We start from the raw sequence: 144,179 nt of genomic DNA on the forward strand, positions 1-144,179 counted from the left end.
TACGCCTCAACGAAATAGAAGGTGGGCGGCAGCCTCCAGCGGTGTTCGGCAGATAAAGTATCCGTTTTTAGTTCCATAGGTTTTGCACCGAACACCGCTGATTCTCCTCGTGTCCAAAATGGCCGCCGCCTCGTGGTCGGCATACGAACGACGACCACCCGTACGAATGGAATGGAGAGGTGTCTGCGGTTAACCGCAACGTTCTAATTGTGGTCAAGGTGTTAACAAGCAGCACACTCCTCTCCTGGGTGGTCGTTTGTTCGGTAGTTTCAATCGGTACAAGGGAAAACAGACGAACAAGGGCATACGGACAGGAAATCCATGAAATCAAGGCAAACAGACGAACCAGCAATATAAGTCTATACAGATGGGTTTGTCACAGCATGGAACTGTTTTCGGATACTTTACCCATGCGGTCGGTCAAAACTTTGCCTGTTCATAACTCCCGAACCCCTGGTCCGATCTGGGTGATTTTTGAGTATGTTGCTCACCCAGATCAGGGCTATCAGAGGATACTGGATTCTAAGCGGAGATAACCTGGGGAATATTGTACCTCCGCTACATTGGTTGGCAGCGCTTTGATCCAGACTCACAGAGGAACAAGCATAAATGGAGTACGGATGGAGATTGATTTTACTACGCTAAAACGCTCCAAGCTAAAGGACCTCCTAGAGGCAAGGGGTATACAAGCCAGCAACAAGAAGAAAGCGGTACTCATTACTGAACTTATGGCAGAGTACAGAATGGATGGCGATTCGGTTCCCGAACAGAGGGATCCAGGAGAAACACAGGGATAGATGGAGTTCCAGAGGCAGGTTCGATTCAGGCTGTCCTTTTATGGGGAAAACCCCTCAGAGGAAATTATTTCAAAGACTATGACAGTGTTGTAGAATTATTAGGCCCCTTTAAATCTATACCCTTATATTTCTTTCTCATGCGCTCATAGTCTTATAAGAATGCTTTGTTCATAGAAATTGTGTGTCAGCAGGAAATGTTAGGTTCCTGCTGAGTGAAACATTGTAGCAGCTAGTCTTAATAAAATGTGAAGTTACTAAAAGCCTTGAACCTAACCTTGAAGCTAAACAGTGCCAAACTACTCAAAATGGCTGCTAAAGCCCCCCTCCCATCGAGTGAACTCCTCGTGCTAACAAGATGGTGCTGGAATCTGGAGGAGAACTTCATGACGACAGTAATGACATAAGATGGCACACCCAGTAGGGAGGGCATTTGAACTAACCACTTAACACTTAACCATTTACTGATTTATAATTCTATGTTATCTTGAATTCTGTAGTGATGTAATAATGCCTTTATAAGGGTCTGCGCACCCATTTTCTGTGCTCTTGCCATTAAATTTCCTGAAGTTCTTTCATTAACCTGAACCCTGTGTCTCAGTGTGAAATTACTTCTGCGTGCACGCAACTTTATTATTTCTAATTTGGACAGGAACAGATAGTCATTCAAACTTATTGGTTTGCTGAAAAGAAATCTATATCAGTTGGCGCATCAACGTGGGGCTCTGGGTTATGACCTATCGGACAGCTGTCCAAGAAGACCCTGGGGGGGTTAATCCTGAGGGACGGAAGGAGCTTGATCACCTCTGAAATACACAGTAGAGATTGCTGCAGCACCTAGTCGGTATGTTCCTGCCCCCTGTGATTTACCTGTCCCAGTGTCTGAGACTGCTTCCGAGGGGACATCAAAGTCAGGTAATTACTTGCCCAGAGACCTTGTATTTTTAATTTGATACCTATTTTACCTGCATGTTGACTATCTGTTGCCTGGGTGTGTCTGATTTGGTTTGTCCTTAGCTTAGTGCCCGGGTAGAGTGTTTGCCTGTTTACCCCTTTTAGGAGCCACGTGGCTGTGGCTGTAAGGAAAAAGGGGGGTGGATCTGTGGAAGTTTTCCTGGGGATCTTCTGTTTGCCTGTTTTCCTCTTTTAGGTGCCGAGTAGCTACGGCAGGAAGGAAAAAGAAGGGGGGAATCTGTGGAGGGGTGTAGACTCACTGCATCCTAGGGGTTCCCCATAGTGTCACTCTGACAGCTTAGCTAGCCTCATTGGACACTTGGTTTCTCTGACTGGATTGCAGAGAGGTGATACGTTCCAACCTCGAGCGCTGAGGCTGGTAACATTTGTTTTGATGGTGGGATTGGATTCGGGCAGGTATTGCTGTTTCCATCACCGTGAGGTAGTGAGACTTGCAGATAAGTCTGCAACAGGGACACTACGAGGTTGAGGTAGGTGGCTTCTGCCACACGAGTAAAGGAAAGGGATTACTGTTGATTTTATTTGAACTGTGATGCATGCACTGTATTTTACTTGAAATGTCTTAATTGTCTGTCACACAGATTCCTGTGTTTACTTTTATCTTACTCTCTGTACTATTTGCACTTTCCCCTCCTCTTTCTCTTTTTCTGATGAGAGAAGTGATTGGTCACACACTTCTTGCCACGCTCCAATCCGCGACTACCTTGGGTAGGCGGACTCAGTGACTAGTCTACGTTTTGGGAAGACGTACGTAGGAACCTATTCTTACGTAGCAGTCGAGCACTGTAGACATTCTGTTCCTTTTTCTTTCTCTATATCTGGGACGCCTTGTATAGGGAGGATGGGACAGAATCTAGATAAACCCAATAAGGGTTGGTTAGCATATCATCTGGTTGAAGATAGAGAAGGAGAGGAGATAGTTAAGAAAGTTGATAAGATTGCCAAAGTGTGTGGAATTGCTGTACCTCCGTGTGGTAGATTGCAGCCAGAGAGCTGGCGTAAGTTACTGACAGAAAAGAAAGGCAAGCTGGCAGACCATAATTTGATCCGTACAGCGGTAGCGTAGGCTATTCAGCAAGAGGGATGGATTGAGGAAGAGGTTGATCACAGAGGTTTAAGACTGTATGTTTATTATAATAATTGTGTTACTGGAAAGTTCTCCCAGCCAACGCCCTATTATTACATTATTATGTCCGGGAGGTGACCACGCCCAACATCCCGTCAGTAATGACCGAAATGTAGCTGACCGCGGTCACCATCCCTGGTCCCCACCCTACCCCAATCTTAAATGCTGTGGGGTTTTTGTATTGCTTGTTGGCCGATTTAGGAGCCGGTACCACCCTGATAGAGGGGTGGGGTTTTGTATTGAGTTTCACTGAGATTATTACTGTGTTATGATTGACCTCAGGGGCGTATTAGCCGCGAGGCAAACAAGGCATTTGCCTTGGGCGGCATTTTCCAGGGGGCGGCAAAAAACGCCGCCCCCCAAATGCCCAAGGCAAATGTCTTGTTAGCCTTGCGGCTAACAGACATGCCGGCGGGCTGCTGGGCAATCTGGCGGCATTGCCTGGTGGGCGGGCGGCCGGCGAGGGAGCACTTCCCCTGAGCTGTCTGCTCAGCTCCCTCGCCAGCCGCAGAGTGAGGCTGGGAGCCGGAATATGACGTCATATTCCGGCTCCCAGCCTCACTCTGAGGCGCGCGAGGGAGCTGAGCAGACAGCTCAGGGGAAGTGGTCCCTCGCCGGCCGCCCGCCCGCCCGCCAGGCAGTGCCGCCCGATCGCCCAGCAGCCACTGGACCACCAGGGAGGAAGAGACACCCCCCCTCCCCAGCATTCCCAAAGGTAAGGAGGCTGGGGGGGGTGTTGAATTAAAAAAAAAAAAGTGTTAAAAATACATTTAAAAAAAATGTGTTAAAAATAAATTTAAAAAAAATGTGTTAAAAATAAATGTAAAAAAAATGTGTTAAAAATAAATTTTAAAAAATGTGTTAATGTGGGTGAGTGTGTGTCTGTGTCTGTTAGTGTGTGTGTCTGTTAGTGTGTGTCTGTGTCTGTTAGTGTGTGTCCGTGTCTGTTAGTGTGTGTCTGTTAGTGTGTGTGTGTCAGTGTGTGTGTCTGTTAGTGTGTGTGTCAGTGTGTGTGTCTGTTAGTGTTTGTGTGTCAGTGTGTGTGTCTGTTAGTGTGTGTCTGTTAGTGTTTGTGTCTGTTAGTGTTTCTGTCTGTGTCTGTTAGTGTGTGTGTGTCTGTTAGTGTGTGTGTGTCTGTTAGTGTTTGTGTCTGTTAGTGTTTCTGTCTGTGTCTGTTAGTGTGTGTGACTGTGTGTGTCTGTTAGTGTGTGTGTAGCGGAGAGCTGATTTCACGCAGCTATTCTCCACTTTAGATCCAAGGAAGGCTCAGGAACAAGTCATTAGTAAATCCACAGCAGAGTTTCCAGCAGGTAAAAAGGTACAGCGAAATCCCCACAGCACTCCCAATAACTGGACGACACACAGTTTCAGGAGTAGAACTGAATATCGTTTATTCCAAGGTTTCTTATAAAGCCTGCTCCCATGCAAGGGAGGGAACCACAGTAATTATGACAGTAACCAATGTAGTACTTGTTACCTCCCACACATCTCCTCCCCTCAGAGTGAGTCATAATCCCCTTAACTTGTCCAGTACTTTACCCCAAACTTGGATGTACCCCTCAACCATCACATATCCTTAATATTAGGGTACCGCTAGGTAGCCCTGATCTGGGTGAATATAATATCCAAAATTCACCCAGATCGGACCAGTGGTTCGGCAGTTACAGGAAGGTGAAGTTTGACCGACCGCACACGAGTTGGTATCCGAAAAGGGTTCCATGAGAATGGGCCCTGCGGTCGGTCTCCGTTCGGCAGTTAAAACAGACATTTATAACTGCCATCCATACTTTAATTCACCTAGATAGTGATTCGCTCATTCGGTACTTTGTAACTACCGAATGGGGATTCGTTAAGTCTCTCCGTTCGGCAGTTACGGAGCTCTGGAGGTCTCAGCGGTGTTTGGTTGTTTGAGTGTCCGATTTGAGTTCCAGACACTCGACGACAAAACACCGCTGAGATTTTCATGCGTAAGATGGCCGCCGCCACGTGTACGCATGCCGAATGGCGGCCACCCAGACACACTGTTAATGAGCCGGTTAACTTGCGGTTTGGAGAGAATGTGAACCTTAATTGCTGGCACACTTCTCTCCGGGGTGGTCTCTCCGTTCGGTAGTTTCCATAAGTATATGATACGGATGGAAACTACCGAATAACATATAATTCACATATTAAATAGGCGAATAGCAATTTCAACATAGGAAAAAATATAACAATTACAGTCACACAGGCATTTTGCAGGACAGGCTTACTGCGTTCCGCTACAGTGTGTGTCTGTTAGTGTGTGTTTGCCTGTGAGTGTGTGTGTATGTTAGTGAGTGTGTGTGTCTGTTAGTGTGTGTCTGTTAGTGAGTGTGTTTGTCTGTTACTGAGTGTGAGTGTGTCTGTTAGTGTGTGTGTTTCTGTTAGCGAGTGTGTGGTTCTGTTAGCTAGTGTATGCGTATCTGTCAATGAATGTGTGTGTGTGTATTTAGAATGCGGGGCGGGGGAAAGGTTGGGTGGGGGTGGCGCGGGGGGAAGGGGGGCGCCTGAGTTTTGTCCTGCCTAGGGCAGCACAAAACCAGGATACATCACTGATTGACCTGACTGGATCAGGAGTTATTTGCTGTGTTTTATTGTTTATATGCGCATCGTTCTAATATGTACATGGCCATATTACTTTATGCTATAGTATGGGTACCCTAGGTGTTTTTGTGTCTCTTTGCGCGCAATAATTGTAATGTAATTGTCCTTCTGTCTTGTTACTGTACAGCAGTGACATGGTTAACCTTCATGCCTGCAGTTTCTCTCGTTTCTCTCCCTCTTCCCCCTCCCTCTTTTGCTGTGACGTACAGGTTTGGGGGGGAGGAGGGACATGCGGGTCTGTGTTCAGTGAAGTTGTTCAGAGCTACAGATAAGAGTTAGAAATGGGATTTTTGCTAGAAGATATTCTAATTGTGTATTTTGTTATTTACATAGAAGTTGATAGGATGGTTAAGGATTGATGTGTCGTATAAGAGGTTTCTAGGGTTTGTATATTGTTATTGTTGTTGCCATTTATATGACGCCAACAGATTCCGTAGCGCTTTATATATATTGTGTGTTGTGATAAGGCAGTGAGGATTGTGGGGGAGACTCGCTCACGAGGCCCTGTATTTTCTTTCGCGGTGCAAAGTAAAGACTGGTGTATATGATTACGGAGGTTAGGAAAATGAATCTGCTACAAGAATAGAGGAATATTTGGACGTGTTAAGTGATTAATGGCTGGTGGATGATAAGGGAAATTGGTTGAATTCCGTGAGTTTATTTTGCATCATGTTATTTTAAAGTACATGTTTCTAGAGACAGCTTTATGGGCTGTTAAATGCATAATGTTCTCACCTGTCTTATTTAACCCGCCAGGTCTGTTCATAGTTTAGTATTTCATTTTGCTGAACAGAATGTTGCTTCTCTGACTTATTTTATTAGCTATAATATAGTGTAATGTTGAAAGTACGTCAGCCAACACCCTAAAAGAAAATGGCCCCTAGTACAAAAGGAGGTTGGCCCTAAGGTGACGTCACTTCTGCCCTTACCATGCCCTCACCTCCTGCACACACATCATGGCCATCATTTCCTTCCCCGCCCCTGTCATGGCTGCCTCCATCAAGAGGCCTACCCCTATCATGCTAATCGTGTCTTATGATATGTTGTTTTCCTTGTACTCTACATATTATGAACAAGAAAGTTACAATTACTAAAATAATCCTGCTATTTGTTTCCCTATATCAGAAATGTGTCTGTGACAAGTGATGGTTAATGATGGAGAAAATATATAGATAGAAAATATATATATATCGATTCACGTGTAAGTAACAAATGTGTTTTAACTTTGTGTACAAAAATTGATAACATGCTGGAAAAAGGGTTATCTTAAAGAATATTTACTAAAATAAATTTCTAATAAACAAAGATTTCTTGAACAAATGGTAATACAGTTAAAGGATTGGTCTAAGAATGTTTTGATCTAATTGAAAAGGAACCAGAAAACATTATAAGCCTAACTATTTACAAATGGAATAAGGATTTAGATACTAGTATAAACTATGAAGGTGGGAGTGTGCTCCAATCTGTCTTTATTGGATAATGATAGCCTCCAAGATTAAAGACTGTTTTACATAAATTTTGACGTAAGCCCAGATATTTTATTATTGCATATACATATAAGTCGAGACTTTGGGCATTATAATGTATTGATTCCAGATCTGTTACTAGCAGCAAGTGCATTAACAGCCAGAAACTGGAAAACAAGAAAGGTGAATTCATGTATAGCTATTTATAAAGCTTAACAAAATCTCCATTATCTTTTTCATTTATTTCGCAGAAAACAATGTTATTTGTCTATTTTGTATGTTTTAATACATTATCAGTGAAGAGTAGAATAAGTTTTATCCCTTTTGCGAGACATAAAATTGTGATAATGTATATTTGTGATGTATGTAAGAATTATATTTTGAGATATGTTAGAAATAAATAAATAAATAAAATAGAGAACGGAGAGTCAGGGATAGCGTCTGTCTCCACGGGCACAAGTCTGGTGTGGGAGATGTAGTGGGTTAGCCACTGCGGGATACCCACGGAGTGAAGCGTTCGAGGCCTGTTCAGACAGATGAGCATGTTAGCCTTTTATTATTTTTCTATAGGGAAAGCATAGGGTCAGTTAATAGTTGTTGTAAATGGGCTATTTGCAGCCTCCATAGCGGAAGAGAATCCTACCTGCCTCCTCATTTCTACCTGGTCTTGAATGCTGATGGATCCTTATTCTCCCCCCCCATCAGTCCCATAGATCTCCTCACCCTCATCCTCTCCTTTACCACCCTCCCCCTCCAATCCATTTCTCCCCTCCGCTCTTCCTCCCTTCTGCCCATCCACCACCCTGCCCACCTCCACTGCTACATCACCTGTCTGCTCCCTTACCTGCCCACCTCCTCTTACTCCTTCCACTGATCCCTCCCCTTCGTCTGTCTCCCCTCCTACTGCTCCTTCTTCTCCTCTTCCCTCATCTCCTGTCCTTCCTACTCCACCTTCTCCTCCTTCTCCCTCATCTCCTGTCCTTCCCACTCCACCTTCTCCTCTTCCTACTCCTCCCGTCCCTCCTACTCCACCCACTACTCATTCCTACATCTCCCCACCACCATATCTATATCCTTTATATGCTTCCTCTCTTCTTAATCCCTACCCATCTCCTCCGCCCTACCCGTGCCCCGCCCTGGCATCTGCCCAAATGGCCTGGCCATTCTCCTACCCTTACCACGCAACACAGCCCTATTCAGCCACTTGCCACTTCCCATGTACCTTCCATTGCCACACCCCCTACCCCGATCACGCCTACCCTGCCTCAACCTGCTCAAGTCGTGCCCACATCCAATATGGCAGCCCCCAGTGGTGTGGCACCTCTAGTGCCGGTCCTAATAATTCTTGCTCCTCATGATATTAATTCTATTCTCTATTGTATCCAGCCAAAGCACCTTACTTCTCTAAGACATTTCCGCCCACAGACAACTCTGCCTCTACCTGACATCATATTTTGAAGAAATGTTACTCCGGCCGCTCTTCTGCCACTTCCCAGGGGGGATACCACACTACGAAAAAGAATTATTCAGACTGGTGGAGGTACACCTCATCATGACAGACCTGTTTTGGGCATCACTGAGAGGTGGCTGTCCCTCATGATTTCTTCACTAAGTCCCCAGAAATCTCATGAAAGGAACCTGGCTCATTAGAAACATGAAACACTAAAAATCGATATCAGCTCTCTACAGAGGGGGGGTCAGCAAGAGAACTGTAAATGGAAAGACAAATACCCTCAATCTCACACAGAAATAGGTGAGGATACCTCTCCTACTGCTCCTCATGGTTGCTTTGAACAGATGAAAGAGGAAACAAGACACCTCTCAACAGTGCATGCAGTAGCTTTGCCAGATCCTGACTCCACTCTGTTTGTGGATGGCTTTAGATTTGCGGATGAAGAGGGAAGGTACCGTACTGGATTTGCTGTTGCCACAGAAGATCAGGTACGTCAAACATCTTCACTTTCCTCACCCACATCTGCTCAAGACGCTGAATTGACAGCCTTCTCAGTGGCATGCAAAATGTCTGAAGGAAGACGTGCTAATACCTACACTGACTCAAGATATGCCCTGGGTGTGGCACATGATTTTAGATCAATCTGGAAGACAAGAAGAAGCACCACTCAGCTGACCAAGCTGCCAAATAAGCCACAAGTGCACCAAGGGAAGTGGACAGAAGAGTGTCCGCTAAAGAAACTTCTATATTCACCATGAAGATCCTATCTACAGATTTCAAGCTCCTAAAGGAACAACAAGCAGCTGCTGACCCTGAAGAAATGCAAAGCTGGACAACCCTTAGAGACGGGCTGTACTCCAACACTCTCAAGTTCTGTTTACCCAAAAAACATGTACTGGGCAGTGGTCCAGTGGGCCCATGGAGTTTTATACCTATCCAAGACCCTCATGAACTCTTTGATCTATAAATACTCTGAAGCACCTAGAATTACTCCTCTGATCAACAGTTACTGCCGATCCTGAGTCATTTGTGCCAAGGACAACTCAGGCAGAAAAAGGAGGAAAGTCCTAAGCATCTAGCTAAACTTCACTATCCCTTTCAAGAATCTAAGTGACTATATCCAGGTGCCAGAGAGTTGCCGGTTCAGATATGCAATAGTTATAATAGACATTTTGTCTGGATGACCAGAGACCTAGCCGGTCATCAATGTGACAACCAAGACCATATACCCAGTAATGCATCGTGAAAGTTGCAGAGATCACTCAGTGGATTCACCATTCCAGATTCAAGACTCTCTCTCTGCAACATGGGAAGTAACATTTGTTGATCTTGACAAACCTTTGATTCTAAAGGTTGCTTAAAATGATATCAACGAGTAGGTGTTTTGATGGCCATAATAACGCCTGACCACCTGCCATCGATGGAAAGCCGAGGACCCCAAAAAGGAGACCTCGTGAAGCTAAAGAGATTCAGACGCCAAGCTTTTTCAGGATTATCTGCCCATCTTGAGTTTGTGGTGATATCAATATTGACTAAATGATTTAAGTCCACCTACACTGACATAGCATGGGACAGGTTTCATACTATGATGAATAAGTAAATGTGCCCTAGCCAAGGTTATTATGTCCATACACATAATACATGACAAGGTACTCTTGACACACCACATTCATGCTTCAGAACAAAAAGGAGCACCCCTGTAAAAGACAGGTTGACCTGTACATATATATATATATATTGATGCCATAGGTGTGCCAAGGGGGGTACCAGATGATTTCACAGTAAAAGACGAGGGTTGAGTCCACAACCATCACTGCTAATGATATTTTGTACTATATTTATTACATCCGACTGCACTTTGCACTAACACCAAGCTAGCGGCCACAGGGTTTCTGTGTCTTTGGGCTAACAAGTCTTCCGGTATTAACAAATACATTTTTATCTTTTAGTAATTAACATTTTAAGGGGGGACTGTTGTAGAATTATTAGGCCCCTTTAAATCTATACCCTTATATTTCTTTCTCATGCTCTCATAGTCTTATAAGAATGCTTTGTTCATAGAAATTGTGTGTCAGCAGGAAATGTTAGGTTCCTGCTGAGTGAAACATTGGAGCAGCTAGTCTTAATAAAATGTGAAGTTACTAAAAGCCGTGAGAAACTAACCTTGAAGCTAAACAGTGCCAAACTACTCAAAATGGCTGCTAAAGCCCCCCTCCCATCGAGTGAACTCCTCGTGCTAACAAGATGGTGCTGGAATCTGGAGGAGAACTTCATGACGACAGTAATGACATAAGATGGCACACCCAGTAGGGAGGGCATTTGAACTAACCACTTAACACTTAACCAATTACTGATTTATAATTCTATGTTATCTTGAATTCTGTAGTGATGTAATAATGCCTTTATAAGGGTCTGCGCACCCATTTTCTGTGCTCTTGCCATTAAATTTCCTGAAGTGCTTTCATTAACCTGAACCCTGTGTCTCAGTGTGAAATTACTTCTGCGTGCACGCAACTTTATTATTTCTAATTTGGACAGGAACAGATAGTCATTCAAACTTATTGGTTTGCTGAAAAGAAATCTATATCAACAGAGGTCCAAGAATTTATCTTAAGAAAACAGACGACAACAGCTCCGGAACACAGCTCTGCAAGAAATGTACCACAAGAAGGTAAGCCTAAGATACCATACCAGGCTTTTAAAACGTATGTGGAGGCAGAGGAAGATATAGACGCTTTCCTGCAGGACTTTGAGAGACTGTGTGCACTGCATAAAATAAGCGCAGAGGACTGGGTACCCATTTTGGCCGGAAAGTTAACTGGCAGGGCAGCAGAGGCCTATCGTACTGTACCTAATGAGGAAATACGGAATTACAGCAAAGTGAAAGAAATTATACTGGCCAGGTATGCTATAACACCGGAAGCATACCGGCGGAGATTCAGGGATTTAAAGAAGGTGGAGAAAGACTCACACGCAGAGTGGGCATGCAGATTACAAAGGGCAGCACTCGGGTGGGTGCAAGCTAGCAAGGCACGGTCTATGGAGGATGTAATCCAAATGATGCTGATGGAGCAGTTCTATGAGGGAGTAACCAGCGAGGTCCAGGAATGGGTACGGGACAGAAACCCTACATCCCTCACCGAAGCTGCCAGGAAGGCAGATGAGTATATGGATGCCCGCAGGCAACAAAAACCTGCAGCTCCAAAAGCCACATTTAAAAACTTTGGGGGAACCACTTACACCCCAGCTCCACCAAGACCACTACCACCACCACCACCCGCTGCACAACCACGGTTCCGTCAACCCACTTCTGGCCCCTGTCATCACTGCCAGAAGTGGGGACATTATAAAAGGGAATGCCCACAGCTGCGGGACCGTTCCACCTGGATCCGTCCGGGCCCACCACCACTGAGAGCAGCCACAGCTCACCACTACCAGGATATCGTGGCCACACCATATGGTTCCGCTGTTCCCATTACCACCGTGGAACAGTGGGAGGTACTGCACGAGGCGGATCCTGTCCAGGCCAATACTGACAATCTACAACATCACAGACAGACCGTATACCTGGAGGGTAAAGCCGTCCGAGGGCTATGGGACTCGGGAGCTACGATCACCCTGGTACAGAGCCACCTGGTGTCAGATCAGGCCAAGCTAAGTAAAACTGTTGGCGTCAGGGTAGCCGGGGGAGCAGTATACCGGCTACCTACAGCAAGGGTACATTTACATTGGGGAGCGGGGGCAGGACACGTGGAGGTGGGGTTGATGCCGCAGTTACCGGCTGAGGTTTTATTGGGGAACGATCTGGGGAGGCTTACTTCTGCTTTTGAGCCCCAGACGCCCACCACAGGAGAAGCACACCCTGTGGTCACCCGACAGCAGGCCCGCACCCAGGATTACAACACACTGCCGGAGGTCCAGGTAAGAGACCCTTCCCCTTCCTAAGAATGTGTTCCCTGGGCCCCACCTAATGAATTTGCAGCCGAAGTAGTAACAGACCCTACACTTCAGGTATATAGGGACAAGGTTGTCACGGATTCACCCGGGGGGGAGGGAGAGAGATTTGTCTGGGATAAGCAGCTTTTATACCGAGAAACAGACAAGCAGATTGCTGGGTCAGACCCGATAGTGATGAGGCAGCTAGTGGTGCCGCAGCGGTACCGAGCTGAGTTACTCCGGATAGCGCATGCTATTCCGCTATACGGGCATCTAGGGGTCAGTCGCACCAGGTACAGACTGACCCAAAGTTTCTTCTGGCCAGGGATCAGCCAGGAAGTACGCAGATATTGCACTACGTGCGATACCTGCCAGAGGGGGAGACCGAAGGAAGGCGAAACTCCATCCCCTACCCATAATTGAGGAACCCTTTAGCCGAATAGCGGTAGATTTGATAGGCCCCTTCAAGAAAGCTAGCCCGTCAGGTAAAAGGTATATCTTAACAGTAGTAGATTATGCCACTAGATATCCAGAGGCAGTAGCTCTGACTAACATCCACGCTGAAACGGTCGCGGATGCCCTCATGCGGATATTCTCCCGGATGGGATTACCCAGGGAAATTATCTCGGATCAGGGTACCCAATTTACCGCAGAGTTTACCCAACACCTCTGGAGGATCTGTGGCATTAAGCCTATTATCAGTGCCCCTTACCACCCCCAGACTAATGGGCTCTGCGAACGGTTCAATGGTACCTTGAAGCAGATGCTCCGAACCTTCGCAGAGACCCACAAGAACTGGGAACGATTCCTGCCGCATCTCCTGTTCGCATACCGGGAGGTGCCGCAGGAATCCACAGGATTTTCTCAGTTCGAACTGCTGTTTGGGAGGAGGGTCAGAGGTCCCTTAGACCTTATTAGAGTCCATTGGGAGGGAGACCGGAGCACAGATCATACCATACGTGCTGGCCTTTCGAGAAAGCATTGACTAGGCATTGACTAGGACGGTAAGGGAAAACCTTCAGGCGGCACAGACTCGCCAGCGCACGTGGTATGATCGGGGAGCCAGGGACCGTAGCTTTCAAGTCGGGCAGAAAGTGCTAATTTTAAAACCTGTCCGACATGACAAGCTACAGGCCGCCTGGCAGGGACCATATAGGGTGGTAGACCAGAGGTGTGACACCACCTATATCATAGGCCCCTGCACAGGGAATGGAGGGCGACGCATGCTCCATGTGAACATGATGAAGCCCTACCAGGAGCGCGCCGAGGAGGTAACCGCCATATGTGCGCCCAACTCTGAGGAGTTTTACAGCTTACCACTTCCCGATTTGCTGGGAGATGGGCAGTTATCTGGAGATTTAGGGGAGGTTGCACTGGGAGATCGGCTGAGCCCACAGGAGCGGATCGAGGTACAGCAGCTATTAGAGGAGAAACGAGACACGTTCTCTAATGTACCTGGCTGGATACACCCCTCTGGCCACTCACCGGGTCGAGACCCCAGGGCAACTACCCATGCGCCAGACCCCCTACCGCATCCCAGAAGCGGTGAGGGAAAACATGCGCAAGGAGATCGATGAGATGCTCCAACTGGGGGTGATTGAGCCCTCAGATAGTCCATGGGCTTCTCCTGTAGTTCTCGTGCCGAAACGAGACGGTACGACTCGCTTCTGCGTGGACTACAGGAGATTGAACGAGAAAACCGTATCAGATGCCTATCCTATGCCACGGATAGACGAGTTACTGGATAGGATGGCCAGGGGCCAATACCTCACTACTATTGACTTATGTAAAGGATATTGGCAAATCCCCCTGGCCCCAGACGCCATCCCGAAGTCGGCCTCTGTCACCCCATTTGGCTTGTACCAGTTTAAGGTCATGCCATTTGGGATGAAAAACGCCCCAGCTACTTTCCAGAGGATGGTGGATCGACTCCTGGATGGGTTTCAGGACTATACCTGTGCCTACCTGGACGATATTGCTATTTTTAGCAATACGTGGCAGGAACACTTGGCCCATATAGGAGCTGTACTGGACAGGATTAGGGAAGCTGATTTGACCCTGAAACCGGCCAAGTGTAGTATAGGGATGGCTGAGGTACAGTACCTGGGACATAGAGTGGGGTGCGGCAAACAGAAGCCCGAACCCGCCAAAGTAGAGGCCGTAGCCCAGTGGCCCACCCCTAGGACTAAGACACAGGTTTTAGCGTTTCTAGGGACAGCGGGGTATTACAGAAAGTTTGTCCCCAATTATAGCCCTGGCCAAACCCCTCACTGACCTGACCCGTAAGAACCTTCCCCGCCAAGTAAACTGGACCCCGGTGTAACGGCTACCCAGGTAGAGAGAGGGTATCTGCCGTTGAAGACGTCCTTTTCCCTGCAAGCTGCTGTGGAGAAGTAAAGCTGGTGTAATCCCATCCACGATATCCAGAGCGAAAGTCAGGTTCAGCTGTAACAGGAGCAGAATAACATTCCCAAATAATCCCCTTCCAAGAACGAGACGAGGCTACGTTTTGAAGGGTCAAGACGAACTGAGGACTGGGACACCCAGCCTGTTTTTTATTACAAAAAGGTACACACAGGACACTCCCAGGGGGAGGTTGAAATTAACCAATCACATACATGGTACCACCCCCACGTCTCCTCCCCTCAGATAAACATATAACATAATTATAGCATACAGTAAAAATACAGTTTTCACACATACACTGTAGCTTTAAAACTATACATTCAATCTCCATAAAGTTACATATTTGAACTCAGCATACATCAAACATAAACACTTCCAAAAATCAGCCAAATCCCGCCAGTGGATCAAAAGTTCCATAGATTTGGGCTGTGCGGTCGGTCAATTTCATGCCGAAAAAAAACGACTTAGTCCCATTTCGAACGAGTCTCTGGAGCTGAAAAACGAAGTGTAGGAGAAGGTAAGGGTCAGCGGTGTTCGGTAAAATGTGTAGCCGATTTCAGTTCCACAGAATCTTTAGCATACACCGCTGACCGCATTCAAATGAAAAAAGATGGCCGCCGCCACGTGTTCCTTTGCACGAACTGCGGCCACCCAGCGGTCCGCAATTAACCTGCAGTAACCTCACAGCCTGGGAGGTTGTGGCGAAACCAACCTCGCCACTGGGCCCTGGAGAAGCCTGTTTGCCCACCTCCTACCTGCTGACTATGGCCCCTGGATTATTTGGGGCATATTGTATTTTATTGTGCGACTGCTGGCCCTTTAAGTATAGTGAATGGTATTTTATTGTACTGCTGCTGGCCCTTTAAGAACTGTCTGGGGACATATTGAGACTTTGGGTAACAATACCCTTTAAGACTATGGCCCCTGAAAACGTGTGAACTTTTATTGGGTGTGTATGGCCCTTTAAGAACCGTCTGGGGACATATTGTGACTTTGCTGAACAATACCCCTTTAAGACTATGTCCCCAGACCTGTAAAATAACTTGTTCCTGGCTTTCTCCCACTTGGTTCAGTAAATAGGGCTTACTGAACCAAGTACCACACAGGCGGACCACCCAGAAGCTAAAGTGTGCAGGCAATTTACCTCCCAGGCTGTGAGGTTACTGCCGGTTAATTGCACGTGGCGGCGGCCATCTTTGTTCAGTCGAACGCGGTCAGCGGTGTATGCTAAAGATTCTGTGGAACTGAAATCGGCTACACATTTTGCCGAACACCGCTGACCCTTACCTTCTTCCATACTGAACTTGCAGCTCCAGAGACTAAGTCCCGTTCGAAATGGGACTTAGTCGTTTTTCGGCATGAAATTGACCGGCCGCACAGCCCAAATCTATGGAACTGTTTTGGGCAGGAAAATGTGCTTGTGGTCGGTCATAAAGGGACCTCCATCTAACTTTTGATCCACTGGAGGGATTTGGCTGATTTTTGGAAGGGTGTATGTTTAAAGTGTGCTGATTCTAAATATGTTGTTTTTAGGAAGATTGTTTTTGGATGTATGGATTTAAAGTTATAGCACATGTATAAAAACTGTAGTTTTCCTGGCTGTATAATTATGTTAACTGGTTATCTGAGGGGAGGGGATGTGTGGGAGGTAACATCTATGTCATTGGTTCTTTTATGCCTCCCCCTGGGTGTGGCCTGTATGTGTGAGTTGGAAATAAAAGCCAGGCTGGATGAGCCAGTCCAGAGTTCCTGTTTTACCCTCAAAGTGATGTGTCGTCTCATTATTGGGGGAAGGATTTATTGCGTGCTGTTCCAGTTGACTGCTAGGAGTGCAAGCCTATTCGTATGGTTCCTATTCAATGGTCTACAGCATTCATATGCTTGGGAGAATTTAAAAGGTTTCTCGGATTCGGTGATTGTGGTGTCTGCCAGAGTGCTTGGAGTCCTCAGGAAGCACTAGGAGCATCCATTAACGGAGGTACTCAGTCGGGGTGCCAGGTGATCTGTTACAGAGGTAAATTGCCTGCATACTTTAACTTCTGGGTGGTCCGCCTGTGTGGCACTTGGTTCAGTAAGCCCTATTTACTGAACCAAGTAGGAGAGAGCCAGGGGCAAGTTATTTTATCGGTCTGGGGACATAGTCTTAAAGGGGTATTGTTCAGCAAAGTCACAATATGTCCCCAGACGGTTCTTAAAGGGCCATACACACCCAATAAAAGTTAATAAGTTTTCAGGGGCACAATCTTCCAGGGGCCATAGTCATGAGGAAGGAGGCTGGCAAATAGGCTTCTCCACAATTCAGGGAAGCAGGGCAATTTTCCATTTAAAGGGCCAGTTACAAATAGCGATTTGTAACACCCGGAGTGTGAGCAGGCATTCCAACATCTGAAAAATGCACTGATAAATGCCCCTGTCTTGGCAGCTCCCAATCCAACTAAACGAGTTCTTGTTCACACAGACGCTTCTATGCTTGGATTGGGGGCAGTACTGAGCTAAGTCGGGGCCGATGGCGGAGAACATCCCGTGGCTTACATCAGTCACAAACTGTTACCTCGAGAAGTAAGCTACACCGCCATCGAAAAGGAATGCCTGGCTGTGGTGTGGGCCCTAAAGAAACTGCAGCCCTATCTGTATGGACAGCCCTTTTCCTTGCTCACAGATCACAACCCGTTAGTATGGCTGAACCGGGTGGCTGGGGACAATGCTAGGCTGCTGCGCTGGAGCTTGGCGCTGCAGCCCTTTGAGTTTAATATTCAATACCGCCCGGGTAAGCAGAATGGAAATGCTGACGTGTTGTCAAGACAAACTGACCTAGAAAAATAATCTGTGAGCCCCCGGACATCCCCAAGCCGATCCGTGGTGGATCAGACTGTGTATGCCGGCTTGTGGGCAAGGGGGAGCAGTGTAGCGGATGACCCTGGGCTGTCCTACAAATTTCACGTGTATAACTGTATTTGTGTACATTGGCAGTTTCTATGTGTTGTAAAAGAAATGTATTCCTCTGGTTGTTCGGTAGAATCATTTGAATAAAGTAAGGGAATGAGACTACCGAACAACCAGACCTCCCTTGTGTGAAGTGTGCCTTCAATTACCGTTTGCAACAATGTTGCAAACGGGTAATTAGCCATCAGTGTAGTGTGGTCTTTGTCCTCTGGGTGGCTGCCATTCGGGAAACGAACACGTGGCGGCGGCCATCTTAGACTCCCGAACAGCTGTGTTTTGCCGTCGAGTGTCTGGAACTAAAATCGGACACTTGACTAGGCAAACACCGCTGAGACCTCCAGACTTCCAGTATTTCGTGGGGAAACTACAGAACGGCCCGCTGTTCGGTAGAAAGAACCCCACGAACTAGGGGATTCATTCGAATCCTCCCCAGGCTTCATAACCCAAGCAATTCATCTGTTTTCATTCCCTTGTCTGTGACCGACCGCAGGGCCAAAATGCATGGAACTGTTTTCGGATACTTTACCCATGCGGTCGGTCAAAACTTTGCCTGTTCATAACTCCCGAACCCCTGGTCCGGTCTGGGTGATTTTTGAGTATGTTGCTCACCCAGATCAGGGCTATCAGAGGATACCATTTTTAAAGGGGTATCCCTATGTTTAGGGGTACATCCAGAAACTCAGGGAATTTGGGTCTGTAATAAGGGGATTATGATGTAAGCTGAGGGGAGGAGAGATGTGGGAGGTTACTATTCCCAGATTGGTTACTGTAATAATTGTTGTAAACTCCTCCCTTGCATGGGAGCATGCTTTATAAGGCACTGTGGAATAAAGCTTGTCAGTTCTGCTCCTGAAACTGTGTGTCGTCCAGTTATTGGGATTGCTGTTGGGATACTGCTGTATTACTTTACCTGCTGGAAACCTTGCCTGTGGATTTATAATTGCCTTGTACCTGAGTCTCACTTGGATTATAAGCGGAGATAACCTGGGGAATATTGTACCTCCGCTACAACAGTATTTATGTGGTTCCCCATGCAAGGGGTTTCCCTACTGACATTACAGGGGTTGTATAGTAGGGGACTACATGGGGAACTTAACAACCTGAACATTTCTCCCATCATGCACTGCTGTACGAGAGGGATACTCTCACTAGAATACCCAGTTAAGTGGATTATCCCTCCGTGTCAGAACTGGCATTTCACACAAAATATATAACTTTCACATTATTCCTCTTCTATTAACGAATGACCGTTCGGTAGATAAGTGGGGTCTGAGCACACATTTCGTGAAAGTACCGCTCAGATCCCAGCATAACTAACCGAACGCCGCATGAAATACATATTATTTTACATTCACCTTAAAAGTACCGACTGCAAATAGGGGAACAAACTACCGAAGGACCGGTGCTCCTGAACGGCCTGGAAGTCCAGCGATATTCGTGCCGTCGAGTAGCCGATTTTAGTTCCAGGCGGTCGACGACCAAATACCGCTGGGCTAACAAAGGATCCAAGATGGGCGACCGCCACGTGGTCGGTAGCCGAACGGCGGCCACCCTGAATCTCAATAATTACCAAAGTAAACATTGTTGCAATATTTAATGGGAGCCACACGACCTCCTGTGTGTGGTCTCCCATTCGGTAGTTAGTTTGTTTCACGAACAGTGTTGAAATTCACTGTTCGTGAAACTACTGTATGAATGCTGGTGGCTTTCTTGCCGCCAGCATACGAATGCTCTTGTTCGCACAATATCCAGGTACAGGTATTCACTTGGTTCTCTCAGTCTTAAAGGGATAGCATCCCATACATAAAAATACAGTCTTAAGTGGCGCCACACTAAACAAAGTTTTCCTGCAGGCCAAACAAGATTTGCAGGGGTGAAATCTATTTTCTAAACCAAATAATAATTTTCTTTTACTTTATCTTTTAGAAAGCAAGTAGTTAGATGCTGTTTCAGGTTCTTAGCCCCTCTGTATATTATGTGCGGCCTATCCCTGTGGCAAAACTAGCCATTTAAGACTGTATTTGCATTAATGTGATGCTGTATCCATGTATTTGTATTTTATGCGAACAAGAGCATTCGTATGCTGGCGGCATGAAAGCCACCAGCATTCATACAGTAGTTTTACGACCAGTGAATTTCAACACTGTTCGTGAAACGAACAAACTACAGGATGTCGTGTGGCTCCCATTAAATATTGCAACATTGTATCTTTTGGTAGTTATTAGAGATTCAGGGTGGCTGCCGTTCGGCTACCGACCACGTGGCGGTCGGCCATCTTGGATCCTTTGTTAGACCAGCGGTATTTTGTCGTCGAGGGCCTGGAACTAAAATCGGCTACTCAACGGCACAAATACCACTGGACTTCCAGGCCGTTCGGGAGTACCGGTCTTTCGGTATTTTATCCCTGCGGTGTATTCGTGTCTTTTATGCAAAATGTATATTGAAGTGTAATTCATGCGGCGTTCGGCTAAATGTGCTGGGATCTGAGCGGTACTTTCATGAAGTGTGCGTTCAGACCCCAGCTATCTACCGAACGGTCATTCGGTATAATAGCATGAATAATGTTAAGGTTATGTATTTTTATGTGAAATGCCAGTTCTGCTGCACGGAGGGATAATCCGCTTAACTGGATATTCTAGTGGGAGTATCCCTCTCGTACAGCAGTGCATGGTGGGAGAAATGTCTTGGTTGTTAAGTTCCCCATGTAGTCCCCTACTGTACAAGCCCTGTAAAGTCAGTAGGGAAACCCCTTGCATGGGCAACCACATAAATACTGTGACCTGTGATTAAAATCTCAGTTGGCTCCCAGCCTATGTGTAGTCTAGTTCTTGGGAAGGAAGGATTTATACAACGCTACCGGGATTATTGTATGCTGTACTTATTTTGCCTGGATTATTTTATGCTGTTCCTGTTTACCAGCGGAGATACTGTGGATTATACTACCTCTCCGCTACAATCCCCATTGATTCCTTTTAGGTTCGGATCCGACTTGAGGACATGCCAATACTTATTTATAATATGTTTGACCTTTTTAACATTTTTACTATAATTTAAAATAATCGGTACAATTTGATTCTCTTCTCCCTTTTCCTCCCTAGGGTTCTTTTTAATACGGAACATGATTCGATCCATACCCTTAATGTTATTTATACATTCTATTATACTTCTTTTCAATAGATCTCTCTTTTAGGCAGGCTGCTTGTTCATCAAACACTGCCACATCACTGCAGTTCCTATACAGGCATAGAAACTGACCCTTGGGAATATTGTGCAACCATGGGTCATAGTGACAGCTAGGTGTTTCGATGTAGCCATTAACATCAACCTTCTTGAAAAAAGTCTTGGTCTTAATAGCATGATTATCAATATATAATATTTGATATTTAAATCAAGGAAGTTGATGCTAACTCTGCTACACTAGCTTGTCAATTTTATATTCGGATGGTGGAGGTTTAAAAAATTCAGGAATGGTTGTAATGATTTCTCATTACCACGCCAAATAAAAAAGATGTCGTCTATGAACTTACGATAGAGAACCAGACGCTGCACCCAGCCATCAGGAATGGGTTTTCCCAATGTTGTGGGGATATTTATGAGGTGATAAATATTAAAATAATATTTTCATAATAATTATCAAAAATAATTTAATAATTTTTATTATATCAAAATTGATATCTTGGCACTGTTACCCGAAATTAATAATATAATAAAGCTGAGAATTTCCCACTATTTAATTCTCTTCGTTCCTAGAAGCCGATCATCAGAGGATTATATTCCACAAAAAGTGATCACAATTTTATTATAAAAATATAATTTATTGTGACAATAATAATAAAAATAATATGTAACATGCGTGATAATAATCAGTGAATATTTAGTATAACATAGCATACAATATGGCAATGTTTAAACAAATCCAGCGGCTAAGAGTAATCAACTGTCAAGACTTAAGCAAGATTTATGATAGGTTACTTCACTTAGAGAGAAAAAAAAAACTAACTTCACAGGACACAGAACTCACAGCGCAGCTAGAAGTCGTAAAATCTTGGCTATCAGTTAGATCCTGATTAACTATTCCATTGCTGTCAAGAATCCTCCTAGGCATATAATATCCTATTCTCATTTCAATTTTAATTAAATTAATGTTCATAACCATTCCTAGAACCATCCAATAAGAATCATCTACCAGATTTTACATTAGCCGAATTTTAACACTATCTTATTTCAGAGCAAATCAATACATCTGGATAAAAACAGCGGTATGCTAACACGTGATAAATATATAATTAATATATAATTATTCTTGATTCCACCTTCAGAATGGAATGTTTATAACTATATATTCTTTAGTTAACTAAGATTTCTAATTATTGAAATCTAACCGAGATTTATCCATGTTAACTCACAGACCACCATCTAGATTTTGGTCAGTAGATGGCGCCCTTACATCACCAAAATTTCTTGTCCCGAAAAGGGTTAACTCGAAATGATAATGATTTTGACGTAATTTTGGCTTATTATTAATATTATTATTATCATATTTATAGAGCGCCGTCAAATTCCGCAGCGCTTTACAATGGGTGGACGAACAGACATGTAGTTGTAACCAGACAAGTTGGACACACAGGAACAGAGGGGTTGAGGGCCCTGCTCAATGAGCTTACATGCAAGAAGGAGTGGGGTAAAATGACACACAAAGTTAAGGACAATATTAGACTAGTGACAGTTGCAGAAGAGGAATCAGTTGGGAGCTATTTGTCAGGATCGGGACAGGGATCCAACACGCAGAGTACAAACAGTAGCCAGATACGTATACCGGACCTTAGAATGGCCGGACTAACGTAAGTAGTACAGTATAGAATGGTCAAAGACAAGCCGAGGTCGAGGGTAACAGAAGACAGGTAAGCGAGAGACAAGCCGAATCAAGGGTAACAGAGATAAGCAGAGTAAGGTAAACAAGCCGGGTCAAAACCAAAAGGGATAATAGAATACACAAGCACTGAGTGACTAGAACAAGCTAGAACCACGACAGGGCAATGAGCTAATGAAAGAAGCTCTGTTAAATACCCTGTTCAGAGCAGTAACCACGCCTCCAAGGCGTCCTGATTGGTCCTGCAGCAATTGAGTGACAGGTCGTTCCGGAGGAGTGTCCTGATGACAACTTCCTGCCTAGATGCTGTAAAAGGCAGTCACTCCCTCGCGGCCGGCCTTGCATGACCGGATAGACCGTGGGGAAGGGAGCCATCAGGCCGTCTGGATGGAGGAACAGCTAAGTCTCTACCTCTTTCGGAGGTAGAGACCACAGGTACCCTGACACTATTAACAGTTTAATTGATACGCTTTTATGAAGAAGTGGGTTTTTAACGATTTTTTGAAGGAGTGGAGACTGGGTGAGCATCTAACGGAAGAGGGAAGCGAGTTCCACAGGAACGGTGCAGCCCTCGAGAAATCTTGAAGGCGAGCATCAGAGGTGGGAGTACGGACAGAAGATAGACGTAAGTCTTCAGCAGATCGTAAGGGCCTAGATGGGACATACTTGTGTATAAGGGAGGATAGATAGGTGGGAGCAGCATTATGTAGAGATTTGAAAGCAAGAACCATAATTTTAAATTGAGCTCTATATTTTATAGGAAGCCAATGTAGGGACTGACAGAAGGGTGAGGCATGGGAGGTGCGGGTGGACAGGAAGATGAGCCTTGCCGCCGCATTCATTATGGACTGTAACGGCGCAAGTTGGAAGCACGTAAGACCACTGAGAAGCGGATTACAGCAGTCAAGGCGAGAAAGGACAGTGGAATGGACCAACACCTTAGTCGCATCTGGCGTTAAGTAGGGGCGCATGCGCGCAATGTTTTTGAGATGGAAATGACAGGATTTGGCGATAGATTGAACATGAGGCTTGAAGGAGAGGTCGGAGTCAAAGAGAACACCTAGGCAGCGAGCCTGCGTGGTGGAGCTGATGGTAGCACCGTTGACTTGGAGGGAGACAGACACAGGAGTAACAACACTTGAGGGAGGAAAGACCAGAATTTCAGTTTTGGTCAAGTTTAGTTTAAGGAAGTGGGCAGCCATCCAGTCAGAAACAACAGAGAGGCAGTCAGAGACACTAGTCAAGAGGGACGGGGAGAGATCAGGAGAGGACAGGTAGATTTGCGTGTCATCTGCATAGAAATGATATTGGAAGCCAAAGGAGCTAATGAGTTTACCAAGGGAGGCAGTATAGATGGAGAACAGTAGGGGACCAAGGACTGAACCTTGGGGGACACCAACAGAGATGAGTTGCGGAGAAGAAGCAGAGCCAGAGAAAGAAACACTGAAAGAGCGCTGGGAGAGGTAGGAGGAGCACCAGGAGAGAGCAATATCTTGTAGACCGATATTGCGGAGGATGAGAAGAAGCTGTTGATGATCAACAGTGTCAAAAGCCGCAGACAGGTCAAGGAGAATTAGGATAGAGTAGTGACCACGAGATTTTGCATCAAGTAGATCATTGGATACTTTGGTCAGTGCCATTTCCACAGAGTGCTTAGCGCGGAAACCAGACTGAAGCGGGTCTAGCAGAGAGTTGGACTCGAGGAAGTCTGTCAATCTCGCATACACAATTATTTCAAGGATCTTGGATGCAAAAGGCAGTAGCGAGATAGGACGATAGTTGGATGGGAGTTAGGGTCAAGATTGGGCTTCTTTAGAATTGGGGTTACAGTTGCATGTTTGAAGGGCGATGGAAATATACCAGAAGAGAGAGAGAGATTAAGAAAAAGAAGAAGACAGAGTACGGATGAGATGCAAGGGAACTAGGGAGCAGGTGGTGGGGAAAGAGGGACTGGAGCAGAGCTGAAACCTCTTCCAATGTAGCGGGTGCGAATGAACATAGAACAGCAGAGGGAGTGAAGTTAGGGGAAGTATTGTAAGGGGAAGAAGAAAGATGAGAGATCTCTTCTCTGATTGTAGAGATCTTGTCAGTGAAGTGAGTTGCAAAGTCTGAGGCGGTCAAGTTAGTAGGTGGAGAAGGAACAGCTAAGAGAGTTAAATGTGTGAAATAGTCTAAATGGCCTGCGTAAATCGCGAGACGTGTTACATCAAAGCATTTCTTTCTCTCTTAACCAGACTTCGTGTCTATAATTTCGATCGTAATTTCTAAAATTGACACATCCTAACCTTCATTTCACCCTATTTCTTACAATGGGACCTTGTAAGATTTAGAAAGTAAAATTAATTACTAAGTGTTATCTGGAACTAGTGTCTGTGTTTAAAATTATTTCTATTCCATTAAATGTTAAGAAGAGTATTCCATCCCCCTGCTTGCTGTGAGAGTACATTGCCTTTATATAACGCAGTCCTTAGCTCAGACTTAATTCCCAGAGATACAGACAGAATTCTGTCTTTCTTAGCCTGAGGATCCAAAATGGAGTCCGCTCTGTTTTGAGTGACTCTGTCAATCTACACTTTTAATTTCTATCTTAGCACAAAATGTCTGTCGATATAAATATACTGACAATGTGCCATAAACAAGTTGGCGTAGCTGGGCGCAAATCTGGTTACCATCGCACTTCCTTTGAGCTGCAAGAATTTGTTGTCGAACCAAATGTAATTGTTACAGAGGATGAGCGTAATCCCATCTAAAATAAATAACATTTGTTCCTCTCTTAGGTTACTGTGGTTCTTTAAAAAATATTCGACTGCCTCACAACCCGACATGTGTGGTATACTTGTATACAAACTTGTGACATCACAAGTGACAAGTATTAGATTGCTTTCCCATTTTATGCCATTAAAGAGATTCAACAAGGCAGTAGAATCTTTCAAATATGATGGTTGTGATATCACAAGGGCTGTAGTTGTTTATTGATATATTCTGACAGGTTACTTAAAAGCGCCCCAACTCCTAACACGATTGGCTTGCCAGGTGGACTCTCTTCGTTTTTGTGGATTTTCGGGAGTGTGTAGAACACTGGGATCCTACATGTAGTAGTATCCAAATATTTGAACTCGTTCTTATTTAGAATTCCCAGTATTCTTCCCCTATCTAGAAGTGATGAATACTCCTTTTTATATTTGTCCTGTAGGGTTACTCTTTAATTCCTTATATGTAGTCTGATCGTTTAATTATCTGTATATCTCTTTATTGTACAGTTCCCTACTTTGGATCAACACTCCACCGCCTTTATCGGCAGGTTTTATAAATGTAAAGGGCTTGGCCTGCAGTTGTGGGAGGGGCATGTTACCCTATTTAACCCCCCCTACTCACCTTCCTCCGTCCCGTACGTTTTTCAGCGACTCGCATGTCGCTCTTTCCGGCTGTCCTTACTTCCCCCTTACCTGGTCCTCGTGGCTCCTCGCCTGGCCTGCGGTTTCCCGGCTGCTCATTACGCCAGCAGTCCTCCTGAAGCTCTGTTTCCCTCTCTCTTGCGTCCGGTGCGGTTGTAGTGACCTCCGCGGGCATCCTGCTTGCTGTGGTCTCGTGGGCAGGTAGAGCTCTCTTGAAGGGGGGGGGGGGGGTCGGCTCTGCTGCCGTTGCTCTTTCCGGCGGGCGGATCGGTGTTTCTGTCCGAGAGAGAGAGGGTCCATGTGCAGGTTTGGGTCACAGGGGGAGAGGGAGATTCAGTTATTAGTGACTTTAAAATCAAGGGCCCCGTCTCAAGGCATATATAGGGTTGTTCAATGGAGGGAGAGTTTGGGTGAGTTTGGGATTTGAGGCCAAGGTAGCTGAAGTGGAAAAATTCTCTAAGTCAGGTATGCTTCCGGTTTGGCTGCTTTGGCCTGGAATGTGGAATTCTCTTGGATTTCTCACTTTGTTGCATTTTGTGAACCTTTTTAGCACTGGGATGGCCCATCACAGAAAGCGCTCTCCGCTGTAACAGATGAATGTAGTGCTTTTCTTAAAGCAATATGGATGGGTATATTGAATTGTTTTTCATTCCTTTCGAGTGCCATCTGGAATTTCAGAGATAACCAGATACAATACTCTGGATTTATTCAGATGATTATTTCTCATGTTTTTTTTTTTTTTTTTTAATTAGCTCTTGGATATTTATCAGGACTGTGTTCTGATACACTGATGCTATAACACAGTTCTTGCTAAGACTTATGATTTAAGATTATAAGGGATTTGCCGTTTCAAACAAACGTTCTTAATTCTATCTAATGCAGATGGATTAGTGTTAGTGTCTACTTTTAACGGTTTGTACCATCCTAGCCTATAAAGTAAAGGGTGCCTGATGGGCTGCAAAAAAAAAAAAAAAAATTCCGGTCTCCTCACAAGGTCTGTCCTGCGTTTAACTTCAGGCTTTCGTTTTCTTTGCTTGGCTGGGCCACGTCTGCCCGCCATAACCGTGCTGAGTTATTTCCAGAAGGAGCGTTATGTTTTATTACCGGGAACATGTCCTGGCCCTTACGAGACCTGTGGGCTATACACGTGCATGCGCTTTCTTTTCCTATTTTCCTTGTGTACTCCTATGGCCGACCACCTGGTCTCCGACGGGCTCACTCTGCCCCTCCAGTTACGGTCAGCCCTACGTTTCTCCCTACGATTCCTTTCTCACGAATGTCCTCTCTCACTCATTACCCTCACCTCTTAGTTAGCTGTTGCTGGCTGTCAGGGCCCTAGGTATCCAATAGTGGTAATTTCCCCCTGGCTTCTTCGCCTTAGGTTAGTGGTCCCGCGAGGCCAACACCCATCCTCATACTCGGAGGTACTACGCCCCTCGGGCCAAATCATAGTTAGTCACCTCGCATTGTGGCATAGGGAGGGCCTCACCTGTCACTCCCATTCTATCTTATGTTTACCTGTCACCGAGAGGCCGACACCCCGCCACAACGTTTCTGTGGCCACGATATCCCCTCGCGCCAACGCATAGATAGAGCTTCTCACGCCGCTTGGCATCTAGCAGGGCCTCACCTGTCACCAAACCTAGTTTTTAATTGTTTCGCCTTTTGGCTTAGCTAGTATGCCAGCACTCCCGCGCACAATCACACACACACGCTCGCACTGGGTCTCGTGACCCCCGTGGGGTTTACACCACCACGGTTTCTGTGGCCTACCGCTGAGCTCGCTCCTTTAAGCCTGTCCGCCTGGACTCTGACATGCTTACTCTGCCTTTGGTTACGGTCGGCCGTTGCAGTATTTCCTTGTTCATCCTCATGTTTTTGATACACGTTCAGCACATCCGTTTTCTCTCACACTACCTTCCCTCCCCTCTTAGTTAGCTGTGGCTGGCTGACAGGGTTCTAGGGTCCAATAATTTGTATTTCCCCCCCCTGGCTTCTTCGCCTTAGGTTAGTGGTCCCGCGAGGCCAAGACCCATCCTCATACTCGGAGGTACTACGCCCCTCGGGCCAACTCATAGTTAGTCGCCTCGCATTGTGGCATAGGGAGGGCCTCACCTGTCACTCCCATTCTATCTTATGTTTAACTGTCACCGAGAGGCCAACACCCCGCCACAACGTTCAGTGGCCTCGTTACCCCCTCGCGCCAACGCATAGATAGAGCCTCTCACGCCGCTTGGCATCTAGCAGGGCCTCACCTGTCACCAAACCTAGTTTGAATTGTTTCACCTTTTGGCATTAGCTAGTATGCCAGCACGCACACATACATTCACCCACACGCACACATTGGGTCGATCATGCGCTGTTTATTTCATCCCGTTTTTCTATTAGGTCTCTGCTGCTCGGCGACTGGCTTGGTTTTCTCCGCCTGAGCTCTCTGGCTAGGTCTGGTACTCATCGCGCTGTGGCATTTCGGTTACTCCTACTCTCCCGTAGCTGCCGCCGTTCCTTGCGTTTTAGGGCCCGACCACGTGCTGCCAGCCTTGTTAGCTCGCAGTCGTCATCTTTTCACGTCTGGCTCTTTTGCCACGCTCGCGGTACGTGTGTTAGGGCCTCCTTCCCCTTTTTGATGCTCCTTCTTCGCGTATACCGATACTGTTCCTGTTGCTATGTTGTCTGCGTTTTGGTTTTTGCTTCTTTTGCCACCTCTAACTTGTATTAATTCTACCTATCCGGTTTACAACTCCACACGTTGTACAGGTTTACCATTCATACGCAGTTTCATGTCCTCATACTATACTTAAGGCGTCTAGGTTCCGTAAATTTCTAATTTACAGATTTCACATCCAAGTATCTCAACCACTATCAGACCTATTAAATGCCTGTCACTACGAACCGGGCATCAACTTTCAACGTAGGGCAATAGCTGCTTGATCCAAGGAAATTTCTGACTGCCATTATAGGGGTCAAGAAGGAATTTTTCCCCAGCTTGATGCAAATTGGCAGCGCTTCAAACTGGGTTTTTCGCCTTCTTTTGGATCAACCGTTTTTAAACACAAATGTCAGTAAGGCTGTACTTGGGGGGAACTAGTCACTTCAACTATGTAATCTAGGTTTTGAGCCGCTATACCTGCTTCCTCAGTTTTTGTTTTCTTTTGGGTATCACATACTTTCCCACAGCCACCTCGTCCTTCACGTAACATTATCTCAGGAAGTCTCACCTATTCATGCAGTCTATTGTTTTACTTTCTCTACCCCCACACTTAGTCTACCCTAGAGGGCCAACATGTTTACCATACCTTACTCCCCCTTGCACAATTAAGAGTGCCAGTTAAGCGCCAGGCAACTATTTCCTTGCTTGGCATTTTCCATATAGCTAGGCAATTAGGTTTTGTTGATTGTTTTGTTTCTGACAGGTATCCAATTTTTGCCCTCTTTATTACAGGCCTACCACGACGTCGGTTCCGGCACACCCCAACCGACTTATTTCCCCTTTAATTCTCATACGGCCTTTTTTGCCCCTCACACAAATGTAAAGGGCTTGGCCAGCAGTTGTGGGAGGGGCATGTTACCCTATTTAACCCCCCCTACTCACCTTCCTCCGTCCCGTACGTTTTTCAGCGACTCGCATGTCCCCACCCTCCACTCCCTCTATCTATATTCTCATTACACCTCATGGGTGGGCCCTCTTTATTACAGGCCTACCACGACGTCGGTTCCGGCACACCCCAACCGACTTATTTCCCCTTTAATTCTTATACAGCCTTTTTTGCCCCTCACACAATTATATTTTTATCCGATTGAAATTCTTTAAACGCCTTTCTTTGGTGAAAGTTTATATTATTGCTCTTATATTTATTTTTATCGTCTAAATTTATTATTTCCTCTGTAACGAGGCGTTTAAATACCTTCATCCCTCCATTTATCAAATATCTTGGGAAAAATCTGGATTTATTTTTAAGCAGGGTATGATTTGAATCTTAGAAAATTTTAATCCTTTTTCTAAAACTTAAATTTGGGGTTTTGTAACAATTTTATCTGTTAAATTGAAGATACCTACTGATCTGATATCCTCCCCCTTTTCCTTTCTCTCCAAGACTCGTCCTGCCCTATTTCCTCTCCTGTTCCCTGACATCTCCTTTTTTGAGGAAAACCTGTCATCTCTCTCCTTAAAGGGCCTTGCCCTAAAAAAGACAGATGAAAAGCCTCTCGAGTCACCTGGTGAATTCTCAGATAGTACTCTATATTTGTTATGGTGTGCAAATTTCGTGTGGTTGTAGCTTGTCTTATATTGGGGGACATTTCTCTTTTGAGGTGATCTATTTCTATCCATGAGGTTTATTTTTTGGTGTAAATTGGTCTAGGGATTGTCGTTGTTCTGTAACATTACGTCGTTTAGCAGGATATTTATCTGGTGGAGGATGTGTATATGAAGACTCCTTTCTTTGAAAGTATACATTTCTGTCTCTAGAGTGAGGTCTATTTTGTGGCTGAAATTTCTTTGAGAAAGAACGAACTTTGTAACAGACGTAATCGTTCTTATCTCTCAGGATTTCTTTCTTTTTAATGGCCACTGTCTCTTGTTCAATTTTTTCCACATACCGGTAGTCTTTAACTGACTCTAGGGATTTTTCTACTTCTTCACATCTGTTAATGGTTTTAATTTCTCTTTTATTTTGTTGATTTCAGTGTCTAATTTCTGTAAGTTTCGCTTTCTCTGTTGAATGCAGATCTTCATCATTTTTACAGAGAAGGATTCTAACGCTGAATTCCAAATTTCAATAAATTAACACAGAGAAGTGATCCTTCTATGTTATCCTATATGGTGATATCAAAAAGATATAAAAATTGGAGGGGTGACAATAATGTTAAAGAAGATAGAAAGCAAGTAGATTTTTGATGTGAACACTCTGTCCCCAAATGGACTAACTCTTGATTTTGAGTTTGTTCACTTTCTATGATTTTTATTTCATAATAAAATGTAATATATTTTTACTATATTTAGGGTGGGGGGCAGATAGTGTATTTAACACTATAGGATCAAAAGTACATGTTTGTGTTCCTGACCCTATAGGTCCTTTAACCCCTTAAGGACCAAACTTCTGGAATAAAAGGGAATCATGACATATAACACATGTCATGGGTCCTTAAGGGGTTAAAATTAATTCACCTGCTCTTTGAAGGCAAATCTATTATTTGTTGCCTTGCAATGACTTCTCTTTGGGCTGCAGTGGGAAGTCTGTGATTGGACAGTCACAGAAAGTCTGGACGGGGTTAGAAGGGGAGGGTTTGCAAGGGTTGCAGACAAAAGATCTGGGCAGTTGCTGTCTCTTGAGTTTGTTTCCACTAACCTAAACAAAACAGGAAATAACAGGACTGGTTGTATGATTGACAGCCAGGGGGTGTAACAAGGTTAATTTCTAAAAGTGCCAATTTCTATTGAAATCGAGGAATGAAAAAGAAGATGCACTTTTCACACATAAAACATTTCAGAACGCTATAGTGCTTTATGGGTCTGAAGTATCCCTCTAAACCCAAAGGAAAATTTGAAGACCCGTACTCTAACAGGGACAAACCTCTGCCTTTCTATGGGATATATCCTTGTCTTCTTAGAAACGGCATGTTCCTGATGTTCTCAAAAGCTGCTGCCTGATGTAAAATAAAATTACAAACATGTTCCTGATCCCTTCCACATCCAAGGCTACAGCCCCCAAACTCCCCCTGTGGCATTCAGACAGGCTGAAATTGCTAGACCCAACCGAAGGTGGAGGCTGCCACCATTGTCCTAAATTTGCAGTTGGAATGCCTAGGATGAACAGAGATCATTTTAGTGAATTCAGACCAGGGGCATTAGGACAGAATAACCCAGTGAGTTGCCCTTCGTAACATTATCAGCCACTGTTTGATTTCTCTGTTAGAATTAAAGAATACTATAGTGTTAGGAATACATGTTTGTACAGGTTTCTATTCATAATGACATAGTGTCCCTTTCCCTAACGTATTAGGTCACCTCCGCTGCCTGGCATGTAAAGGTTAAAACCCCCTATTTTACTCACCCTAATTCCAGAGCAGTGACTTCCTCAGCACTGGATAGGTCTCATCCTCCCACCACGTCACAGAGCTTGTCTTACTTAATGCGCATGACAAGATGGGCCGATGGTTTTTATCTGCCGTCACATTCTATGTTTCTACGTTGCGGTTATCGCCATGTGCATTAAAACTTTCCAATAGAATCAATGCATTCCTATGGAGAATTTGAAGACATCAGATGTCCCTATGCAAGGCTTTGTTATGGAGCAGGAAGCGCCGCTGGTAGCGGTCTGAAAGGCTACATTAGAGGTAGATTTATCCCTGCAATGTAAGTTTCTCAGAAATGAAGTTTTACATTGCAGAGTTAAACCGACAGCAGCACTGCACTGTCGGTACTTCGGTGAGATGGAATGGTCTCTGTGTCTATAGTGTGCCCCATCCTAATAGAATCTGCTTCTCTCGCATTCCTGAGTTATAATGAGTGGAATTAACCACTGAATCAATCAGTCTAACGCCATCTGTACCTCTAACTTGCCAGCATTATAATCAGATTGTTGTGCCTCACCCGAAGCACAGGCATTCAATGTTGCAGATCTAATGTGTGTGTAACAATTTCAATCTATACAACTGATCATTTGAAAATATAAATGCTGTCACAGCACATATTTAAAAGGAAAACATAGTTTAATGATTGCTACAAAGTTTCATCTAGAAGCAATCTCATGGCCTTCCTCTACTTTTCTTTGCTGGAGGGGAAGTGATATAGGGACAATGTCCTCGGGACACTCTACCGCGGATGGGAAGCCCGCGCCTTCCATGGCTGCCGCGGGATGACACATTGTGGACCCTGGTTTCAGTTGTTGTGGTTGCAGTGATTTGGCTGGTGGGTTGAGGAGAGGACTGGTAACCTGGACTCATGACAGTGATTGCCTGTTGGATCACATTGACCAGCTGCTGGAAGCCATTCTGCACACTCGAGGACAGATTCTGCAAAATTGTATTTGTTTGCCTCAAGACTGATGTTTGGGTTTTAATACACGCAGAAAGGTGATTTAATTTCTTATGGACTGAGCGCTCAAATAACATGTGCTCTCTGTGAGGGGTGGAATGGTCACACACAGTGGATTGAGGTGTAGTGGTAACAAGGGGAGGTGTCCCCCCCTGCAAGATCTGTATGTTGTCACTTTCTTGGCTGTCATCCTCAAATTCTGGAGTGACATCACTCAAAGTCATAACCTTCTCTCCTCCACCCAGCACACTGTCCTCTGCTATTTCCAAACATTCTTCATCCATTTGGTCCTCCGATGCTGGCAAAGTTTGAGCAGAACCTGAAGAATTTCCAATGTCACGCCAACACGGCCTTAACTGAGAAACTAGAAGTGAAAATATTAATTAGAAATATGTTAAGTACGAACGATTATCAACACAGCAATTTATCTGTGCAAATTGATATATACAAATACATGAATTGCAAATTGATTTGTACCAATAAAAAAAAAATTGCTTTTTTTTTCTCACTGTGCTAAAGTTTTTTTCTTGTTGGAAAAACGTACCTATACCACCCTCGTTATTCACATGGCCAGGTTCCGTCATCCTCTGGAGACCAAGCACTGGCTCACATGAGATAAGACTCATTAGGTACTTTTCATACGGCCAGAAGGACACAGCCCCACGAGTGCCACTTCCTGCCCCACTCTGGTGCCTAGACTGCTTAGCCATTTTCTCTTTTACTTTCTTCTTGATGTCTGCGTATCTCTTCTTACATTGCATGGTGGTCCGTGAATAAGCAGACACACTGTTCACACACGCAGCTATATCTCTCCAAATTGCTTTTTTTTCAGAAGTAGAAGTTCTTGTGGTTAACTTTCCTAAAATTTTCTCATAGTTTTCAGAAATCTTCTTTATAAGTATATCATTTTCCTCCTCGCTGAATTTGACATTTCTCTGCCGCTCTCTCTCTTGGACCGGGGCTCCTTCTCTGTGACCTGTTCTGTGTGGAACATCTCTGTGTGGTCTCCTTCCAGGTATAGAGAATCCTTGAGAAATGGAAAGGGTAAATTATAGCAAATATGAACCTTTTCTCTTTAAAACCTGGATATTAAAGGGATACAATACATGGGCAATGACACGTTTTTCATGCATTTAGAAATAACATTAAAGATGCTACAGATGTCACAGCAGAGGTGTATGGAATATGTAGTTTAGCCAGCAGACATCGTAATGCTTAGATCTTAAAGAATGTTTTCCTGGTCCCTGAATTATTGTACATTTAACTGGTCCAGTATACGAATATCACCAAACAGATCAAACAATTTGTATACTGAACTATATACCGAATTGAATTGACCACCCAGAACAGTCGTGTGCTGCTCATTAACCTGCCTGACCTCTTTTCACACTTTCGCAAACTGCAATTACCAACATTCTAAGTGGTCGACTGGGTGGCAGTCGTTCATATGGACAAACACGGGGCGGCGGCCATCTTGGTTTTGCAAACGCATACAGCGGTGTTTGGTCGTCGAGTGTATGGAACTAAAATCGGCCACTCGACAGCGTGAACACCGTTAGGACGTCCAGCCCCAAGTATGTTCGGTTTAGTTCGACTCACTAGAGCGGTGTTCGGTAGAAAACAAACTCCCGAACAAGGGGCACATGACCAACTCTGATACGAACAGATACTTTCGGTATTTTATTATGTTTGGTACTCCCGAAAGAGACAGACTGCACAGCCTGAATCTATGGAACTCTTTTGGGCAGGCGCCTCGTGTGCGGTCGTCTAAACTTTACCCGGTGGTGTTTAGGTTACGTTTGTGGGATCTGAGCGCTTTTCGGATATGTTGTGCGCTCAGATCCAGGCTATCCAGTGATATAGTACTTGAGGGGTACCCAACTGTAAAAGGCATATTGGGGGTGTATTTGATATGTATGTCCTGGACCTGAGAAGTAATGTAATTATGTTGTGTATTTGTAGCAGTCTGCTCTCAGGTCCAGTGGGGAATGCCCCTGGAATATGTAAAAGTGCATTTTGCAGAATTCAAGAACTTTCAAGTGGCAAAGGGAGAGATAGATGGCTATCTTGCAGATTTCGAGAGACAGTGTGCGCTGCACAAAGTACCCACGGACGAATGGGTCCCTATTCTAGCTGGCAAGGTAGAGCTGCTGAAGCCTTCCGGGCTACACCACTACCACACCGTCAAGGAAGCTCTGGTCGCCCGGTATGCAGTTACCCCCGAGGTGTACCGCTGGAGATTCCGGGAATTGTACCACCGTACGGCATCCCACTGGGTCGCTGGATGCCAAGCCGTGTCTAGGGAGGATGTACTACAGCTATTCTTCCAAGAGCAGCGGCTCCCAACCCGTCGTACACGTACCCCAAGGGGTACAATTCAGTGCCCCTGGGGATACGGGAAACAATTTGGGTAAAGGCGGCGGTGCCGGCCGCCGCACCGGCTGGGAACCGGACTATGTGCCTTCAGGGGTCCGGTCGTACGCTGGGGCGGATTAATAGCGCGATCAGACCCCTGTGTTGCAGCAGAGCTGGGAGGAAGTAAAAGCTTGTAACTACCTCCTCCCAGCTCGCACACAGAGCACGGGAGAGGAGGGGGTGGCAGGCGGAGTGGACCGGGAGAGCAGCGGGATGCCAAATCCCACCAGACCCAGTCAGCCAAAAGGTAGGATTTGTGTATCTGTATGTGTGTGTGTGTGTGTGTAGTGTGTGTGTGTATCTGTATGTCTGTGGCAGTGTATATATCTGTGTGTCAGTGTATGTCACTGTATGTGTCAGTGTATCTGTATGTCTGTGTATCTGTATGTGTCCGTGTGTCAGTGCATGTGTCAGTGCGTCCATGTATGTATCTGTATGTCAGTGTATGTTTCCGTGTCTGTGTCAGTGTGTGTCACGGTATGTGTCTGTGTGTGTGTGTGTGTGTATGTGTATCTCAAGGCTCGACAAATCCCAGGCGCCAGGTCACCATGGCGACTAGGAATTTTGTCACGTGCCTGGAAAATGTCGGCCCGGAGCAGCAGGTAGCCAGCCGTGGGGGAGCAGAGGTGGCCGGCCAGCCAGCCATGGGAGAGCGGAGGCGGCCGGCCAGCCAGCCGTGGGATAGAATCTTGAGTGAGGGAGGGCAGAGACCGACCAGCAGGCGCTGTGTGGAATAGACCTGGGGGGGGGGGGGGGCAGGGATGAGCTGTCACTCCCTGCTCTGCTTCCTCGCGTGCCCTGCAAAGATTACGTCATTACTGCCCTTGGCATACTAAACTAAACAGTGCACAACAGGGTGCAGAACAGGGAGATGACAGCAGCCCCACTGGGCCCCAGGGAAAGCCTATCCACTCCACCTCTCCAAAAGGTAGAGAGGCTGGGTGGGTTTCATTCAAAATAATAAAAAAAAAATCAACTTCTGAATGTGTGTGTGTGTGTGTCTGAGACTTGTGTGTGTGTGTCTGTCTCTTAGTGAGTGTCTGTTTAGGTGACCAGTCCGCCTCTGAGAAAGGTGATTTTTATTACCTGTTTTCCCACGCAGTGACTGTTTCGCCGTGGCTGAATCCGCTTCAATGGCTGAGATAATCAATCTTGATGATCTCAGCCAAGCAATGGTAAGCAATGGGGGGCTATTGTGCATGCACCAATCTGCATCTCCTCAAGAGATGTATTGAATCAATGCATCACTATGGGGAACATTCAGCACCTCCATGCCGAGCGTGGTTTGAGTGATGACCACTAGAGGTGTTACCAAGCAGCAATGTAAACACTGTCATTTCTCTGAAAAGGCAGTGTTTACATAAAAAAAAAAAAAAAAAAAAATGCTATAGACACTGTTGTAGAATTATTAGGCCTCATAAAATTGTCTTAAAAGAATGCTTTGTTAGAAGGAAATGTGCGTCAGCGGAACATTAGATTCCTGTTAGATGAAACATTGTAGCCAGTGAACAACATGGTTTGTCTCAATAAAGCATGTGTCAGCTAAAGCATAAAATGTATATTTAGTAAAAGCCTTGAAAACTAACTTTGAAACTAATAATGCTAACTACTCAAAATTGCTGCCAAAGCCCCCCTCCCATCAAGTGGACACCTCGTGCTAACAGGATGACACCTACGTCTTGTGTCCACTCCCGTGTCAAGGATGTCACCACCTCTTGATGGTAGGGCATTTAACTAACCACTTAACACTTAACCAATTATTAATGCATAAATCAATGTTATCTTGAATTCTTTAGTGATGTAATAATGCCTTTATAAGGGTCTGCGCACCCATTTTCTGTGCTCTTGCCATTACATTTCCTGAAGTTCTTTCATTAACCTGAACCCTGTGTCTCAGTGTGAATTTACTTCTGCGTGCACGCAACTTTGTTATCTTTAATTTGGACAGGAACAGATAGTCATTCAAACTTATTGGTTTGCATAAAAGAATCTACTACAGACACCAGAGCCACTATATATGGCTGCAGTGGGTCTGGTAACTATAGTGTACCTTTAAGAATTCTATTTTTGTCGCTGAAAATTAAAGGAACACAATAGTCACCTAAATTACTTTAGCTAAATAAAGCAGTTTTAGTGTATAGATCATTCCCCTGCAATTTCACTGCTCAATTCACTGTCATTTATGAGTTAAATCACTTTGTTTCTGTTTATGCAGCCCTAGCCACACCTCCCCTGGCTATGATTGACAGAGCCTGCATGAAAAAAACTGGTTTCACTTTCAAACAGATGTAGTTTACCTTAAATAATTGTATCTCAATCTCTAAATTGAACTTTAATCACATACAGGAGGCTCTTGCAGGGTCTAGCAAGCTATTAACATAGCAGGGGATAAGAAAATCTTAATCAAAAAGAACTTGCAATAAAGAAAGCCTAAATAGGGCTCTCTTTACAGGAAGTGTTCATGGAAGGCTGTGCAAGTCACATGCAGGAAGGTGTGACTAGGGTTCATAAACAAAGGGATTTAACTCCTAAATGGCATGTTCTATACACCAAAACTGCTTCATTAAAGGACCACTATAGTGCCAGGAAAACATACTTGTTTTCCTGGCACTATAGTGCCCTGAGGGTGCCCCCACCCTCAGGGCCCCCCTCCCGCCAGGCTCTAGGGGGTGAAAGGGGTTAAATTTACCTCTTTCGCACCTCTGGGGATATAGCATTCCCTGGTGGTCCGGTTGCAAGGACTAGTGCAGTGGAAACCCGCAGCAAGCTCTTACTTACCTTCCCAGCAGATCCCATGTTTAAATCTCGTGGCCTGCGGCCTGGTAACCCGTTGCAAAGCTCTGACGGGCGCAGGCCTCACGAGATTAAGAGAGGGGAGCTGAAGGGAAGGTAAGTAAGAGCTTGCTGCAGGCCATCTAGGGTTTGTCATGTACCTCCGTTGAAGGATGCTCCTAGCGCTTCCTGAGGACTCTAAGCACTGCAGCAGACACCACAACCACCGAACCGGAGAAGCATACGAATGCTTTCAAGCTTATGAATGCTGTAACCAGCTGAACAGGAAAAGCATACAATCAGCTTACATTCCTGGCAATCAGCATACAATCCAATTCCCCCAATAACGAGACGACACTTCGTTTTGAGGTCAAGCAGAACTGACTGTACTGGCACATACAGCCTCTTTTATTCCCAATCCACAAACCTAGTACTGCCCACAGGGCTTTGAAATACAACCAATTTCTGTCTGTATCTGTATGTGTTTCAGTGTTTGTACCTGTATGTTTGTGTATAATTGTATCTGTGTGTCTGTGCATCTGTATGTATGTCAGTGTGAATATCTGCGGAACCCGAACTGCGGGAATGGATCCGCGACCGACCACCACTTACCTTGCCCGAAGCTGCCCGTTTGGCAGACGAATATACAGACACCAGGCAGAGGGAGCAGAACACAGTGAGACGTCGCCCGAAGTTCCGAGCTCTGGTGCTCCCAGGACCCACTCCATACCGGGGAGCACCTAGGTCTCAACCTGCTGCGCCCAGGATTAAGTGTCACCGTTGTCAACAGTGGGGCCATGTGCGCAGTGATTGCCCCCTGGAACCTCCAAGGCCCACACCGGCCCAACCACGTACCCTGGCTGCTCACTGTTTGTAAGTGGAGGCCAACCCTCAGGAATATTTGGGGGTACTATATGAGGCTGACCCAATGCAAGAGGCCAACCAGGAAAACCACCAGCATCACCGGCAAGTTGGGCTGGTAGATGGGCAGTCAGCCCAAGGATTACATGACACTGGAGCTACCCTGACCTTGATACAGTGCCACTTGGTCTGTGATAAGGCACACACTGGGCAAACTGTAGCTGTCTGGGTGGCTGGGGGAGCTGTTTTTCGCCTTCTAACTGCCCGCGCTCACCTGGATTGGGGAGCTGGATCCGGCACAGTGAACGTGGGGGTTTTGAACCAGTTACCCGCTGAAGTCCTATTGGGGAATGATTTGGGCCCCTTTACCTCCACTTACATCCCTACTGATCCTGCTGAAGCCAACCCGGTTACTACCAGTCTGCAGGCCAGAACTACAGAAGCCAGCCCACCAGTCAGGGAGACCCAGGTAAGACAACAGACCCCGACTGTGACGGTAGAACTTACCCCATTAGACTGGGACACCCCGAGGGAGTTTGGCAGGGAGACCAGGGAAGATCTGTCCCTCCACAAGTATAGGGCCAAGGCAGAGACTGAGCAAGGGGGACTAGAGGAAAAGAGATGTTAATTTGGGAACAGGATAGACTGTATCAGTTAACTGAGACTCACAATACAGGAGTAGCCCCATCCCAGAAGCGACAGCTGGTGGGTTCTCGGTTGGAGCTTCTTCGGTTTGGGCAGGATATACCTCTAGCCGGATACCTGGGAGTACATCGCACATCCCATCGAGTAACCCAGAACTTCTTTTGGCCGGGAGTCTATGGGGATGTGCGACAATACTGCAGCACTTGCGACATTTGTCAGCGAGTAGGGAAAAGAGGGGATCACCCCAAGGCCCAACTGCTATCCATGCCTATTACTGAAGAACCCTTCAGCCGGATAGCAGTCGACCTAGTAGGACCGCTACCAAGATCAAGTCCATCCGGTAATAAGTATATACTTACCAGGTTCACTATGCTAGCCACTCATAGAGTAGAGACCCCCCGGGCAGGCCCCACTCAGGCAACCGCCCTACCGTATTCCTGAAGCCATCCGAGATGGAATGCGGGGGGAAATTCAGGAAATGTTGAAGCTAGAGGTTATTGAACCCTCAGATAGTCTGTGTGCCTCACCGATAGTCCTCGTACCCAAGAAAGATGGAACCACCCAGTTCTGCGTGGACTACCGGCGATTAAACGGCCGGACCATGACAGATGCCTACCCAATGCCCCGGGTAGATTAACTCTTAGATCGTATAGCCAGGGAACACTATCTGACCACCATAGATCTCAGCAAAGGATATTGGCGGATTCCCCTGGCCAAGGAGGCTATCCCCAAGTCAGCTTTCGTCACCCCGTTTGGCTTGTACCAATTTAAGGTCATTTGGGATGAAGAACGCCCCGGCCACCTTTCAGCGCTTGGTGGATAGGCTCCTCGATGGATCCAGGATTTTGCCTGTGCATACCTGGATGACATTGCGATCTACAGTGAGTCCTGGGAGGAACACTTAGTTCATGTATGGGCAGTGCTGGATCAGATTCAGGCCACTGGCCTGATCCTGAAGCCAGACAAATGCCACCTTGGGATGGCAGAAGTCCAATACCTGGGACACCGGGTGGGGTGTGGGAAACATCGACCAGAACCTGCTAAAATTGAAGCAGTCGTTAACTGGCCCACCCCTTGCACTAAGACCCAAGTATTGGCTTTTCTGGGGACAGCAGGGTATTATAGACGCTTTGTGCCTGACTATAGTACTATCGCCAAGCCCCTGACTGACTTGACCAAGAAAAGCTTACCTAGGCAGGCCCTGTGGTCTCCCACCTGTGAAGCTGCGTTTCAATCCCTAAAGAGAGCACTAACTCATTGTCACGATTCAGGGAACCCAACACGCTAACACACACACACACACACAGAAAAGGTGCAGTACCGGACCTTAGAGTGGCCGGGCTAAGCACACACAGAATAGTCAGGAGACAAGCCGAGTAAGGGGAACCAGAAGACAGAATAACGAGAAACAAGCCGAGGTCAAAGGGTAGGAGAAAGTCACAAAGTCAGATTTAACAAGCCAGAGAGTACGTAACCAGAAAACACAAGTTCAGTATCAATACTATAAAGCAAAGACCACAACAGGGCACTGAGAGACAGAAAAGGTAAGTATTTATAACCTTATCTTAATTCTGATTGGATAACTTCCAATCAGAATTAACAATCACACGTGGTGGATATCTATAACGCCGGGTCACGTGAGTGACCCCGGCGTTCTGATAACAGTGCCGGCTCCCAGCGTGCAGCGTTAGACATGCTGCCGCTGGGAGGAGGAGAGGAGGACGCGAGCGGCGTGCCAAGAGGAGAGGATGCCGCTCGCTGACCGGTAAGGGGAGAGGGGACCGCGGGCGGCGACGGACCGAGGGTGAGTGCTGCGAGAGGATTGCAGCCTCCCCTCACCGCTGCCCTGACACTCATGCACCCGTCTTGGCTGCCCCAGTCCCTAACAAACGTTTTATTGTCCACAGAGACGCTTCCATGTTCGGGCTGGGGGCAGTTCTAAGCCACGTTGGAGAAGATGGAGGAGAGCACCCTGTCACGTACCTCAGTAGGAAACTATTACCCCGGGAGGTGAGCTACGCGGCAGTGGAGAAGAAGTGTTTGGCCTTGGTGTGGGCTTTGAAAAAACTAACCCCTTAGCTATACGGACGGGAATTTACACTAATGACTGACCACAACCCGTTGGTATGGCTTAACCGGGTGACAATGGTCGATTATTACGGTGGAGCTTGGCACTTCAACTCTACAACTTAACCATCCAATACCAGCCTGGTAAGCAGAATGGCAATACCAATGGGTTTTCCCGACAAACCGAGCTCAGCAATTAGCAGACGTCCGGACATCCACAAGATGACCCGAAAAGGGTCAAGCTGGGTCTGCCGGAATGTTCCACATGGGGGGAGCACTGTGACAGATTCCCTGTCCCTGGATTATTGTTGTACATTTAACTGGTCCCGTATACGAACATCACCGAACAGATTGAACAATTTGGTTCATATACCGAACTATATACCGCATGGATTGACCCCCTAGAACAGTGGTGTGCCGCTCCTAACCGGCCTGACCTCTTTTCACACTTTCGCAAACCGCAATTACAAACATTCTAAGTGGTCGACTAGGTGGCCACCGTTCGTATGGACGAAAACGAGGCGGCGGCCACATTGTTTTTTACTGAACGCATACAGCAGTGTTTGCTCATCGAGTGTATGGAACTAAAATCGCCCACTCGACGGCGCGAACAGCGCTAGGACCTCCGGCCCAAGTATGTTCGGTTTAGTTCGACTCACTAGAGCGGTGTTTGGAAGAAACAAACTCCCGAACGAGGGGCACACGACTAACTCTCATACGAACAGATACTTTCGGTATTTTATTATGTTTAGTACTCCCAAAAGAGACTGTAACGGACCGTTTTGCATACAAGAGGTTAAAAACCATTTAGGCGATATTCCCCTTTCCAGATGCACAGGCAGCTACTGTAAGCACCAATCTCCCGAACTGCAAACTACACGAATCCTCCAACTCCCGAACAGGAAAAGCATACAATCAGCTTACACTCCTGGCAATCGGCATACAATCCAAATCCCCCAATAACGAGACGACACTTCGTTTTGAGGGTCAAGCAGAATCTGGTTTACTGGGGCTAACTGCCCGGCTTTTATGCAGGTCTCCCACCTGGTGGACACTCCCCTAGGGGGCCAGATGGAAGACTGGGAAACATATTGGACATTGACCAATCACAGACTTACACATTTCAACAATCCCACAATGCATTACAATCCCTCCTCTCTCTGGCCTGGAGATAATTGGGAAGTAATCCAATTATATCCAAGGACAGAGGCAAAACTCCATTACACACATTTATTACAGAAATCATACACATTCTACATATCCCCAGATAGCTTAGATCTGAGCGCACATTACTACCGAATGGCGCTGAGATCACATACATACAGTTCAATCACCATGGAGCCAAAGTCTTTCCCATAGTCTTTCGTTAGACGAATAGGCTCCATGGCATGGCTATCTGGGGTGATGCTGTTCATACGGTTAAACTACCAAATGAACAATCAGTCGGTTCCACTACCGAATGCAGAGGTAAGGAGGCTTGCAGCTCAGCGGTGTTCGCGCAAGTAAGTGTCAGTTTTCAGTTCCATAGTTTGGGCGCTGAACACCGCTGGCCGTTCGGGAGGTAAAATGGCTGCTGCCACGTGTTCGGCAAACGAACAAAGGCCACCCAGCGTTCATCAATTAAGCTGCGGTTAACCGCAGCTTCTGGGCGGTCAATTGACGGCACACTCCAGTTCCTATGTGGTCCATCGATCGGTACTTTGTTGGGTAGATTGAATCTACCGAACACCCCGGCAGAAAGGCACGAATAAGCCTTTCAGGAGGGCAAATAAAAGGTTTTAACTGCCGGGCCATAGTCTAAAGGGAGCAGGTGAGCAACCAGGCTTCTCCAGTGCACAGTGGCGAGGTCGGTTCCGCCACAGAGACCGACAGCCTGAATCTATGGAACTCTTTTGGGCAGGCGCCTTGTGTGCAGTCAGTCTAAACTATACCCCGGTGGCGTTTCGGTTAAGTTTGTGGCATCTGAGCGCTTTTCGGATATGTTGTGCTCTCAGGTCCAGGCTATCTGGGGATATAGGACTTAAGGGGGTACCCAATTGTTAAAGACATATTTTGGTGTGTGTTTGATATGTATGTCCTAGACCTGAGAAGTAATGTATTTATGTTGTCTTGTGTGTGTGGGGATTCACATAAAAGGCCGTGTGTGGTCCCATTAAAACCAGCTGCTGCTTACCCTCAACACAGAGCCTCGTCTCGTGATTGTAGGGAACCGCTATACCCGCTTTGTATCGCTCGGATGACTGCTTGGGAATACTTCAGCATTGCTCATAATAGGGGAAAAGGACATCTCTGGCGGCGGAAACCCCTCTTCTCTTGGGGTGGCCGCCACAGTAAGCTTCAACTCATTCCTTAAACTAGGAAAAAATTAACAAAATACAGACCTGTCATGCCTATATAATCCTAGGTAAAATATCCCATATATAGCTGGACCTAGTAGACACTCCTGATCCACAAGTAATGGACACGGCAGTGTAAGGAATGCAGAAAGAAGTGGTCTGAATTCTGATTCTAGACACTCTAAACCCACACGTAATAGACAGGGCAGTGTAAGGAATGAAGAAGTGGTCCGAATTCTGATTTTAGACCCACATGTAATGGACAGGGCAGTGTAAGGAATGCAGGAAGAAGTGGTCCGAATTCAGATTTTTTTTCTAGACACTTTAAACCTACAAGTAATGGACAGGGCAGTGTAAGGAATGCAGGAAGAAGTAGTCCGAATTATAATTCTAGATCCACGTGCAATGGACAGGGCAGTGTAAGGAATGCAGGAAGAAGTAGTCTGTATTCTGATTCTAGACCCACATGTAATGGACAGGGCAGTGTAAGGAAAGGGGGAAGAAGTGGTCCGAATTCTGATTCTAGACCCACAAGTAATATACAGGGCAGTGTAAGGAATGCAGGAAGAAGTGGTCTGTATTCTGATTCTAGACCCACATGTAATGGACAGGGCAGTGTAAGGAAAGGGGGAAGAAGTGGTCCGAATTCTGATTCTAGACCCACAAGTAATATACAGGGCAGTGTAAGGAATGCAGGAAGAAGTGGTCTGTATTCTGATTCTAGACCCACATGTAATGGACAGGGCAGTGTAAGGAATGGAGGAAAAAGTGGCCCAAATTCTGATTCTAGACACTCCAGATCCACAAGTAATGGGCAGGACAGTGTAAGGAATAGAGGAAGATGTGGTCTATATTCTGATTCTAGACACTCTAGACCCACACGTAATGGACAGGACGGCATAAGGAATGAAGGAATAACTGGTCCAAATTATGATTCTAGACACTCAAGACTAGGGGTGCTCAATATGACGATGCCAGTCGATGGAGCAGGTGTTTTGTAAAAGGGGGCATGAGTTTTGTAGAATGGGGTGACAGGTTTTGTAGAAAGGTGACAGGTGTTTTGTCGATATGGGAGGCAGAGGTTTTGTAGAGGGGTAACAGTTTTTGTAGAGAAGGGCAGGTGTTTCGTTGAAGGTTGTGACAGAGGTTTTGTAGAGATGTTACAGAGGTTTTGTAGAGAGGGGGGCACGGGATTTGCAGAGAGGTGACAAAGGTTTTGCAGAGGGGGGGCAGGGGATTTGTAGAGGGGGGATGGGGTTTCATAGAGCGGGAGGATAGGGGTTTCATAGAGGGATGACGGGTTTTGCAGAGGGGGTTTTATAACGGGTTTTGTGGAGGGGGGCTGGGGTTTTGTAGAAGCGGATGACGGATTTTGTAGAGGGGGCAGGTGTTTTGTAGAGAGGTGAAAGGGGTTTTGTAGAGAGGTGACGGGTTTTGTAGAGAGGGTGGACAGGGGTTTTGTAAAAGCGGATGATGGGTTTTGTAGAGGGGCAACAGGGGATTTGTAGATGGGTTTCAGGGGTTTTGTAGAGAAGGGGCAGGGGTGTTGTAGAGAGGGGGCAGGGGTTTTGTAGCAGTTGATGAAGTGTTTTGCAAAGGGGCTGACAGGGTCTTGTAGAGAGGGTGGACAGGGGTTTTGTAAAAGCGGATGATGGGCTTTGTAGAGGGCCAACAGGGGATTTGTAGATGGGTTTCGTACAGAAGGGGCAGGGGTTTTGTAGCAGTTGATCAAGTGTTTTGCAAAGGGACTGACAGGGTCTTGTAGAGGAAGACGTGTTTTTTAAAAGGCGGGGATGGGTTTTGTAGACTGGGCAGATGTTTTGAAGAGAGGTGACAGTATTTTTGTATAGGGGCAGGGGTTTTGTAGAGGGGGTTTTATAACGGGTTTTGTAGAAGCGGATGACGGGTTTTGTAGAGAGGTGACAGGGGTTTTGTAGAGGGATGACGGGTTTTGTAGAGGGGGTTTTATAACTGGTTTTGTAGAGGGGGCAGAGGTTTTGTAGAGGGGGGGCTGGGGTTTTGTAGGAGCGGACAACGGGTTTTGTAGAGGGGGCAGGTGTTTTCTAGAGAGGTGACAGGGGTTTTGTAAAAGCGAATGATGGGTTTTGTAGAGGGCCAACAGGGGATTTGTAGATGGGTTACAGGGGTTTTGTACAGAAGGGGCAGGGGTTTTGTAGCAGTTGGTCAAGTGTTTTGCAAATGGCCTGACAGGGTCTTGTAGAGGAGGACGTGTTTTGTAGAGGGGTTTTTATAACTGGTTTTGTAGAGGGGGCAGAGGTTTTGTAGGGGGGGGGGGGGGCTGGGGTTTTGTAGGAGCGGATAACAGGTTTTGTAGAGGGGGCAGGTGTTTTATAGAGAGGGTGGACAGGGGTTTTGTAAAAGCGAATGATGGGCTTTGTAGAGGGCCAACAGGGGATTTGTAGATGGGTTTCGTACAGAAGGGGCAGGGGTTTTGTAGCAGTTGATCAAGTGTTTTGCAAAGGGACTGACAGGGTCTTGTAGAGGAAGACGTGTTTTTTTAAAAGGCGGGGATGGGTTTTGTAGACTGGGCAGATGTTTTGAAGAGAGGTGACAGTATTTTTGTATAGGGGCAGGGGTTTTGTATAGGGGGCAAGGGTTTTGTAGAAGGGGGTGATATGGGTTTTGTAGAGAAGGGAGCAGGTGTTTTGTAAAAGGGGGCAGGGGTTTTGTAGAGAAGGGAGCAGGGGTTTTGTAAAAGGGGGCATGAGTTTTATTAGAACGGGGTGATGGGTTTTGTAGAAAGGTGACAGGTGTTTGTCGATATGGGAGGCAGAGGTTTTGTAGAGGGGTAATAGGTTTTGTATAGAAGGGGGCAGGTGTTTTGTAGAGAAGGGCAGGGGTTTTGTAGAAGGTTGTGACAGAGGTTTTGTAGAGGGGGGCAGGGGTTTCGTAGAGAGGGGGGGCAAGCATTTTTCAGAGAGGTGACAGAGGTTTTGTAGGGGGGCAGGGGTTTTGTAGAGAGGGGGCAAGCTTTTTGTAGACAGGGGTTTTGCAGAAGTGGGTGACATGGGTTTTGTAGAAAGGGCAGGGGTTTTGTAGAGGTGACAGTGGTTTTGTAAAGGGGGCAGGGATTTTGCAGAAGTGGGCAACGTGGGTTTTGTAGAAGGGGCAGAGGTTTTGAAGAGAGAGGAGCAGGGATTTTGTAGAAGGGGCAGAAGTTTTGTAGAAGGGTGTGAGAGGGGTTTTGTAGAGGTGTGGCAGGTGTAGTGTAGAGAGGAGGGCAGAGGTTTTGTAGAGGTGTGGCAGGGGTTTTGTAGAGAGGGGACAGCAGTTTTGTAGAAGGAGGGTCAAAGGTTTATATTTATTTTACTGGATTAATTTAATAAGAATATACATACAGTAGTCACAATAAGGAATTTAATGTATTTCTTTTTAAAGAAAACATTATTTTTTTTTTTAAAGAAAGAAAATGTGTTTTTTTTAGTAGGTAGATCTTGTTCAGCTGATAATTTAAAAAGTAGATCATGACACAAAAAAGTGTGGGCACCCTTACTCTAGACACTCAATTAATGGACAGGACAGTGTAAGGCCTGGAGGAAAAAGTGGACAGAATTCTGATTCTAGACACTCACCAGTGCTTGTAGCAGGCGGGATTTCCCTGTCTCCATTCATCTCTGAACCCCACAAACAGGGCTCTTCTTCTGCTTCAACCTTGACTATGACTTCAGGAGTAGCGTCACAATGATCAGGGTTAAAGAGGTCAAATCCTGTTGGCACAAAGCACATCGCCATAAGAAACACGCTTAAGGAAGCCGTGACAATTTAGCTTGGTTATGCAAATTGTAAACCTATGCTACAAATCGACAAACTGCTGGTTTCAAGCTCTTTGTCAATTAATGCTTACATAGCACAATATTATCATAATTTAGACAGCAAAAACATATGGATAATATAACAAATAAATAAGCTGTACTGTTAAGATACAACATAAAGGAAGCATTTTTGTACCCAAAGGATTATTACATCGTGATTTCCTTTACTGCCAGAGTTAACTTCTGATTAAAGGTATGCGTGCGCTGTCCTGTGAGAACATTGATTTACAGAATTATCTCGCACCGAAATACACGTTTCCATTCACCCATTAGCTGTTAGTTTCTATACACCCATTAGATGTTGGTTTCCATTCAATCATTAGCTGTTGGTTTCTATTCACCCATTAGCTGTTGTTTTCCATTCACCCATTAGCTGTTGGTTTCCATTCACCCATTAGCTGTTGGTTTCCATTCACCCATTAGCTGTTGGTTTCCATTCACCCATTAGCTGTTGGTTTCCATTCACCCATTAGCTGTTGGTTTCCATTCACCCATTAGCTGTTGGTTTCCATTCACCCATTAGCTGTTGGTTTCCATTCACCCATTAGCTGTTGGTTTCCATTCACCCATTAGCTGTTGGTTTCCATTCACCCATTAGCTGTTGGTTTCCATTCACCCATTAGCTGTTGGTTTCCATTCACCCATTAGCTGTTGGTTTCCATTCACCCATTAGCTGTTGGTTTCCATTCACCCATTAGCTGTTGGTTACCATTCACCCATTAGCTGTTGGTTACCATTCACCCATTAGCTGTTGGTTACCATTCACCCATTAGCTGTTGGTTACCATTCACCCATTAGCTGTTGGTTACCATTCACCCATTAGCTGTTGGTTACCATTCACCCATTAGTTGGTGGTCTCTATTCACCCATTAGCTGTTGGTTACCATTCACACATTAGCTGTTGGTTTACATTCACCCATTAGTTGTTGGTTACCATTCACCCATTAGCTGTTGGTTTCCATTCACCCATTAGCTGTTAGTTTCTATTCACCCATTAGTTGTTGGTCTCCATTCACCCAGTAGCTCTTGGTTTCCATTCACCCAGTAGCTCTTGGTTTCCATTCACCCATTAGCTGTTGGTCTCTATTCACCCATTAGCTGTTGGTCTCTATTCACCCATTAGCTGTTGGTCTCTATTCACCCATTAGCTGTTGGTTTCCATTCACCCATTAGCTGTTGGTTTCCATTCACCCATTAGCTGTTAGTTTCTATTCACCCATTAGTTGTTGGTCTCCATTCACCCAGTAGCTCTTGGTTTCCATTCACCCAGTAGCTCTTGGTTTCCATTCACCCATTAGCTGTTGGTCTCTATTCACCCATTAACTGTTGGTTTCCATTCACCCATTAGCTTTTGGTTTCCATTCACCCATTAGCTGTTGGTTTCCATTCACCCATTAGCTGTTGGTTACCATCCACCCATTAGCTGTTGGTTTCCATTCACCCATTGGCTGTTGGTTTCTATTCACCCATTAGCTGTTGGTTTCCATTCACCCAGTAGCTCTTGGTTTCCATTCACCCATTAGCTGTTGGTTACCATTCAACTATTAGCTGTTGGTTTCTATTCACCCATTAGCTGTTGGTTTCTATTCACCCATTAGCTGTTGGTTTCCATTCACCCTGTCAGGATCCCGCGGGCGGCTGTAAGGGGTGGCTGCAATCCGCTTGCAGCACTCACCCTCAGTTCTTCGCCGCCCGCGGTCTCCCCTACCTGTTGGCGAGCGGCGTCCTCACAGCCCCGGACGGTGCTCGCATCCTCCTTCTCGTCTCCCAGCGGCAGCATGTATACCGCTGCACGCTGGGAGACCGCACATTCATGTAAACGCCGGGGTCAGCACTACAATCACAGTGGGAGGTATAGATATCTCCCACGTGTGATTGTTAATTCTGATTGGAAATTATCCAATCAGAATTAAACACAGGATTTATATACTTACCTTTCCTGTTTTCAGTGCCCTGTTGTGGTCTTTGCTTGCTAGTATTGCTACTGAAACGTGTGCTTCTGGTTACGTACTCTCTGGCTTGTTTATCTGACTTTGTGACTTTCTCCTACCCTTTGACCTCGGCTTGTTTCTCGTTATTCTGTCTTCTGGTTTCCCTTACTCGGCTTGTCTCCTGACTATTCTTTGTGTGCTTAGCCCGGCCACTCTAAGGTCCGGTACAGCGCCTTTTCTGTGTGTGTGTGTTAGCGTGTTTGGTTCCCCGAATCATGACATTACAACAGGGCCATAATGGAACCTGCTGACATTCCACAGCTCCTAGTTAATCAGGAGGCTAGAATGGATGGTTTAGACCACCATATGGATCAGTTTGTACAAGCTTTACAAACCATACTGGCTCGTACTGCACACTTGCAGCCTGCTGTTCAGGAGGCTGCTGCTGCTGTGCCCGAACCCATTCCCACTCCGGTACCCGTTCCTGCTCATGTAGTTCATATGACGCCGCCACAGCGCTACAGTGGTGACCCAGCATTGTGGCGTGGTTTCCTCAATCAAATTGATATCCATTTGGTGATGAATCCACGTTCCTATCCCACTGACAGCTTTAGCATGGGCCAACCCCATGTGGGAAAATACGTCTCGTATGGATGAAATAGCACCCAGAGAATTGCCTGTTCTTCTGGATGATGTTATAGATTATATGATTATTATTGATAACCGTATTAGAGAGAGGCGTAGACAAAGACGGATGGATACACGGGTGTTACCTGCTCTACCTAGTACTGCATTACTAGCATTACCCGCTCCTAGGCAACCATCCCCTGAACCCATGCAATTGGGGGCTACAGGGTTAACTGAGGCTGAAAGAGCGTATCGTAGAAGGGAGGGGTTATGCCTTTATTGTGGAAAGAGAGGGCACCACTGTAATACCTGCCCTAAAGCACAGGGAAACTACAGCACCTAAGGCCTAGAGAGGGGTCGGCCTCGGGGGTTATGACTTTGTCCCCTCATGTGTCCATCTCTAGACCGTTCATTACGGTTTCTCTCTTGGTCAATAAAACCACTATAACAACCAAAGCCTTGATCGATTCAGGTGGATGAGAATTTTGCCAAAACCGCAGCCTTGACTTTGATCCAAAAGGCCACACCCTTGGCCGTTGAGGCCATAGATGGTAGACAACTTGAGAAACCTCTGGTGACCCATGAAACCCAAGAAATAGTTATGTCTGTGGGTGCTTTGCCCAAGGAAAGGTTAACCTTCAAAATAATTGACTCCCCTACTGCCTCCATCGTTCTGGGTTTTTTCGCTGGTTAGTGAAACACAACCCTGTACTTGATTGGGGTTGTTTAGATATACTCTCCTGGGGTGAAACCTGTCAATGAGACTGTATGGCTCATGTACGTCCTGTTTGTTTACTTAATGTGCCCACGGCTAAACCACTTTCTGTTTCTGTCCCTTCTGTATATGCAGACCTTGCATTGGTGTTTGAAAAAAGGGAGGCAGATAAGCTACCTCCACATCGTGAGTATGACTGTGCCATTGTCAGGATCGGGACAGGGATCCAACACGCAGAGTACAAACAGTAGCCAGATACGTATACCGGACCTTAGAATGGCCGGACTAACGTAAGTAGTACAGTATAGAATGGTCAAAGACAAGCCGAGGTCGAGGGTAACAGAAGACAGGTAAGCGAGAGACAAGCCGAATCAAGGGTAACAGAGATAAGCAGAGTAAGGTAAACAAGCCGGGTCAAAACCAAAAGGGATAATAGAATACACAAGCACTGAGTGACTAGAACAAGCTAGAACCACGACAGGGCAATGAGCTAATGAAAGAAGCTCTGTTAAATACCCTGTTCAGAGCAGTAACCACGCCTCCGAGGCGTCCTGATTGGTCCTGCAGCAATTGACTGACAGGTCGTTCCGGGGGAGTGTCCTGATGACTACTTCCTGCCTAGATGCTGTAAAAGGCAGTCACTCCCTCGCGGCCGGCCTAGCATGACCGGATAGACCGCGGGGAAAGGAGCCATCAGACCGTCTGGATGGAGGAACAGCTAAGTCTCTACCTCTTTCGGAGGTAGAGACCACAGGTACCCTGACAGCCATAAACCTGTTACCGAGTACTATGCCTCCTAGGGGTAAGGCAACCCTCTTTCTGAGAAAGAGAACCAGATCATGGAGGAGTACATATGAGAATCCTTAAGTAAAGGTTTTATTAGAAGGTCCTCCTCTCCTGCTGGTGCTGGTTTCTGTTTTGTGGCAAAGAAGGAAGGCGATTTAAGGCCATGTATAGACTACAGGGCTCTGAACAATATAACGATTAAAAACGCCTACCCTATCCCCCTCATCACTGAGTTGTTTGATCGTGTTAAAGGTTCTAAGTACTTCACTAAATTAGACCTCAGGGGGGCTTATAACCTTGTCCGTATAAAGGAGAATGACGAGTGGAAGACAGCGTTCAATACGCGTAGTGGGCATTACGAATACCTGGTCATGCCTTTTGGACTGTGTAATGCTCCTGCTGTGTTTCAGGATCTCATAAATGATGTCCTTAGGGATCTCTTGCATGGCTGTGCCGTGGTATACCTTGACGACATACTTCTGTATTCTCCTGATTTGAAGTCACACCATAAACATGTTAGGATGGTGCTTAAAAAGTTATTACAGAACGGACTTTATTGTAAGTTAGAAAAATGTTTGTTCGATCAGACTTCTGTGCAATTCCTAGGATATATTATTACTGAACAGGGTTTCAGTATGGATCCTGCTAAATTGGAAGCCATACTGTCCTGGCCACTTCCCCAATGACTTAAGGCTATCCAGCGTTTTATAGGATTCGCCAACTATTATAGGAAATTTATAAAAAACTTTTCACCATTTATCTCTCCTATAACGAAGCTGACTAAAAAAGGTCTACACCCTAGGGTTTGGACTCCTGAAGCCCTTAAGGCCTTCGAAACTCTCAAGAAGGCATTTGCCTCTGCTCCAGTGCTACACCACCCTAATCCTTCTCTTCCCTTTGTTATGGAAGTAGACGCTTCTGAATCAGGCGTGGGAGCAGTACTGTCACAGAGGTTATCATATGACGAACCCCTCCATCCCTGCTGTTACTTTTCAAAGAGGTTGTCTGATCCAGAAAAGAATTACGATGTTGGGAACAGGGAACTATTAGCTATTGTGTTAGCTTTTAGGGAATGGAAGTACTTATTAGAGGGTTCTAGACACAAAATTATGGTGATATCAGATCATTAGAACCTCTCCTATATAGCTGATGCTAGAAGGTTGTCCGCCCGGCAGGCTAGATGGTCTCTATTTCTCTCGCGCTTCCAATACGTTATTACCTATAGACCTGGTTGCCGTAATGCCAAAGCTATCTCTCGACAGTATGAACCTTTAGAATTTGTTAACCCGACTCCTGAACCTATTGTACCTGCGTCTCAGATAATAGCTGCTACCCGGTTGTTTCATCTCCCTTTCTTGATAATATTAAGACATACCAAACCCAAGCACCCCCTGAGACGCCTGTTGGAAAACTATACGTTGAATTAAATGACAGAAAAAAGTTGTTAACTTTATTTCACACCGCCAAAACTGCTGGTCATCCGGGGGTTGCCAAGACTTATAAAGGCCTCCTTCAACAGTTCTGGGGGCCTTCACTTAAGCAAGACGTAGTGGATTTTGTACAGGCTTGTCGGCTCTGTACGCAGTGTAAGTCTCCTAATGTGAGACCCCAGGGTCTCCTGATGTCTCTCTCTGTACCCAAGAAACCATGGACCCACTTATCCATGAATTTTATTGTAGACCTTCCTCCTTCTGATGGTCAGACAGTGATATTGACTGTGACGGATAGGTTCTCTAAAATGGCGCACCTTATTCCGCTTAAGAAACTGCCTTCTGCGATACAGCTTGCTCAGGTGTTTGCCAAGGAAGTGTTCCGCTTGCATGGGGTGCCTCAGGATATAGTATCTGACAGGGGCCCTCAATTTGTCTCTCGGTTTTGGAGGGGCTTTTGTGCTGAAATGGGGGCCTCCTTGTCGTTCACTTCCTCCTATCACTCGCAATCTAATGGTGCAGCCGAACGTGCTAATCAGTCTGTGGAATTGTATTTGCGCTGCTTCACTAATGTGCACCAGGACGACTGGTCCCACCTCCTTCCGTGGGCTGAATTTGCCAGGAATACGGTGTCTCATTCGTCTACTGGCTTAAGTCCTTTTGAGGTTGCTTATGGGTTTCGGCCTTCTGTCCTTCCAGGTGCGTTCTCCGACAAGGGAATGCCCGCTTTGGACCAGCACCTCGCCTCTTTGCGGAAGATGTGGGATCAGGTCCATATTGCGCTGTCTCGTTCAGCAGCTGCTCAGAAGAAGTTTGCTGATCGCCGTAGGGTTGCGGCCCCTTCTTATGCTCCGGGTGATAGGGTATGGTTGTCCTCCAGGAACCTTCGTCTCAAGGTTCCCTCGATGAAGTTTGCTCCCAGATTTCTTGGTCCCTACAAGGTGTTACGTAGGGTTAACCCCGTTTCCTACTCCCTAGACTTGCCTCCTTCCATGAGTATTCCGAACAAGTTTCACGTCTCGCGTCTCTGCAATATCTGGTGGATTGGAAGGGGTACGGCCCTGAGGAGCGGTCTTGGGTTTCGAGCTCTGATCTGCATGCTCCCTCTTTGGTCCGCTCCTTTCATGCCCGGTTTCCTTTGAAGCCTTCTGCTTCCCGCCCTCCGGGCGGTCTTCGAGGGGGGGGTAATGTCAGGATCCCGCGGCGGCTGTAAGGGGTGTCTGCAATCCACTTGCAGCACTCACCCGTAGTTCTTCGCCACGCACGGTCTCCCCTTCCCCTACCTGTTGGCGAGCGGCGTCCTCACAGCCCCGGACGGCGCTCGCATCCTCCTTCTCGTCTCCCAGCGGCAGCATGTATAACGCTGCACGCTGGGAGACCGCGCATTCATGTAAACGCCGCGGTCAGCCACGTGACCCGGCGTTAAAGTCACAGCACTACAATCACAGTGGGAGGTATAGATATCTCCCACGTGTGATTGTTAATTCTGATTGGAAATTATCCAATCAGAATTAAACACAGGATTTATATACTTACCTTTCCTGTCTCTCAGTGCCCTGTTGTGGTCTTGCTTGCTAGTATTGCTACTGAAACGTGTGCTTCTGGTTACGTACTCTCTGGCTTGTTTATCTGACTTTGTGACTTTCTCCTACCCTTTGACCTCGGCTTGTTTCTCGTTATTCTGTCTTCTGGTTTCCCTTACTCGGCTTGTCTCCTGACTATTCTTTGTGTGCTTAGCCCGGCCACTCTAAGGTCCGGTACAGCGCCTTTTCTGTGTGTGTGTTAGCGTGTTTGGTTCCCCGAATCGTGACACACCCATTAGCTGTTGGTTTCCATTCACCCAGTAGCTCTTGGTTTCCATTCACCAATTAGCTGTTGGTCTCTATTCACCCATTAGCTGTTGGTTTCCATTCACCCATTAGCTGTTGGTTTCCATTCACCCATTAGCTGTTGGTTTCCATTCATCCATTAGCTGTTGGTTTCTATTCACCCATTAGTAGTTGGTTTCCATTCACCCATTAGCTGTTGGTTTCTATTCTCCCATTAGCTGTTTGTCACATCCTGTTCCTAGCTGCGGATCATTCTGACAATGGTTTCTGGTATCCAGTACTCTTTTTACAACTCTTGTTTTGCTTTTCTTGGTTCTTCTGGTTTTCTATTCTATGTCTGGTTTTCTTTATGCTGGGATTTCTGGGTTCATTCCTGTATTCCGTTCCTGGAATTCCCAGTCTCTTGGATTATTTTAAATGTTTGTTTTATGTTGCCACACCCGTTCCTTTTCCATGAATCCTTTTTTTTCAGTTGATCCCTGCAGGCAGTTGCTTAAGTTCTCTGCCTTTTCTTGCAGGTAAGTGCTGTATGTGCTTTATTATGGTTTATTTAGCAGACATTAGGCAGAGTAGGACCTGACAAATATGGGGTACATTGGCGTTGTGGCAGGCTTAAGCAATGTATGATCATATAATGTAACTAAATCCCCATAGTTTTTCACATATAGTACTTAGTTATTTCTCCTCTTGTTTTGCCTATCATATCTTGTCTTGTTTTATTTTGTATTCCCAGTCCATGTGCAGTCCTGTCCTGCCCTGCCCCTGTTCTGTTCTGTTAATGTTTCACTTATGTATTGTGTACATGTTCTGGGTTTAGCTTCCTATCCTTCTCTGGTTCTGGGTTCTACTAGTTCTGTCTTGTTTTCATGTTTGGTGTCTGTTCTAGTCTTGCCTTGTTTTTCGTACTGGATACATTCCTGCTGCAGAGCCTCCCTATTCAGCTCCCGGGAGGTCTACTTATTTCCAATCTCCTAGTTCCTGGGATCCGCTGAAGCTGCATCAGGTTCCTGGTATGTGGCCGCACAAACGCTGGTGCTCAACACCAGGGGGCGTGCGGTTACCCTGCACCAGACCCTGCTAATCCACTTCCACACTGTGACTCCTACATTCAACATCAGTCATACTGGGTCCCGGTCACCGGACAGCCACCCTGACACTGTTGGTTTCCATTCACCCATTAGCTGTTGGTTTCCATTCACCTATTAGATGTTGGTATCCATTCACCCATTAGATGTTGGTATCCATTCACCCATTAGATGTTGGTTTCCATTCACCCATTAGATGTTGGTTTCCATTCACCCATTAGCTGTTGGTTTCCATTCACCCATTAGCTGTTGGTTTCCATTCACCCATTAGCTGTTGGTTTCCATTCACCCATTAGCTGTTGGTTTCCATTCACCCATTAGCTGTTGGTTTCCATTCACCCATTAGCTGTTGGTTTCCATTCACCCATTAGCTGTTGGTTTCCATTCACCCATTAGCTGTTGGTTTCCATTCACCCATTAGCTGTTGGATTCCATTCACCCATTAATTGTTGAGGAGAAGAGAATGAACAGTGAATGTCCCATGGACTCCCCACTGGGGGGGATTATTGTAACCTGGTCAGATGATATATGTAGCCATCTGGAGTGCTAGAAATCTCTCCGTCAATAATTCCACGTGCAGTCTATGTACACAATATTATTGTAAGGAAAGTTCCTCATACAAAGGTAAGCACTATTCACAGCAAGGTATATTGTCTAATATTATTGTAACTATTAATTCCTGCACTGCATGAATTATGTATATAGAATTGCTAGTGAAATTGATTAGCTGAAAGCAGGTGAATTGTTAGTGTAGGACTTGCCTATGAGGGTGAGGTTAGCCTTGATGTTTGCAGATGAGCTTTGTAACGGAGCTCCGTGTACTCCGACCGAGTACCCTCCGTTGATGGATGCTCCTAGCGCTCTCAGAGGTCTTCCCCACACGGTCCTGGAGGACAGAAGCCGATCCAGGGTGGACGGAAGACGGCGCGGCTCCAGTTAAGCTACGGCGGTTGTGGAGCCTGCGGTGGTTGTGGTGTCGTCTGCAGTGCTTGGAGTCCTCTGAGAGCGCTAGGAGCATCCATCAACGGAGGGTACTCGGTCGGAGTACACGGAGCTCCGTTACATTGGTGGCAGCGGTGGGATGGCGTCCTAGTGCGAGGAGAAGCAGCTCAGAGACACTGGTAACGTTTGGAGTTACAATTGAGGGCAACGCTAGCCATTGGGCAGCGCCCCTGGCTACAACAGGATGGAATCAGCTGGTTTGCGGACAGCGTTCCATGATGAGGAGGAGGAGGAGGCCGCAGATTACAGGGATGCAGCCAGAAAGGAACTCTGGTATGATGCCCTGGAAGATGGCCAGTGGCGGCGAGGGGAGAGTCCCCCCAGTGATGAGCAGCGGCTACAGAAGCGTGTGGCAATGCGAATGTGTCTATTGGGAAAGCAGCCCCTGGATGAGTGGGTGGCAAGACTAGAGACCCTGGTATGGCGAGAGATCGGGCTAGACAACGCATACCAGGCCCTCTGGTGGCATACCATTCGACTTACTCCCTGGACAGCCGAGCACGACTTACAGGAGGGGGATGATTATGATGGTCCTGGTCTACTTCAGGATGCCATGGAGGAGGAGCCTGATTTCGGCAGCACAGAGGAGTCTAGGTTTTGGGACATCTATGACTACCGGATGGGCATGTATGTCTGGGCTGACGAACGCGAGGTGAGAAAAGACATGACCCACCTGGTAACAAGGGAGTGGGAGCTGGAGCAAGACTTCCTACACCTGTTCAGCTTCATGCAGCCCCAACCTACCCGACAAGCAGAACCAGGTCCAGAGCCCTTCAGCTGGAAGGATATCGTAGAGGTTTACTGGGAAGATCCCCAACCCCAGAGTGAGTGTCAGGGAGCTGAAGGTGTCGTCCTTCCTCCCCAGCGGCAGTGTGTACCCCAGGGGGCCGAAGGTGCCGTCCTTCCCCCCCAGCGGCCGTGTGAACCCCAGGGAGCTGAAGGTGCCGTCCTTCCTCCCCAGCGACAGTGTGAGTTACAGGGGGCCGAAGGTGTCTTCCTTCCCCCCCAGCAGCAGTGTGTCCTACAGAGAGCAGAGACAGTTGGTCCCTCTCTCCAGCAGCAGGACAATATTACGGGAGTGGAGACAGGCGGTCTCCCTCTCCAGCGGCAGCCTGTGTTTCAGGGAGAGGAGCACAGCACCCCCTCTCCCCAGCGGCAGCTTCCCCTAACAAGGGGAGACACCAATCCCCCAGACGGCGCAGATGGGACCGTGGTCTCTGTGCCTGACCTACAGGGATGCTGGACAGCCTGCCCAGATCCCCAACTGCCCTCACCGAGACAACAGGAGGAGGGGGTAAGTACAAATTCCCCTCCACAGCTAACCCCTAGCGTGGCACCAGGGTTAACAGAGGTGATGTTAACCCCTACTGACTTCCATGTTCCCTTGGCTACTGAGCTGGACTATGGTCACAGTACCCCAGCAGAAGAGGTGGCAGCTGGGCAGAGTACAGTCGGCCTCTGCCCTACCTTTGTCCCTGATCCAGAGCCTGATGTCCTGCAGGCTACCCCAGCGAAAGAGCTGGCAGCGGGGCAGAGTGCAGTCGGCCTCTGCCCTACCTTTGTCCCTGATCCAGAGCCTGATGTCCTGCAGGCTACCCCAGTGGAAGAGCTGGCAGCTGGGCAGAGTGCAGTCGGCCTCTGCCCTACCTTAGTCCCTGATCCAGAGCCTGATGTCCTGCAGGCTACCCCAGCGGAAGAGCTGGCAGCTGGGCAGAGTGCAGTCGGCCTCTGCCCTACCTTTGTCCCTGGTCCAGAGCCTGAGGTCCTGAGGGCTACCCCAGCAGAGGAGCTGGCATCAGGGCAGAGCCCTCAAGTTCCCTCAGCATATTACCTCACCACCACGGACAACTACCCAGGTGCAGTGACTGTTTGTTGTGGGAGGGCTACTCTGGCATCTGTTTATTGTGGGTTGGTGGATCGACTAACAGAGGCACTGACCGACAGAAGGTCAGGTGCCTGGTTAGTCTTCCCCCCAAAGGGGAGATGTGTGACAAAGTGCCCTTCGCCACTTTGTCCTGGAGAGGCCTGCTTGCCTGCCTCCTCCCCTGTGACTATGGCCCCAGGACATATTGCACGTTAAAAACTATATCTGGGCTTAATGAATTTTCAGTATGCTGTCTGTGGCTCTTTAAATGGGCTGTACAGAGACTATGGACACATAAAAGATGTTTAAATGCCTTGTGGGGATTCGGTAGTAAAACCGTTCGTATGATTCTATACGAATCCTTTGTGTGCCGAATAGGTGGCCGCCATTTCGGGACTTTACACGTGTTCGCGGCCATCTTGCGCACGAACAGCGGTGTTTGCCTGTAACCGCATGGAACTAAAAACGGATACGCAAACAGGCGAACACCGCTGTTCGTGCGCAAGATGGCCGCGAACACGTGTAAAGTCCCGAAATGGCGGCCACCTATTCGGCACACAAAGGATTCGTATAGAATCATACGAACGGTTTTACTACCGAATCCCCACAAGGCATTTAAACATCTTTTATGTGTCCATAGTCTCTGTACAGCCCATTTAAAGAGCCACAGACAGCATACTGAAAATTCATTAAGCCCAGATATAGTTTTTAGCGTGCAATATGTCCTGGGGCCATAGTCACAGGGGAGGAGGCAGGCAAGCAGGCCTCTCCAGGACAAAGTGGCGAAGGGCACTTCGTCACAAGCTTACATATAAAGAAATACTCTAGTCCCATAAACACATCAGTTTGCGGAAGATAAGAGATAACTGGAGGTCCCCTCTGTCTTATTTTATCAAAGTGCCAATTTTAAAAGAAAATGGGAAATATCTAAAAAATACAGCTAACTCTGATCATGTCTTATGACCACTAAGGAATTTATTTAAAGGGTCTTAATTCTGCACAAAAGAGGAAATGTATGTCTGGGGAATTAAAGAGGCTTGGGGCAGTCATTAGAATAGTTGTTAGGTTGCACCACGAAAATATTTACAGTCCAAAATATATGGTATGGGAGTTAATTAATAAATAACTCCCATACCATATATTTTGGACTGTAAATATATTTGTTTGGTTTTACTGTAAGTATTCTTCTTTATTACTACTTAACTCATTTATGACCCTACAAAATAATTTTTTATGTGGCGCAACCTAACATCTATTCTATTGAATTCTATTCCTTTTTGTGAGGATTTTTGAAGAAACACACATTTTTAGGACTGCTGCCTATCCCTTATACACCTTCTAGATGACCACCAAGTGGTGATCCATCACAATTTCTGTCTATCTTTAGGACAGACATTGCCTTCCTACAGGAAACGCACCTATCTCGCTCCTTCTCCCTATCCATTACTGACAGGAACTATGACAGGGCATATGCATCAGCATCCATGTGCAAATACGCGGTTGCGGTAATTCTACACAAGAATTGCCCAATACAAGTCTTTAATATACTGGGGGACGGAGAGTGACACTACGTCCTAGTGTCTGGATCGTTAGGGTCTCAAGCGATCCACCTACTTAACATATATGCTCACAATGTTCTAGATGCAGGGTTCTGGGGGTACATTGTGTTAGAAAAACGCTATTGTGCAAATAAATGCCAAATAGTGAAAAGTGCGTATCGCTTTAACAAATAAACAAACACTTACTCCTGGAATTCTCAGGAGATATGAGCAATGGGTGGGAAAATGCTAAAAATGAAATATATAAAATATGGTGCAATATGGTCGGTATAGTGGTGAGAGAAATGTTTATTACTGGATTCACTCACATGGTCTAGAGCCTCTTAAGGACCGGCTCTGTTCTCTTCCGCTTTTGTGTCCTTAAGGTGACACACACCCATGTTAGGTGAAAACCTCAAAATGGAGACAAAAAATGGAGAGAACAGGGAAGCAATGCTGACCCTGGTGCATAAATCCTTGATGTAATAAAGTGCAGAACATAAATAAAAGTTTGCTTCTCACCTTATCAGGAGCCTATGACTGGGCTCCAAGTATGTGGATATTGTGTCAAATTAGAGTGACACAGCCCTTCTTTAAGCAGCATAGATGTTTCACCAGACTTCTGTGTAAAAAAAAATAACATTTATTGTAACATATACTATAAAACATGAGTCCAAGACGCGTTTCGCCTGTATAATTCGGCTTTATCAATTGGTAATTGAAAATGCTGCTAGTTCGAATTTAAATACCCCATAGAGGGGAGTTGATTGGTAAATGGTGTCCGTGATACATCCAATCATGGCGCTCGTATCGGTGGGAGTGTTGGGAATGATATTTCCTATGTTGTGAGGTCATAACGCACGACAGCTCGTGCGTGTGACGTTGAGGTGGAATCTCGGTAAAAATAAATTTAGTAGGCCGAGATTACCACGTGGCATGTGTACATGCATATACTGGTGTATCGGTCGGTTGGTTGTACGTGGCAAAGATACAATCAGTAGTGTACGGAGCATGTGCGAGAATACCGGATGTAGTATTCCCCTCCTCCATTGTGCTGGGCAAGCCATGCGGTCAAACCGGAAGTTAGTTCTTATTCGATTGATTGGGTAAGAGAATGTGTGGGTGGAGCTACTTATGGGTGGAGTTACATGCTTATATAAGGAGCCTACACTATTGTCCGGGGCTCAGAACTTGTTGTATTTTGGTGACATTAGTCCCTCTGAGTCCCGATCGGTGAACCGAATAAAGAATCTCTTCCTTCCTGAAGAAACCTGTGTCCATCTCTCTGTGCTTGGCTTCCGTCAGTTTCTCATTTGGTGCATTGGCCGGGAAGCTCATCGTTCAACGGTAGCTGAGAAGCAGAGGCGTGAGACGGTCTATCTTTGCCCACGTTCTCTACGGCTGCACCCCTGAACTTCTGTGTGGACCTCCCTTCGTCTCGGCGCCACTGGTTTGTTGTCCAGGAGATCATCGGCCTCTACGTAGTAAGTGCTGGGGTGTCCCCGTCGATGAGTGTGAACTCAGGTTCAGGAACGAGGAGGTAAGACGACCGCTGTTTTAGACGGCGGACCCACTAGGGGTATTGGATACCGATTGTGCGGTAGGCCCATAAGGGGTTATTTGGAATCTGCCCCCTCCAGTGGAGGGAAGGAGCGAAGGCGCACCGCTCAATTAAACGACCTGTAGTCAGCCCGTTTAATTTTGGTTTGGAGTCAGGCGGGGTTCTGGTGTAAATAGCCCTAGCCGGACACCGGTGTCTTGTCTAGACTAGCGTTCTAGGGTGTATATTTCGTTCGCTAGGTCGGAGGGACCGGGAGACTAAGCGGCGCCTGTGTAAATTCGGTTCGCTAGATCTCAACCTATCTTGGCTAAGTGGGAAGGCGTGTAAATTTGGAACCCACTAGACTATTGATAGAGTAGATAGACTAAGAGGGTACTGTTGTAAATTCCGCCCTCTAGTTCGCTATATGTGGTGCTTGGGCAGTGTGGGCGAATAGCGCGCAGATCCTATTCACACAGTTCAATTGCCATGGAGCTAAAGTCTTTCCCATAGTCTTTCATTATATGAATAGGCTCCATGGCATAGCTATCTGGAGTATCACCGCTCACACAGGGCCATAGTCATAAGGAAGGAGGCTGGCAAATAGGCTTCTCCACAATCCAGGGAAGCAGGGCAATTTTTCATTTAAAGGGCCAGTTACAAATAGCGATTTGTAACAGTGGTGCTTGGGCAGTGTGGCTAACCAAAACGTATGCAGATAGTTTTAGGTAGTCCATCAAGGTACTGTCCAATAGATTAGTTGGGAATTGTATATGTGTTAAAGATTGTTGTAGTAGCGTGTATATCTTGCTAGATAGCGTGAGCTCTGCCGTCTAGCGAGAGTGTGAATAGTGTGTAATTGTATTATAGCGCACGGTACCATAACCATGTATAATTACTGACACTGTAAATAAGTACTAATAATTGTCGTCTATGTTGTATGTTTAACACCATAACCACTACTAATTGTACTGTGACTTTAAATTGTACTTTAACCTATGCTAAGCGTACTGTAACTACTGTTTGTAAAGACGATGTTACTGGGGTATGTTATAGACGGGTAATTCAAATATAGGGAATTATAGCGTGGGTGACTGTATAGTTTCGTCAAAGGGCACAGTATTAGTTACTTAGTGACTGGTGTAAAAGCTGTGTGTGTACGGGAATTCCCTGAGTGTTTTGCTGTGTGCGTTTCACTTAGTAACTGTACCACGTGGTGCTGTTGCCGAGGGAACGGGTGTGACCGTTGATATACAGTATGTGATTTTGGGGTGAAGATGTCTCCAGCACGCTTGATTACATTGTGTAGTAGGGAATGGCCTACTTTGGTTGCCGCATGGCCACCACGTGGCAGTTTGGATCCTAATCTCTACAGCGTGTACACGTGGCTGTATCAGGTAGGCCTGAACTTTACGGCCAGTTTCCCTATATTGACTGTTGGAGGCAGGCCATAAAAGACTCGCCAAAATGGATCCGAGTATGCCACGAGGAACAATGTCGCCTCATGGTGGCCAGGACTCGCTTGTCCACTAAGGCCGTAATTACGCCCATTTTGGACACGCCCCCTGAGTCTGAGATCCCTATGCCGCCCCTTTACTCCTCCTCCACCGGAAGAGGAAGAGGAGGTGCTGCTGGAAATGCTCCTCCCCTTGCCCCATTGTCCCCACCTACTTCCTCCTCTAGCTCAGAGCCCAGCCCTCTTGTTTCAAACCCTCCCCTTCCGATACCTGCTTCCGTTAACTCCACATACCCAGATTTGGCTCCCCCTAGCCCGGCCCGGAATATTTTACTCACCAACCTTCCCCATAGTAAAGCTTCCCCATCCCCTTGTCTTACTACCCCTCGACCGGAACCCCTAACTGACGCATCTCTATGAAGCCCCATATTAACCAGACAACTGACCGGTACTCTCCAACCCCGACATTATCAAATGTCACTTCGATTGACTCCTGGCCCGACACACATTAACGATGACGGCCAGATACAATACGCTGATCCAGTCTTCGTTTATGTCCCTTTTACGACTACCGATCTCTTTAATTGGAAGACCCATAATGCCTCTTACACCGAAAAGCCTCAAGCCATGACGGATCTGTTTACTTCAATAGTCCAGACACATAATCCCACTTGGGCTGATTGCCAGCAATTATTAATGACATTGTTTAATAACGAGGAAAGGACTAGGATAAATCAAGCGGCAATTAAAGCGCTGGAAGAAGAGGCCCGTACACAAAATCAGGCCAACCCAGCAGCATGGGCCACAGCCCATTATCCAAACACCAATCCAAATTGGAATGTCAATGGCGCAGACATGTTTCATTTAAAAGCTTATAGGGACGCTATTATTGCTGGCATGAAAGCTGGAGGAAAGAAGGCGATTAACATGTCTAAGACGGCTGAGGTATTGCAGAAATGTGATGAATCGCCCAGTGTCTTTTATGAGCGATTATTGGAGGCATACCGCTTGTATACCCCCTTTAATCCGGAGGTCCCTGAGAATTCCCGGATGGTTAACTCTGCCTTTGTCAGCCAAGCCTACGGAGATATAAAGCGCAAGCTACAAAAGTTAGAAGGGTTCGTAGGGATGTCCATAACCCAACTAATGGAGGTAGCGAATAAAGTGTATATGAACAGGGAAACAGAGACGAAGAAAGAGGAAGAGCGCAAGATGCGTAGAAAGGCAGATATGCTAGCGGTAGCGATCGCAGGCGTAGATAGAAGGGAAAAAGAGGTGTATAGGGGAACAGATAAAGGCGATAGTAAGTGGAATAGGGAACCCCTGAGTAGGAATCAGTGCGCGTACTGTAGGGAAGAAGGGCATTGGAGAAGTGAGTGTCCACAAAGGGAACAGTATGAGAGAGACAGACCTAGGGCAGGATATGGTAATTATAGAGGCAGAGCGAGAGGTAGAGGAGGTCCTGGAGGGAATAATGGTAGCAATAGAGGAAGTGTTAGAGAAGACAGGTATTATCCAGCAGCGCAGAGATCCCGCGATAGAGAAGATAGGGACTTTGTAGGATTGGCTGACACGGTCATGGAGGACTATTGATACCGACTGGGCTCTATCCCCCTTGGCCGAGCGGAGCCTATGGTCGATGTATCAATAGGGGGAAAAAGGAGTGCGTTCATGATCGATACTGGCGCTGAACATTCGGTGGTGACTGACCTAGTTGCTCCTCCATCTGGAAGAACCATCACCGTAATAGGAGCAACTGGAAGGAGTGCTGCTAAACCGGTTCTTAAAAGTCGACTCTGTACATTGGGAGGCCACGTAGTAAAACATCAATTCCTTTATATGCCTGAATGTCCAGTCCAACTGCTAGGACGTGATTTGTTGTCAAAACTACAAGCGCAGATAACGTTTCTACCAAATGGAACAACATCTTTAAAGTTCAATGGACCTTCAGGTATAATGACAATATCTGTACCAAAGGAAGAAGAGTGGCGACTTTATACAGCGTTGACTAGCCAAAACCCTAAGAGTGATGAATCCTTGTTTAATATACCAGGAGTGTGGGCAGAGAACAACCCACCAGGACTTGCTTGCAATATCCCACCAATTCGAATCGAACTGAAACTTGGGGTCTATCCAGTGAGCTTAAGGCAATATCATATCCCACAAAAGGCCAAGAAGAATATACAATCATATTTGGATAAGTTCATAAGGTATGGTATCCTAAAATTCTGTACTTCCCCTTGGAACACCCCATTGCTGCCTGTTCAAAAGCCCGGTACAGATGAGTATCGCCCTGTGCAGGACTTGAGAGCAGTCAATGATGCGGTCGTAAGTATACACCCAGTTGTGCCCAATCCATATAACCTGCTTGCTTTAATTCCGGGCGGGGCTACCTATTTCACTGTCTTAGATCTCAAAGATGCCTTCTTTTGCCTTCGAATTGCTGCGGAAAGCCAGTGTATCTTCGCATTCCAATGGGAAAATGCTGTAACGGGCTTGAAACGCCAGATGACTTGGACAAGACTGCCCCAAGGGTTTAAAAATTCACCTACCCTATTTGGATCAGCTTTAAGTCAAGACTTACTGGATTTCAAGTCCATCCCAGGAGAGTGTGTACTATTGCAATATGTAGATGATTTGTTGATAGCGGCAGTTACTAGAGAAATATGTCAGCAAGCAACACATGATCTACTACACATTCTCTGGAAGGCAGGATACAAGGTGTCCAGGAAGAAAGCTCAGTTGTGTCAGCCAACTGTCAAGTATCTGGGATTCCATATCTCTGAAGGTCAAAGAATAATTGGGCGAGAGAGAAAAGAAGCTGTATGCCAAATACCAATACCCAAGAATAGAAGACAAGTGCGGGAATTCTTGGGGGCAGCAGGCTTCTGTAGGATATGGATTCCCAGTTATGCGATATTGGCGAAACCTCTTTATGCAGCTATAAAAGGTACAGAACACGATCCCTTCCTGTGGACACCTGAACAGCAAAAGGCATTTGAAGATGTGAAGAAGGCTTTGATGAGTGCCCCAGCATTAGGTCTACCTGATCATACACGTCCATTCTACTTATATGTACACGAACAAAGAAGAATGGCTGTGGGAGTATTGACACAGTACTTGGGATCATGGCAAAGACCTGTTGCATATATGTCAAAACAACTGGATGCAGTGGCCAGTGGTCTTCCACCTTGTCTAAGAGCCGTAGCTGCCGCCGCCCTGCTGGTAGCTGAAGCCGATAAACTCACTCTGGGTCAAGAACTCTATGTGCGAGTCCCGCACGCAGTACAGACGTTGCTAGACTATAAAGGCAATCATTGGTTTAGTAACAGCCGCATGACTAAGTATCAAGCTATGTTGTGTGAAAACCCCAGAGTGCATTTAGAGACTGTAAACACCTTAAATCCAGCTACCCTTTTGCCACAACCTACTGAAAGTCAACATGATTGCCTGGAGGTGATGGATGAAGTATTTTCAAGTAGACCAGATCTTCGTGACTTTCCCATCCAGAACCCTGATGTCCAGTACTATATGGACGGCAGTAGTTATGTGAAAGAAGGGATTCGTTATGCAGGATATGCAGTAACAACCATAGACAAGGTGACAGAAGCTCGGCCATTGTCAAAAGGAACAGAAGGCAGAACTAATTACACAAGCGTTACAATTGGCTGAAGGTTTAAGAGTGAACATCTACACGGACTCCAAGTATGCGTTTTTAACCACTCATGCCCATGGAGCTTTGTATAAAGAAAGAGGACTATTGAATTCAGAGGGTAAAGAAATTAAGTACGCAGCTGAAATACTACAACTACTGGAAGCCATGTGGGAAACGAAAGAAGTTGGTATTATACATTGTCGGGCGCATCTGAAAGGAGATGGTGATGTAACCAAAGGAAATCGGATGGCAGATAATGCAGCTAAGCATGCCGCTGAATCAGGAAGACAGGAATATGTGGAACATATAGCTGCACTTATACCGACTCCACTGTCTCAATGGACTCCAGTTTATACAGCTCAAGAAGAAGAGTGGTTAAAAACTGAAGCTGGGAAGTACCTGGAGAACAAATTGTATCAGTTAGAAGATGGAATAGTTATTCCAGCTGTAGAAATTGTCCAGAACTATCACAACGGGACACATTCTGGGAGAGATAGTATGGAAGACTCTCTCAGAAAACATTTCTACATACCAAGATTGTCCAACTTGACTCAAGCCATTGTACGAAGATGTGTAATATGTGCTAAGAACAACGCAAGGCAAGGACCAGTGAAACCACCGGGAGTCCAGTATATGGGGGGACTCCCTATGTCCAATCTTCAAATAGACTATACAGTAATGCCTAAATCCGGTGGACATCGCTACCTACTAGTAGTTCAGGCTGGGCAGAAGCATGTCCTACTCGTACAGAGAAAGCCGGAGAAGTTGTACGATTCCTGTTGCGAGAAATAATACCCCGATATGGACTACCATGCTCTATAGGATCGGATAATGGTCCAGCCTTTGTTCATCAGTGCCTACAACAACTGACTCATATGCTTGGTATTAAGTGGAAGCTTCATACGGCATATAGACCTCAGAGCTCTGGTAAAGTAGAAAGAATGAATAGAACTATTAAGAACCAGTTGGCAAAGATGTGTCAAGAGACTCAGCTTAAGTGGAATGTTCTTTTGCCTATAGCTCTGTTACGTATTCGTAGTACACCTACCAGAAGGATGGGTCTCTCACCTTTTGAAATCATGTATGGGCGTCCACCTCCCGTACTTGGTAACTTAAGGGGGGATTTGAGTCAGTTGGGAGAAGGAATTACCCGGCAGCAGGTTGTAGAGTTGGGTAAAACTATGGAGGAGGTACAGAAATGGGTACAAGATAGATTACCTGTGAATATCTATCCCCCTGTTCATAGCTATCATCCAGGAGATCAAGTGTGGATTAAAGAGTGGAACAGTATACCGTTAGGGCTTAAGTGGAGGGGTCCTTATGTTGTTCTTTTGTCTACCCCTACAGCAATAAAGGTGGCTGAAGTGACTCCGTGGATTCATCACTCCAGGGTTAAACCAGCAGCAGTAGATTCTTGGCAAGCTACACCAGATCCAGAGAATCCCTGCAAGATCCGGTTAAAGCGCACGACTCAGTCGGAGTGACGAGGAGATATTGGGATTACAAGTGTGTTTAAAGAAATCAGTAAGTGAGTGTTTTGACAGCCATAATAAAGCCTGACCACTTACCCACGTGTCATAGCCAGGGTGTCTCGAAGGGACCTCTGTGAAGGGAAGAGCAGAACTCCATTCCTTGCAGCCCTTACACCCTGGAAGCTGAGGTGCCATCGCACGGACGAAGACATCGAAAGAAGTGTTTTTGATAATGTGTATTTTTGTGTTTTTAAATATTCAGGAAGGTAGAGGTACCGACACACCTAGCTGTGAGGTTTGCATTAAGACTACTATAACAGGTAATCATATTTCCCAGACCCTAATTTGGCATTCACAATATGAGTGTAAAGGATATGTGTCTAGGTGTAGATACTTAGGTATAGAATATAGTGTATGCCATTTAGGAGTAGGAGAACCTAAGTGCTTCAATCCAGAGTATCAACCCCGTACAATTTGGTTGACCCTCCGGAATGGAGATCCACAGGGGACCCTAATAAATAAAACAGTATTAGAAACCGTACATTCTTCGGGTGTTCTGCTATTTGATGCATGTAAAGCGATATCAAGTGGTAGAAAGCCATGGAATGTATGTGGGGATCTTAAATGGGAGAGAACGTATGGGTCTAACGATAAGTATATTTGTCCCAGTAGTAAAAATAAGTACGTAAGTCCAAAATGCCCAGATAGGGATTATAATTATTGCCCAATTATTATAATTGGTCTTGTGTGGGGTGGGCAACTTGGGGACAGACAGTAGATAAGGATATGATTGTTACTAAGTTGCCTACCAAACCGTATTGTAAGTCTATGGAGTGTAACCCAGTCCATATACTTATTAATAATCCTGAACAATTTTTAGATAGGTTTGGTAACTTATTTGGGTTCCAGATATATGGGACGGGTTTAGATCCTGGGACAATATTATTTATAGGGATAGAGACCGATACCGTAGCATCCCAAACTCATCAGGTTTTCCATTCTTTTTATGAAGACATGAGTGTAGAAAATAAGATCCCCCATAATGCTAAAAACCTGTTTATAGATTTAGCTGAAAGTATTGCTGGTAGTCTTAATGTGACCAACTGCTATGTGTGTGGAGGTACTAACATGGGAGACCAATGGCCCTGGGAAGCAAAGGAGGTAATGTCCGGTTCTGAGACAATTGAACAAATAATATCTTCTCAAGCCGATTATCAAATGAGTGTTAGAGGTAAATCTGAGTGGCGATTAAAGACCTCCATCATAGGTTATGTTAGCATAGCAAGAAAAGGAATAATGTTTAACACATCTTTAGGAGAACTAACTTGTCTAGGGCAAAAATCTTATGATGATAATACAAAGAATACAACCTGGTGGTCGGCTTCAAATGTCTCAGAACCACCTAACCCGTTTGCAAGTTATGCCAATTTATGTGGTTTGATCTATCACATCTAGTTGGAAAGCCCCAGCAAATTTGTACTGGATCTGTGGTAAGAAGGCCTATTCGGAGTTACCACAGGACTGGGAAGGGGCATGTGTGTTAGGTATGCTCAAACCATCCTTCTTCTTGTTGCCTATTGAAACAGGAGAGACTTTGGGAGTTAAAGTATATGATGTGAATCATAGGAAGAAAAGGGGACCCCTAGAGATAGGTACCTGGGAAGATAATGAATGGCCTCCCCAGCGTATCATAGATTATTATGGGCCAGCCACTTGGGCAGAAGATGGTACTTTCGGATATAGAACCCCAATATATATGCTCAACCGCATTATAAGGTTACAGGCAGTGGTTGAGATAATTACCAATTAGACATCACAAGCGCTCAATCTCCTAGCGAAGCATAATACTAGGATGATGACAGCCGTTTACCAAAATAGATTAGCTTTGGATTATCTATTGGCAGTAGAGGGAGGTGTATGTGGGAAGTTTAAAGCGGCACTGTCATGCCGAATCCCGTTTTTTTTTTAACCCCCCTCCCGCCTCCACTACATCCAATTGACCCCCTAGTCACCCCCAAATGCCCCTAAGCCCCCCAGATTACCTATTTTTAAATCTGTATCTTCTGCCCCGATCTTTATTCAGGGCGCCGCCATCTTTGTGTGGGTAGGTGAAATCCCTGTGGGACACGTCATCTACCCACACTACACAGACTGTGAGATTCCCGCACATGCCCAGTGAAACACCTGGACATGCGAACGGGAATTTCATCTATTCATTCATTCATCAGACAGACGAATGAATGAATAGAAAAAATCAGACGAACAAACTAACACTGAGTATCACTGAGTATCAGTGTTCGTTTGTTCGATCAGTTTATTACAAGGAGGGAGCTACCGACGTGCAGCTCCCTCCTTGTAATATGTAAAGACAGAAGCGGTGGGGAGCTGTGCTCCCCACCACTTCATAAGCCCCCCAGGTCCCCCCTCACTCTATGGGGGTCAATATGACCCCCATAATAGCACAAGGGAGATTAAAATCTCCCCAATGCCCCTACTCGCTATACCGCGAGTAGGGGCATGTCCACTAAACAGTGAGCAGCCTGTGGCTGCTCACTGTAAAAACATAAATGGTAATAAGGGGGGGGGGGACCTACTGTCCTCCCCCCTGGCCCCCACCCCTGCGCGGTGGGTGGGGGCACTAATAAAATAATAAGGGGGGGGACCTACTGTCCTCCCCCCCGGCCCCCACCCCTGCGCGGTGGGTGGGGGCCCTAATAAAACAATAAGGGGGGGGACCTACTGTCCTCCCCCCCGGCCCCCACCCCTGCGCCGTGGGTGGGGGCCCTAATAAAATAATAAGGGGGGGGGACCTACAGTCCTCCCCCCGGCCCCCACCCCTGCGCGGTGGGTGGGGGCCCTAATAAAATAATAATGGGGGGGGGAACCTACTGTCCTCCCCCCCCTGGCCCCCACCCCTGCGTGGTGGGTGGGGGCCCTAATAAAATAATAAGGGGGGGGGACCTACTGTCCTTCCCCTGGCCCCCACCCCTGAGCGCTGGGTGGGGGCCCTAAATAAAGATAGGGGGGGGGACCTACTGTCCTCCCCCCTGGCCCCCACCCCTGCGCGGTGGGTGGGGGCCCTAATAAAATAATAAGGGGGGGGGACCTACTGTCCTCCCCCCCTGGCCCCCACCCCTGCGCTGTGGGTGGGGGCCCTAATAAAATAATAAGGGGGGGGGACCTACTGTCCTCCCCCCCTGGCCCCCACCCCTGAGCGGTGGGTGGGGGCCCTAAATGAACCCCCCCCCCCATCAAGGTGACTAGGGGTCCCAAGCCCCTAGTCACCCCCCCCCCACCCAAAACATTCTATCCCCTACCTACCCCCCTCACCCTAAAAATAGTGAGGGGGGAATAAAATAACTAACCTGTAAAAAAAAATAATTAAACTTACCATTTGACGTCTTCTTTTTTCTAAATTCTTCTTTCTTCAGCCCCCAAAAAGGGCAAATAAAAATCCATCATACCCGTCGCACTTTAAAAAAAAAAAAAAAAAAAAACGAGCGCAAAAAAAAAATTAATCCATGTTCACCCATGGAGGGCACGCCGCGTACTGAGCTCCGCAGGGCGGATCAAGGCTTATATAGCCTTGCCCCGCCCTGCAATTAGGCTTAGAACACACTGATTGGTTGGTTTAAGCCAATCAGAGTGCTCTGTGTCATTTTACAAGCGTGGGAAAATTCCAAAGAACTTTCCCACGCTTGTAAAATGACACAGAGCACTGTGATAGGATGGTTTTCAAGCCATCCAATCACAGTGCTCTGTGTAATTTTACAAGCTTGGGAAAGTTCTTTGGAATTTTCCCACGCTTGTAAAATGACACAGAGCACTGTGATTGGATGGCTTGAAATCCATCCTATCACAGTGCTCTGTGTCATTTTACAAGCGTGGGAAAGTTCTTTGGAATTGTCCCACGCTTGTAAAATGACACAGAGCACTGTGATTGGATGGCTTGAAAACCATCCAATCACAGTGATCTGTCATTTTACACAGCGTGGGAAAGTTCTTTTGAATTTTCCCACGCTGTGTAAAATGACACAGAGCACTCTGATTGGCTTAAACCAACCAATCAGTGTGTTCTAAGCCTAATTGCAGGGCGGGGCAAGGCTATATAAGCCTTGATCCGCCCTGCGGAGCTCAGTACGCGGCGTGCCCTCCATGGGTGAACATGGATTAATTTTTTTTTGCGCTCGTTTTTTTTTTTTTTTTTTTAAAGTGCGACGGGTATGATGGATTTTTATTTGGCTTTTTTGGGGGCTGAAGAAAGAAGAATTTAGAAAAAAGAAGACGTCAAATGGTAAGTTTCATTTTTATTTTTTTACAGGTTAGTTATTTTATTCCCCCCTCACTATTTTTAGGGTGAGGGGGGTAGGTAGGGGATAGAATGTTTTGGGTGGGGGGGGTGACTAGGGGCTTGGGACCCCTAGTCACCTTGATGGGGGGGGGGTTCATTTAGGGCCCCCACCCACCGCTCAGGGGTGGGGGCCAGGGGGGGAGGACAGTAGGTCCCCCCCCTTATTATTTTACTAGGGCCCCCACCCACCGCGCAGGGGTGGGGGCCAGGGGGGGGAGGACAGTAGGTCCCCCCCCTTATTATTTTATTAGGGCCCCCACCCACAGCGCAGGGGTGGGGGCCAGGGGGGGAGGACAGTAGGTCCCCCCCCCTTATTATTTTATTAGGGCCCCCACCCACCGTGCAGGGGTGGGGGCCAGGGGGGGAGGACAGTAGGTCCCCCCCCCTATTATTTTATTAGGGCCCCCACCCACAGCGCAGGGGTGGGGGCCAGGGGGGGAGGACAGTAGGTCCCCCCCCTTATTATTTTACTAGGGCCCCCACCCACCGCGCAGGGGTGGGGGCCAGGGGGGGAGGACAGTAGGTCCCCCCCCTTATTATTTTATTAGGGCCCCCACCCAGAGCGCAGGGGTGGGGGCCAGGGGGGGAGGACAGTAGGTCCCCCCCCCTTATTATTTTATTAGGGCCCCCACCCACAGCGCAGGGGTGGGGGCCAGGGGGGGAGGACAGTAGGTCCCCCCCCTTATTATTTTATTAGGGCCCCCACCCACAGCGCAGGGGTGGGGGCCAGGGGGGGAGGACAGTAGGTCCCCCCTTATTATTTTATTAGGGCCCCCACCCACCGCGCAGGGGTGGGGGCCAGGGGGGAGGACAGTAGGTCCCCCCCATCTTTAACCCCCGCGCAGGGGGGGGGGGGGTTATTAGGTGTTTTTTTGTTTGTTTTTTACAGTGAGCAGCCACAGGCTGCTCACTGCTTACTAGACATGCCCCTACTCGCGGTATAGCGAGTAGGGGCATATTATTTACTAATACTAAGTAATCTTTACTTAGTATTAGTAAGGCTTCAAGACCAATTCAGGCTTCAAGACCAATTCAGGTCTTTCAGCCTTTTAGTAGATAGCTCCCTGATACCATGGGAATTAGGGAGTTATCTACTAAGCGGCTGCAAGATGCAGCCACAGCAATGAATAGGATCGGAGTTTCATTCATTAGAATGAAATTCCGATACGAACAAAGTACCGAATTGCATCCTAACACCAATGGAGAAACTCTTCTCATTCTGTTAGGATGCAATTCGGCAGTTTTGCCGGCGTTCTGTCTAAGTGACAGGACTTTCGGCAATACTGACAGGAAGCATTGTGGGAACTGGGAGGAAAGCTAGGGATCATGGGAAAATTGCTCTGACCAGCGGAAATGAAGCACACTTTGCTCCTCCGCTGGTCTGAGCTGGTCAAGCGGAGGAATCCTCCATAAGGCAAAGAGTCCCTACTTTGTCTTATGATTTTAAAGAAAACTAAAGAAGAATGGAAGAAAAGAATAACAGATCCTGAGAGAGGGGGAGAAGAGGAAGAGATTGAGGAAAGGTAAGTTCGGCATGACAGTGCCGCTTTAACCTAAGCAATTGCTGTCTTCAAATAGATGATGAAGGGCAAGCAATAGCTGAGCTTACTAGCCATATGGTTAAACTAGCGCATGTGCCTACTCAGGTATGGAAAGGGTATAATCCAAGTATTTGGTTTGGTAATTGGTATGAGCAGTTTGGAGGACTTAAGGCATTGGTAGGTGGAGTCATGCTAATCTTAATGCTGTGTCTTCTCCTACCATGTCTTGTTCCTTTGGTAGTTAGGTCTGTGCAGGGCATTATAGAAAATATAGCAGAAAGAAAGGCTGCTGCACAGATAATGGCCATATATAGATATGAGGCTCTAAATCAGGGATAACTAGTGCAGGAAGAGGAATGTTGAGGGATTCATGTCATTAGTCGCAAAGTCTGGTCTGGTTCATGGCAACCTGAGGTATATGCAAACTAAGGTTAAGTGATGCCTCCGTAATTGTGAAAATATCAGAGGCATCAAAGGGGGGAATGAGGTGGAATCTCGGTAAAAATAAATTTAGTAGGCCGAGATTACCACGTGGCATGTGTACGTGCATATACTGGTGTATCGGTCGGTTGGTTGCACGTGGCAAAGATACAATCAGTAGTGTACGGAGCATGTGCGAGAATACCGGATGTAGTATTCCCCTCCTCCATTGTGCTGGGCAAGCCATGCGGTCAAACCGGAAGTTAGTTCTTATTCGATTGATTGGGTAAGAGAATGTGTGGGTGGAGCTACTTATGGGTGGAGTTACATGCTTATATAAGGAGCCTACACTATTGTCCGGGGCTCAGAACTTGTTGTATTTTGGTGACATTAGTCCCTCTGAGTCCCGATCGGTGAACCGAATAAAGAATCTCTTCCTTCCTGAAGAAACCGGTGTCCATCTCTCTGGGCTTGGCTTCCGTCAGTTTCTCCGGTATTAACGTCACATGCAGAAGTAAATAACGTCCAAAAGTAAGCTGCGTGTATATGTCCGTCCCACATTGATAGTGCTCCACCTGGATAATCACGTGTCTGGAATATCCTCTCAGAATGTATGGGTCCATTAAATATAGATGTCATAAAGTGGATATGTGCATATATTATTATAGGATGTGTAACGGATCGACGGCACCCCGACTTGGTACCTCCGTTAAAGGATGCTCCTTGCGCTTCCTGAGGACTCCAAGCACTGCAGCAGACACCACAACCACCGAACCGGAGAAGCATACAAATGCTCTCAAGCATATGAATGCTGTAAACAGCTGAACAGGAAAAGAATACAATCAGCTTACACTCCTGGCAATCAGCATACAATTCAATTCCCCCAATAACGAGACGACACTTCGTTTTGAGGTCAAGCAGAACCGACTGTACTGGCACATACAGCCTCTTTTATTCACAATCCACAAACATAGTACTGCCCACAGGGTTTTGAAATACAACCAATCAATCCGTACAATACACACAGACACTCCCACACAAAATCCTCCCCTCTGCCTGTGATATAATTACTGAACACAATGGTTAATATAATTATCACGGGCAGAGAAATACAGTATTATAAAACATATCACAGGGACCCCAAAACATGCAATAACCCCATAAAGTATATCCTTGGAACCGGGGGATCTGGGTGAACCACATATCCAAAATTCACCCAGATCCGTTCAGTAGTTTGGAAGATACAGTTTAATGCAGATTCCGTAGAACATATACAGATTATATAAAAAATAATGACTGTATAATGTGTCACCTGTTATATAGTTTAAAACTAATGCACGATGTCTTTGTGCACCAAATACCGGCGAGATGGCACCGTGTAGAAAAGTCCAAACAGTGTCTGTGAGTTAAAATGGCCGCCATCCATTGTTCTCACCATGTGCTTCATCCATTGTTCTCACCATGTGCCTCTGATACATGAAATGGTGGCCACCCAGTAACTCCACAGTATATCCCCAGATGGTTCTTAAAGGGCCAGCAGCAGCATAATAAAATTCAATATGCCCAAATCAGTTCCTAGAAGGGCAATACATCCCAGGGCCATAGTCGCGGGCAAGAGGCTGGCAAGCAGTCCTCTCCAGGCACAAGTGGCAAGGTTGGTTCCGCCACAGGATGTTCTTAAAGGTGCAGTTGGTGTGGCTACAATGATGACTTCATATAAATGTAATTGTAAACAGGACACGATTGCGTTATCTTTATTCTAAAATTGTAAATACTTAAAAATGAAAATAGCATAGATACTTAATATAGCAATAACATGTGGTTAAAAATACCTCTAGAAAAAATTGCATATTTTGAAGTCCTCATTCAGTCCATATGGTTGCATCGTGTTCAAATTGAAAATCCATTTCATCTCTGTTTGTCCTATGTTCTTAATTAGATCACCTCCTCTCCAATTTATAGAGACTCTTGGAATTCCCATAAATTCCATAAAGTGGGGGTCACAGTTGTTTTTATTTAAAATGCATGGTGACACTATGCTTCTCAAAACCATTTTTTATATTTCTTACATTTTTTTTTTTAAAGATTCTTTATTTATGGGTTTTTCAGTAAAACATTCGTACGGAAGAATGTTAGGTTGAAACAAAGTTGTAACATCAAAGAGTAACATTCACTTGAACATAGATTAACTTGGTACATGTGATATACATCGATCATCTTGGTGTTAGTAAGGGTGTTTGGTCTGGTCTACGGTTGGGTGCTCTCTGATGGTGAGAGAGTTATGCCCGTTCATCATTCCCCTTTTGAATTGAGTGATTCTGTCTTTAGAGATGGGCTGAGGAGGAGAGTTGGTACCAGGTCAGTGTTGAGTTCCAATGTTTGGTGGTGGGATTACTGTAAGGGGGGATGTGCTGCCTGGAGGCAGGTCAGTGGACCTTGGTGAGGACCCCCGGTGGGGGTGCTCCTTAGGCATGGTGGGGGGAGTCTAAAGGATGTGGTGCCACTCACCCGGAACCCCCCGTATCCAGGATGGGGGGGGGGGGGGGGTGGCAGGGATTGCAGGGGGGGTGGGATTGACATGGTTTCTGTGGGGTCAACGTGATCGGCATTGATTTACCAGGGAGGGGGGTGGTGTCTGCATCCAGCCATGGGTCCCATATTTTATGGAACGATTTCGGGGTGTCGTGTATTTGTGCCGTCAGGTTGTCCATGTCAGTGCCGTCGGTTATTTTAATGTGGATGTGGGATTGGGTTGGTATGTGAGGGGAGGACTAGACTTCCGCTATGGCTCTGCCTGTGGCTAGGGCCATTTCGAGTGAACGGGTGGATAGGTTTGGAGAGAAGTAGAGCCCAGTGGTCCATGGGGACCGGTCTGGAGAGTATGCGTGTTAATAAGTTTGTGACGCTTTGCCAGAGGGGTTTTAGTTTCGGACACGTCCACCAACAGTGGAGGAATGTGCCCGTTTCCCCGCATAGTTTCCAGCAGTTGCTAGTGGGGATTTGTTTCATTGCTGCAAGTCGGGTTGGGGTGAGGTACCATCTGAACAGCATCTTATACGCTTGTTCTTGGTGGGTCACGCATATGGAGATTGAGTTGATGGCTGCCCAGATGTCTGTCCAGTCTGTGGGGTCGTCAGGGGTCCCAGGTCCTTCTCCCAGGCTGTGATATATGGTAGGGAGATTTGAGTGTAGTGTGTGGTGAGGGTCATGTATAGTTCGGATATCTGTCTCTTTGCGTGACGGGGAGCGTATGCTGTCACGTTCAAAGTCGGTAAGGGGGGATGTGGCTGCTAAGCGTACAGCGTTGGATACAGCAAAGCTGCGGAGCTGAAGAAATCTGAAGTGGTCAAACATTGTCATAGTGGAGGTGTGGGGGATGTCTGTGTATTGGATAAGTTTGCCATTTGCGTATAGGTGGCCAAGCCGGGCGATATCTCTGTCCTCAAAGTGGGCATAGTGTTGTGGTGAGAGTCCTGGAGGGAACATTCGGTTGCGGAGAATGGGAGTAAGGGGGGAGAGGTCAAATTTGTCACTAAGGCGGTCCCAGAGGTCTATGGAGTAGGTAATCGCAGGGGAGGTTGGGGGGGGCAGTGGTCTATGCTGTTTCGGGAGCCATATGTAAAGTGAGGGGGGGTCTCGTCCGAATATGAGGTGTTCTAAGTCGACCCAGCGTTTATGGTCAGGAGGGAGGTGCCAGTGTTGAATTTGTGCCAGGTGGGCGGCATGTTGGTAATGCAGTAGGTTGGGGAGTCCTAAGCCGCCTGAGTGTTTAGGGGCATATAGAGTCGATCGGCGTACTCTGGGCTTGCGGTCATTCCAGATGAAGCGGTCTATGGCGGTTTGTAGGGTTCTTAGGTTTGTCTTGTTGTAGGGAATGGGTAGGGGTTGGAAGGCGTAAAGAAATTTAGGGAGAAGATTCATTTTTATGGAGGCTATTCTTCCTAGCCAGGAAGTGTTGGAGGTCGGCGTGTGCTTTGCGGTATAGGGGGGGTGTAGTTGGCGTTGTATAGGGAGGCTACGTCCGCAGTGAGCTGTATTCCCAGGTAGGTGATTGCTGTGGGGCAGATGCGGAAGGGAAATTTTCGCTTCAGGGAGGCTAGGGTGGGTATCGGGATGTTGAGGGGTAGAAGGTCCGAATTGGTGGCATTAAGCTTGCAGCCAGAGATCGTGGAGTATTCCTTGATGAGTGTTAGTATAGCGTTGAGGGAGTGTTCGGGGTTCGTCAGGGTGAGGAGTATGTCGTCTGCATATGCCGCAACGGTGAACATTTCATTATGGGCAGTGAGCCCTGTGACTCTCTAGTGCGTGGCCATCTTGGTCGGCAGTCAAGCTCCGCTTGATTTCTTACATGTTTTTGTTACATCGACGTCAATAGTTATATAGGGGAGAAAAGTTGCCATTACTCCCCTTGGCTATTGAACGCCCCCAAAGCACAGTAATTGAGAATTAAGCATAATTGCACGGACAACACAAAATTCCAAGAACAGTCCACTAAAATATTGGATGATTTTAGAGAAAAAGGATATAGCAACGAACTGGTAATAAGAGCCTATGAAGAGGTAGAAATTAAAAACAGGAATGAACTGATTACATACAAGGATAAGAAAGTGGATACATAACATCAACATTTTAACTTTATCTGTGATTTTAATTGTAATAGTAATCAATTGAAGAAAATAATCAGAATATATTGGCAAATACTAAAAAAATGATCCTGTCCTCCATTCTTTACTCCCAACATACCTATGATCATGTATAGGGGTGCACACAACCTAAACAGCAGTTTAGTGCACAATCACATACCACCACAGAACACTACAGCAAAGTCATCCTTTTTTAATAAAGACTTTTATGAGTGTGGCTTGTGTGGAGCTTGTAAAAATACTCAAAACTAACATACATAGGAAGAACCATCAGGACACTAAACACACGAATTCAGGAACATGTAAGAAATATAAAAAATGGTTTTGAGAAGCAAAGTGTCTCCATGCATTTTAAAGAAAAACAACTGTGACCCCCACTTTATGGAATTTATGGGAATTCCAAGAGTCTCTGTAAATTGGAGAGGAGGTGATCTAATTAAGAATATAAGACAAACAGAGATGAAATGGATTTTCAATTTGAACACGATGCAACCATATGGACTGAATGATGACTTAAAAATATGCAATTTTTATAGAGCTATTTTTTATAGAGGTATTTTTAACCACGTTATTGCTATATTAAGTATCTATACTATTTTCATTTTTAGAATAAAGATAACTCAATCGTGTCCTGTTTACAATTACATTTATATGAAGTCATCATTGTAGCCACACCCACTGCACCTTTAAGAACATCCTATAATAATATGTGCACATATCCACTTTATAACATCTATATTTAATGGACCCATACATCTGATTTTTAGCATGGATGCACTGTGTCACTTTATTTATTACTTGTTTCCTTTTACGAGTACTGCATAATCCATGTTCCATTCCTGTTATTTTATTATTATGTTCTGCCGAGAACAATATTATTCAGGAACATCCATTGAGACTTGATGAATATCGGACTACCTATGAACACTTCTTTTCCATTACATTGCCTTTAAGAAAAATGGCGGACGCTAATTCAAGAAACAACATGACTATTTCACGGCAGGAGGTCTGAGAGGATATTCCAGACACGTAATTATACAGGTGGAGCACTATCAATGTGGGACGGACATATACACGAAGCTTACTTTTGGACGTGGTTTACTTCCGCATGTGACGTCACATGCACGAGCCGTCGTGTGTGATGACCTCACAGCATAGGAAATATCATTCCCAACACTCCCACCGATACGAGCGCTGTGATTGGATGTATCAAGGACGCAATTTACCAATCCACTCCCCTCTATGGGGTATTCATAATCGAACTAGCAGCATTTTCAATTACCAATTGATAAAGCCGAATTAGACAGGCAAAACGTGTCTTGGACTCATCACCAGCACTTAAGTATATTGATTTTATTGTTTTATAGTATATGTTACAATAAATGTTTTTTTTTTTTTTTACAAAGAAGTCTGGTGAAACATCTATGCTGCTTAAAGAAGGGCTGTGTCACTCTAATTTGACACAATATCCACATACTTGGAGCCCAGTCATAGGCTCCTGATAAGGTGAGAAGCAAACTTTTATTTATATTCTGCACATAATTACATCAAGGATTTATGCACCAGGGTCAGCATTGTATCAGGGTATTTATATCAGCAGACATTTTGTGCTATGATAGAAATTAAAATGTATATTGTCAGAGTCACTCTGAACAGAGCAGACTCCATTTTGTTATTCTCAAGTTAACAAAAGACACAAGATTTCTATCCCTTCTGTAAAACTAACCACTTTGCTAGAGCTAAGGAATGCATGGTATATACAAACCTGTTGATAAGAAATGAGAACAGGGGATGGACAGACTGTCTAAATGCTAATGGAATATAATTAATTCTAAACCCAGACATTTGTGACAGAGATGATTAAATAATTAAATTTTACTTTCGATATTGTATAACGTCCCATTGTAAGAGAAAGGTGAAACTTAGTTTACGAACTGTCATGTTAGAAATTATAGCAGAATTTGTCAGACACATAGTCTGAAGAAAGCCCAAAGAAACTCTTTGAACTGACAGAAAACTAAAATTATAAATTACCATAAAGATAAGTTAAATGACGTCAAAATAGCCCCCAGGAAAAGTTAACTCTTTCCTGGATAGGAATGTTTAGTGGGACAAGACAGCCCTCTATAGACAAATACTTAAATTGCTATCTGGAAGGTAACCACACCTCCAGTTTTCTATTGGTCTATCACCTAGTGAATTTTCCCTTTAAAAAGTTAAGACAAAGGGAAGAGAGAGGAATGCAAAAGAAGCAAAGAGGTGAGCAGTCGGGGGCTATGCAGAGAAATCCATAACAGATATCCACTCCAGGGCACTCAGAATTTCTTACACAACATCACACATCCATTCAGTTCCTGAGACTACCTACTAATCTGATGAAAATATCTACTCAACTGGTAATTATACTGGTTTTATTTAATTAATCTAAATTAATTAAAATTTTCTAATAGCATGATATATGACTGGATAAATCACGATCAGATTTCGATATTTAGAAATCTTAGTTACTAAAGAATATATAATTAAGCATTCTATTCTGCAGATGGAAAGGAATAATTATATATATATATTAATGTGACATATCACGTTAGCATATCGTGATATTTATCCAGGTGTATATATTTGCTCTAAAATAAGATAAAATATCTATTTAGGCAAGTTAAAATTCTGCTTATAGAACATGGTAGATTACTCTTATTGGATGGTTTCAGGAAATGACTAATGAGCTGGTTTAAATGTTATGTTATTTAAAATTACCTAGGAGGTCTAACCAGCATTGAAAGGGTTATTCTAACTGTCAGCTAAAGTTTTATGGCCTTAAGCTGCAAGCTCTGTGTGTGTAAGTTTCACTTTCGTTTCTCTGTGAAGTACCGTCATAAATCTTCTCTTGACAGCTAATGTTGTAGATTCTATACTGTGTTAGCCACTGGAATGTATTGCCATTTGTATTGCATACTCATGTTATACTGAATATTCATTGATTATTATCACGCATTTTACATATTATTATTTAATTTGTCACATTAAATTGTATCTATTTTTATAACAAATTGTGATTTTATTTATATGGAATACATTTCACTTACACGATAATGATCTTTGGGATCTGAGAATTGAAATAGTGGGCAATTCTCAACTGTTTACTATTATTATCCCATAAATATCCCCACAAATTGGAGGCACGGTGCTGAGATCGTTTAAGTTGAAATTATATTCCATATACAATAATATTGGTGTAATTCATGCAATTTAATCTTGATATAGAAAAGAGTTTTGTATTGAGATTAAATCAGTGTATATAAAAATATGGCCAGAGGCAGCGATGCATCTGTAACAGATAATACTGAAATAATCGAAGACCTAAGAAAAAATGCTTTAATCCACATTCATAAACATATGAAAAATGATTCAAGCTATGAGGTTTGGTTAAAAGGCATAGAATGGGAAGCTAAACACACCATTCTAAGTGATGAACACATAATAACTTATCTTAAAGAAATTGCTGGACAAAAGAACATAGAAAGGAAAATGGCGTTCATAATACACTCTTGGCCTTTCTTTATGACAGCACTTCTTAACCCCTTAAGGACCAAACTTCTGGAATAAAAGGGATTCATGACATGTCACGTGTCCTTAAGGGGTTAAGGCGTTAGATGAAAACAAGGTATTGAATACCAAATTGGACACGTACAGTGACCATCTGGGCATTCAAGATGGGAAATACCAAGATTTACTTGCTGAGCGTAAAACCCGTCAGGCTGATCATGAAAAAGAAATGAAAGCTTTGACGGATAAATATGCACAGGAAATAAGTCAGCTTAAAATGCAATTGGATGAGTATGAAGAGGAGAGTCAGAAATCAGACAGTGAAGTTAGCAGCCATCATTCTGTGCCAAAAAGTTGCACAAAAAGGCAAGAAGAGACTATCTGTAAATCCCCTCCTTGTTATGATTTTCCCACACCAGACCAGGTTTTCATAAAACAGTCTTAAAGTAAAGACGTGAGTAATTCAGAAATATCGCCTGTGAAACAGAATTCTCCATCTCCTGGCATTGCCAAACAATCTTGGCAATCTTGGGCAGAACAGTTTGAAAAGACTGTCCTGGCCAAACTTGAGAGGGAGATTCCAGTTCAAGGTGATAGGAATGAAGACAGACATGGTTCTGTACACTGGCAGGATTCTGATGCTGATCAGAATTGTGACAGTGAACAAGAAGCTCAGAGTGATGGGAGTGAAAGTGATTGCACTGTCCACTCTGAAGGCCATGTGACTGATATGCCATCTGCACTGTTGTACGGATCTAATTCCTCTCCAGCAGCCAGATCGCATAGACGTTTACACAGGGAAAGTAAAAGAGATCGTAAATCAACGATGCCTGTTTATGAAACGCCAAAGGTTATTAAATTCCTTAGAGAGACTGTCCCACAATTTTCTAGAGGTTCAGGAAACATATCTGAACATCTGGAAAATTATGATAGAGCAATGAATTCATTGGGCATGTATGATGACATTCAAAAGAAATGGTTCATTACATGGACCTTTGATTCAATGTGCCGCGTTTATCTAGAAAGTCTTCAAGCTATACAGTTAATGTCCTGGTCCAAGATGAAATATGAAATAATCATGGAATATGGTAAGTATAAAACCATTGCTTCTGCAAAGAAAGCGCTTTATAACTTAAAGTGCCGTCCAGATCAAAGCCCCAAAGAATTTTTAATAATTCTTAAAAATGCATACTCCGTGGCCCAAAGAAAACCCAGGTATGAAAGTACAGACTTCAAAGATCTGTATTTTCATGCCATGCAGGTAAACATACAAATGAATTCGCAAGAGATTACGATTGTAAGTTACCATTAGAATGGCTAGTCAGTCAGTGCATGAAATTGTATACTATACACCATGCACATGACGAAAATCAGCCAAAGGTTAAGAAACCTGGTGATAAAATGGTGTCAGAGACAAAAATACAGTTAGGTTTAGAAACCCAACAGATAAAGAGGACCTATTCCGAGGTTTTGAAAACACCAAAACCTCAGAAACAGGAAAACGCCAGAAGCAATTCTGCAAATTCCTCTAATAACTCTGAAAAATCCAATACCAATGGGAATAAACGCCCCTGGGTTAATAAGAACCAAGGCAATTCCCAATGGAGAAGGAATCCTCAGGGAAATAGGAGATATGGAAACAGAAATAACCAATCTGCTTCCAATAACTCCCAACAGTCTCAGCCATCCCAGCCAAATTCTAATAAGCAAAGACAAAACGGCAATGGGGGAAATAATTTGCGCCGTCAGGTTGGTCAATTGACAGACCAGATGGGCAAATTAATGGAGGAAATAACAAAGATTAACCAAGTCTTTGCCAATAATCCTTTTTTAGGGACAGCTCCAATTGCAGAGCCACCTGTGCAACTGCAGCAGCAACAAGTGCCGCAGCAAATATAGCTACAGTGACTAAACAGGATAGGTTGTCAGTAGATGTAATGCCTAACCCTGTTTCCTTTCCAGGTACTAACAGTCAAATAAACAATAGTTGTGTTAGGAAACCTATTGCCTACCCCGTCACTTCACTTCCGGGTGAAGGAGGCGCAACGTGTTCCTCTGTTTTTTCATTTCAGCCAAAGGCTAAAATAGCCCCGGTAGCCACTAGTTTCCAGGATCCAGACCTGAAAGGGTTAACTGATGAGATGCCGACAACTAGTTCCCGCTTGAAAGTTCAAGATATTCCTAAAAAGGATGTGCCTGTGTGAAAGACTGAGCATTCCTCAATACAGGTAGAAACTACTGCTGTGACCGGTAATGTATGGAAAACAAGTAATATGTTGACACATTCTAAATTCTTATGTGAATTAGAAGAACATGAAGGAAGGTACTACATGTCTGTAAAAATACAGGATTCGCTACCCCAGCCTTTCAAAGGATTAATAGATAGACTTCCAGCAGGTAATGGACTTAGCAGCGGATAAGCCGAAGCTAAGAGATTTCCCCAATGCTCTGTTGAGTGTAGGAGGAAATGCCCTTCATGTTATTGGCAATACCTGGTTAAAGTTTAAAATAGGTAACAAAACCTTTAGACACCCGGTGATAGTGGTAGATCTCCCCTATAACCGACTGATTCTGGGTATAGACATACTCAGAAGACTTAACACAATTATTGACTGTGTGAATGGAATTGTATGGTCGCAAGCTAAGGTTCCTATAACCTATGAGAAATCACATGTACAATCTGATCGTAACTGCCATGTGATATAAGAAAGACCTGACTCGATAGAGGTACATTTTAGTAATAGTCAGTCACCTGACGTGACTATCCTGCAGGTGAATAATGCAATCGCACCTGTAGATGAGCATTCCGTAAGAATTGCTCCAGAAAGGATCCAGAATGTCTCTCTGGAAGGTGATGTTTTAACCATTTCTCTCCACAGGGACTATGTTGAATCTGTAGATCTGGCAGGTCATGCTCAATTCCTTGCCAGAATTGAAAGGGTTAATAACGTATTCTTTCCTATTCAGATAAATGACTTAGGAAGAAATAGGAATGCAAAGCTGGACTTAAAGAGTGAGAACAGCTATATTAGCAGAAGTCTGTTAAAGCAGATCGCTAATCCTAAAATGATCAGGTACGCTTCCCCACATGACAGGTGGATCCAGAACCTGGATGGCGAGTCAGAGAGTCACAATGTGAGAGCAAAATGTTTACTATCTATTTCCATCGGAAATAAGACAGTTAAACATTTATTCCTAGTGATAGACGAACCTCGCTATCAGGTTTACGTTGGCAATGATGTCATACATCGCTTTGCCATACACCTTGACCTGATTAATTCCAACTTGTGGACAAGGTTAAAAGGTAATCCTTGTGGATACCTACACGAGGAAACCGCCCTGAAATCAGGACAAATACTACCATGTGCGGTAAGTATCCAAGTACCTGATGACATAACCATTCCACAAGGGACACGTAACTTTCTTTTACCCCTACAGGTCAAGGAGGGTCAGAGATTAGAAAACTCTGATGCCCTAATCTGTTTATACAACAGGATCCAACAATTAGGGATGGTGGCAACGTATACACCAATGGTAAGTATTGGTAAGAATCCCACCTATATAATGGTCAACAATGTTACACCCAATGGTGTTACTTTACCAAAAGGAACGTTATTAGGTCTAGCATTGGATGCTGAATATTATACATTTAGTTTCCAAAACCAAATTATAGGCCTCATCCCTGAAGAATACTTAACTGAGGACAAAATTGTCGATCAAATCTTCCATTTCTCCCTAGAAGGATTATTCACTATCCTATCTGTGTATCCCTTCAACGTCGAAGAAGGCTCGTGTAAAATCGAAGAAGCACCAATCACCTTCGATCATCCGCTCAATGAGCAGGAATCACGAGAGTATCACGACCAAAGAGAAAAGTTAAGTCAACACCGAACTTACCTAACTTCTAGGCTTGAAGAAGCTTATGAGATAGGCCAGCCTGAAATCTTTCCAGGATTTCAGGAAAGGCTAGAAGAGCAAATATCTTTAGCTGACGGTTGCTCCAACGATGCTGAGCGACAGCAGCTAAAGGAAATCCTTTTGGAATTCCAAGATATTTTTGCCAAAGATTCCTACGATTGTGGGTTAACTAACCTCCACGTAGCCAGAATACAAACTGATCCAAATTTACCACCTGTATTTATCAAACAATATGGACTCCCATTAGCATCATATGATGGTCTACAAGACATCATTCAGAATTTAAAGGAAAGGGGCATTATACGTCCGGTGCACAGTTCGTATAATAATCCGATCTTGGGGATTCTGAAACCTAATGGACAATGGCGTTTATGCGCTGACTTACGACAGCTAAATAAATGCCTCTATATGTCTGGTTGGCCAGTGCCATACATAGACCAATGTTTGGTACAAATGCAGGGATCCAAAATATTTACTGCCATTGACTGTGCGCAGGGATATTGGACTGTACCAATCCATGATGAAGACCAATACAAATTGGCCTTCACATTTGGAAAACAGCAGTATACCTGGACCCGTATGCCCTTCGGTTACATAAACTCTGGTCATGAATTCGCTGTGTTCATGCATAAAGCTATGCCTGACGCACTCGAGAGAGGAACGTTATCATATGTCGATGATGTCTTGCTGAAAAGCACTTCCTTTGATAAGCATATCATAGAGATTAGACATGTTCTCACTCAAGAGAGGCAGGGATTAAACTGTCTTTACAAAAGGCGCAATGGTGTCGCACCCATGTCAACTTCCTCGGACATGAGATAACCTCTGAAGGATTAAATCCCCAGAGGAAGAAGGTTGAAGCTGTACTAAAGGCTAAAACACCTTCAAACATCAGGGAATTAAGATCGTTCCTTGGTATGACTAACTACTCCCGTAAGTTTATAGATAACTATGCAGAAATAACGAAACCACTCTTACACCTGCTTAAAAAGGAAACTACCTGGAACTGGGGGGAGCCTCAGGACCAAGTGGTAAGTGAACTGAGGAGGAAGCTAACTCAGGCACCCTGTTTAGCATACCCAGAGGGGGGTAAACCCTTCTATCTGGAGACAGGTTATACCGATTTAAGCATCAGTGCTGTTCTGTATCAGAAGCAGGACAGTTTAAACAAAGTTATTGCATATGCCAGCAAGACTTTGTCACCTGTTGAAGTTAAATTTAACACGTGTGAGAAGGCGTTATTGTCGACTGTCTGGGCACTACAACATTTTCGTAGCTATATCCAAGGTGAGAAAATAATTGTAGAAACAGCTCACCAACCTCTACAGTATCTGCAGAGTGAAAGAATTAGAGACGGTAATCTCTCTAACAGTCGGATTACTGCATGGACTCTATCCTTACAGGGATGACCATTAGAAGTCCATTATAAACACAATAAGAGAAGCCCAGTTGCTCAAGGTTTAGCAGAATTACATGACTGTACTGCTCCATCTCTGGATGATAATGACACCGGAGATGACTTCCTAGAAGAGCAATTGCTATCCCCTTATAAAGTTTATGACGAGGAATACTGTCGACCACTACCGTGGGTATACATTGATGGTTGTTCATATCACCATGTCGCTGGTGCTGAACGGAAGTTAGTTGCAGGTATCGGAATCGCCTGGATAGGTGATTATCCCAATGTATCTATAGGATACAGTATTTGTCCCAAAAGCAGTCAGATAGCCGAACTCTGTGCAGTATATAAGACCATTCATATGGCAATAAAATATGGTATCACAGAATTTGTTATCATAACTGATTCCAACTACGTTCACAACAGTTTCGTCGAATATCTGCCTAGCTGGAAACGTAACCAAATGCTGAAAAGCAATAACAAACCTGTTAAACATGGGAAATTGTTTTGTAAAATCGATGAGTTGGTTAAGGAACATGGTTTAACCATATATTGGAAGAAAACCAAAGGCCATTCTAAAATAGAAGGTATTGACAAGGATGGTAATGACTTAGCCGATTCACTGGCAAAACAAGCAGCCATCAATGGTGAAAGCCTAAACATTGATGAACTTATGGGTTCAATTCACGTTGAAGCCATAACTAGACGACAGGCTAGAGATAATGCTAGATATACCTCTAGATCCAAATCTAAAGTTCTTGCTGGACCATAAGCCCAACCACACTATCAAAATGTCAATCAGGAAAGATAACATTTCTGTGGACACATTTAAATACTCTGAGTTAGATAATGACCTTATTGCTGCTTGACTGGTTCATCCATGTTAAGATTGTTATTGGGTGTGCTATGATAATAATGATATTATGGTTGATTGTACTAAGTGTAAAGTTCAAAACTCTTACAGGTACAAAAATATACAAAAATGTTCATTCCACGCACGGGCATACGTTAGAAATGATGTGAATGCACAATATGTCTTGTAACTTCTATAGTCTTATTCATAAGCTAAATTAATTTTTGCTATGAAATGCACTAAAGGGGGGTTATGTCAGGGTATTTATATCGGCAGACATTTTGTGCTATGATAGAAATTAAAATGTATATTGTCAGAGTCACTCTGAACAGAGCAGACTCCATTTTGTTATTCTCAAGTTAACAAAAGACACAAGATTTCTATCTCTTCTGTAAAACTAACCACTTTGCCAGAGCTAAGGAATGCATGGTATATACAAACCTGTTGATAAGAAATGAGAACGGGGGATGGACAGACTGTCTAAATGCTAATGGAATATAATTAATTCTAAACCCAGACATTTGTGACAGAGATGATTAAATAATTTAATTTTACTTTCGATATTGTATAACGTCCCATTGTAAGAGAAAGGTGAAACTTAGTTTACGAACTGTCATATTAGAAATTATAGCAGAATTTGTCAGACACATAGTCTGAAGAAAGCCCAAAGAAACTCTTTGAACTAACAGAAAACTAAAATTATAAATAACCATAAAGATAAGTTAAATGATGTCAAAATAGCCCCCAGGAAAAGTTAACTCTTTCCTGGATAGGAATGTTTAGTGGGACAAGACTGCCCTCTATAGACCAAATACTTAAATTGCTATCTGGAAGGTAACCACACCTCCAGTTTTCTATTCACCTAGTGAATTTTGCCTTTAAAAAGTTAAGACAAAGGGAAGAGAGAGGAATGCAAAAGAAGCAAAGAAGCAAAGAGGTGAGCAGTCGGGGGCTATGCAGAGAAATCCATAACAGATATCCACTCCAGGGCACTCAGAATTTCTTACACAACATCACACATCCATTCAGTTCCTGAGACTACCTACTAATCTGATTAAAATATCTACTCAACTGGTAATTATACTGGTTTCATTTAATTAATCTAAATTAATTAAAATTTTCTAATAGCATGATATAGGACTGGATAAATCGCGATCAGATTTCGATATTTAGAAATCTTAGTTACTAAAGAATATATCTGGGGAAGTTCCAGTGAAGTGAAGACCATATGCCCTATAGAGACATTTTAAGTATTAATTTTATTTGTTTTTCACTATTAATTTAATAAAGTGTATATTTGATACAATTTTACTTATTTGGGGCGGTTGGTTCCTGCTTATGGGTGTGTAGTCCCTATACTACATTCAGTGCTGTGACAGAGTCGAACGGAGAGGCTCTACGTTTGTGAGTACATATTAATTTGAGTGTGCACAAATATTTTGTGATCCGCAATATTGCACCATATATACATTTTGTTCAAGGTATAGAAGAGACGGTAGAAGACTGCATAATCCAAAGAAGGGGAAGGTCGCCTCTACGGACCTACTAGCGTTTATCCCTGAGCTTAGGTGTTAAGCTCAGGAGAATGTGAGTGTATTGGCTATTTAGTAACATAAAATCATAAAGTACATACATTATTACACTATCAGAGATTTCTATAATTATAGGTACACTCTGGGATTCTTTGTGGAATTGTCACCTATACGAATACTCTCTGGTACAACTCCTATACATGTATGTAGCGCTACACCTTCATTTATGTTTTGTTGGATTATATGTTGATGTAAATAAGAAAGACTACATCTAGGTGTTATAACTGCTCTGTTGGTAATTGTTCCATATTGGATTGGATTTTTTGGAATTTTGGGAATTTTAGCACCAGTATATACTCTCTATCCTACTAAAGAATATATAATTAAGCATTCTATTCTGCAGATGGAAAGGAATAATTATATATATTAATGTGACATATCACATGTTAGCATATCATGATATTTATCCAGGTGTATATATTTGCTCTAAAATAAGATAAAATATCTATTTAGGCAAGTTAAAATTCTGCTTATAGAACATGGTAGATTACTCTTATTGAATGGTTTCAGGAAATGACTAATGAGCTGGTTTAAATGTTATGTTATTTAAAATTACATGAGAATAGATCTTAATTACCTAGGAGGTCTAACCAGCATTGAAAGGGTTATTCTAACGGTCAGCTAAAGTTTTATGGCCTTAAGCTGCAAGCTCTGTGTGTGTAAGTTTCACTTTCGTTTCTCTGTGAAGTACCGTCATAAATCTTCTCTTGACAGCTAATGTTGTAGATTCTATACTGTGTTAGCCACTGGAATGTATTGCCATTTGTGTTGCATACTCATATTATACTGAATATTCATTGATTATTATCACGCATGTTACATATTATTATTATTTAATTTGTCACAATAAATTGTATCTATTTTTATAACAAATTGTGATTTTATTTATATGGAATACATTTCACTTACACGATAACGATCTTTGGGATCTGAGAATTGAAATAGTGGGCAATTCTCAACTGTTTACTATTATTATCCCATAAATATCCCCACAATTGCTTCCCTGTTCTCTCCATTTTTTGTCTCCATTTTGAGGTTTTCGCCTAACATGGGTGTGTGCCACCTTAAGGACACAAAAGCGGAAGAACGATTATCTCCTGATCAGGGGGATTACAATGTGGTCCCATGTCCAGCAGTGGACAGGAGCTTCAGATCAGGTATATCGATTTCAGAGCTGCGGTGGTCAAGACAAATGAATACATTCTGTAAATTTATAGGATTCCTGTGGCCTGGTAGATATGTGGAAGGTGCAATACCCTGACACAATAGATTTTTCATTTAATTTCACCCCGCATGGTACCTATTCAACTTCCCTCCAAGTCAACAGCGCTACCATCACCTCTACCTCGCAGGCTCGCTGCCTGGGTGATCTTTTTGACTCCAACCTCTCCTTCACCCATCATATTCAATCAATTGCCTAATCCTGTTGCTTCCATCTCCAATACATAGCGTGCATCCACCCCTATTTAACACCTGATGCAGCTAAGGTGCTGGTCCATGCTCTTGTTCTCTCTCGCCTGGACTACTGCAATAATCTTCTCAGTGGTCTTACGTGTTCCCAGATTGCACCGCTGCAATCTATAATTAATGCAGCGGTGAGGCTCATTTTCCTGTCCGCTCGCACCTCCCAGACCTCCCCGCTCTGTCAGTCCCTGCATTGGCTTCCAGTTAGATATAGGGCTCAATTTAAAATTCTGGTGCTTGCTTACAAGTCCCTACATAATGCTGCTCCAACCTACGTATCCTCCCTAATACACAAGTATGTCCCATTGAGGCCTCTACGCTCTGCCATAGACCTACGTATATCCTCTGTCTGTACTCCCACCTCTAATGCTCGCCTCCAAGATTTCTCCAGGGCTGCACCTCTTCTGTGGAACTTCTTTCCCTTCTTCGTAAGACTTTCACCCAGTCTCCACTCATTCAAAAATTCATTTAAAACTCACTTCTTCAAGAAAGCATGTCAATTAAACTGTTTTTATCCCCCACCTCCATGACCCCTCTCCTGCAACTGTCAAAAATTACCTACTAAGCCCTCGGTGAATACTTTTAGAACAACCTGCTTCGTACCCCTACTTTTACCCTTTGTGTCACTATACCCCACTCCTTCTAGAATGTAAGCTCATTGAGCAGGGCTCTCCACCTCTCTGTTCCTGTACGTCCAGTTGTCTGGTTACAATTACATGTCTGTTAGTCCACCCATTGTACAGCACTACGGAATCTGATGCCGCTATATAAATAATAAAATGATAATAATAATAATAATAGATCTGTTTTTAGCCAACTAGAAATTTGTTCAACGTGTCAGCAGGATTAAAGTTAATAATACAATCTAGTCTGATATAGCGATATATTTGCAAGGCCTTGTCTGGATGCTTCCATGGTCGTAGTGCCTTAACACTTCCTTATTGAGAGATCCTGAAGTCAAAGCAGAGGTTTTCCAAATACTTTACTGAAAATAGTACTCCGGACGTAGATAAGGTAACAGTGTGTTCGGCTCACAAAACTGCAATAACTAGTTTTTTTTTTTGACATTCTTTATGTTTCGTGCAAGAGGGTTTACATACAGGCCCGTGCTGCCACGTTAGCAGGAGCAGGCATAGTAAAACACATAATATCATGACAGGATTAAGTTGCACATTTTTTCTTTGAAAACAGGTTAATATACTCATGGTCTGCGATGAGAGATTATGCAGATTGGCAGTTGTGGTGATCTTGTAAATTAAATACAGACGAGTGTGACCTTTGCCGTCATAATAATAACAATAGTAAAAATAAGAAAAATTATTAAGTTGAGTGGAATTGGGGTAGCATAAAACTTAGATTGTGCTGAGAAACTCACTGCTTGCATGCAAGAACTTTGTTAAGGAGTTAAAGTAATATTCAGCTGTGAAATGTTAGCTAGTCCCTGTGATATGCATGCTGACTAAGCTTGATAGCTGACTATGCTGCACCTTGTTTTGCTGCCTCTTTTTAAAATAGCCTGAGATTGCCGAATACTATGAAGATTCCTAACACTTTTCATGTTTCCCTCCTCAAACCTTTAATATGTAATCGTTACACTCAGAATATCTCTACTCCTCCTGCCGCACTCGCAGAAGATCAAAATGAATACGAAGTTAAGTCTATATTGGATTCCCGGGTTTCCCGGGGTAAATTGAAATATCTCCTTGATTGGAAAGGGTACGGTCCAGAGGAACGTTCGTGAGTGGATGCCTCTGATGTTCACGCCCCTCGTCTGGTTCGTCTATTTGAGAGGCAGCGTTCTCGTGGGTCTGGTTCTGCCCGCCCTGTGGGCGGTTCTTGAGGGGGGATTCTGTAACGATCACTTACCTTTCCCAGCCGGTCCCGCGCAGCGCGGCATTCTCCTCCCATGCTTCCGGGAGGCGGCTCAGTCCATCTGACGCCGGCCGCTCGGAACACGCCCATCTTTATGACAGCGCATGCACGCCGACGTCAGAAGAAAAGTGCAGCCAAAATTCAAACGTGGCCACGCTCCCGGACCTTTTGGGGGCTAGGCTTTAAAGTTAAAGAACCCACACTATATAAGGGCTATCTTGATACTTGTCAGGTGCCCTAGTGTGGTTCTTGTCTGAAGTCCCCTAGTGCTCGTTACTCCAGACTGTCTTATTGGTATTTGACCCTTGGCTATCTCTCCAACTATCCTGTTCTCTGGTTTCCCGTTACTTGGCTTGGATCATCGTGTGCCCATCTTCTGTAATCCCTTGACCTCTGGCTATTCCTTTAACTATTCTCAGATGCTAGTCCGGCCACTCTAAGGTCCGGTAAACGTCTTCCTCTGGGTTTCACGCTGTGTGAAGGGGTCACTGTCGTGACAACTATATGGCTTGACAAGTTAACCATATGTTTTTTTTATGAAAAGGCAAACAGAATAGATACCTCAACCCCTGACAATAGTCCAAACCAATACCCACTGCAAGGTCCAGCCAAGAGTTCTTGGTGACTTCCCAGAGGACATATATAAAGTTTTGAAAAACTTTTATGTGCAACTGTACAACAACACCAAGGGCATCTCCCATGCTAATAGGTAAGAAACCACCACATTAACGGAATTCTTTGCATCACTGAAACTCCCTTCAATTCCGGGATCTTAATGGAGTCCCTGGAAGCCGAGATCACAAAAGATTAGATCATTTTTGCTATCTTGTCACTTAAAAGTGGGAGGACACCAGCTCCGGATGGATATAGTGGAAGCTGTTATAACACATTCAGAGAGGGTTTGAGCCCCGGTATGTTAGAAGCTTTCTATGTGGCCAGACAGACTGGCTCCTTGCTCCCTGATATGACCCTTGCCAAATATGCTCTTCTCCCAAAATGAGACAAAGACCCTATGGCCGTTGGTAACTACAGACCTATTTCATTATTTAACATAGACACTAAGATACTGGCTAAGGTACTAGCGGAAAGAATAGTTCAAAGCCGAGAGCACAAATGCTTTTCTTTGGATGCAGAAAAGGCGTTTGACAGGGTAGCCTGGCCATACATTTTTGGCTCCTGGAATATTGGGGGTTTCCCACTCCCTTCATACCGAATATTGGTGCATTGTATTCCAACTTACAAGCTCAGCGCCTTCTTCCAAGTTTCCACAGGACACCCTTCAGTATCACTAAAGGGACCAGGCACGGCTGTCCCTTTTCTCCAGTATTATTTGCTCTCTCCTTAGAGCCCCTGGTACATCTCATAAGAGAAAATCTATCTATTTAAGGCTTTAACATAGGTCAAGAATGTTACAAAGTAGCGGATTAGAGTGATTTGGCAAATTAGTAGTCAGAGCGATTTGGCAAACTATCTGGGTACAGGATAAACTAGTCAAAGTCGTGTGCTGTGCTCTTCCATGTGTCGGCTGTGGCCGTAGGATTGCTGTGATCTCCATTAGCGCTGTCGTTTGGTGCCCTTTTTTTTACTATTTGGGTATTAAGGTGAACTTGTCACATTGTACCTTATACACAAAAATTACTTATCTCTTATAAATTCCCTTAAACGCGAGTTAGAAGACTGGCATGCAATACCCAATTCGTAGATTGTAGGAGTGTACTGCATTAAAATGTACGTGTTAAATCTGACTTCTCTTCCTGTTCCACAAATTGTTAGTTAAGGTGACAAAGGGAGATCTAGATTCTTTTATTTGGCAGAACAAGAGGCACAGATTGGCCAGAAACATGTTTTATAAACCCAAATTCAGGGGTGGGTTGGATTTTTCAATCTCAAATTGTACTGTTATGCTGCTCAACTCAACCAACTAGTTATGTGGCAAGCTCCCCCAGGGGGTAGAAGGTGAGTGGACTCATGGTATCTGATCTCCCCTCTTTCTACATGTGGTTAGATAGGCTTCAATAATGGTCAGTGAAATACACCTACGGAATGTAGCCTTGTAAGCTGCTTCCCCTTTGCATTTCCCAGAAGTAAGGATGAAAAGTCTCTCCGATTTCCTGAAGGTCGTTAATCTTTCCGAATACATATGGAGGCATCTCACCACATTGAGCTTAGTCTATGCACATTCTTGTGGACACTTACGATAGTTATATAGTTATAGGTAGAAGGAACCAGGGTGGGAGGGAGGAGGGGAGGGTGGGAGGGAGGAGGGGAGGGTGGGAGGGAGGAGGAGAGGGTGGGCGGGAGGAGGGGAGGGTTGGTGGGTAGAGCTGAGTAAAATTAAAAGGCCTTCATGCAGGGATGTATGATGACTTGGGGCTAAGGAAGAGAGATAAAACAGTTACTAAACCCTTTAAGGACCAAACTTCTGGAATAAAAGGGAATCATGACATGTCACACATGTTATGTGTCCTTAAGGGGTTAAAAGGCATTTATGGCAGATACTTAAAAGGCATTGGTCACAGAAGGTGTTACGACACTCACCGCCAGGGGAACGAAGCCGCCGTTTAGTCAATAATCCCCTTTCTCCAGAAATGCAATTTTAGTCCAACCGATCGTAAAACTCCCGAACGGAGCATACGAATACGGCAACTCCCGATCAGCAATTCATCCGAAATCCTTCCACAGCTAGAAATAAACGAAAACGCTGTCCCAATAGTAAATCCCTCCACAAACGAGACAAAGCTCCGTCTTGAAGGTCAAACAGGAATGTGTTTAATGGGGGCTACCTGCCCAGTATTTATGCGGGTCTCCACAAGGTGGACACTCCCCTAGGGGACCTTGTGGAAGACTGTAAAATATATTAAACAGTAGCCAATCGCAGTGGCTTCAATACAAGTCCTTCCCATTTTACCCATAAGTCATTCTTTTCTATCCCGGAGATAATTAGGGAGAAACCTAATTATCTCCGAGGATAGAGACCATCGCCATTTTAAATCATAATAAGAAAAATACAATAAAATACATAAAATCAGAAATACCGATTGCATAGTGTTCGTGCAACGTATCCCCAGATAGCCTGGATCTGAGGGCATATTCCTACCGAATAGCGCTCAGGTCCGATGTACATAGTCCAATCGCCATGGAGTCAAAGTCTCTCATAAGTCCTTCGGTATACGAATGACTCCATGGGACGGCTACCTGGGTAAAGTCCATACGAATTAGAGAAACTCCCGAACTGACCGGTGTTCGTACGCCTCAAGGAAATAGAAGGGGGGCGGCCGTCTCCAGCGGTGTTCGGTAGATAAAGAGTCCGTTTTCAGATCCATAGGTTTTGCACCGAACACCTCTGATTCGCCTCGTGTCCAAAATGGCCGCCGCCTCGTGTTCGGCATACGAACGACGACCACCCGTACGAATGGAATGGAGAGGTGTTTGCGGTTAACCACAACGTTCTAATTGTGGTCAAGGTGTTAACAAGCCGCACACTCCTCTCCTGGGTGGCCGTTGGTTCGGTAGTTTCAATCGGTACTAGGGAAAACAGCCGAACAAGGGCATACGGACAGGAAATCCACGAACTCAAGGCAAACAGACGAACCAGCAATACAAGTCTATACAGATGGGTTTGTCACACGGCTCCCCCCTTGTGGGACACTCCGGCAGACCCGGCTTGGCCCTTTAGCGGGTCAACTTGGGGATGACCGGACTAGGAGGTAGCAAGAACGTTGGTTTGCCGCGACAACCCATCTGCATTCCCATTCTGCTTACCGGCTCGGTACCTGATGGTGAAGTTATACGGTTGTAGGGATAAACTCCACCGCAGCAGTCTACCATTGTCTCCTGAGACCCGGTTAAGCCAGACAAGGGGATTGTGGTCCGTCACAAGGGAAAATTCCTGTCCATACAAATAAGGGCTTAACTTTTTCAATGCCCAGACCAGGGCTAAGCATTCTTTCTCCACTGCCGCATATCTCACTTCTCGGGGTAAAAGCTTTCTACTGAGATATGCAACAGGGTGCTCTCCTCCATCTTCCCCGACCTGGCTCAGCACAGCCCCCAGTCCATACATGGAAGCATCTGTATGGACGAGAAAACGTTTGTTAGGAACTGGGGAAGCCAGGACAGGGGCATTCACTAGAGCCTGCTTAAGTGCTCGAAACGCAGCTTCACAGGCTGGAGACCACAGGACCTGCTTAGGGAGGTTTTTCTTAGTCAGGTCGGTCAGGGGCTTAGCGATAGAGCTGTAGTCGGGGACAAAGCGTCTGTAGTACCCTGCTGTCCCTAGGAAGGCTAATACTTGGGTCTTAGTGATAGGTGTGGGCCAGTTCGCTACTGCCTCTATCTTAGCTGGCTCTGGTCTCTGGCTCCCACACCCCACTCTGTGACCCAGGTATTGCACTTCAGCCATGCCTAGATGACACTTTTCTGGCTTCAATGTCAGGCCGGCGGCCCGAATTTTGTCCAGTACTACCCCTACATGCACCAGGTGTTCCTCCCAGGACCCACTGTAGATCGCAATATCATCCAGGTATGCACAAGCAAATTCCTGGAATCCATCAAGGAGCCTGTCCACCATACGCTGGAAGGTAGCTGGGGCATTCTTCATCCCAAATGGCATGACCTTAAATTGGTATAAGCCAAATGGGGTGACGAAGGCCGACTTGGGGATAGCGTCCTTGGCCAGGGGAATCTGCCAGTAGCCCTTACACAGGTCTATGGTGGTCAGATAGCGTCCCCTGGCAATGCGATCTAATAATTTGTCTACCCGGGGCATCGGGTAGGCATCAGTGGTGGTCCGCTCATTGAGCCTCCTGTAGTCCACACAGAACAGGGTGGTCCCATCCTTCTTAGGCACCAGGACTACGGGGGAGGCCCAAGGGCTATCTGAGTGCTCGATGACCCCAAGCTGGGTCATCTCCTGTATCTCCTTCCGCATTCCTTCTCGGACTGCTTCAGGGATACGGTAAGGGGGCTGTCGCAGGGGATTCTGTCCAGGAGTCTCTACCTTATGTACAGCTAGGGTAGTGTAGCCGGGCTCTTGGGAGAATGTCGCCTGCTTCTCCCACAGAAGCTGTCTTGCCTGTCCCTTCTCTGTGGGGCTTAACCTGTCCCCTAGCTGTACGAGGCTAGTCATGTCAGTCTGGGAATCTCTTGCTAACAAGTCGGGTAAGGGTAAATTTTCGGTATCGTCTGCAGCGGGGGCACATACTGCAGCTACATTCTCAGGTCGTTCCTGATACTCCTTTAGCATGTTCACATGAAAGGATCGCTGGATCCTGTCATCTGAACAGCTGGCTATAAGGTAGGTAGTATCACACACCTGAGCTAACACCTGATACGGGCCCTGCCAAGATGCCTGCATTTTGTTCGCCTTCACAGGTTTGAGCACTAGCACCTTCTGCCCAACCTGGAAGACTCGCTGCCGGGCACCCCGATCGTACCATTCCCTCTGTCTCCCCTGGGCCACCTGAAGGTTCTCTCTTACCATCAGAGACAGTTTCTCCATGAGATCCCGGAGTTCCAGAACATACGGTACTATGGGGGTCCCTTCCTGCTCTGTCTCCCCCTCCCAGTGGCCTCTAATGAGATCTAGGGGTCCGCGGACCCTTCTCCCATAAAGCAACTCAAATGGGGAGAACCCAGTAGATTCCTGGGGCACCTCTCTGTAGGAAAACAACAGATGAGGCAGGAATCGCTCTCAGTCTCTGCAGGTGTCAGAAAAGGTCCTCAGCATCTGTTTGAGGGTGCCATTAAATCGCTCGCAGAGACCGTTAGTCTGTGGATGGTATGGGGAACTAAGTATCGGTTTAATGCCGCATACCCTCCACAGCTGCTGGGTGAGCACAGCGGTAAATTGGGTTCCCTGGTCAGAGAGGATCTCTTTAGGGAACCCGACCCTGGTAAAAATCCTAACCAGGGCATCAGCAACTGTCTCTGCCTCTATGTTAGACAGCGCTACTGCCTCTGGATAGCGAGTTGCATAGTCCACCACGGTGAGAATGTATTTCTTACCGGATGGACTAGCCCTGGCCAGTGGACCCACAATATCAACAGCTATGCGGGCAAAGGGCTCCCCAATAATAGGCATCGACACAAGCCTAGCTCTTGGGTGGTCCCCCCGCTTACCTACCCGTTGACAAGTGTCACACATGCTACAATATATCCGCACAGCCTGGTTAAACCCTGGCCAAAAAAAGTTCTGCATAATCCTATAGGCTGTGCGGCGGGACCCTAGATGTCCGGCTAGCGGAACATCATGCCCTATCAGCAGAATCTCCTGCCGGTATTTTGCGGGCACTACCAGCTGTCGATTCGGCGGAGGGGCAACACTCTTCTGGGACGGCTTAGGGATCCGGTATAACCTGTCCCCCACCCACTCATACCGCTCCCCATCTGTTCCCTCCTCTCCAGTATCTGGTCTGTCCCTATATCTCTGGAGGGATGGATCTGTCTGGGTTTCCCTCCCGAACTCCTCTGGGGAATCCCAGCTAACTAAAGTCTGCCCTGGGGTGTCAGTCGGGGAATCGGTTCTTACCTGGGTCTCAGCAGCAGGTGGGCTGGTTCCAGCAGCACGGGTCTGAGTCACTGGGTTGGCCTCGGCAGGTCCCATGGGAGCATATGCAGAAACCAAAGGGGCCAAATCATTTCCCAGCAAAACGTCAGCAGGCAAATCCTTCATAACTCCCACATTCACATGTCCGGATCCCACTCCCCAGTCCAAATGAACCCAGGCAACAGGCAGACGGAACACGGCGCCTCCTGCCACCCTTACTGCCACAGTATTTCCAGTATGTTGGTGTTCGGAAACAAGGTTCTTTTGGAGCAGGGTCATAGTAGCTCCGGTGTCTCTCAGACCAGTGATCACTTTACCATTCAACTTAACGGTCTGCCTGTGCTGCTGGCGGTTGTCCTGCTGAGCTGCTTGTACTGGGTCTGCCTCATGTAGGATTCCCCAAAATTCCTTGTGCTCAAGGCAGTGAGCAGAAGGCTGAGGTGGCTGCTGGGCTCCGCCGGCTGGTCTTCTCCAGGACTGTGCTTGGCTGGCATTGTTCAATGGGCACTCTGGTCTTTTATGCCCCAGTTGCTTGCATCCATAGCACCGGATCTGTTGTGAGTAATCCCTAGCGTTGAACCGGGCTGACTGCCCATAGTTGGTCGCTGGCGGCATAGTGGGGGTACGTTGTGCTGGGGGGTGATATACATTGGTGGTTGGAGGTGCTGCCGGCTTGTATTCTACTCGGGCAGGGACCTTGGCTGCTGTCTGGTCTAGCTTTCGTGCATCGGTGTATTCGTCGGCCAGACGAGCAGCTTCAGGCAAGGTAGCGGGTTTGCGGTCCCTGACCCACTCTCGAACTCCTGCAGGTAACCGGTCAAAGCAGTGTTCTAGCAGGAATACTTGCAGCACCTCTTCCCCAGTTACCGCTTGGCACCCTGCCATCCAGTGGGCTGCCGTGCGGTGTACCCTGAATGCCAATTCCACATAGGAATCACCAGCCTGCTTGTTAGTGTCCCGGAATCGCCTCCGGTACGCCTCAGGGGTAACAGCGTATCGGGCCAAAAGGGCATCTTTTACTGCCCGGTAACTAGTGATTTCCTCCTCTGGGATGGCCCGAAAAGCCTCACTGGCCCGGCCGGATAATTTCCCAGAGATGATAGTAACCCATTCTTCTGCGGGCACCTGGTGTAAAGCACACTGTCTTTCAAAGTCAGCCAGGAACCCGTCTATCTCTCCTTCAGTCTCCACAAAATTTCTAAAAGCAGCAAATGGTACCTTTTTCCTTCCATTATTATTATTAGTATAGGGTACCTCTGCTGCTGCAGCTCCTCTCCTCTGGAGCGCCTGTTGTGCTGTCACTGCGGCTTGTACTTGTACCACAATATCCGCTGCAGGGTTGGGGCCAAAGTGTGCCAGCCTTATCTGGACTGCCCGGTTAAACGATATCTCCTCGGGTGTTAAATCCAGCAGGCCAGGCACATTAGCTCTTTTCATTCCCTGTGCTGCATCCATCTCCAACAATATAGAAATAATCTCGCTTTTCTTGAGATTACTTGCTGATCGTCCTCTGCGCTCCAAAATATCTTTAAGGGTAGCACGCCTTAATTCCTCATATTGCATTTCCAATCTGGGGTGTGTAGCTGGCCTTCAGGGCGGTGGGATTCATCCCGTCGCTTGCCACCAATTGTTACGACACTCACCGCCAGGGGAATGAAGCCGCCGTTTAGTCAATAATCCCCTTTCTCCAGAAATGCAATTTTAGTCCAACCGATCGTAAAACTCCCGAACGGAGCATACGAATACGGCAACTCCCGATCAGCAATTCATCCGAAATCCTTCCACAGCAAGAAATAAACGAAAACGCTGTCCCAATAGTAAATCCCTCCACAAACGAGACAAAGCTCCGTCTTGAAGGTCAAACAGGAATGTGTTTAATGGGGGCTACCTGCCCGGTATTTATGCGGGTCTCCACAAGGTGGACACTCCCCTAGTGGACCTTGTGGAAGACTGTAAAATATATTAAACAGTAGCCAATAGCAGTGGCTTCAATACAAGTCCTTCCCATTTTACCCATAAGTCATTCTTTTCTATCCCGGAGATAATTAGGGAGAAACCTAATTATCTCCGAGGATAGAGACCATCGCCATTTTAAATCATAATAAGAAAAATACAATAAAATACATAAAATCAGAAATACCGATTGCATAGTGTTTGTGCAACGTATCCCCAGATAGCCTGGATCTGAGGGCATATTCCTACCAAATAGCGCTCAGGTCCGATGTACATAGTCCAATCGCCATGGAGTCAAAATCTCTCATAAGTCCTTCGGTATACGAATGACTCCATGGGACGGCTACCTGGGTAAAGTCCATACGAATTAGAGAAACTCCCGAACTGACCGGTGTTCGTACGCCTCAAGGAAATAGAAGGGGGCGGCCGTCTCCAGCGGTGTTCGGTAGATAAAGAGTCCGTTTTTAGATCCATAGGTTTTGCACCGAACACCGCTGATTCGCCTCGTGTCCAAAATGGCCGCCGCCTCGTGTTCGGCATATGAACGACGACCACCCGTACGAATGGAATGGAGAGGTGTTTGTGGTTAACCACAACGTTCTAATTGTGGTCAAGGTGTTAACAAGCCGCACACTCCTCTCCTGGGTGGCCGTTGGTTCGGTAGTTTCAATCGGTACTAGGGAAAACAGACGAACAAGGGCATACGGACAGGAAATCCACGAACTCAAGGCAAACAGACGAACCAGCAATACAAGTCTATACAGATGGGTTCGTCACAGAAGGTTCCAAAAAGTTAATATGGCTAATATTGTAGATTGTAAAGCGCTGCAGAATTTGTTGACGCTTTATAAATAATAATAATAGTAGCCCAGGATCTGAATACTTCCCATGTTTTATGGTAGCGGATGGAGGTGGAGACTTTTTTAGATTTCAAAAGGGTATTTGAAACTGCATCCAAAAGGCCGAAATTTATCAGGTTGACCTTTTCGAGAGCCATCCCGCAAGATTTAATTCCTGGTATCTGGATGAACAGCTGGACCCATCTGACGGGAAGTACTAGAGGGTCTTATTTACACATCCTTTGTAACAGTGGAAACCAAGGTCTTGGTGGCCACATAGGAATCACAGCAATTATATTGCTGTTCTTGCACCATATTTTTCTGAGAATTCTCAGGAACAGAGGAATAGGAAGAAAAACTATGCAAGGTTAAATTCCCATAGGAATAGGGCATCTTGAGTTTCGGCTTGATGGTCTAAGTACCCTGAGTAGTATTTGGAGTTTCTGAAAGACGCCATGAGGTCTTTTTGAAGGATACTCCACTTCTTCATTACATTTAGAAGACTACCTTGTGAAGGCTCCATTCTACCAAATGTGAGTTCTGCCCAGGAAGATATTTCACTTTGAGTCCTTGCATTTTCATTAGGAGGAGCAGCTTCTTGCTCCTTGTTCCTCCCTCATGATTCACATAGGTGACTACAAATCTGTTGTCTGTTTTTTTTTTTTATTATTCTTTATTTTATTTGTGCAAATAATTAACAGGCAAGTTTGCTCTGCCACAATAGCTGAAGCAAACCAGATGATACACAGTAAGAAACACCACTATGGCATTGAAAGCATTGCACATTTTTGGGTTAAGTGAACAAGATAAACATATAATATAGCTTGACATTGTAATCTGCATGGTTATTGCTTGGATCAGGTAGTGATTAATCATGCATGGCAGACATCATTAAATAACACAGCCTTGCTGTCGACTTTGTTGTCGTCTCTTAACTTAAGAGAAGGCACCGTATGTGATATTATGCAACTATATAGAGATAACATTCTTAAAAGTTAACACTATACGTGTGCTATAAGTGTAGCTGACAACATGGCAACTCTTATGTTTGAATGTCACTAAACAAGCCACCTATGTATAAAAGGTGAGATGAGATGTCCCAGTGATAAGGTTATAATCTGCAAGCTATGTATTAAATAACAAAAAAAAAAAGGGGGAAAAAACATTATACTCATGTGTGTATATTGCTCGCTAGTTAGGTAGCCAATTAGCCGCTGGGACACAGGGCAGTTATGATGGTACGGTATGTCATTGTAACAAGATGGTGTCCATTGGGGACTCAGAGGTTAGATGCTCAGCCCTCCGTTTTCAGGGTGTCTCCGGCTCAGCCAATCCCCCGGTTCGGGAAGCTCCCAGGACTCCCGGTGGGGTAAGCGGTACCTCTCTTTTCTTCTCTGGGGGTTTTTGGTGCTTGGTGAGTGTCCCGTTTGTTGGAGTGGTTGTTTGGGTCGCTCCTTGCGACCTTTGCTTCTTCTGGAGGACCATAGGCAGGTCTGTAATGGGAGCTCTTGTATTGGCTGTGTCCAGCTGCCCTTCGCCGCTTCTCCATTGTCTTCAGCTTTGAGTAACGTCGCTTTGTGGGTGGCCATGTGGCCGTGCCTTGCCCAGCATGTACCTGGGTTTTGGAGCCCTGGGGCTTGCAGGGAGCCCTCCGGGTGTTTCTGCGGTGGAGCGGGCATACCTCTGTATGGATCCCGTGCTCGGAGTGGATCTGACGTGCAGCCTCTGGTGCGTGCCCCTGCTTTTCATGCGAGGTTTGGGAGGAAGGTTTGCGCTGTAGTCGCGTCCAGAAGGCACTGCTGTGTTGGTCAAACCGGGCTTCGAATCGCTGCCTCCATTGCTGGAGCCCTGGGTCTTCTGTAGCGTGTTCAGGACATGGCTTGGCGGCCATCTTAGATGCCTCATGCGATTTGCCGCTGGACTGCAGTTCCCCCTGTGGTAGGTAAATCTGAGTCTCCAGCGGGGACTGGGATATCCCTTGCCGGTCCATAGGGGGGGGGGGGGTAGCAGGGGAACAGAAGAGCTGCAATGCGGTACCAACCCAGCGTCGGGAGATCGGCTGCCTCTCCCGGCAATCAGGCTGCTGTTCATGCTAGGCCTCAGATGCGGATCCTGCCAAACCGGCTTGGATTGCTTTGTGTGAAGTATTAAAGGACCACTCTAGGCACCCAGACCACTTCAGCTCACTCTAGGCACCCAGACCACTTCAGGGCACTATAGTGCCAGGAAAACAAGTATGTTTTCCTGGCACTATAGTGGTCCTTTAAACTGTTCAGTTTAACTTTGTTTACCCGTCGGTAGCTCTTTTGATCGCATTTCTGGGCTTATTTGTGTCGTTTCGTCAAGTGAAATATTGTGCAGAGCAGGAGCTGTGTTTGTGTGCATCTGCTCAGCTCTGCATTCAGGCCCCGCAAATATGGAGTCTGCGGACAGCTCCACGAGGTATACTGCCCAAATAGCAAGCACCCACATGTTTGGAATTATGGTATGGGGTGTCTGGCCAGCAGTGGATGCTCCAATTACGGTGAATGTTCATTTTTATTTTTAACAATCATGTTTTCTTTTTAAGAAAAGAGTTGCACCATAAACCCTACAATGCAGCCTCTCATTAACTTTTTTCTCTATTAACAGTGCTGTCGTAATGTCAGTGTTTAGGTTTCTGTGAGTATAGGTGAGATCCCCCTGCACGCACTATCAGAGTAGGAAAGTGGCTTTGAATGGCAGATATTTGTAAAAATCACACGGGAATAAGCTCAGACACAGCAAACAAGGAGTTCCTATCCTGAACTAAGTTGTCTATATAGTGACAGCACCTGTGTTACGACAGCCTGCAACTACCGGCTTCTCTAACCAGTGCAGCATCAGGATATTGAAAAGGTGTTTTTTTACTTAAACTTTCATTTTATTTTTCTAGAAATTTTCATCTATATAACACAAATAAAACTAGGACTTATCAGCTCTGACATCAAATCCTTTTAAGAACCACATTGAACCAACTCTTTCAAACCTACCTTTGTCTCCAGTCACACATGCACTTATCATTCTTTGACATCACTCAATACGGCTAAGGCTCTACAAGAATTATCCTTTTCCACTAGTCATTGAAGAATGAGGAAATCACTATAGAAGGTTTGGTTCATGATGCCCAAAACAAGGCCCACTTCTGGTATGCATGGGATGAGCTTCTAAATTTTGAAATGACATAAGGAGCCTTTTGTGGCAAAACTAGCCACTTCTATGTACAAGAGTTGGTTCGACTACTTCTACTTCACGAACAGAATATGGACATATTGTTTGTCAGTCGAACCAACTACCGAATGGGAGACCACCCAGTAGAGTCGTGTGTCTTCAACTGAGGACCGTTACACTTTGAATATAAAGTGTCAGATGGGTGGCCGCCGTTCGCATGAACAAATACGTGGCGGCGGCCATCTTTGCGCACGAACGCCCAGCAGTGTTTGGTCGTCGAGTTTGTGGAATTGCGCAATTATCTTCCAAGTACAAAAAAAGGATCATGGCAAATGTGTCCTTGTTCCCTGTCCTCCACAAGGTCCACCAGGGGGAAACCCCTGGAATGTAATTAAAGAAATCCCTTGCATGGGGAAATGTATAAAAGCCAGCTGTGGCTTAATAAAAATCAGTTGACTCTCAAAGCTGTGTTTCGTCCAGTTGTTGAGGAATGGGATTGGAATTGTCACGCTACACTTTATTTGAATGCTGATCAAGTCTACCAGCGGAGATATTGCAGTTAATACTTCTACTCCACTACACCTTTGTATTTGGCCCTTAATGCATATGATTTAAATAGGAAAAGTTAGATGGGGAATGTGATACAATTGATCAGACTGAAAGTCTGATCAATATGTATAGCTTGGAGGGGAAAAGGGAGATGTGAATTTGATAAAACGTACTAGACTGAAATCCCTCTGTTTATCACAATCACATTCTTTCTCCATCACTTACCTGAGTTTCTGGTTTCAGAACCTTCCCGTTTCTTCTTTGCACCACAAGCTCCCGGCTCTCTCACGGATTCTTGTTTCGCCATGCTATCAGGAACGGCCGAGTAATTACCTGTTTACCATATAATATGGACTGAGTGTGAGATTTGTGTGACCCGCACCCACCCCATGACCTACAGACCTTCTCTGTCACGACAACAATGATGAAAGCTACATTATTAAACAAACATAGAACATAGAAATCAAACTAGATGTTACTAAGACTGGAGAGACCAGGGTTTGGTGGGTTCCAACATCAGCTACAGATGCTGTCTACAGACTAAATCCACAGGTTTATAATGCAGGTAATCTGAAGGTAGAAATGAAAATAGAGTGTTTGGCACCTGTCTCATATTATGATAAGATATATATTAAAGAGGTTTGGTCTGAATCCCAACACTTTACTTTCATTTCTTTCATATTTCCAGCATTATATCCTCACCGTCTTATTATGGGAAATGCCCAGCCATTCTAGTATTTTACACTGATCAGCCAGAAAATAAAAACCATCTGTCTAATATCATGCTGCCAAAACAACTCTGTTGCGTCAAGGCATGGACTCCACAAGACATCTGAACGTATTCTGTGGTATCTGGCACCGAGACATTGACAGCTGATGTAAGGTGGGTTCTGGAAGTAGCGAGGTGGGTCATCCATGGTTTGGATATGTGGTTCCAGCACATCCCACAGATGCTCAGCCGTATTGAGATTTTGGGAATTTGGTGACCAAGGCAACACCTTGAACTCTTTGTCATGTTCCTCAATAATACGCAGAGTATATTATCCGGCTGAAAAATGACACTGCCATCAGGGAAGACCATTGTCATGAAGTGATGTACGTGGCCTGCAGTAATCTCTAGGTAGGTGGTACATGTCAAAGTTATGTCAACATGAATGTCATGACCCAACGTTTGCAAGTTGAACATTGCCCAGATCATAAAACTTTGGCGACCTGCCATCTTCTCATAATGCATCCTGCTGCCATCTCTTCCCGTGGTGAATCCACCTGATCTAAAAGAAAATGCGATTCATCAGACCAGGTAACCATTGCTCCATAGTCCAGTTCTTATTCTTTCAGCACTCTGACCAGTCTTTGGCGACGTAGTGACACATGAAGCAAACTGTGATGCACTATATGTTCTGACATCTTTCTATCACAGCCAGCATTACGTTCTTAAGCAATTTGAGCTACAGTAGCTGTGTGATTAGACTAGACGGCTAGCCTTCACTCCCTACATGTATCAATGAGCCCTGTGTGCCCATGACCCTGATGCTGGTTCACCGATTATCCTTTCTTGCACCACTTTTGGTCGATACTAACTGCTGCATACCGAGAACATCCTACAAAACTTGCTGTTTTGAAGATTCTCTGACCCAGTTTTTTAGCCGTCATTATTTGGCCCTTGTCAAAGTCACTCAGATCTTTTCACTCGACCATTTTTCCTGCTTCCAACACATGAAATTCAAGAACTGACTGTTCAATTGCTGCCTAATATATCCCACCCATTGACAGGTGCCATTGTAACGATATAATCAATGTTATTCACTTCACCTGTCATTGGTTTTAATCTTGTGGCTGATCAGTGTACGTTCTGAGTGACAGGATGAGTATGGGATGAAAGCCACACTCACTGTAGGCACGAGACGTGTGTATCCGTATTAAATCTAATGAATACATGGAATTTAGAAGGCACTGCTAGAAAAATAAAGACACCATGTTCTCACCCAGAGAGTCAAGGAGCAGGAAATTCTCCTCCATGGTTCTTAGTTCTTCCTGTGAACACAAAGACCAGATCCTGTAAGAAAAAGGGATTAACATTACATTCGCAGTTCCTTACACTCATTCATTCACCAGGACTCTCCGCAAACACTAACATGAGTGTGTCTCAATACAACAGATAAGCAGTCCCTGTCTCCTCGCACACTGTGTATTAAAACTGCAGCTATAAGGTTATGGTGTAAGGAGGTCCCCTGTCTCCCCGCACAGAGGGTATTAAAACTGCAGCTATAAGGTTATGGTGTAACCCTGTCTCCTCGCACACAGTGTATTATAACTGCAGCTATAAGGTTATGGTGTAAGGGGGTCCCCTGTCTCCCCGCACACAGTGTATTATAACTGCAGCTATAAGGTTATGGTGTAAGGGGGTCCCCTGTCTCCCTGCACACAGTGTATTATAACTGCAGCTATAAGGCTATGGTGTAAGGGGGTCCCCTGTCTCCCCGCACACAGTGTATTATAACTGCAGCTATAAGGTTATGGTGTAAGGAGGTCCCCTGTCTCCCCGCACACAGTGTATTATAACTGCAGCTATAAGGTTATGGTGTAAGGAGGTCCCCTGTCTCCCCGCACATGGTGTATTATAACTGCATCTATAAGGTTATGGTGTAAGGAGGTCCCCTGTCTCCCTGCACACAGTGTATTATAACTGCAGCTATAAGGTTATGGTGTAAGGAGGTCACCTGTCTCCCTGCACACAGTGTATTATAACTGCAGCTATAAGGTTATGGTGTAAGGAGGTTCCCTGTCTCCCCGCACACAGTGTATTATAACTGCAGCTATAAGGTTCTGGTATAAGGAGGTCCCCTGTCTCCCCGCACACAGTATTATAACTGCAGCTATAAGGTTATGGTGTAAGGAGGTCCCCTGTCTCCCCGCACACAGTGTATTATAACTGCAGCTATAAGGTTATGGTGTAAGGAGGTCCCCTGTCTCCCCGCACAAAGTGTATTATAACTGCAGCTATAAGGTTATGGTGTAAGGAGGTCCCCTGTCTCCCCGCACAGAGGGGTCATATAACTGCAGCTATAAGGTTATGGTGTAAGGAGGTCCCCCGTCTCCCTGCACACAGTCTATTATAACTGCAGATATAAGGTTATGGTGTAAGGAGGTCCCCTGTCTCCTCGCACACAGTGTATTATAACCGCAGCTATAAGGTTATGGTGTAAGGAGGATCCCTGTCTCCCCGCACACAGTGTATTATAACTGCAGCTATAAGGTTATTGTGTAAGGAGGTCCCCTGTCCCTTTCTCCGTGCACATTGTATATAATAACTGCAGCTATAAGGTACCGCCATTTGACACCCGATCGGTGCGGACACGATTCTGGAAGGGAACAGTACTCAACATGTACCCAGTATCATTCTGCCCGAGCCGTGACTGCTAAAGCACTCAGGTCCAGCATCAATAAGGACACCGGCCACTGCAGTACCATGATATCTTATAGCGCTGCCCCAAAAACATCAAACGCGATGCAAACATGCATGTGTCGTCACAATATTAAAGCACACACACGTTCTGGGGTCAAAGGACCCATTTGGAACAATCAGCAGTGTTTTATGGATGTGATCTACATCCGTGTATTGAACACAGGGTGCTTAACAAGATTACTATAAGAAATGTTTACCCTATACCTCTCATATCAGAACTATTTGACGGACTAAAAGGGGCTAGATTGTTTACCAAACTTGACCTAGGGAGCGCTTATGATGGTAGTAAGGATAAAGGAAGACCATGAGTAAAAATCAGCTTTTAATACTAGTCTTTCAGGACCTCAGAAACAATGTCCTAATGGAGTATATTTATTCTTTTGTCTTGGTATACCTCGATGATATACTTATTTACTCCCCTGATCTGAGCACTCACCATGTACAAGTTGCACCATGTGCAAGTTAAACAATTTCCGCAGACTCTGCTTAAAAACAGTTTATATTGTAAATTCAAAAAATGTGCAGCTGAATTGCAATGGCCTTTATCTCATGGATTAAAAGCCTTCCAAAGGTTTGTCGGGTTTGCAAAACTATTACCGTAGGTTTATCAAAGGATTTTCTTCATTAACAGCCAATTGTACACGTAAGGGCGTGAAAAGCGATTTATGGTTTATTTACTAACTTGACCGCCTCAGACTTTGCAACTCACTTCACTGACAAGATCTCTACAATCAGAGAAGAGATCTCTCATCTTTCTCCTCCCCCTTGCAATACTTCCCCTAACTTCACTCCCTCTGCTGTTCTATGTTCATTCGCACCCGCTACATTGGAAGAGGTTTCTGCTCTGCTCCATTCCTCCCGCCCCACCACCTGCTCCCTAGATCCAATTCCCTCGCCTCTCATCCGTACTCTGTCTTCTTCTCTTTTTCCACCTCTAACTAAAATTCTCAATCTCTCTCTCCCCTCTGGTATATTTCCATCACCCTTCAAACATGCAACTGTAACCCCAATCTTGACCCTAACTCCCCATCCAACTATCGTCCTATCTCGCTACTGCCTTTTGCATCCAAGATCCTTGAAAGAATTGTGTATGCGAGATTGACAGACTTCCTCGAGTCCAACTCTCTGCTAGACCCGCTTCAGTCTGGTTTCCGCGCTAAGCACTCTGTGGAAACGGCACTGACCAAAGTATCCAATGATCTACTCGCTGCAAAATCTCGTGTCCTATCCTAATTCTCCTTGACCAGTCTGTGGCTTTTGACACTGTTGATCATCAGCAGCTTCTTCTCATCCTCAGCAATATCGGTCTACAAGATATTGCTCTCTCCTGGTGCTCCTCCTACCTCTCCCAGCGCTCTTTCAGTGTTTCTTTCTCTGGCTCTGCTTCTTCTCCCCAACTCATCTCTGTTGGTGTCCCCCATGGTTCAGTCCTTGGTCCCCTACTGTTCTCCATCTCTACTGCCTCCCTTGGTAAACTCATTAGCTAATGTGGCTTCCAATATAATTTCTATGCAGATGACACGCAAATCTACCTGTCCTCTCCTGATCTCTCCCCGTCCCTCTTGACTAGTGTCTCTGACTGCTTCTAACTGGATGGCTGCCCACTTCCTTAAACTAAACTTGACCAAAACTGAAATTCTGGTCTTTCCTCCCTCAAGTGTTGTTACTCCTGTGTCTGTCTCCCTCCAAGTCAATGATGCTACCATCAGCTCCACCACGCAGGCTCGCTGCCTAGGTGTTCTCTTTGACTCCGACCTCTCCTTCAAGCCTCATGTTCAATCTATCGCCAAATCCTGACATTTCCCTCTCAAAAACATTGCGCACATCGGCCCCTACTTAACGCCAGATGCGACTAAGGTGTTGGTCCATTCCACTGACCTTTCTCACCTTGACTACTGTAATCCGCTTCTCAGTGGTCTTACGTGCTCCCAACTTGCGCCGTTACAGTCCATAATGAATGCGGCGGCGAGGCTCATCTTCCTGTCTGCCCGCACCTCCCATGCCTCACCCTTCTGTCAGTCCCTACATTGGCTTCCTATAAAATATGTACACTCACTGAGCAGAGCCCTCAATCCCTCTGTTACTGTGTCACTATACCCCACTCCCTCTAGCATGTAAACTCACTGAGCAGGGCCCTCAATCCCTCTGTTACTGTGTCACTATACCCAACTCCCTCTAGCATGTAAACTCACTGAGCAGGCCCTCAATCCCTCTGTTACTGTGTCACTATACCCCACTCCCTCTAACATATAAGCTCACTGAGCAGGACCCTCAATCCCTCTGTTACTGTGTCACTATACCCCACTCCCTCTAACATGTAAACTCACTGAGCAGGGCCCTCAAACCCTCTGTTACTGTTTCACTATACCCCACTCCCTCTAACATGTAAACTCACCGAGCAGGACCCTCAATCCCCCTATTACTGTGTCACTATACCCCACTCCCTCTAACATGTAAACTCACTGAGCAGGGCCCTCAATACCTCTGTTACTGTGTCACTATACCCCACTCCCTCTAGCACGTAAACTCACTGAGCAGGGCCCTCAATCCATCTGTTACTGTGTCACTATACCCCACTCCCTCTAGCATGTAAACTCACTGAGCAGGGCCTTAATCCCTCTGTTACTGTGTCACTATACCCCACTCCCTCTAACATGTAAACTCACTGAGCAGGGCCCTCAATCCCTCTGTTACTGTGTCACTATACCCCACTCCCTCTAACATGTAAATTCACTGAGCAGGGCCTTCAATCCCTCTGTTACTGTGTCACTATACCCCACTCCCTGTAACATGTAAACTCACTGAGCAGGGCCCTCAATCCCTCTGTTACTGTGTCATTATACCCCACTCCCTCTAACATGTAAACTCACTGAGCAGGGCCTCAATCCCTCTGTTACTGTCACTATACCCCACTCCCTCTAGCATGTAAACTCACTGAGCAGGGCCCTCATTCCCTCTGTTACTGTGTCACTATACCCCACTCCCTGTAACATGTAAACTCACTGAGCAGGGCCCTCAATCCCTCTGTTACTGTGTCATTATACCCCACTCCCTCTAACATGTAAACTCACTGAGCAGGGCCTCAATCCCTCTGTTACTGTCACTATACCCCACTCCCTCTAGCATGTAAACTCACTGAGGAGGGCCCTCAATCCCTCTGTTGCTGCGTCACTATACCCCACTCACTCTAACATGTAAACTCACTGAGCTGGGCCCTAAACCCCTCTGTTACTGTCACTATACCCCACTCCCTCTAACATGTAAACTCACTGAGCAGGCCCTCAATCCCTCTGTTACTGTGTCACTATACCCCACTCCCTCTAACATGTAAACTCACTGAGCAGGGCCCTCAATCCCTCTGTTACTGTGTCACTATACCCCACTCCCACTAACATGTAAACTCACTGAGGAGGGCCCTCAATCCCTCTGTTACTGTGTCACTATACCACACTCCCTCTAACATGTAAACTCACTGAGCAGGGCCCTCAATCCCTCTGTTACTGTGTCATTATACCCCACTCCCTCTAACATGTAAACTCACTGAGCAGGGCCTCAATCCCTCTGTTACTGTCACTATACCCCACTCCCTCTAGCATGTAAACTCACTGAGCAGGGCCCTCAATCCCTCTGTTACTGTGTCACTATACCCCACTCCCTCTAACATGTAAACTCACTGAGGAGGGCCCTCAATCCCTCTGTTACTGTGTCACTATACCCCACTCCCTCTAACATGTAAACTCACTGAGCAGGCCCTCAATCCCTCTGTTACTGTGTCATTATACCCCACTCCCTCTAACATGTAAACTCACTGAGCAGGGCCCTAAACCCCTCTGTTACTTTCACTATACCCCACTCCCTCTAGTATGTAACCTCACTGAGCAGGGCTTCAATCCCTCTGTTAATGTGTCACTATACCCCACTCCCTCTAACATGTAAACTCACTGAGCAGGCCCTCAATCCCTCTATTACTGTGTCACTATACCCCACTCCCTCTAACATATAAACTCACTGAGCAGGCCCTCAATCCCTCTGTTACTGTGTCACTATACCCCACTCCCTCTAACATGTAAACTCACTGAGCAGGACCCTCAATCCCTCTGTTACTGTGTCACTATACCCCACTCCCTCTGGCATGTAAACTCACTGAGCAGGGCCTCAATCCCTCTGTTACTGTGTCACTATACCCACTCCCTCTAACATGTAAATTCACTGAGCAGGGCCTTCAATCCCTCTGTTACTGTGTCACTATACCCCACTCCCTGTAACATGTAAACTCACTGAGCAGGCCCTCAATCCCTCTGTTACTGTGTCACTATACCCCACTCCCTCTAACATGTAAACTCACTGAGCAGGGCCCTCAATCCCTCTGTTACTGTGTCACTATACCCCACTCCCTCTAACATGTAAACTCACTGAGGAGGGCCCTCAATCCCTCTGTTACTGTGTCACTATACCCCACTCCCTCTAACATGTAAACTCACTGAGCAGGGCCCTCAATCCCTCTCTTACTGTGTCACTATACCCCACTCCCTCTAACATGTAAATTCACTGAGCAGGGCCTTCAATCCCTCTGTTACTGTGTCACTATACCCCACTCCCTGTAACATGTAAACTCACTGAGGAGGGCCCTCAATCCCTCTGTTGCTGTGTCACTATACCCCACTCCCTCTAACATGTAAACTCACTGAGCTGGGCCCTAAACCCCTCTGTTACTGTCACTATACCCCACTCCCTCTAACATGTAAACTCACTGAGCAGGCCCTCAATCCCTCTGTTACTGTGTCACTATACCCCACTCCCTCTAACATGTAAACTCACTGAGCAGGGCCCTCAATCCCTCTGTTACTGTGTCACTATACCCCACTCCCTCTAACATGTAAACTCACTGAGGAGGGCCCTCAATCCCTCTGTTACTGTGTCACTATACCACACTCCCTCTAACATGTAAACTCACTGAGCAGGGCCCTCAATCCCTCTGTTACTGTGTCATTATACCCCACTCCCTCTAACATGTAAACTCACTGAGCAGGGCCCTAAACCCCTCTGTTACTGTCACTATACCCCACTCCCTCTAACATGTAAACTCACTGAGCAGGCCCTCAATCCCTCTGTTACTGTGTCACTATACCCCACTCCCTCTAACATGTAAACTCACTGAGCAGGGCCCTCAATCCCTCTGTTACTGTGTCACTATACCCCACTCCCTCTAGTATGTAACCTCACTGAGCAGGGCTTCAATCCCTCTGTTAATGTGTCACTATACCCCACTCCCTCTAACATGTGAACTCACTGAGCAGGCCCTCAATCCCTCTGTTACTGTGTCACTATACCCCACTCCCTCTAACATGTAAACTCACTGAGCAGGACCCTCAATCCCGCTGTTACTGTGTCACTATACCCCACTCCCTCTGGCATGTAAACTCACTGAGCAGGCCTTCAATCCCTCTGTTACTGTGTCACTATACCCCACTCCCTCTAACATGTAAACTCACTGAGCAGGGCCCTCAATCCCTCTGTTACTGTCACTATACCCCACTCCCTCTAACATGTAAACTCACTGAGCAGGGCCTCAATCCCACTGTTACTGTGTCACTATACCCCACTCCCTCTAACATGTAACCTCACTGAGCAGGCCCTCAATCCCTCTGTTACTGCATCACTATACCCCACTCCCTCTAACATGTAAACTCACTGAGCAGGGCCTCAATCCCTCTGTTACTGTGTCACTATACCCACTCCCTCTAACATGTAAACTCACTGAGCAGGGCCTCAATCCCTCTGTTACTGTGTCACTATACCCCACTCCCTCTAACATGTAAACTCACTGAGCAGGGCCCTCAATCCGTCTGTTACTGTGTCACTATACCCCACTCCCTCTAACATGTAAACTCACTGAGCAGGCCCTCAATCCCTCTGTTACTGTGTCACTATACCCCACTCCCTGTAACATGTAAACTCACTGAGCAGGGCCTCAATCCCTCTGTTACTGTGTCACTATACCCACTCCCTCTAACATGTAAACTCACTGAGCAGGGCCCTCAATCCGTCTGTTACTGTGTCACTATACCCCACTCCCTCTAACATGTAAACTCACTGAGCAGGGCCCTCAATCCATCTGTTACTGTGTCACTATACCCCACTCCCTCTAACATATAAACTCACTGAGCAGGCCCTCAATCCCTCTATTCATCTCGTCCGGTTACAAAATACATGTCAGTCCATCTATTGTACAGCGCTACAGAATGTGTTGGTGCTTTATAAATAATAATAAGCAGCGTCGGACATAGTTAAGCACTAGTCCTTCCAAGTAACATTCCTTTAGGTAAGTGATAGCCTAGGTAAGTACGTGTTGGAGGGTGGCCCTGTTCAGCGAGGACATTTAGCCGTAACGAAGGCGTCACGTACTTTTCTAGTAATGAAACGATGCAGAATTATTGGAATTGGGTTTTCGTGGCGTTTAATTAGAATTGGTCTTAAGTTTCCATTTCTGTGTTTTTTCACTGGATGACGAGTTATTTGCAGTAATTACGGCGCCCCACCATTAAACCACACACATTGTAACCCAATCTACCCCTGCAGGAGCACCAGCACCATGTTTATCCCAAACTAGGAGAGAAATGGCTGCAGGCAGCAATATGGGGCCCCAGACACAGGCAAACCTTCCCACCCCACGCTTTGTACAACAACCACTGCACACACACTGACCTGTACCTCCCTGGCTGCAGCACTCACAATACAGCCAACTGCATGCTGGGACACGTGGTTCTCATCAGCTAAATGTACACTGAGTGCAGGGGGCAGGGAGCTACAACCAGAACTACAACTCCCAGAATCCTCTGTGCTCCTCACTGCAAGCCACAGAACTGCTTCCTGAAATACAAGGGGGAGAGGAAGACTTCCTGAAAGCAGAATGATGGGGGTGGGGGCTTCCTAAATTATACAGAGAGAGGGGGGGGCTTCCTAAAATATAAAGAGAGGGGTGGGGGGCTTCCTAAAATATACAGAGAGAGGGGGGGCTTCCTAAAATATACAGAGAGAGGGGGGGGGGGGCTTCCTAAAATATACAGAGAGGGGGGGGCTTCCTAAAATATACAGAGAGAGGGGGGGGCTTCCTAAAATATACAGAGAGAGGGGGGGGGCTTCCTAAAATATACAGAGAGAGGGGGGAGGGCTTCCTAAAATATACAGAGGGGGGGGGGGCTTCCTAAAATATACAGAGAGAGGGGGGGGCTTCCTAAAATATACAGAGAGGGGGGGGGCTTCCTAAAATATACAGAGAGAGGGGGGGGGCTTCCTAAAATATACAGAGAGAGGGGGGGGGGCTTCCTAAAATATACAGAGGGGCTTCCTAAAATATACAGAGAGAGGGGGGGGGCTTCCTAAAATATACAGAGAGGGGGGGGGCTTCCTAAAATATACAGAGAGAGGGGGGGGGCTTCCTAAAATATACAGAGAGAGGGGGGGGCTTCCTAAAATATACAGAGAGAGGGGGGGCTTCCTAAAATATACAGAGAGAGGGGGGGGCTTCCTAAAATATACAGAGAGAGGGGGGGGGCTTCCTAAAATATACAGAGAGGGGGGGGGCTTCCTAAAATATACAGAGAGAGGGGGGGGGCTTCCTAAAATATACAGAGAGAGGGGGGGGGGCTTCCTAAAATATACAGAGAGAGGGGGGGGCTTCCTAAAATATACAGAGAGGGGGGGGCTTCCTAAAATATACAGAGAGGGGGGGGGGCTTCTTAAAATATACAGAGAGGGGGGGGCTTCCTAAAATATACAGAGAGAGGGGGGCTTCCTAAAATATACAGAGAGAGGGGGGGGCTTCCTAAAATATACAGAGAGAGGGGGGGGCTTCTTAAAATATACAGAGGGGGGGGGGGGCTTCTTAAAATATACAGAGAGGGGGGGCTTCCTAAAATATACAGAGAGGGGGGGGCTTCCTAAAATATAAAGAGAGAGGGGGGGGCTTCGTAAAATATACAGAGAGGGGGGGGCTTCCTAAAATATACAGAGAGGGGGGGGGCTTCCTAAAATATACAGAGAGAGGGGGGGGGGCTTCCTAAAATATACAGAGAGGGGGGGGGGCTTCCTAAAATATACAGAGAGAGAGGGGGGGCTTCCTAAAATATACAGAGAGAGGGGGGGGCTTCTTAAAATATACAGAGAGGGGGGGGCTTCCTAAAATATACAGGGAGAGGCGGGGGCTTCTTAAAATATACAGAGAGGGGGGGTGGGCTTCCTAAAATATACAGAGAGAGGGGGGCTTCTTAAAATATACAGAGAGGGGGGGCTTCCTAAAATATACAGAGAGGGGGGGGCTTCCTAAAATATACAGAGAGGGGGGGGGCTTCCTAAAATATACAGAGAGGGGGGGGGCTTCCTAAAATATAAAGAGAGAGAGAGGGGGGGCTTCCTAAAATATACAGAGAGAGGAGGGTGCTTCCTAAAATATACAGAGAGGGGGGGCTTCCTAAAATATACAGAGAGAGGGGGGGGCTTCCTAAAATATACAGAGAGAGGCGGGGGGCTTCCTAAAATATACAGAGAGGGGGGGGGGCTTCCTAAAATATAAAGATATGGGGGGGGGCTTCCTAAAATATACAGAGAGAGGGGGGGGGCTTCCTAAAATATACAGAGAGAGGGGGGGGGGCTTCCTAAAATATACAGAGAGAGGGGGGGGGCTTCTTAAAATATACAGAGAGGGGGGGGCTTCCTAAAATATACAGAGAGGGGGGGGCTTCTTAAAATATACAGAGAGGGGTGGCTTCCTAAAATATACAGAGAGGGGGGGGGCTTCTTAAAATATACAGAGGGGGGGCTTCCTAAAATATACAGAGAGAGGGGGGGCTTCCTAAAATATACAGAGAGGGGGGGGGCTTCCTAAAATATAAAGAGAGAGAGGGGTGGGGGGGGGGCTTACTGATAGAATAATACATGGTGGGGGCTCCTTAAAATATAAAGCGAGGGGGGGGGGTTACTGATAGAATAATACATGGTGGGGGCTCCCTAAAATATAAAGAGAGAGGGGGGTGGGGGCTTACTGATAGAATAATACATGGTGGGGGCTCTCTAAAATATAAAGAGAGAGGGGGTGGGGGCTTACTGATAGAATAATACATGGTGGGGGCTCCCTAAAATATAAAGAGAGAGGGGGGTGGGGGCTTACTGATAGAATAATACATGGTGGGGGCTCTCTAAAATATAAAGAGAGAGGGGGGTGGGGGCTTACTGATAGAATAATACATGGTGGGAGCTCCCTAAAATATAAAGAGAGAGGGGGGTTACTGATAGAATAATACATGGTGGGGGCTCCCTAAAATATAAAGAGAGAGAGGGGGGGCTTACTGATAGAATAATGCATGGTGTGGGCTCTCTAAAATATAAAGAGGGGGTGGGGGCTTACTGATAGAATAATACATGGTGGGGGCTTCCTAAAATATAAAGAGAGTGAGGGGGGGGGTTACTGATAGAATAATACATGGTGGGGGCTCTCTAAAATATAAAGAGAGGGGGGGGGGGGGCTTACTGATAGAATAATACATGGTGCGGGCTCCCTAAAATATAAAGAGAGAGGGGGGGGCTTACTGATAGAATAATACATGGTGGGGGCTCTCTAAAATATATAGAGAGAGGGGCTTACTGATAGAATAATACATGGTGGGGGCTCTCTAAAATATAAAGAGAGAGGGGGGGGGGTTACTGATAGAATAATACATGGTGCGGGCTCCCTAAAATATAAAGAGAGAGGGGGGGGTTACTGTCAGGGTACCTGTGGTCTCTACCTCCGAAAGAGGTAGAGACTTAGCTGTTCCTCCATCCAGACGGTCTGATGGCTCCCTTCCCCGCGGTCTATCCGGTCATGCTAGGCCGGCCGCGAGGGAGTGACTGCCTTTTACAGCATCTAGGCAGGAAGTAGTCATCAGGACACTTCCCCGGAACGACCTGTCTGTCAATTGCTGCAGGACCAATCAGGACGCCTCGGAGGCGTGGTTACTGCTCTGAACAGGGTATTTAACAGAGCTTCTTTCATTAGCTCATTGCCCTGTCGGGGTTCTAGCTTGTTCTAGTCACTCAGTGCTTGTGTATTCTATTATCCCTTTTGTTTTTGACCCGGCTTGTTTACCTTACTCTGCTTATCTCTGTTACCCTTGATTCGGCTTGTCTCTCGCTTACCTGTCTTCTGTTACCCTCGACCTCGGCTTGTCTTTGACCATTCTTTACTGTACTACTTACGTTAGTCCGGCCATTCTAAGGTCCGGTATACGTATCTGGCTACTGTTTGTACTCTGCGTGTTGGATCCCTTTCCCGATCCTGACAGTTACTGATAGGATAATACATGGTGGGGGCTCCCTAAAATATAAAGAGAGAGGGGGGGGGGGGTTACTGATAGAATAATACATGGTGCGGGCTCCCTAAAATATAAAGAGAGAGGGGGGGCTTACTGATAGAATAATACATGGTGGGGGCTCTCTAAAATATAAAGAGGGGGTGGGGGCTTACTGATAGAATAATACATGGTGGGGGCTTCCTAAAATATAAAGAGAGTGAGGGGGGGGTTACTGATAGAATAATACATGGTGCGGGCTCCCTAAAATATAAAGAGAGAGGGGGTCTTACTGATAGAATAATACATGGTGGGGGCTCCTTAAAATATATAGAGAGAGGGGGCGGGGCCGGGCCGCCGAGCTGGTCGGTCGCAGGCCAGCAGAGCTCCTGCTACACCACTTAATTAATCGATTTAAAAACATGCCTATATACCGAAAAGCCGACCGACGGCTACGAAGCCTGAAGCAGGGGGACCGCTGGATCCAGGGAGAGGCTGGCTCTCCGAGCTACAGTCCCCTGGAGGGGAAATCCTCACGGACTTGCCTGAGGCCTACTCCGGTGGTGAGTGGGGCGGACGGCCGCTGCCCCACTAGCCTGCCACACAGCACCCAACCTGGAGCACAACGCTGGGCGGACTCGGCCTCGTTCCCCCCCCTATGGACCGGGGGGGTGATCCCGGTCCTCACCCCAAGGCCTTGATCGGGAAACCACGGCTGAAGCTGAGAGGTCTAACCGCTAGGCCCAAGATGGCGGGCGCCATGTGCGCAAGCGACGAAGTACAGACTAACACCTAACACTGGCGCCCGAGACTGACAAGGTGGCCCCAGCTCTCAGATGGGGCTGAGCCGAGAAGCGAGTTCACTTACCCCCGCAGTCACTTCACTCAACAAATGCAATGGCGGCATAGGAGGTAACTCGCAAACAGACGGAAAGTGCCTCTGACACGGAGACAAGCCGACCATCCGCCCCACTCCAAGCCTGTAACAGACTCATCCAGGGACCGAAAACCGGGCTCCCCTTCACGGCAGACGCCGACAATTTGATTATCGGAGAGACGAGCACACTCCCGCACAGCTACAGCCCTATGGGAACCAACGAACACTCCACAATGCAGCATGGGGGGACTGCGTCCTGATACCTGCCATGATGGACACTCACTTCTCGGCATGATCACAAGGCAGAGCGGATTTTTCAAGCTCATGGGACTCTCGCTGAGCGTGGGGTCTCTGGACCGCCAGGAAGACTGCCACCAGCAGAGGCAACAATGGTGGTCCCGGTCGGCGGGGGTGATATAAGCAATGAAGCGACTCACTTACTCATAATTATAATTTAATTTACTTACAAAGCGTTGACTGTTCTGCAAGATGTTTATACTGTACCAGCATTAGCTAACTTACTTATAGCTACTTATATATGTCTAAAGCTAAGTGTATGCTAACTTACTTATAACTACTTACATATGACTAAAGCTAAGTGTATGCTAACTTACTTATAACTACTCATATATGTCTAAAGCTAAGTGTATGCTAACTTACTTATAACTACTTATATGTGTCTAAAGCTAAGTGTTTAAGTCTGTTAAAAAAAAAAAAATTGTGCCTGTCATTCTTGTGCCCCACATGTCAAGCGTGGGAAAGGCCAAAGGACTGCTTTTGGGGCACCTCTCGCCACTCTGTACAATTTGCGTGCACAGCAAAAATAAAGAATTTAAAAAAAAAAAAAATATATAGAGAGAGGGGCTTACTGATAGAATAATACATGGTGCGGGCTCCCTAAAATATAAAGAGAGAGGGGGGGCTTACTGATAGAATAATACATGGTGGGGGCTTCCTAAAATATATAGAGAGAGGGGCTTACTGATAGAATAATACATGGTGGTTGGGCTTCCTAAAATATAAAGAGAGGGGGGGGGGGCGGGGGTTACTTTAGAATAATACATGGTGGGGGCTCCCTAAAATATAAAGAGAGGGGGGGGCTTACTGATAGAATAATACATGGTGGGGGCTCCCTCAAATATAAAGAGAGAGGGGGGGTTACTGATAGAATAATACATGGTGGGAGCTCCCTAAAATAAAGAGAGAGGGTGGGGGGGGCTTACTGATAGAATAATACATGGTGGGGGCTCCGTCAAATATAGAGAGAGAGGGGGGGTTACTGATAGAATAATACATGGTGGGAGCTCCCTAAACTATAAAGAGAGAGGGTGGGGGGGGGGCTTACTGATAGAATAATACATGGTGGGGGCTCCCTCAAATATAAAGAAAGAGAGGGGGCGGGGGGCTTTCTGATAGAATAATACATGGTGGGGGCTCCCTCAAATATAAATAGAGAGAGGTGCTTACTCCTTACACAGGGGCAGTGGCAAATGCCTTTTTAAGAGTCTCGAAGGCCACAATAGCTGTAGGATTCCAAACCCTGGGGTGTAAACCTTTTTTAGTCAGTTTAGTGATAGGGGAAATGATGGATGAGAAGTTTTTAACAAATTTCATATAATAATTGTCAAACCCTATAAATCGCTGTATTGCCTTAAGTCCTTGGGGAAGGGGCCAGGACAGTATAGCTTCCAATTTAGAAGGATCCATGCTGAATCCTTGTTCAGAAATGGCATACCCCAGGAACTGTACAGAAGTTTGGTCGAATAAGCATTTTTCTAATTTACAATCAAGACCGTTCTGCAACAACCTCTTAAGAACCATCCTAACATGAGTATGATGTGTCTTCAAATCCGGAGAATATACAAGTATGTCATCAAGGTAGACTACAGCACAGACATGCAGTAGATCTCTAAGGATATCGTTTATGAGATCCTGAAATACGGCAGGAGCATTACACAATCCAAAAGGCATGACTAGATACTCGTAATGCCCACTGCGTGTATTGAACGCCGTTTTCCATTCATCGTTCTCCTTTATACGAACAAGGTTATAAGCCCCCCTGAGGTCTAGTTTTGTAAAATATTTAGAACCTTTGACACGATCAAACAACTCAGTAATGAGAGGGATCGGATAGGCATTTTTAATCGTTATATTGTTTAGAGCCCTGTAGTCTATACACGGTCTCAAAGCGCCCTCCTTTTTTGCCACAAAAAAGAAACCAGCACCAGCAGGAGAGGAGGACCTTCTAATAAAACCTTTACTTAAGGCTTCCCGTATGTACTCCTCCATGACCTGGTTTTCTTTCTCAGAAAGAGGGTAGACCTTACCCCTAGGAGGCATAGTACCCGGTAATAGGTTTATGGCACAGTCATAGTCACGATGTGGAGGTAGCTTATCTGCCTCCCTTTTTTCGAAAACCAATGCAAGGTCTGCATACACAGAAGGGACAGAAACAGAAAGTGGTTTAGCCGTGGGCACGTTGAGTAAACAAACAGGACGTACATGAGCCATACAGTCTCGTTGACAGGATTCCCCCCAGGAGAGTATGTCTAAACAACCCCAATCAAGTACTGGGTTGTGTTTAACTAACCAGGGAAAACCCAGAACGATGGAAGCAGTAGGGGAGTCAATTATTTGGAAGGTTAACCTTTCCTTGTGTAAAGCACCCACAGACATAACTATATCTTGGGTTTCATGGGTCACCAGAGGTTTCTCAAGTGGTCTACCATCTATGGCCTCAACGGCCAAGGGTGTGGCCTGTTGGATCAAAACCAGGGCTGCGGTTTTGGCAAAGTCCTCATCCATAAGGTTGTCTGCCGCACCTGAATCGATCAAGGCTTTAGTTGTTATAGTGGTTTTATTGACCAAAAGAGAAACCGTAATAAACGGTCTGGAGATGGACACATGAGGGGACAAAGTCATAACACCCGAGGCCAACCCCTCTCTAGGCCTTAGGTGCTGTAGTTTCCCTGTAACTTAGGGCAGGTATTACAGTGGTGTCCCCTCTTTCCACAATAAAGACATAACCCCTCCCTTCTACGATACGTTCTTTCAGCCTCAGTTAACCCCGTAGCACCCAATTGCATGGGTTCGGGGGATGGTTGCCTAGAACCGTGTACCCAGCCATCTTTGACTAGGCCTCTCTCTAATACGGTTATCAATAAGGATTACATAGTCTATAACATCATCCAGAAGAACAGGTAGTTCCCTGGATGCTATTTCATCCAGTATGTAAGCGGCCAAACCCTCCTGAAAGGCTGTTACGAGGGCGTCGTTATTCCAAACCACTTCAGCTGCTAGAGTGCGGAATTCGATATAATCCGCTACAGATCTGTTACCCTGTCGAACCCTAAGTAGAGCTTTGCCAGCAGAGGCAACACTACCGGGTTGATCAAACGTGCGTTTGAATGCTGACAAAAAATCTGCAAAGGACATAGGAGACATATTCTCCCACATGGGGTTTGCCCATGCTAAAGCTCTCCCGGACAGGTGGTTTATCAAAAAGGCAATTTTGGATCTGTCAGTGGGATAGGAACGTGGATTCATCACCAAATGGATGTCGATTTGGTTGAGGAAACCACGACACAATGCTGGATCACCACTATAGCGCTGTGGCGGCGTCATATGAACTACATGAGCAGGAACGGGTACTGGAGTGGGAATGGGTTCGGGCACAGCAGCAGCCGCCTCCTGAACGGCAGGCTGCAAGTGTGCAATTCGAGCCAGTATGGTTTGCAAAGCTTGAGCAAACTGATCCATACGGTGGTTCAAGCCATCCATTCTAGCCTCCTGATTAACTAGGAGCTGTGGTATGTCAGCAGGTTCCATTATGGCCCTGTTGTAATGTCATGATTCGGGGAACCCAACACGCTAACACACACACACACAGAAAAGGTGCAGTACCGGACCTTAGAGTGGCCGGGCTAAGCACACACAGAATAGTCAGGAGACAAGCCGAGTAAGGGGAACCAGAAGACAGAATAACGAGAAACAAGCCGAGGTCAAAGGGTAGGAGAAAGTCACAAAGTCAGATTAACAAGTCAGAGAGTACGTAACCAGAAAACACAAGTTCAGTATCAATACTAGCAAGCAAAGACCACAACAGGGCACTGAGATACAGAAAAGGTAAGTATTTAAATCCTTGCCTTAATCCTGATTGGATAACTTCCAATCAGTATTAACAAACACACGTGTGGGATATCTATACCCCCCACTGTGATTGTTGCGCTGTAGCTTTAACGTCGGTCACGTGAGTGACCCCGGCGTTCTGATATTAGTGCCGGCTCCCAGCGTGCAGCGTTAGACATGCTGCCGCTGGGAGGAGGAGAGGAGGACGTGAGCGGCGTGTCAAGGGGAGAGGACGCCGCTCGCTGACCGGTAAAGGGAAGGGGGACCGCGGGCGGCGACGGACCGAGGGTGAGTGCTGCGAGAGGATTGCAGCCTCCCCTCACAGCCGCCCGCGGAGCCCTGACACAGTGGTTCTAGAGATATTGAAAAAGTCTCTTTGGACCGACCGCACGCCTGTTTGCATGCCCGAAACAGTTCCACAGATTCAGGCTGTGTGGTCGGTCTATTTCTGCCTTGAAAATTGACAAAGTCCCATCCGAAGGCGGCGTTCGAATAGTCGAACGCACTTCGACTTCTGTCGAAGTAAAACGGGGTTTAACTTCCGCGGTGGTCGAGTGGCAGTCTATTTCCCTTGAAAAAGATGACAAAGTCCCATTCGAACGTGTGTTCGAATCTTAGTCTCCAGCTGTGGTGTCGAAGGGTAGGGGAAGGTACAGGTCAGCGGTGTTCATTCAAATGTGTGGCCGATTTCCGCTCCATGGCTTTGACGGCACACACCGCTGACCGCGTTCGACTGCATTAAAATGGCTGCCGCCACGTGTTCGATTGTCTAATGGCGGCCACTTCGACTGTATCCGAAGTGCCATATCAAACGTACCCATTCTTTTCACAACACAAAGGGCCAGAAACAGTTTTTGTCTTTAAGTGCAAGGCAAGGTGGATGATGGCAATAAAACAAAACCCAGGGGTTCCCAGGCAACATGGTAGATTGTTAATACAACATAGATTGCAGATCCAATGCAAAACAGGGGGATCTGTTACAATTAGGTGCCCCCACATTTTTTATTTATGGTCCCCACCCACCGCTCAGGGGTGGGGGCCGGGGGGGAGGACAGTAGGTACCCCCCCTTATTGTTATTGAGGGCCCCACCTGCCACGCATGGTTGGGGGCCGAGGGAAAGACATTAGGTCCCCCCACCCAATTTTTATTTATGTCCCCCACCCACCGCTTAGGGTCCTCCCCCCAATTTTTATTTATGGCCCCCACTCACCGCTCAGGGGTGTGGGCCGGAGGGGAGGACATTAGGTCCCGTCCCCCCCTTATTGCTATTTAGGGCCCCACCCACCGCGTAGGGGTGGGGGCCGGGGGGAGGACATTATTGTTATCTAGGGCCCCCACGCACCGCTCCGGGGTGGGGGCTGGGGGGGGGGGGGACAGTAAGTCCCCCCCCTTTTTGTTATTTAGGGTCCCCACCCGCCATTCAGGGCCTCAATTCGCGCATCGCGGGTGGGGGCTCAGTAGGGGGGATTTTTTTTTTTTTAACAGTGAGCAGCCACAGGCTGATCACTGCTTAATAGACACTCCCCTACTCGCGGTATAGCGAGTAGGGGCATAATTTACTAATACTAAGTGACCAGCTAATATAGAGGATGGGTCACTTGTTGCACTGGCCAATCACAGCCATGCCATTAGTAGGCATGGCTGTGATGGCTTCTAAGGGCACACAAGTCAAACGCTTGTTGATTGGCTGCCCTACAGCCTTTGAAAACGCGTCATTAAATTGCCGAACTCCGACCCGAACGTACAGTGATATGTCCGTGTTCGGGTCAGGGGTCCAAAAAACCTAATGTTCGTTACGAACCCGAACTGACGCTCCTGACAATCCTCTCCAGGCTGCGGTCATCCCTGCTGCTTGTGCACTGTAACGGAACCGCTGGCACCCCGACCGGGTACCTTACGCTGACGGATGCTCCTAGTACTTTCCGAGGACTCCAAGCTCCGTGCTCCGGTCCCTCCAGGCCCAGCCCGCTACTCCAGGCCACCCAGGTTCCAGTCGAACCAGTCCCAAGTACAGTGCCATGGATGCCACCGGCTGGGGCACATCAGGAGCAACTGCCCTATGGAACCCCCCAGGACCACCTGGGGACGACCTTCCAACCGACCCCAGCCTACACCAGCTGCTCACTGTTTGGAAACTGCAGCCGAGACGGAGGAGTACTTAGGGGTCCTATACGAGGCCAACCCCATTCAAGCCGCCACTCAGGATAACAGGCAACAGCACCGGCAAGAGGTGCTGGTCAGTGAACAACCCGATCAGGGTCTGCGAGACTCTGGGGCCACAATAACTCTTATACAAAAAAACTTGGTTCACAACAACAACCGCACCGGAAAGACTGTTGCTGTCCGAGTCGCCGGAGGAGCTGTTTACCGTCTCCCCACTGCCCGGGTCCATCTCAACTGGGGAGCTGGAGCCGGTACTGTACAAGTGGGAATAATGGATAACCTCCCAGCCGAAGTCCTGCTGGGCAACGACCTTGGGCCTCTCACCTCAGCCTATGCGCCTACCGCAGCCGCTCATCCAGTCACCACCCGTGCCCAAGCCCGCAACGCAGAGAACAATCCACCGGTCGTGGAGACCCAGGTAAGACATACTGACCCCTTGACTAAGACCCTAGCTATGACGACCCTAGCCTGGGATACCCCAGAAGAGTTTGGTAGGGAGACTAGGGCTGAACCCTCCCTCCGAAAGTTTCGCCTTAAGGCAGAGACAGGTCAGCCAGGTTCAGAGGGGGGAAAATATGTATGGGAGAAGGACAAGCTTTACCGGGTATCGGAAAAACCACACCCTGGGGCCGCCCCTTTGTAGAGGTACCAGTTGGTAGTTCCCAGGAAGTACCGACTGGAACTTCTCCAAATAGGGCACGACATCCCCTTATGCGGACATTTAGGGATAACTCGCACATCTCACAGAGTAACCCAGCACTTCTTTTGGCCGGGGGTCTCCACAGATGTGCGACATTATTGCCGGACCTGCGATGTGTGCCAGAAGGTGGGTAAAGGGGGGGGATCACCCTAAGGCGAAGCTGATATCCATGCCCATAATAGAAGAGCCCTTCAGCCGGATAGCAGTTGACCTGATAGGGCCCCTTAACCCCTTAAGGACCAAACTTCTGAAATAAAAGGGAATCATGACATGTCACACATGTCATGTGTCCTTAAGGGGTTAAACGGCCTAGTCCCTCCGGTAAGAGATTTATCCTTACCCTGGTGGACTATGCCACCCGCTATCCCGAAGCGGTCGCCCTGTCCAATATTCAGGCGGACACTGTGGCCAATGCCCTGGTCAGGATATTCGCTAGGTTGGGCTTCCCGAAGGAAATCCTATCCGACCAAGGGAGCCAGTTCACCGCTGAACTGACTCATCACTTGTGGAAAGTCTGCCAAATCAAGTCTCTACTTAGCTCCCCATACCACCCCCAGACCAACGGCCTCTGTGAGCGTTTCAACGGTACGCTCAAGCAATTGTTGAAAACGTTCACAGACGAATACCGTGACTGGGAACGTTTCCTGCCTCACCTCCTGTTCGCGTACAGGGAGGTGCCGCAGGAATCCATGGGGTTTTCTCCTTTTGAGCTACTATATGGGCGAAGGGTGCGAGGCCCCCTAGACCTCATTAGGGAGCACTGGGAGGGAACCACCGAATAAGAGGGAGCCCCCATCGTATCATATGTGGTGCAGCTCCGGGACTGCATGGAACAGCTAGCACGGATGGTTAAAGAAAACCTCCAAGCAGCCCAGAAGCGGCAGAAGGTATGGTACAATCGGGGTGCTCGCCAGCGGACGTTTCAGGTGGGACAAAAGGTCCTAGTGCTGAAACCGACCAAAAGTAATAAGTTAGAAGCAGCTTGGCAGGGCCCTTACACGGTGGTAGACCAACTCTGCGATACCACCTATGTAATCGCCAGCGACCAGGATGAAAGAATACTCAAAGCATTCCACATTAATATGCTCAAAACCTATCAAGAAAGGCCCGAGGACTGCTGTCTGCGCCCCAACCACTGACGACCCAGACTGCTTACCGCTACCTGACCTCTTGAGTAGACAACCCCAGACTAATCCCCTTAGTCAGATAAAGCTAGGGGACCGACTGATGGCCACTGAGAGGGAACTGCTTAATAGCCAGTAAAAGCCACACGTTCTCCCAAGAACCACACGTTCTCCCAAGAACCAGGGTTCACCATACTAGCCACCCATAGAGTGGAAACCCCAGGACAGGCTCCGCTTAGGCAACCCCCATACCGGATAACTGACGCCGTCAGAGCTGGTATGAGGGAAGAGATCCAGGAAATGTTGAGGTTAAAAGTAATTGAGCCCTCCGATAGTCCCTGGTAGTGATGTACCGAACTGTTCGCCAGCGAATAGTTCCTGGCGAACATAGCGTGTTTGCGTTCGCTGCCGCGGGCGAACACATGCGCGGTTCGATCCGCCCCCTATTCGTCATCATTGAGCAAACTTTGACCCTGTGCCTCACGGTCAGCAGACACATTCCAGCAAATTAGCAGCAGACCCTCCCTTCCAGACCCTCCCACCTCCCTCCCAGCATCAATTTTAGATTCATTCTGAAGCTGCATTCTTAGTGAGAGGAGGGAAAGTGTAGCTGCTGCTCATTAGATAGGGAAATTGATAGCTAGGCTAGGGTATTCAGTGTCCACTACAGTCCTGAAGGACTCATCTGATCTCTGCTGTAAGAACAGCACCCCAAAAAGCCCTTTTTAGGGCTAGAACATCAGTCTGCTTTTTTTTTTTCTGTGTAATGTAATTGCAGTTGCCTGCCTGCCAGCTTCTGTGTCAGGCTCACAGTGGATACTGTGCCCACTTGCCCAGTGCCACCACTCATATATGGTGTCACAATAGCTTAAGCTTGCATTTAAAAACACATTTTTTTTTAACTGTAATAGATTGAATAGCAGTTAGTTGTCTGCCAGCTTCTGTGTCAGGCTCACAGTGGATACTGTGCCCACTTGCCCAGTGCCACCACTCATATCTGGTGTGACTATAGCGTGCCTTTAAAACCAAAAAAAGTTTTTCACTGTAAGCTAATAGCAGTTAGTTGTCTGCAAGCGTCTGGGTGTCAGGCCTTCAGCGTGTGCTCTGCCAACCTCAGCAAGTGTACTTTGCCACTCATATCTGGTGTCTGTATAGCGTGCTTTTACAAAGAAAAAAAGTTTTTCAGTGTAAGCTAATAGCAGTCAGTGTCCTTCAAGCGGGTGTCAGCCCTTCAGCGTGTGCTCTGCCAACCTCAGCAAGTGTACTTTGCCACTCATATCTGGTGTCTGTATAGCGTGCTTTTACAAAGAAAAAAAGTTTTTCAGTGTAAGCTAATAGCAGTCAGTGTCCTTCAAGCGGGTGTCAGGCCTTCAGCGTGTGCTCTGCCAACCTCAGCAAGTGTAATTTGCCACTCATATCTGGTGTCACAATAGCGTGCATTTAAAACCCAAAAACTTTTTTCACTGGTATAGATTGAATAGCAGTTAGCTGTCTTCAAGCAGGTGTCAGGCCTACAGCGTGTACTCTGCCGACCTCTGCCAGTGCACATTGCCACTCATATCTGGTCTATGTCTCAGGCAGGCAGCATTACACACATGGACGTACGGTGTGATGATGATGATGTTGTACCCGCTGCTGCTTCCTTTGCTGAGTTGTCAGATACAAGTGAAGCGGTTGATGATGATGATGTGTCCATGGTTGTCACGTGGGTGCCCGCTAGAAGAGAAGAAGAACAGGGGGAAAGTTCAGATGGGGAGACAGAGAGGAGGAGGAGACGCGTTGGAAGCAGGGGGAGGTCGTCGCAAGGAGCTAGTGGCACAGTCAGACAGCATGCATCGGCACCCGGGATTCAGCCCGACAGCACGCCAATCAACGCATGCTGTGTCCACCACCAGAATGCCGTCATTGCAGAGCTTAGCAGTGTGGCATTTTTTTTGTGTGTCTGCCTGTGACAACAGCGATGCCATTTGCAACCTGTGCCAAAAGAAACTGAGTCGTGGGAAGTCCAACACCCACCTAGGTACAACTGCTTTGCGTAGGCACATGATCGCACATCACAAACGCCTATGGGATCAACACATGAGTACAAGCAGCACACAAACTCAAAGCCGCCATCCTCCTCCTGGTCTAGCATCTTCAGCCACGGCAACCACTGCTGTCCTCCTTGCCCCCTTCTTCTTAGATAACAAAAAAATTCTGAGACGACATTGGCAGGGCTATTCACTTGTGTGATCTGTCATGAATTGTAATTTGAATGTTAATTTGAACTGTGGGGCACAAGAACTTGAATAGAAAACATCTTTAAGCCAACTATGTTTTCACTAAGCTTAGTGAATAACTAACATTAACGAGTCGGATTAAACGCACTCTGCACTAGAGGTATGATCTGTTTAAATGGCCCCACTCTGGGCCCTAAATGGTAAAACGTTTCACATGGGCATACGAAAGGTACACATGGCAATTAAAATCAGAAAATATGTAAAACATTTTTAGATATACTGGAAATTAGTACACCAATACGATTAAGCATGTTGATTAATCCTACATTGTCATCCTGGGTAGGACGCGATGACGTGAGCACGCGAGCACGTCGAGAGGCGGATCTAAGAGGAGCGTGTGAGTCACGGTGAATGGGTGGCGAGGGTGACGGAGGCCCCACGAGGAAGACGGAGCAGAAAGCGCGGACGGGAAAGTGGACGATAGGAGAGTGCCCCAGAGATTCCGATCATTGCAGATAGCACAGCATAAAATAAACATAAAAGACCTCACGAGATCCGGAGGATAAGAACTGATAACCAGAGGAGCTAAAAGAAGACCTAACAGGACGCCAAAAAAAGAGAAGGAATTCAAGCACAAGGGGAGACTAAAGATAAGTGCATGTTAAAATTGTATTGGAAAGTTATTAAGAAGCCTGTTCAGGCTGGGGGACGAGGGGCTGCTAAGTATGAGGGAGGATTTTGGCTAAATATACCGGAATCTGTAACCCAAGACCAATTAAAAGATGTTCTACTTTTATTTTTTCAAGAAGCTGGTCTGCAGAAGGAAGCCCATCAGCCTATAATAGAACGAACACATAGGCTAAGGAAACCTGATGGGGTCCCAGCTCATTATACAAGAGATGTTATAGTATGTTTTTTTTCTTATTCATATAAACAACAATTGTTAAACCTGCTGAGGAATAAAGACAACCTATCGGAGAAATTTAAAGACATCACCATATTCCATGACCTCTCAACGCAAACAAGAACATGGAGAAAAACTTTTCATCAAGCGCTGGAACCACTGAAGCAAAACAATATGAAATATAAATGGGTACAATCATATAAAATAATTGTGTGGTGGGAAGAAAAATGGAGACCATTTACCTCAGCCAAGGATCTAGAAGCCTGGTCAAAATCATTAACATTTTAAAAGTTGAAGTACCCATGGAAGAATCACGGGAGTAAAAGAGCATCGTGGGAGCTTTTTTTTTTTTTTTTTTTTTTTTTTTAAAACATCAGCATACAAACTAGTTAAAAGATCTTGAAAGGCGATCTACTCCGATTATATCTTCAAAGAAGAGAAAAGAGGACAGAAGATAGAAAAGGGAAGATTAAAAGAGAAAGAGAGAAAAATTAAATTTAACATTACAATTTAAGTTATTTTTAATTCTAATCAGACTGTGAAGTTAAAATCCCCACCAAGATTAACGAGGAAAAATGGAGTCTATTTATTTTAAGACTTAGATGCTTGGACTGATCTGGCTATAACCCTAAAAGCTGAAGATTATAAGCGAGAGTGTACGAAGAAAAATAAGACGGCTGATTATCTTCTTTTTGCTTCTCTTGTCTGTTCTCCATTCCAGTCTAGTTTTTTTTTTTTTTTTAATCTTCTCAATCAGAATTGAGTATTTAACCACAGTGGGTTAGAAGATTGTGTATGGTAGAGAGATATTTATTTAAGAGTGGGTAAAGGATTATAGGGCACAGGACGGTCCTTTATGGGTGAAAATTTTAAATAGTGTGAAATAATTATCTATTATAGAAACACAGATAAAGGTTCATGTAGAAAAATAATCACTATAATTATATAAGTATATCAAGAGTGCACATAAATAGGCATAACGAATTGTTAAGCACCATAATATATCACTATAGAGTTGGTTATGAGTAAACTGAGAAAAGGCATTAATTCACGGAACAAGATTGTAAGAGGTTGTAAAACCTGACATAGGATAAATCACCACAACAGTGTAGTTAAGGGTAAATTAAGAATAAGAGTTTATCACGGAAATATAGAAAAAGGTCTTTGAAGAGAAATATTCCCCAAGATTATATAAGGGATAAAAGTTTGTATAAAAGTATAGAGTGAATAAAATGCACTAAGGGTTAATAAGAAGGAAAAAGGGAAGGAAAGCCCATAAAGGCCAACCGAGTATTTTTTGGGTATTGTTAGGTAAACTGGGACTATAAACCTGTTTTAGTAATCCAAAAAAGGGAAAGGAGAGAGAATGTAGAAGAGGAAAGAAGGTTTTGGTGGAGAAATAAATATCTTAAGGGACCTAGCCAGTAATAGTTTGTATAATATAAGATAAAGAAAAACCCCTTAAGAAGGTATTTTTTTTTATTTATTTTTTTTCCTCACCCTTCTCCTCCCCCCCTAGCCGTAGCTCCACGACTCCAATCCATAGATCTGCCTGATGCTTCTATTAAGCATAAATCTCGGAGTAGCAGTATACTCACGGGACGGGGGCTATCCACTAGAGACTAGGGTTAGTCTTAGGTGAGATAGGTTAAGATGTGGGACCACAAGATGTCCCTGATTAATGTAATGTTGTTTGTCATTTATATGTGTTATCTGCGGGACCCCATGGGCAGGAGGATGGAAAAGAGAGAGAGAGGAATGAAATATGGTTACGTTTCTGTCTATAAATGCTCAGGGCCTAAATACAATGTATAAAAGATCCCTGTTACGTAATCTAATGAGAAAAGAAAAAAATGATATCTGTCTAGTTCAGGAGACACACTGGTGACAAAATGAGAAATTAACATGGGGAGGTAATAAGTTCCCAACTTTTCTACATGCATCTATGAAGGATAAAAAAAAAAGAGGTGTAGCAATGATAATTTCAGATGGGGTTAAGTGGGTGAAACTCTATCAGGAATTAGACAAGGAAGGAAGATTTATGATTTTAGTAGGTAAGATAAATGAAGTAAAATATACTATAGTCAACATATACCTTCCCACTGTAGCTCCAGTCTCCCAATTAAAGAAAATACTAAACAAAGCAGCTACAGTAAAAACAGGGATATATATAGTTGCAGGAGACTTCAATTGTATACTAGATCCACAAAAAGATAAAAAAAATTGTTGAAAGGGAGTGTATTGAATAAAACAATAGTTAAAAATGCTAGTTCACTGACTAATACTAAAAACAATTATGATCTGTTTGGCGTCTTCAAAACCCATAATTAAGAGATTTTACCCACCTATCTAGAGTTCATTTTACATACTCAAGAATCGACATGATTTGGGGTAACATAAATTTAGTAGATAATCTGACAAAAATTAAAATTGTGGAAAATGTATGGTCGGATCACAGTATGTATATATTTGAAACAAAAGATAACCTGACAGCCAGAAATAAATCAACTTGGAAACTGAATAATTATCTGTTATACAACAAAAACTGTAAGACTAAATTGGAGAACTTGATAGTATGTTTCTTTAAGGAGAATGATCCTTTAAACACTTCAAATCTAAATACATGGTGCTCTTTTAAAGCAGTTGTAAGAGGCTCTCTTATAAAGTTAAATCATGAAGCTAAAAGCAAAGAAAAAAGATTAGGAGACCTATATATTGAACTCTATAAGCTTACAACTGATAATAAAGAAGATCCTACAATAGAGAAAGGTAGACGAATAGCAGAAGTCCAAAAAAATATTCTACAATGCTTAGATATTAAAACCATAAATAATATCAAAAAACTAAAACTGAGATTCTACTGTAGAGGGAATAAAACAGACAAAATGCTAACCAATAAGCTGAGGAAACAGTATGCTAAGGCTCGTATAACTAAGATAGTATACAACCAAACAACCCATATAAATCCAAAAGAGATTGGAGATTGTTTTAGAGATTATTATGGGTCACTATATAATCTTCCCGTTGAAACTTCTACAACCAAGATTAAACAATATTTAACTAGTACAAATCTAACAAAATTAGATCAAACCCAGAAAGATAGTCTAAATAAAGTGATTACAGAGGCCGAGGTGAATAGGGCTATATCTAAAACCCAGAAATCGAAAACACCAGGCCCAGATGGATTTTCTAATTTGTTTTTCCATACTTATAAATCTATTCTGAGTAAACAATTGGCACTAGCATTTAACAACGCGGTTCAAAAAGGAAGTTTTCCCGAAGAGATGACAAGAGCAAATATGCTTCCCATCCTGAAACAAGGAAAAGATCCATCTGTCGTGGCCAGCTACCGCCCCATCTCTTTAATTAATTCTGATGTTAAAATATTCTCATCTATTTTGGCAGACCGTCTTAAGAGTGTTATTAATACGCTCATTCATAAAGATCAAATAGGCCTCATACCAGATAGATGGGTAGGTTCTAACTCAAGAAGAATCATAGATATTATAGATAATGCCAACAAGAAACACATTCCCCTTATGACCGTAGCAGTCGATGCAGAAAAAGCTTTCGACAGGCTAAATTGGAAGTTTTTAGAACTAACTTTGGAAGCATATGGAATAGATGGTTGGATGATAAAAGGAATTATGGCCCTATATAAAAATCCTTCCACTAGAATAGTAGGCCCTAATGTTTGCTTAGATTGGGTACCAGTAAATAATGGGGTGAGACAAGGTTGTCCGCTTTCACCACTTTTATATATTCTTTCAATAGAACCCCTAGCGGAAAATCTTAGAAATAACGTAGATATAAAAGGCTATAAAATAGGGGACAAAGAATTAAAAATCAGCCTTTATGCGGACGATATCCTTTTGTCAATCACTGAACCAACTAGATCTTTGAAGTATCTGATGGAGGAAGTTAGACGGTATAGTCAATTAGCAAATTATAAACTAAACAACGAAAAAACAGTTGTGATGAGTATCGAATTAGATAAAAAGTCAAGAGAGGAAATAAGTAATCAATATGCATTTACATGGGCAGCTCAGAAATTTGACTGTCTAGGAATATCTATTACAAAGAATATAGAGAAAATGATGGAAGAAAGTTTTTAAGTCTGTTAAAAAGTACAAACTTATTACTTAGAGACTGGAGAAACTTGCAGATTACCTGGTGGGGCCGTATTAACGTCATCAACTCCTATGTCATTCCTAAATGGAATTATTTATTCCAAATGATTCCACTCAGGATTCCGGATATTTGGTTGACGCTACTACAAAACAATCTAGAGAATTTTATCAACAAGGGTAAGAGAAATAGAATCAACAGAAAAATTCTATCGTTAAAAACTAAGGATGGAGGACTAAATTTCCCTAACATAAGAGTTATATATTGGGCTAATGTGATCACGCATATGTACAGGTCCCAGACGATGACAGCTAGTGAAGAAAGCTGGTTTAGCATCGAAATGGATGATCTGAGATTAAAAAACCCAGAGGGCTTACTATGGAATACGAAACCTTTAGACAAGATGGAGATTGATATTAAAACTATTATATGGGCTCAATTGTTGCCTGTTTGGGAGGAAATTAAAAAGAAAATAGGCCTTAAGTATGCAATTATGGACACGGCAAACTTGAGGACAATAGAAGCTAATGTGATAGATCTCTCCTTTGATAGCTGGAGAACCCATGGAATAAATAAAGTTTCGCAGATATTAGGTTCAGACTGCATATTGCCTTTTTATATTATTTTTCAAAAGTATCATCTCCCTCAACGAGAGCTATTTACCTACTTGAGGCTTAGACATTTTCTGCAGAAACATCTTACTAAAGAGTCTGGAAAAGCGTTTATAATGATAAAACACATTTTCAAATCAGACTGTACCGAAAGTTCTAGCTAAAGCAATAGAGGTAATTAGAAATACTAATGTAGTAGCTAGTTTTCCCCAGAAGATCAAATGGGAAAAAGATCTGAAGTGCTCTTTGGATCAGGAGGATTGGTGTAAAGTTATAAATAATACTCGCCGACAGGTTCAATGTTTAAACTTATTAGAAACCTATTACAAGGTCATATATAGATGGTATTTAGTTCCTAGTAAGTTATCGCAGATGTACCCTGGAGTTTCCTCTAGGTGTTGGAGGTGCGATAAAGAGGTAGGATCATTTATCCACATTTGGTGGGGTTGTTCAAACATTCAGACCTCTATTAAGAGAATGCTAAGATTTATAAAGGATATTACTGGAATAGAGTTAGAAATGAAACCAGAGGTAGTCTTGCTACACATGCATTGCCCAAATATGTTATACAGAAATAGATGCTTTATTATCCATTGTTTTATCACATTTAAAATTGTTCTTGCACGGAATTGGAAATCTAATCAAGTAGTGCATTGGGACGTTATCAAAGATCAAATCCTTCTTCAGACGAAGATGGAAAGAGACTTGAGCATACCATATTTAAATGCCCCAAAAAGAAGGGACCTTTGGCAAAGCTGGGTTAATAAAATAGAAACCAGGTTATAAATTATACTGTTACATATTAAATTTGTTACCGTCTGCAGTTAGAGCCCTGAGTCAAGACAGATTCCTCTCCTGAGCCCGACCCCGCAGATAATGGTGTAATGTGTTTGTCTTATGTAAATTTTGTATTATGTAATGATGGAACTGGATTTGTGCGGTTCTATCGCTATATGTATCTTTGTAAGAAAATTGAATAAAAGAATGTATATATAAAAAAAAACAAAAAAAAACGCATGTTGATTAATAAACAAAAGAAATGTTAATCTATCAAAGCGGCTTGAGAAAAAATGTTTAAAAAGATACAAAAATATCAAAATCTGCTTATAAAAAAAGAAATACTGCCTTAAAATTCAAAATGCAAGTATGAATATTAGCACACACAAGCTATCTACCAAATGTGAAAACTATTATTTAGCTTTTATGGCAACTAAAAGTAACATACTACAGAGTTTACTATATTCAGTGCAATATCTAAAGGAAGTACTGGCTAAAAAATTCAATGCAAAACTAGCAAAGTTGTAAAAAACTGTATTAAGTCGGTTGTTTTCTTTTTATCTGGTGAATAAAACGTTTCTACATTATATCACACAGCTATTTGTCGTCTTCAAAAAATCTTCTTGTGGTTTTGTCTTTCTGTACTTTCAGGATTCATGTTTGCACGTTTTTTTTCCGAAATGCCAGGAATCTATTTTTGAAGTTGTTCCCCTCCTCTTGACAGGATCAATGACCTGAGAGTCTCCGTAAGCAGGTGTAACAGATCCTTACAAGTTCCTGATGTCTGGTGAAATAAGCAAGGGAATTACAGTTTAAATCCTCTGTTCGTTCCATTTCCTCCGTTCGTATGGTTTGCACTAATCCACTGTGTAAAGTATAGGTGGCCGCCATTTCGGGACTTTACACGTGTTCGCGGCCATCTTGCGCACGAACAGCGGTGTTTGCCAGCCATCGTCTGGAACTAAAATCGGCTACGCTACCAGGCGAACACCGCTGAGAGCTCCATAACACCGGGGATTCGTGCCACAACTACCGAACGTCCTGCTGTTCGGTAGAAAGACAACCAATTATGGGGATTCATGCGACCACCGAGATTCAACTGGATGGCACGGATTTCATGTCTTTTCACCGTACGAACGGAGACCTACCGCAAGGCCAAAACTCATGGAACTATTTTCGGCTAGTTGGTCTGTGCGGTCGGTCAAAACTTTGGAACCTTATATCTCCCGAACCATTTGTCCGAATTGACTGATTTTTAGGTATGTTAGTCCACTGGACAAGGGCTATCTTTAAAGCTGTACCCCCTGTTTTTGGGGTACATCCAGAACTTGTGTAAATTACTGTACCCATTAATTATGTTAACTGTTTATCTGAGGGGAGGGGATGTGTGGGTTGTAACCTGTACATGATTGGTGATTTAATGCCTCCCCCTGGGTGTGTTCTTACTGTATGTAACTCTAATAAAAAGCAGGCTGGGTGTTCCAGTTCTCAGTTCTTCTTGACCCTTCAAAACGTAGCCTCGTCTCGTTCTTGAAAGGGGATTATTTGGGAATATTACTCTGCTCTGTTTCAGCTGAACCTGATTCTCTCTCTGGATGTCGTGGATGGGATTTTACCAGCTTGACTTCTCCACAGCAGCTTGCAAGGAAAAGGACGTCCCCAACGGCAGATACCCTCTCTCTACCTGGGTAGCCGTCACATTGGTTGGCAGCGGTGGGATGGTCCTTTTATCCAAAGAGCAAGGGCTGAATGGAGTCTCAGTACGCCAGGCTGAAAAGACCCACACTAAAAGATTTATTGGAGAATCGTGGTAGGAGTGCCAGTAACAGACCACGGAGAGAGCTGATAGCTGACCTGCTGGAGCTGGACGAAATGGATAGATCCATGGAGGTAACTGAGCCCCTTGCACCGGTCAGCGAGGACGATGTACTTACTGCCATTGTACAGCGGAGACTAGCCTTGTATCCCGAAATATCCACAGAACTAGTAAACCAGCTGTTCCGGGACACAAAGGAGGAGATAGAGACTAAGAGGAGGCAAGAAACGGAACTGGTATTAGCTAAACAAGCCATTACCCCTACAGTTCCTACACCTCCACCCGCTGCTGCAGGGAGAAAAATACCGTTTACTGCATTCAAATCGTTTGTAGAAAATGAGGAAGAAATAGATGGATATTTGGCGGATTTTGAGCGGAAGTGCTCACTACATCAGGTACCACCAGACCAATGGGTCACTATTTTGTCTGGTAAATTGTCGGGCAAAGCCAATGAAGCCTTCCGGGCTCTTGCCTCAGAAGATATACTACAGTACCAGCAAGTTAAAAAGGCGCTGTTAACCCGATATGCTGTGACCCCAGAAACCTACCGCCGCCGCTTCCGGGAGTCCAAGAAGAAGGTTGTGGACTCCCACATGGAATGGGATAATAAGATACCACAGGAATCCACTGGGTTCTCTCCGTTCGAGTTGCTCTACGGAAGGAGGGTTCGAGGTCCTCTCGACCTCATCCGGGAGCACTGGGAAGGAGAGATGGAACACGAGGGGGTCCCCATTGTGCCATATGTTCTGGAGATGCGGGACCGCATGGAGCAGTTGGCCCGGATGGCACAGGACCATCTCTATGCGGCCCAGGGTCGACAGAAACGTTGGTGCGATCGGGGCGCCCGACAGAGAACATTCCAGGTGGGACAGAAGGTTCTGGTACTTAGACCAGTAAAGGGAAATAAACTCCAGACCTCTTGGCAGGGCCCTTACAAAGTAGTAGCGCAGATCTGCGACACCACTTATGTGATTGCCAGCAATAAAGATGAGAGAATCCAGAAAACGTTGTATGTTAACTTACTCAAAGAGTACCAAGAGAGGCCAGAGGATGTTGCCGCTATATGCATTCCTGCTACAGAGGACCCCGATAACCTACCCATCCCAGACCTGTTAGCACCCAGAAAATCCCCTAGCTTACTGGACACAATCCAACTAGGGGAGCGACTAACCGCAGCCGAAAAGGGCCAACTTAGACAGCTGATAATAGAAAAGAAACTAACGTTCTCCCAGGAACCGGGATACACCACGCTAGCGACCCACTATGTTGAGACCCCAGGACAAGCTCCCCTTAGGCAGACCCCTTACAGAATCCCTGAGGCAGTCAGGGAGGAAATGAAAAAGGAAGTGCAAGAGATGTTAAGGTTAGGAGTCATAGAGCCATCTGACAGCCCCTGGGCTTCGCCAGTAGTCCTAGTGCCCAAAAAGGACGGAGCCACTAGATTTTGTGTGGACTATAGACAACTCAATGACCGTACAGTGACAGATGCGTACCCCATGCCCGAACTATTAGACCGCATTGCCAGGGGGAGATATCTGACCACCATTGATTTATGCAAGGGATACTGGCAGATTCCCATGGCCAAGGAGGCTATCCCCAAGTCGGCGTTCGTCACCCCATTTGGCTTGTACCAATTTAAGGTCATGCCATTTGGGATGAAGAACGCCCCAGCTACATTTCAACGCCTGGTAGATAGACTCCTTGATGGCTTCCAGGACTTCGCTTGCGCGTACCTGGATGACATTGCGATCTATAGTGAAACATGGGGGGAACACTTGAGACATGTAGAGGCTGTACTGGATCAGATTCGGGCCGCAGGCCTGACTCTGAAGCCAGAAAAGTGTAACTTCGGCATGGCCGAAGTCCAGTACTTGGGACACAGGGTAGGGTGTGGGAAACAACGCCCAGAACCCGCTAAGGTTGAGGCGGTAGCTAACTGGCCCACACCCCACACCAAGACTCAGGTATTGGCATTCTTAGGGACAGCAGGATACTACAGGAAGTTTGTCCCGGACTATAGCGCCATCGCCAAACCCCTGACAGACTTAACTAAAAAGAACTTGCCTAGGGTAGTCCTGTGGTCTCCTGCCTGTGATGCAGCCTTTCAAGCCTTGAAAAATGCTCTGATCCACGCACCTGTTCTATCTGCCCCCGTCCCTAACAAAAGATTTGTCGTTCATACAGATGCATCCATGTATGGACTGGGGGCAGTTCTGAGCCAGATCGGAGAGGATGGGGGAGAACACCCTGTCGCGTACTGATACCGGAGAAACTGACGGAAGCCAAGCACAGAGAGATGGACACAGGTTTCTTCAGGAAGGAAGAGATTCTTTATTCGATTCACCGAACGGGACTCAGAGGGACTAGTGTCACCAAAATACAACAAGATCTGAGCCCCGGACAAGAGTGTAGGCTCCTTATATAGGCATGTAACCCCACCCATAAGTAGCTCCACCCACACATTCTCTTACCCAATCAATCGAATAAGAACTAACTTCCGGTTTGACCGCATGGCTTGCCCAGCACAATGGAGGAGGGAATACTACATCCGGTATTCTCACACATGCTCCGTACACTACTGATTGTATCTTTGCCACGTGCAACCAACCGACCGATACACCAGTATATGCACGTACACATGCCACGTGGTAATCTCGGCCTACTAAATTTATTTTTACCGAGATTCCACCTCATTCCCCCCTTTGATGCCTCTGATATTTTCACAATTACGGAGGCATCACTTAACCTTAGTTTGCATATACCTCAGGTTGCCATGAACCAGACCAGACTTTGCGACTAATGACATGAATCCCTCAACATTCCTCTTCCTGCACTAGTTATCCCTGATTTAGAGCCTCATATCTATATATGGCCATTATCTGTGCAGCAGCCTTTCTTTCTGCTATATTTTCTATAATGCCCTGCACAGACCTAACTACCAAAGGAACAAGACATGGTAGGAGAAGACACAGCATTAAGATTAGCATGACTCCACCTACCAATGCCTTAAGTCCTCCAAACTGCTCATACCAATTACCAAACCAACTACTTGGATTATACCCTTTCCATACCTGAGTAGGCACATGCGCTAGTTTAACCATATGGCTAGTAAGCTCAGCTATTGCTTGCCCTTCATCATCTATTTGAAGACAGCAATTGCTTAGGTTAAACTTCCCACATACACCTCCCTCTACTGCCAAAGCTAATCTATTTTGGTAAACGGCTGTCCTCATCCTAGTATTATGCTTTGCTAGGAGATTGAGCGCTTGCGATGTCTCATTGGTAATTATCTCAACCACTGCCTGTAATCTTATAATACGGTTGAGCATATATATTGGGGTTCTATATCCAAAAGTACCATCCTCTGCCCACGTAGCTGGCCC

At 45.6% G+C, this 144,179-nt stretch overlaps 1 protein-coding gene across 2 annotated transcripts; it reads right to left on the reverse strand.

The window, feature by feature from the left end:
- Window positions 1-32,676: 32,676 nt before the first annotated feature.
- LOC134586351 (uncharacterized) lies at window positions 32,677-117,798 on the reverse strand. Of its 2 annotated transcripts, XM_063441823.1 has the most exons (6): window positions 117,729-117,798; window positions 109,543-109,613; window positions 107,783-107,890; window positions 47,712-47,846; window positions 33,567-34,049; window positions 32,677-33,386 (listed from the first exon to the last, which is right to left on the reverse strand). In XM_063441823.1, the coding sequence occupies exons 2-6, from the start codon at window positions 109,574-109,576 to the stop codon at window positions 32,734-32,736; spliced, it is 1,413 nt and encodes a 470-aa protein (XP_063297893.1). In that variant the 5' UTR covers window positions 109,577-109,613; window positions 117,729-117,798; the 3' UTR covers window positions 32,677-32,733. The 2 variants fall into 2 exon arrangements, with proteins under 2 accessions (XP_063297893.1, XP_063297894.1); XM_063441824.1 differs by lacking the exons at window positions 109,543-109,613; window positions 117,729-117,798 and adding an exon at window positions 61,281-61,380 and having other exon boundaries at window positions 107,783-107,848.
- Window positions 117,799-144,179: the final 26,381 nt, after the last annotated feature.

This window comes from Pelobates fuscus, chromosome 2, assembly GCF_036172605.1.
Source record: "Pelobates fuscus isolate aPelFus1 chromosome 2, aPelFus1.pri, whole genome shotgun sequence".
NCBI classification, from domain to species: domain Eukaryota; kingdom Metazoa; phylum Chordata; class Amphibia; order Anura; family Pelobatidae; genus Pelobates; species Pelobates fuscus.

Bases quoted from the DNA above. Each gene is read 5' to 3' on its own strand.
- LOC134586351 (XM_063441823.1), bottom strand. From the start codon at position 109,576: ATGGAGGAGAATTTCCTGCTCCTTGACTCTCTGG. The intron at 107,891-109,542 runs GTGAGAACATGG...TATGGTAAACAG, and splicing joins CCTGCTCCTTGACTCTCTGG to GTAATTACTCGGCCGTTCCT. The intron at 33,387-33,566 runs GTACGTTTTTCC...TTTCACTTCTAG, and splicing joins GAATAACGAGGGTGGTATAG to TTTCTCAGTTAAGGCCGTGT.